Below are 144,179 nucleotides of genomic sequence, written 5' to 3' on the forward strand. Positions count from 1 at the left end.
GCAATAATACATTAAGTTACCCAGAATAAACCAGGTCTGCCCTGTTCATTTGTGCAACCAAAAACTTCCCATAACTGGCACTGCTGATGGTAAAAGTGTTGTGCAAACACAACATTTATGACTGTCCTTTGAGCTTTCATCATATGTACTCGCCCACATTGTGCAAACTACAGCACGCACAATATCCTACATTATGATCCTGCCACACAAACAGGGAAAGAACATTTATATAGTTGCGATTTGTTTACACTAGATTACTGGTTTTGCAAACTGGGGGTCCTGACCCTCACTGGGTGTCGCCGAATCTTCATGGGGGGGTTGTGTGGCCTTCTCGATTTTATAGGGTTCAGGAAAACTTTTCAAACATACAGGAGGCCTGTATTTCAGCATTACAATTATTTCTGTTAAGAAAAGTAAATGAAAATCTTATTTTTAAAGCTGACTTTAGACTGAACACAAATTCAGTCTTCGCTCTCCGCTCAGCAGCCTCATTCTGCAATAGAAAGGAGTCAAACAGCCACATGAGCCAATAGAACAATGGCCACGCATCAGGGAGGAGAAAACACTGGACATGTAAAAAAAAAAAAAAAAGAAGCTTTTTAAGTATTTATGAATACATAATATAACAAAAATGTGTAATACAAGCAGAACTGTATAAATTCTTCAAATTATTCTTTAAATATCAGGAAAACTAATCTCTTACGTAATATTCACATGAAGTTATCAAAATTCATCCAAGTTGCTCATTTTACACAAACTTTTTGCAGCTATTGTTTGTTATTTGGGTTCATTGAACAGTTCATCCGTTGTTCTTTTTTTTCTGTTTTAATTTTTAAGATTTTTTGGGGGGAGCTTTTGGCTCTGTTTTCGATAGCAACAGCTGAAGATATGACAGGAAAGGGGGTAGAGAGAGAGGGGACAACCCGCAGCAAGATGGCCACAGGCGGGAGTCGAACTGGTGGCCACTGCAGAGGACTGACAGCCTCAGTACTGGAGCTACAGGGACACCCCACTTATCAGCTGTTCAGCACTGAATATAACATGAAATATCCACAACATATGTGCTTAGTCAGAGGTCAGCAGTTTCCTTAGTGATAGAAAAGCAGTCCTTTATGGACAAAGGTTGGAAACCACTGTACTATATAGCATTTTTGTACATAAATCTTTGCCTGTCTATTCTTTTCATGGTTTCAAACATGGTACATGAAACTGACAGCAGGTGGCAGCAAATCTCAAGTTTGACAGGAACATGATGTGAAAGTTAGATGGTTGAGAGGGACCACAGACAAAGATTCTTCTTGACATCTTTATTCCTGTCCTGCAATACATTTGCCACATTTCAAAGAGTAAATACATCTTAAATAGCTAAACAGTTGACATTTTCACAAATTCCTTCCATACCTCCATTCCACAGTTTGCAAGGGAGAAACAAGCCCTTGAGCCCACTGTATCCTTGTGCAAAACTCCCAATGGTCCGTACAGTCTTTGTCATGCTCGCCAGGTTCGCTGACCTGTATACTTGTGGTTTGCTGGCTGGAGGATCCCTGTGGCAACATGACGCTGCTATTCTAATGCAATGGGAATTTGAATACACAGTTTTGAGGAAATCTATGGTATTATTATTATTATCATGGATGTACTGTTTAAAGATCGACACAGGGAGAGGACAAGCGTACTATCAGGACTGTCATTACATGTTACAAACGCCACATTCTTTTTTTTTCCAGTAAAAGGTTTGAGTAACATGGGTGAAAAATAAACGTTAGGAACAACACATCCAAAAGTGGGACCAAGGATCAACTCCTGCATTATTTCAATATTGTAAATTTTAAACAAAGCTGCTAAAGACGCAAACACATTCACAGTTCATATCCTTCCTCTGAACAGAGAAAATGAACAGTTAACTGATAAAAAAAAAAAAAACAACTTGACCACTACCATCCACACAGTAATGAGATCATATTTCTTTAAGCCATGTTATGAGTGAAAAAGAGTCACTTTAACTGTACAAAATCAATTAGAAATAAAAATTCTCTTTCCCTTGAAAGGAGACAATGGCAAAATAACATTTGACATCTTTCATGGAAGAGGTCTTTGAGGTTTGCATCTGAAGCCTATTGCCAAAACCTGCCTGTAGTGTCTGGAACTCCAAACATGATCATACACAACCAATCATCTCAACTGTTTAAGTACAATCTTTACTAAAAGTAACAACTTATTCCAGTGTAATGGGAATGAAACTTCATATAAACATAGGAGCAAGACAACTTGGCTTATACTGGGTTTTATCTAAATAATTCTTTTTTGTTTTTTAGTCTTGTTAAACACATTCAGATGCACATGCCATGACAGAAAAAAACCCCTTCTTAAAAATCAGTGTAGTGTTTTTAGGGACTTGTCTTTCAAATTCTATACAGCGCATGTCTAAACCAAACACACTTCTATATTTTTTTTAGTTGCACACATAATAAAACATGAACAAAACAATGCAGCCACAGAACACATCTCAGGTAGAGCTTGCTGCATACATGAGGTACAAACTAGCTAACAGGTAAGGCAAAGTAAACACAGGGCAGTCTCTTTCATTTAGGCAGCAAATTAATGCAGTCATGGACAGCACAAGCTAGTCAGTATTAAGAAACAAGCAATGAGCTCCCATAACCCAAAATCCATCACCTATTAAAGTCCCATGTATACAGTAAATATGGTTCTGAAATGAGTAGCACCTGACCTGTTATTGTTCTGTTGTAGAGTTGAGGTGGCAGAGAAAAAAGGAGCAGTTTGAGGATAGTATGGTGTGTGGAAACAAAACGTTAGACTCTGAGGCAGGAGTTGTGCGTTACACTCTGCAAAGCTAACTGGTGACATCCTTTAATAACCCCGGTTTCCAGGACAGTCAGTCGAGACCTTCCTGGACCCAGATTCCTGAGCCTTATTATCCACAAGGAGTGACTCTCGCAATCTAAAAAAATAGCGGTGATCACCGTGCAGTAAATTAAGAGTTGTACACCATACAGTTACTGAAATGAAATGCAAGAAAATCAACCATAAGCTGTCACTGTATAACTGTACAAGTGCGGGGTTTTTCCTCCTATTCTACAAGCAACCATCTCCAGCTTTTGCAACTGGAAAAATGACAACCACATTTTCATGCAGGGTACCTCTCCTCCCTAAACCAAAGGAAAACAGAAAATAAGTAGCCATGAGAGGTGGTGTAATCCCAATACTTTGTGGACAGTAAAGAATCCTATTGCACCATAACTTACGTACACTAGCCATTACTATTATTAGTCCACAAAGACAACATCTGTACGAAAACAAGGCATCTGTCTATCTTTATATTCTCCATATCCCAAAAGGAATTCCAACTACGTCAGACAGGTCATGAAAACAATGTCATACCAGGTGCCCTTGCTCACATATTGCTCAGTGACTTCAAATTCTGCAATCACAAAAAAAAATGTTCCCTATCAAAACCAAAATCATATTTTACAGGTAGGCCAACTGTTAAACAAGAACAACAAAAGCCTTAACCCGCTGTATCCAGTATAATGTAGAGACTACACAGCCATTCGAGGGAAACCAAAGGCAGGTAGAGCAGGATGGAGGGTTATTTATGTGAGAGGTGTTTGGGTAAATAAATGTCCATTCCAGTCCTTTCCATTTCAGTCAATCAGTCCTTCCAGTGGGCAGGCAGGGGGAGTGGAATTAGGCTTTCAAGGTGGGAGGAGGTCAAAGTCGCCCCCTTTTAAGACCAGTGTTGAGACTGAAAACAATAAGTTAGCAGGAAACTTGTGGAGCTACCCAGTGAGACCACACTGGAGTTGACAGACAGTCATTTAGTGATGTTGCTCACAGGTCGACATGTGGACCGAAAAAAAGGGGGGCCGGACTGGGCTAGTTCAGGTAGCCTCTTAGGCAACAAGTCCGAATCCTCCTTTCCATAAAGGTCTATGGTTCAGTCAGCTCTGGTGGTTTCCATGAGAGCTTTTGCTTCAATCGTCCTCTTTTTGAAAAAAGTTTATATTTCATCATTGACTTGAATTATCTTTCTATCTTTAAGTCCATGCTGCCACTATGCGCTGTAGCATTTCTCCTCAAAGTGCAACGGCCAGCTGGGGAAAGAAATGACACAAGAGGGGGGCACAGATGTTAGTTTTCCTATAAACAATAACATGGGACTGAAACAGTGAAAAGTTTAATTGAAAATCATACGACTGGACATTGTAAGTAAAAACAAATATGAAAACATATCTTCCTACATTATTTTCATTATTGATTAAACTATTGATATTAATTATTGTATTCTAAATAACTGGATTAATCATTCGGTCTATAAAATGTCAGAAAACCGGGTTAACTAAGTAACGCCCTGTAGACAAGTCTACAAATGATTTTACTGTATGGTAAAGAAAAGATGGCTGCCCAACACCGTTTTTGTATTTATTTTCCCTTTAAGTAAAGTATGGCATTTCAGATAAACATAAATGGATGATGTATGCACACAACATTTGAAACTCACTTTATGGAAAAATGTTTGCTGAATGTCAATTAAAATATATTTTTTTTAATTATAAAAGAAAAAGAAAAGCAGGGAATCCCCATATTTGAGAGGCTGAACACAGCATTTCTGTCATTTTTGTATAAAACTTTACTTTAGCAATTAATTAAAATTGATCAAAATAGTTGATCTGTCAGTCTACTAAGCACTGCAGCTCTAAGCTGTAGACATAAAAAGTAGGGCTGTACAATATGGCAAAAATAACATTCTAAGTATTTTGAAAGGTATTTTCACTGAAAAAAACAAAAACAAAAAATTACTACAATCACAATGCTGTGGTGTTTCCTGACATCTGAAGAACAAGATTTGCCAGTCAGACATGTCTACAGCACTGTAGTTCTTCAAAACATCACTGTTTTGTCACATTTTCCTTTATCAAAAACTTGCAGCTTCTAAGATTTGGATATTGCCATATTGCGATTTAATAATATTTCGATTAACTGTGATGCCATAATAAAAAAAAAAATCATACACATTCCAGCATAAAAGACAAATTTTCCATATTACTGTGTACCTATCCAAAAAGAAAAATAAATTTGTGTTAAAAATCTTTCACCTGCATCACGATACCACACAGCGACAGCTCATACAGTCCTGACCGCTCTCATCAGGTGGGTTCAGCTTCCTCAGCTTATGCTGTCTGATTTCCCTAACCAGTGTGTAGAAGGCATCCTCTACTCCCTGCAAACACACACACACAAAAGTTCAAAATCTGGGCACTTACAATGGTCAATTATAAGTGGAGTACTGCAAGCACCTCTTTTAACTGACAGTAAACCTCTCAGGTGTACTCACCACTGAGAAGCAACATCACCACAGCAACCATGATCATTTCAGACTCGGTTAATCAAGACATCGTAACAACTCAGTTCTTTGCATACTATTCAGTTTGAATGACAGCCTTCCTGCGAGGTCACTGATGAATGTGAGAGTCTGTACGTGGCTACATAATGTGTGACAGTGAGTCAGAGGCAGTGGGAGCTGTGCAGCGACTTGTCCTTATGGAGGCCTTTCAAATACTGTAGCTCTGTTCTCAAGCCAAGGTAACCTGGCTATGAGTCATTGCCTGCGGCATAATAAAATGTTCCCAGCAACACAAATCACATCATACACGTGCAAAAATGCTGAATTACAGTGCCAATACCAAAACACTGTCATAACATCTTGGAGGGGATCGTGTTTGCATAGAATCTGAGTTTGTGGCTTGCAAAGATGGGAAGGAAAATTAACATTACCCCTGTACGCTTCTCTTTGTCATCTTTTGTATACTGTTTTTACAACAAAATTTGTGTGTATATGCGGGTTTTTTTTAAATGTGGCTAAATCTGCTAAAAATAGGCAATCGACTCCACTGCCAGGAGATGAGTTTGCCTTTCCTTTTTTTCCTGTGTGCCAGGAAAGAGAGAGAAAAATCTTTTTAAGAGCCTCTTTGTTCAGCTCTTTTATAGCTTCTAACTGAATCTCTGTGGTTTGAAGTTTAGTCTCTCCTGCATTTGTGTTTGTACTTGCAGATATCTGCTTTATTTTACAGTTTCATGTCACTTTCAGTTGGATAGGAGTCATGTTCAGATCACTGCTGATAAAAACTTAACATTTCCTGATTTTGCTACTTCGTAATAAAAGCTTTTAGAAAAAAAAAAAAAAGTATTATTTATTGTGAAGAATGTATTTGATGTTTGCGCATCGTTTTACAGATGCTGGACTCAAGACAAGCGCATATCAGTTTAATAAATACACAACTTCAAGTGGGTGCAAACTCCACTGTGCTCAGTTGACGCACAGAAGCAAGTAAAGCAGCAAATGTGTATTAAAAAAGGGGCAAACAATACGCAGAAGTTACCAATGGCAGTGACAAGCATTTCCTATGCTATAAAGTGCCAAAAATAAGCATGTACAGCTGGGTGTCATGTTTCCATCACTGCCAACTGAAGCTGGAGCCAATAAATTAATTTAAAATTAAAGGTAATTTTAAATACCAGAGATAGAAAAAGAGAGAAAGAAAAGGTTTCTTGGATGAAAGTACAAGTATCATGTGTGTGTGTGTGTGTGTGTGTGCGTGCTTCTTTTTCACCACCTACCTGTCGTGTCTTGGCAGAGGTCTCAATGTAAGGGATACCGTAAGAGCGGGCAAGTTCCTGGGCTTGCCTTGTGTCCACCGTGCGTGCCGGGAGGTCACATTTGTTTCCCACAAGCACCATAGGGACATCGTCTGAGTCCTTTACACGTTTAATCTGTTCTCTGTGAATTGCAAAACAAGAAAATTGCAACAGTTAACATTTAATTTTGCAAAACTGTGGCTGTTTCCTCAACCCACCCAGCACTGCGTTTAGTCACAGTGACATATTGCTGCCTGTCTGGGATCCTCCCTGCTTCATAAACAACAGCAGCTCCACCACTGGAGAGCCAACCACCCAGGGAGCTCTAGGACCCTGAGGAAGAGCCAGGGCCCGCTGGTGCTGGGCTGTGCTGCACTGCTGAAGGAGGGAGGTGGAGAGGATGGGAGGGAGAGGGGGAGGGATGGACAACAGGCAGGCAGGCGGTGAACAGCATTACCTCATCACCACAGCAGCCAGCGCCAAATGCCAGGCAGCCAGGGGGAACTGAGTGAGAGGAGTGGGTCAGATCAATCTATCAGTTCAGCCCTTCTTGTCCCTGAGCCACAGTACAGCAGGATGCAGCCACTACAGTCAGCCCTGCCCATCTGCAATCAACACCGCTAATGGCATTTATGACCCCATTTGCTCTAATTCTTGACGTCACAGCAGACTTGTTACTCTGTTTAGACCATTTACTTGATATATGATGTTGAGGTAGGTATGTCAAGTTTAATTGGCATATTTAAAATGCCAGCAAATCCAAAAGTAGGGCTGCAACTAATGGTTATTTTCATTATTAATTAATCTGCTGATTCAATTTCAATCACTTATACTAGGGATGACATCAAAGACGACACAGCATAGCTCACCGGCCATTATATCACAATTGACAGTTGTCAGGGTATAAAACCAATTATTTGTTGAGACAAGACTCAATAGTCTACCAATGGAATAGAGCTCAGTGCTAAAAAAAAATGTTTAAAATCGAAAAACAAAATTGGATCACAGCCTTAAAATCGAAAGTTAAATCAAATTGTGGTTTTAGAGATTCATGATACCCTTAGTTTATAGTATAAAATGTCAAAAAATTGTGAAAAATGCTCATCATAATTTTTTTCCAGAGCCCAAAGTGATGGCTTCAGATTACTTCTCTAACCGACAGGCCAGAACTCAAAGACTCTTGATTTACTATCATAAATGACAAAGAAAATGAACAAATCCTTAAATTTAAGGATTGAGAAAATAGTTAGCAACAAGTTTTCCTTTAATTGCATAATCAACGAATCAACTAACTGTTGCATCTCTTTGCAGGTCTATACCAAAAGCAGAAATACCATAGATAGACTATGGCTGGTTTCAAATATAAAAAATAATGAATAATTTAAAATACACTGCCAAGTTTCAAGCAGGTGTCATGCCAGTGTGTGCAGTGACAGTGAAGGAAGAAGTTTTACAGAAACTGCCTCTGACTATTTTTGCCTGTAAAATAGATCTTAAAATAACTCAGCAGCTCTAAACGGGGCCACCACCTATTCTAGCATCTAGCCAAAGATCCATGCATGCTTTTCACAGGTTGCACAATGGTTTTATAGTGATAACAGCAGTTGTGTCAAAGCCATGCCTGAAAAAGGCTGGGCTGTAATGGCAGCAAGCCAAACAAGTGTGTGTGTGTGTGTGTGTGTGTGTGTGTGTGTGTGTGTGTGTGTGTGTGTGTGTGTGTGTGTGTGTGTGAGAGAGATAAACTCAAAAACCCTGCAACTCTGCACGAGGAGGCAGCAAAGTTAATATGCAGCCTCTTTTACTTGCCATGTGCAAGACTGGCAAGTGCTCCTCTGATGTGATGAGAAAGACAAAATGTGGGAAAGAGAGAAAACACAGTCATCTCCAGCTGAATCTCTACCCCCTCCCTCCCTTCCTCCCTTTCTCCTTCCCTGTCCTTGAAAGTGCTACCTCTCCCCGCTCCTCTAATTGAGTCAGGATCGATTTCATTGGCATCGTGCTGTAATCCTCCAGTTGGGGGCTAAGCTTTCTTTAGCTGTGTTAAACGCTACAGCATGACATCACCCAACTGCTGCAGAGAGCTGGCACACATACGTACACACACACACCCCTCTCCATCCAGACCCCATGGGAGTCCCTGCAACACACACTGCATTTACAAACACACACACACACACACAACTCACGAGGAGAGAACTAGCAGGAATGATTTTGTCTGAGCTATACCCTGACTGATCTGCCCAGTAAATATCACAGGTTCACATCTGCAAAAACTGATCCCATAATGCTCAATAATGATGTCATGATTTATGATGACTCTGAACAGGCCACATTCAGACAAAATCAGGCGTTGTGGCAATTTGCCGCATGGTTGTGTGGCAGTGTGGGGGGTGTTTATTTGTGCTTAGAGCATAATCGCTGTGAAAGAAACGAGAAAATTGTGTTTTATTTCTCTGATTCACCAGCTTTCTCACTACCGGTGCTCCCTCACCACACTCAGTCTCCACCTTGTCTGAGCACAGTTGCAGGCTCCCTCTCTCAAACAAATAAACCAAAACCAACCAGGAAGCTTCTTGGTGGTGCTACTTTGTAGCACAAAGTGCAAGTCAAACACAGACATTGAAGCTGGTTTTAAGAAATGAATCAAGTGAGGGCACACCCGGGAGAGTGTAATCTTTTGGTCCATGAACTCTGCCTAAATAGACCCTGGCTTCAGAGATATTTCAATCTGACTGGTGAGCAGGCTGCTCGCCGACTCGTGATTGCCCACTGCAGCGTAATACTGGGATGCATTTCTCCAAAAGTTGACTGTGTTGTCAACTTTTCCTCTGCATTTTTTGGCATTTCCTGCAGCCCCCACTGCAACAGCCTAAACACACCACACTCATTCAAAATGAATGAAGATGGCTGGACTTTTCACTGCAAAGCCTGATTCTGTCTGAATGTGGCCTTAAGGCCAGAGATATACTTCCTGTTTAACCACTTGATTGTGTTTATGCAGTGTTTATTTCTGAGGATATGCACATGGACCTTCATACGTATGGATGTGTATGCGAACGTGTAAGTAAGTATATCTCTGGCCTAAGCCTAAACTCCTCTCTGCTTCACTTTTACACACACACCTGTATTGGTGAATGTCCTCAAAAGACTTGGTGTTGTTGATGGCGAAAACACAGAGGAAGCCCTCCCCTGTCCTCATGTACTGATCCCTCATGGCGCTGTACTCCTCCTGACCTGCAGTGTCTAGGATGTCCAGCAGGCAGGTCTCCCCGTCAATCACAACCTGTTTCCTGTATGAGTCCTGCAGAAAAAAGGGAGAAACTCCAATATTTAGAGAGGTGGTGAAGACATATAGCCTGTCAAATATATAAGTGAGCAGTCAGTAACTATAATCAGACACAGTAGAGAGTTCAGGAGGGATTAGAGGAAACTGTGGTCCCATCAGTGAGAGTGTCATCATATCCTTGGCCTTGGTCACTAAGTGCTAAGCAGCATATTATATATTGACTATTATTACTTCCATGTCCACTTCCAGGTGAAACGAACATCAAGAGCTGAGAGGAGAAGGGTATTGGAGCCAATGTTTAGCCTTCCAACACACAGCCACAAAAACATGGAGTGCCGTCCCTTTGTTTGTTAGAGCATAGGGGCCAGGAATGCAAACACACAAAAAGGACATTGTCTGGCCAGAGGCAGGCGTGGTGAGAAAGAGAGGGAAAGAGTGGAGACAGTGAGGGAGAAAAAGAGAGAAAAGAGAGGAGAAAACATTCTCACTGGCTTCCCTCTCCTCTCTGCAATGTCTACGATGTCTTATTTTCATGAAGATATAGGAATTACAAAACAGCAGAGTAAACATTTCTTCTTAAAAAAAAAAAAAAAAAAAAAAAAAATCAGAAACTTCTTCCAAGCCTGACCGTTTGGAGAGCTGCCACAGCATTTGATTAATTAAATTAAATTAACTTGATTTATTCTGAGCTGTCGTCTCAGTGGGGTCCAGAAAATATTGTCCAGCAGTGACTATGGGAGTGGACAAATGACATACAGGCTGGGCTGCACCAACAAAGATGAATTTAACCTAGGATTAGTTCTAATCCAAGTTCAGTAAAACTAGGTTTAAACTCAGTAAATCCAAATTTAAAATAAAGCAGAGTGCTGTTGCACAATTAAAAACTAATCTGTTTAGTAAATCCAAGTTTTTTTTAATGTAAATCAGTTCTGAATGCTGTCAGGACCTAGTAAATGTAACAGAGGGGGAAAAATTTTTGGTTGCTGGTATCTGAGTTTAAATTTTTGGTGTCACAGAATTAATTTTAAAGTTTAAGGTTTAAAGTTAAAAGTAAACTGCTAGTTTAGATGCTTGATGCAACATAATTTTAAGCTGAAACAATTTTTTTTCTAGTTTAAAAATAATCATTGTTGGCCACGCACACACACATATATACATATGTATCATATATATTATATATATATTTAACCATATAATCAACCCTTCTGTACCATCCCACTGCAAAAACCAAGATGCCTCCCACAGGAACAATGTGTAGAACATCCAGAAGAGCATCATACCTCGATGGTGGGGTCATATTCATCCACAAAGTGGTTTTGGATGAGCTGGATGGTAAGTGCACTCTTGCCCACGCCTCCAGCTCCCACCACCACCAGTTTATACTCCGTCATCTTTGCCGCTGCTGCTCACCACACACGCCACTGCTGGAGAGAAGAAAAGGTGCAGAGAAAGGTGCAGGTTAGACATGAAGCATACACATTACCAGAGAGAACAACAGACATACAGAGAGCTTTGACCAGCTATTGTCTGACACCGGACTGGCCATGATGCGGTCCACAGCTAGTGGCACAGACAAAGCATACAGTTATTACCACTACAACCCAGTGGTGAGAAACATTAGTGGTTTGTGTGCGCGTGTGTGTATGTGTAGTGGGGGCTGAGGTTGAGACCCTCAAAGGGGAATGTGAAAAATGTGCTGAAGGTACTCAATGTTCCAATCCTCTCCCGCCGCTCAGTGTGAGCAGCACTGATGACTGATGTCTAACTTTGAACCCATGGTGACAGGCCAAATAAAAAAATTAAAACAAGCAACACTCAACTTTATCCTTTCAACCAAACAACGAACCCAGTCACTGCTGCTAACAAAACTAGGCTACTGCTGCCTACGAACTGTTTCTTGTTGGTTTGCCTCGCGTCTCCCACAGGGATCAATCCATAGCAACAGAATGAGAGGCCTAAAAGAGGGTTTTATGACTCCAGGTGTGCCTGCAGTTGTGCCCTATGGACCCACTGAACCCGCTTAATAGGTCTAGTCGATGCAACAGGGCTGCCTCTGACTGTAAATCAAGACATGTTATTAAAGAAACATGTCTGTCTCTTGAGAAAACATAAGTGATATCCCTTTCTGTAGGCTAAACGTTACACACCACTGGTAAACAGCAGTCTTACGAGAATATATGGACCTAGAGGGTATTTGAAAACTGAATAGGAAAAGTATTGTGCAGATAAGATTTAAACCACAATTCTGACTTGGAAGGCTGTACAAAATTCTGCTTAATTAACTCAAAAAAGGTTAATAGGGTGGGCTCAAAAGACTTCTTTGCCTTTCTATGTGCATTTGAAAGTCACAGTGCTAAGAAAGCATTCATTAAAAGCAGCTTTTGAATCCATTAAGCTGTAATTCAAGGTCAAGATGTTGTAAATTGGTTGGGTTGCAACGTCTTAATCAACAACAGACTGACAGCAACAGATAGTAGCAGAGCTGATGGATAGACCAGCTCTAGAGAGACTGGTGGAGGTTGGCAGTGAACAATAAGTAATTTAACCGGAAAGCTCAGGCATACTCAAAAATTGTGGGAAATCTGTAGAAAATACAGATCATGTTATCACAGTGTTAACTATCAGCTGGAATCAGACACATTTATCCATGCACAGACTTGAACTGGTACAAAGACATACACATACGCACTAACAGACACACATAGGTCCCCTGACATCACCACGACCCTCTCAACGCTGAAGGCCAGTGAAATTCCAGGCATGTTGAGTCAACTTGCGGAGAAAGTAGTCATATGGGTGTTTCCACTACATATAGTGGCAAAGTGTGACTCAACTTTTTTTTTTTCAAATTTTACCACAAAGTTACCAAACCTATGCCCTGAGAATGACCTGATAGCAGCCCTGCCAGTAGACATGATGGAACATGATGAGTCAGAGTCAGAAAGACGTGATGTGATCAGATTTTGCAAGACTAAATCAAATACAAGCTGGGGCTAGCATGACCAAACCTATGGCTAACCACAAGTCAAGTCCACTGGAGGGCCATGGCAACCGCAGGAGCCTCCCGTGGTAACGGCTTCAGCTCGACAACATACAGACAACAATGAGTGGTCAGGTGATGTCATCGCGGTGATGTCACCTTCTGATGCCAGCACTCAGAGGAAAATCACTGGGAGTTCCTGTATCTCACAGGATTCAACGGCCCTCAAGTGGCAGATTAGTTTCACTTTCTGTTTGGCAGAAGTGATCAAAAACTCAACTCCAGACGTTTTTATGGATTTGGGCTATAATTTGATTTTAATTAATGATGATACTATTCTTTATTTATAGCGCAGTTTTCAAAATCTGTGTTCCAAAGGGCTTTGCTAAGGCAGCAAAATGAACAGACAGGTCGTAAAATCATCAGGTACAAAAAGAAAACACAAAACTATCTGGTATATAAAAATAATACAGTATACAAGGCAAGAATAGGAAAATAAATACATTTTAAGAAATAAAAAGTTAAAACTCAAGAAAGCAGGGTTCAAATTTAGTGGGTTTTTTTCCTTGCTCCTGTACAAATTGATTTATTTATTAGCAATTATCAAATAACAACAGACTTAAATTAGTTGTCATGTTTAATCTAGGACTACAATGTCTATGAAAAATGTTCATTCCAGTTTTTCAAAGTCCAAGGTGATGTTTTTTAATGTCTTGTTTTGTCAGTGTAAATCCCAAAGATATTCGGTTTAATATGATAATAAACAGAAGAAAAGCAGGAAACGTCCTCAAAACAAAAAAGCATTTTCTGCCATTTTTGCATGAAAATTACTTTAATAATTAATCGATTATCAAAATAGTTTAATCATAGACATCTTATTTGCAATTCTTATTGTTGACCCCTGAAATCAGCAAAGACTCTTTGATAAAAGTATGTTTTAAGAAGGGATTTAAGTGAACAGTGCCACTGCCACTTTCAACACAAATCTACGGTAATGATATGAGAATCATATAATGGCCTTTTAGGCATTGTTGTCTACATGTGTACCACCCTCAACACCCACAGCAGTGTTGTTTTGCTTCCTCAAAACTGATCCGTCACGTGCTGTCGTTCAAATGAAGCAGCTCAGAGTAAAATAAGGTCACATGGGGTTTAACATCTCAGCCCGTTCATCGACAGTGTCTTACTTTTCCTGAATGTTCCTTCATTGAGCTGAAGAAGAAACTCACTAACCTGCACCACCTGCTGGAGTGTGTAATCAATCCGTCAGGATTTCATGACCACCACAGGTCACATATGCTGTTTTAGCTTCTCCAGGGCACCAACCGTCATCCCCAACATAAAATGCACTCCATGTAGCTCTGTTACACAAACCCCTTACTCACTACGGAGCAATGAACATCAGTGCTTTAGACAGCCTGAGCAGAATACATACACGCCCTGTCTCTTGTGCTTTATCTCCCAAAGGAGCATGCACACACACATGCACACGCATGCACACGTGCATGCGCACACACACACAGCTGGAGTGAAACTTGACTTGTAGAAAGAAAGCAGTAACAGGTGGACAGTTTAATGAAAGAATAATACTAAAAGCATCCAAAGAAAACTTATGAAGCTAATTCAGTTGTGGAAAGTCAGAAGTAAGAGACATGCACCTATATTTGTCTCTGAGTGTGATGTATTAATAGAACCACCATTCACCTCCGTCAAAACTTGTGTCTGAAATGAGTGTATTTATGCTGATGTAGGGGCAGACTAAGATTAGCCACTAAGACTGGCTCACTGATGTTAATGATTGACAGAAAAGCAGACTTGCTAACTGACGACACAACCATTTAGTGGCTCTTATTCAATCACACAGACACACACATGCACACACATGTTCCTCGATCCCATAAGCCACTGCTCACCTTAATGGAACAGGTAGCTCTGAAAACCATCACCAATATCAACAATGGCCTCCTTGTAAAAACACCCTCGCTGCTATAATTTTCAAGCACAACAGGAAGGGAATTATCCTGACCCCTCAATCTTGTGGCCAAACATTTAGCTTCCTTTTTCCCTCACTGTATATAAATCAACCTGGTACACAGCGCAGCCCGCCCTGGCTGGAGTACAGAGACCGTGACAGCAGAGCCGCAGAGCCAGCCCAGCCCCTTGCAGCCTCCTTTAACCAAACAAACAGCAGCTGTGCAGAGAGCAGACACTTGTACAGGGCAGACGGACGCTGGAACACCTTTGGTCACTGGAGGCTACAAGCTCAAGACAGGGCAAGGATTCACATCAGGCTAATTAATGTGGTGGAAACAGCATGCATGCGAAGTAACAGTCTTAATAACTGGTAAAGAAAGCTGACTTTGTCTAATCCAGTTCACTAAAACAGGGCATGAGTGCCCACCGTGAATCTGGGTTATGGGTTTATGAAATTCCTCCATGTACCTCTAGAGAGAGTTCCGGTACCACCAGTGGTACATGTACCACAGTTTGAGAATAGAGGCTGTCTATAGGCTCTGACAGATAGTCAGATCAATATACGGTAGGTGTTTGATGTATGTACACTGTTTAATTTGAGACCAGAGCGAGTGAAAATTGTGTAGGAATTGATGAGCAGAACCTAAATTAAATTTTCTTAAATATCAATTTGGAATTGTTATTTTGAAGTCAATTCTTATTTAGAATCTGTTCTCAATGTCCAACCCTATTTAACAGTTTATTTATTATTTATAACTAAAATGTTTCCTCTCAGTAGATCTCTTGTTAACGTCTTATATAAACATATCAAAACTTGTTTATGTTACACGAAAACATTGTCTGATACAGGCCTGCACAATATAGCTGAAACACCTATCACGACAGTGAAGTTTCATATCGGTTGATATTGATAATTACTGATCGTGTACGTTGTGATCGATATGTTGTGTACTGTAAAGGGTGGAAGTGGCTGAGGGGATAAAATTAGTTTGTTGTATTATATTGCAACAATATTACAGGGATGACTATTGGTGCTTGCACGAAATATGAGATTATTTTATAAATAATCATCAGTAATGTGGCTATAATGCCTAAATGAGTAAAGGCAAATAATAGATCATCTGGAACAGTCTGGTAAATTCTCAAAATGACATCACTTAACTGTAATGCAGCCTTTAAAACCAGGAAAAGACAACACTTCTGACATATCACGATATAACGATATCCAAAATCTATCACGATATCTAGTGTCATATTACAATATAATATATCATTATATTACCTAGCCCTAGTCTGATATACTGTTACCAGAGTTTTTTAAAACTCTGAAATATAATACTAAGGATGCACCAATACCACTTTTTTCAGACTGAGTACAAGTACAAGTACTTACATTTGGGTACTTGCTGATACCAAGTACCGATACAAGTACTTAATAATGCCATTAGTTCTTACAATAACTTGTAAAACATGTTTTATTTTCATTAGATGGTCACTTTGGCTACTAAATGTAGTAAATCATTGTTGTTTCGTGCTACAAATGTAACCATAGTTACTATACACATTATATTTTTAGGTTATTTGTAGTAAGTTACTTTACTGATTTTGTGTTCCTTATTAAGCTGTGCAGTTTACTGTGTATATTTCAGTATATTAATTTCACAACATTATTATGGACTTGCAGAATTAAGTATTTTATTAGAAATGGTGTTATATATAATAATTATTTCATTATCATTTACAGCATTTTAACTAGTATTTTAATTTAACATTTACATGTGTAGTATTTAAGTTTCTTCTTCATGTCTCTGTCTGGTCTAAGAGCTAATTAGTTCCTACCTGTCATTGTTTAGGGGGGGACAGGTATGAGTGTGGTGCCATGTGTGCATCAGTTTTGTTGACCCTGCTGTGAACCCCAGAGTGAAGTTGCGTGTACTGTGCTGTCAGGCCGTTTTGGTGAAGAATACGTACACAAATAGAAGTTGTAGCAGCTTATTATGAGGAATGGGGCGGCTGTGTTTTTTGCTTCGTCTTCGGATTAATTTCCTGATGCATTCAACTAGTTTACACCCGCCAGGACTTATTGGACAGCGACTGGCTGCGGTCCACAGCTGCACTCTGTGCATTTATTTCAGTTTTACATGGACTTCCATGGAATTTTACAGACAGTTTCTAAAGTCAATGCAGCCATTAATGGATGATGTTGAGGACAGCGAGTCCCTCGCTGATGATGACGACTCGTCATAAAAAGAGGGTAAGCATCAGCAAATGCCTTGAACTCTGCGTCGTGGCGGTTCTTTAGATGTTTACTTGTATCAAGCAGCTACTTTTTGTGACGTGGTATCGGGTGTGGCGTATCGGAGTAGTTTTATGAGTACGAGTACAAGTACGTGAGGTCAGTGTCAGACCGATACCCGATGCTGGTATCGGTGCATCCCTATATAATACTACTGGTATCAGCTTCAAAGATCCAGTATAAATCTAGCCATGCTTCACTGAGGCACTGTTGTGTCATAAATGGCTTTAAAAAAGATCCAATATCAAAATTGTTGTTAATTAATTTTCATTTGATTGGCTACGTGATTAGTAAAGTGATGGTTTCAATACCAACATAGATTACATAAAGATCTGTGTGACAAATCTGTCTGGTCTGGTTGATAAAGATGACAAGACAATGACTTGTTGCCTTCTGTGCTGATTCACTGACTCTATGATAACCTCCCACATCATCATCACCACAACCCAATTCTTGACATTATCCTTAGCTGACCTTGAATTCTCCACACTCTCTTAAATTAAATGTGTAATATTTACTGATTAATCACACCTTCCACCATGTAAGCACTTACCGCGAACTTTACTCATATATTAAAGTTCATGGATCGATATGAATCACAACTTAAATAGAAGATAAGTAGTAAAGATGGAAAATGTAGGGCACACACACACACACACACACACACACGCACACACACACACACACACACACACACACACACACACACACACACACACACACACACACACTTAGATAAAACAAAAAGAAACTGACACATGCACTCTCTCACACACCCACACCTCTCCGGATTCTGACACGGTTGGTTGCTGCATTTCTTCTACATAACCAGATCTTGAGTGTACACCTGCCAAAGTAACGATTAAAATTTACAGCCTGAAATGCAAATTGAACGTACCCGTGCCTGCTTCTCTGAGACTGGAGGAAGGAAAACAGAGAGCCATGCCATCTCCCCTCTCAAACTAGGCCATGACAGCGGCTGATTAATAACCCACACATACATATGGAGATGAATAGCAAAATTAATCATTGATAGAGATGCTGTCTCTCTCTCAGAGCCACTTGTTGTCAGTGGGGGCTCATACAGAGTCGGTCTTTGTGCAGATACAGAGGAGAGATGAGGACACAGTTGCTAAGATCACAATCATCAATCTTTCTTCATATTTCATCCACACATTTTTTTTGTTCTGTACAGACAGATGGTTGTCTGGCACCTACAGCTGTGTCAGGCTGTCCTCTGCAGTCCTGATTTTCATATTGTACAGTAATTACTGTCAGTGTATGGTTAACCAGTGCAGTCCCCTGACGTGCAACAACTGGCCACATTGGCACGTGCACAAATACACCTGTGAAAGCCATACATACAACCATGATAAGGTCACAATGTTTCTTTCATACAATGTTAGGGCTGCAAGTTCATAATTATTTTAGTTGCTGATTAATCTGTTGATCATTTCCTTGATTATTTCAATTCAATTAGTTGTTTGGTCCATAAAATGTCAGAAAATGGTGAAAAATGTCAATCACTGTTCCCCAAAGCCCAAGGTAATCATTAGACCTATATCCATATTACTCCTGATTTTTATCAAAAATGTTGTTCTAATACTTTGTGAAAGCACCAGTACTTTACTACAATATTGTAGCAATAGACATACTTTCGTCCAAAATGTTGTGAAATTTCATTTTGTCCATGTCATTAAAATCTTCACTGTTGGATAGTTTATTTCACAGCAATGCACCATATTCTATAATATCACATTTTAAGAATTTATGGCATGTTACTATAGAGAAAATGTGTATACTGGGATACATACCATATATTGCAGCAGAGCCTAAAAATAATGAGGTGTTTTGTATAAGCCATATTGCCCAGCCTTACCTCAAACCAATGAATCAAAATTGTTGGCAATTCATTCAGCAGTTGACAACTAGCCTAATTCACTAATTGTTGCAGCTCTATAAAATGTACAGATCACACAGCAAAGTGATTTGTACTAATAAATCAACTCCTGCTATCTGTTAGCATACAGGCCATAGCTGCAGTGTCATCTACAAGTCGGTGACCTATTCCACTCCAAATACCCCAAAATCTTTGCATAGCTGTCTCCCTTTCGATCAAGGAGCACCATAGAGTATGTCTGTGTTTAGAGTTATTTATAGTTCGCCACCTCCAGCCTGGGAAATTAACAGTTCGTTTTGAAACCCTAGAGCCCCGCCTGGACCAAGAGGATAATCTTACATGACAGCTTACGGAGGGTGCAAGTACAGAGCAGCAAGAGGGGTGATGGGAGGAGAGTGGCTGAAGGCGAGGGAGGGAGAGGGCTACTCTTACTATGTGCCAAGGGCATCGAAAACCACAGGAGGGAGGGGTCGACTTGGAAACTGAAAAATGTATAAAGAAATCAATAATGAAACTGCTCAACATTCTCTAGCCTTTTTTTACCTCCTTGCTAATACAGCTGTATGACTCCTTGTAACCTGAAAAAGAATTCTATCACTTCAAAACACACGATGCAAGGAGGGCACATGAATGACCATCATCCTGTAACATGCATCCTGCTCTCCATTAAAGTGCTTAATTGGTTAAAGAATCCATACTAGCAGAGCCACAATCCCACTGCAGAGATAATAGATTTTTAATGGAGAGATGATGGTAAGGAGACCCTCTCTGGGGAGGTATCACGGTCGAATACTGAGGCTCCAAGACCCGTCCTAGAGCCTTGATAGCCCACCGCACCCTCCCACTGCTCTCCAATGACATCATCTTCCTAAACGGCATCCAAACATAAGTGTTGACCAGCAACTGAGGAGTCACTACTCTGCTCTCTGAGGCCAATGAAGCACAAGCAAGTGAAGACTTCAAATAATTCTTATGAAGTCTATTTATTCAGAAATACCTCTAGATGTTAGACCAAAGCCTTACACTATTGGACGTTTCCTGCTTTTCAGACTATTTATCCGAAGTCAGCAAATTTACTAAAATTTGAATGAAACTATCATTTTGCTCAAACAGAATCCTTTAATAAACAATTCCTCTTCACAACATTTTCCCCTGTTACAAACATTTACATAAAGAGTTTCTGTGCACATCTGTGTGTATATGTGCATGCTTAAACAAGCCGCTCTTAAAGGCACCAGAGTCCAAGTGACCTTTTCCCCACTGGGTCATCCTTTCAGCTTGTCGGGTAGGGTGAGACGGTGGAGGGAGCAGCAGAGATGAAAAGGCCAGCTGACCTCCACACAAAGGCCTGCCAGTTAGAGGAGCCATGAGGCTTATCATCAGACACCAAACACCCCAAAACTCATCAGTGGTCTCTTTTGCAATCAGAGGAACGGGTGAATCTTTTCCAGTGGTTCTAGTTTGTTACTACATGTGACAATACTTTGAACAGAAAGCATACAGGTCCAGTGTATCACGTGAACTAAGCTGCCAGTCCGCCTGTAGAAGATCCCACCCAATGTTTAGTCGGTTCTCAAAAGACAAAAACATTCAAACTCAGGGACTGCACGTTGGTTGGGGTACAGACCCAACAAATGCCACATCATCCTGACTTTAGTAGCTTTGTCCCCCAGTGAAAATGAAAGTGATGCAAATATGATCATTCCTACTAATCCCAGACTCAACAATAATGATCGCCCACTTGCCCAGGGCTAGTTAAATGCCATTCCAGGCAAGCAAATCTGAAAACTCACTTGCCCATCTGGGCACACGGCACAAAAAGGATGAAACTATGAAACCTTTTGATGATTCACCGATCGTCGAAGTAATTTTTCATACAAAACAGCAGAAAAATCTGTTTTCAGTCTTGCAAATATGGAGAGTTCCTGCTTTTCTTCATTTATTATTGTATTAAACTGGAAATCATTGGGTTTTGGACTGGCAAAATAAGACATTACAGACATCACCTTAAACTATATTTAACTATACTATACAATAACCACTAATTAGAGCTAGACTAGAGTCAAATTCTCTCATTCCAGCTTCTAATTTTTTATGGTTTCTTTAATCTTCTCTGACAGTAAACCGAGCAGAACAAGACATTTGAGAACATCATCTTCGGCTTTGGTAAACACCGATTGACATATTTCACTATTTTCTGACATTTTTACAGACCAAACAACATGTATGTGCAAATGTGACCAACTGCTGCACATCTGGGGCAAATGAGGACTGCACTGGTGAAGTGAAAAGTTAAATTTTTCTTTAGTCAAGTAAATCTCTGAACCACCTGTGAAAAAAGAATCCATTCTACTGTTGAACTGCACTAATCATATTACTATTGCAATATCTGTTAAAATAATCTCTATATGGCTTTTTACATATTGTGCAGCCTTAATTCAAACCAGCCTAAAGAATTATAAACAACAACAATATCAGCACAGGAGTATGACAGTGCCTAACATAAAAAAAACTCCTAAAATCTGATTATTCACAAGAGCATACTCTGAACCATCTTTGAGCCTCACACCAACACATCTTTTGCAAATCAAAACCCTACATATGAAAGCATTAAGAAAATGTGTCATTTGTGAAATCTTGGTATCCAGAAGAGTCACACTCATTTTGGCATGCAGCTGGGCACCACCGAGGCTACAGCTGTTCAGAGAAAGGGACAGGAGATTAACATCACACCTCTATCACTGGCTGGACTGTCACCAGCTGTTTTCCAGCTGCTTGAATTCTTGCCTCCACTCTGAACGCTACAGACACTGATGTCAAATTCACATGACTAACACTGGACCTTCTTAATGGGGCCCATGTAGTCCACCATGCGCTCCTATCTTTATTTGAATGATCATGGAAAAACTATGGTTGACTTGTTGATGTGTTACTCATATGTGATGCAGCAGCAGCGGTGTTGTGGTGGGTGAAAAGATGAGATATGTTGAACAGGGTGTTACAATCATATTCCAGCCTCTAATAAACACAAAAGCGAAACACTTTTTGCTAGGTTTTGGGAGGACACTACCTTGAAGGTCCAGTGTATTTACAGGGGTTTATTGGCAGAATAAAGCAGAAATGGGATTTAATATTAATTCATTAAATATATGTTAAGTATGATTACATTAGTGTTTAATCACCTGGAAATACAAATCATTGTCTTTTTGTTACTTTAGAATGAGATATTTATCTCTCTATAGAGGGAATGGATTCTCTTCTACAGAGGCCACCATGCTGCACCACCATGTTTCCACAGTAGCCCAGAACAGACAAATCACTGGCCCGGCTGATACAGCCAAGCGTGTTTTTTGCATGTTTCATGGCCACTGGAGAGTCTCCTATACACTTGGAAGGGACAGGTGAGGCGACAAGTATTCAGTTGGTGGTAATCTGCAACCTCACCACTAGATGCCATTTAATCAAATACATTGGACCTTTAAATAGGGCCGCAACTGACAATTATTAATGTCGATTATTTTCCCAATAGTTGTTTGTTAATAAAACGTCAGAAAATTATGAATAATGATGGTGAGCGCTTCCCAAAGCCTCAAGTCATCAAACATATTTTTTTCTGTCCACAAACCAAAGATATTAAGTTAATTGTCACAGATAACCAAAAAGACCAGAATACACACGTACATATATATATAGCAGTCAACCAATGCTGTTGCCCTGATACTGGCCTTTCACAGCCACATCAGTCTATAACGTATCAGTATACATGTTGACCAGTATGCACCTAAATAAAGACTTTATCAGCCTAAAAACTCAAGGATCAGTCAGGTCCAAAACAAAACATTTATGATTAACATTTACATATTTACACGTAAGGAGCTGGAAACATTGACTTTTTGTAATTAAAAACAATGACTCAAACTGATCAATCGATTATCAAATTAGTTGCTGATTAATTTAAGAGTTGACAACTAATCGACTAATTGTTGCAGCTCTAAACTGAAATGTCTGATGCTACTTTGTATCACGAATAAAATTTATTCTGACGAGGATTTATGTCAGTTTGGGATGGTTACACTGGATTTTCCTCTTGTCTTCGACCAGCCTCTATGGCTGTAATTTCAGTAAGGGCCAATTACAAATTAGTGCTGCTGTCTTTGCCATCTTCTCTCTTTTCAACTTACTTAACGTTTTGACTGTCAGTTTCTAGCTTGGAAATAATTCAGAGTCAGCTCTCTAAATGCCTTGTAATGGAATCTAACTTCCGCAGTGATACATTCAGTTTTTACTCAGTGTGACGGGGCGTCACCCTACTTGTCTGTCTGTGTGGCCACTCTCGGCAGCTGCAACCTCATACCCAACACACTGTCTTAACATTACACAGAAACACAGATCACACAAAGTAAATTTACCACTATAGCAATGCTCATTAAATACCTTCGGTTTCTTTTTCAAAAGTGAGGTGAGGGGAAATCCACAGCGGTCTAATGTTATCCCTCCATAACCAAGTTAAAACACCCGACCTCAAGGGAGACTGTTTATCAAAAATAGATAATTATTTTTTTTAAAAAGATACTGAATAACATATGTAATTGTCCATACATATAGCCGGGACTACAACGCAAGCATGAGTTGCTGAGCTCGATAGATAAAAGCTCGCCGGGCTTGAATTAAAATGTTATGATAGCTAGCTAACATGTTTCAACTGTGGACAGCAGGGATCTCCAGCGGTGCCCAAAACACTGAAAGCATTTTAAAGCGGTAACATTAGACAACAGAACAGTCAGTGCCGACATATTTCGGACACGGGAATGTGCACCGCATACTTACAACAAGCAGAGGTCTAATTAGCGACAAGAGCGACGTTTCGTCTACCGGAGAAGAAGAAGAAGAAAAATCTTTCAACTCTGTTGCCTCTCAGCTGTATTCAGGAGGAAACAAAATGTTCTTGGTCTGCTTCCCGACGTCTATCTTCAGATATCTGCACCTTATTCTCCCCTACAAAGTGTTCAATTTTCAGCTGCTAAAATGCACCAAGGCATTCATTGGTTCTGGGTGAAACGAGCCCGCGTTGAACAATGTGCTTCCACAGACAGAAGAGGGGATGAGGAGTGTAAGAGCCCACGCCCAGCTCTATCAAACATAGAACCGCCCCGGTTACCATGCATGTTACTGCTGCGTTCATAGGCTGTCGGAAATATGGGAACCGAGCCGTGAAATCCAGCAGTGACACCCAGCAATAACTACTCAATCCAAGTTTTCAAAGTGTCACTTCAAAATGTAACAAATAAGGAATCCATGCAAACATGTGAATGTAGTAATAAAGGCTTGTTTATTTGTAGGGTATAGCACCAGCACTACCCAGGATTTAAAAAATGCTATAGTCATGATTTAAAATTCCCCCATACAGCCCCACCCACCTGAGAAAACTAACCATCCACCAAACTATGTAATTTTTTCTGACCACTTAAAAAAATCATATTTTATGTTTTAATTAAACTTTAAGTCCCATCAGTGTCACCTTTGTTTGTGTAATCATTGCTATTACTATTACTCATGAGGGATGCATGATATTGGCTTTTTGTTGATATGCCAATATTTCCCAACTCATTTTGGCTGATTGCTGATGCTGGTATATGCATATTTTTCCCCACTTGTTTGCAGTGAACTTCAAGTCTGTTCTGTAGAGGAATTAACACATAATTAACATGACTATGGACATTGGTCTAATTACAGCATCATCTCATCAGCATGTCATATCAGCAAAAATTATATTTCATTTATATTTCATTTTAAATCCCTTATCAGCCAACACAGATGATGTGCCTGCATTCTTATTACTCACTATTTTGTTTGTCTGTTTTTTCTATTTCACCTTTGTTGTAGTTTTTGTTCTTATTGTTATTTCATTGAATTTCATGGCTTTGCGCCCCTGTTCTTTTTGTATTTAATGAGAAAATATCATATATTAATTGTTAAAAACATTTTTTTTTTTTTTAAATTAAAGTGTCATTATCACCTAATTGTTGTTTGAAAGGCTTTTTGTCCTCTGGCCAAATGGCTGGTGAATGGCCAGTCAGATTACAATTGAGTTTGTTTTGGCTGGTGAGTAAAGCAGATCTACCAGCCATTTTTTAACCAGCATTTGGCAGGTGGCTGGTGCTAATTTTGTGCCCTGCAAGTAGCTATGTACTTTTCTTCTTGTTGAAAATATCAAATCCATTTTAATTTATTTTTTGTGTATAATACCTGTCAAACTTTATTTATCCATTAATTTATTTATTTATCTTAATTTGCATCTCATTTGACAGCAATGGTCAGTAGTCAGAATCAGCATAAAACACCTAACATCTGTTATATAACTGTGAAATTGTGACAGATAAACACTTCATACTAAATTACCAAGGACAAGGCCTTGGTCTCCTCCATAACAACTACGGCTTGAAGAGCAGTTACATAGTTAATACTTAGCATGGCTATCTCTGTGTGTCTCGTTTTTTCTCTTGCTAGCAACCGTGAGGCCTGAGGACAAAGTGCTGAGGCAGGTCAGGTTGCCACAGACCCTCAAAAGATAAGACACATCACTTTCACATCAATGGTGGACTTGTGCTGAGTGATATTGCGGCTTTCGTTTTTTTCGAACAAAGGTCAATTTTAATGGTGATGTCTAGAGGGGAACCCCGGACCCATGAAAAATCTCAAACCTTAGAGGGATAGTTCACCCAAAAATTAAAATTTAGTCATTATGTAGACATCCTCATGCAGAGTGATGGCCGGGTTTAGTTTTTTAGTCCACAACAATGGAAGTGACAAGTCTTTTGTGGACTATCAAAATAAACCTGACTCTCAATCAGTATGAGGTTGAGTAGATAATGACAGAATTTTAATTTTTGGGTGAACCGTCCCTTTAGCAGTGATCTATCAATAGTTTAGCAAATCAAGGGTTCCCTTCTGGACATGAGCAGGAGGACAGGCTCGCTGCAGCAGAGGGAGGTCAGTTGTAGTGAGTTTTTATGGTTACAGTGAATCTCTCACTTTGAAACTTTCTGTGGGTTGGATCTTCTCAAAGTGTGAGTGAGCTTCTCTCACTCAGCTGTCTGTGAACTACAGTTCATACTGTATGTAGGAATGCATGCTTTTTTTGTGCAGGGTTTTTTTTTCAGGTGATGCGATAATTACCAAGCTAAATTTACGTTGATTACATCTGTTGACTATAATCTTTTGACCAGCTACCAAAGCTGTTTTTCCCCCTGAATGCAGGTGCACCCTGTATGCCTGTCTATACATGATATGTATTACTATACATGCCTGAATATTTAGTAACTAATTCCTCTTATCCTTCCACTGCAGGGAAGAAGCCTCCGGTCAACAGAGAGGATTTTTTCAGCCCAGGAAGTCAACTCGTTCCACAGTTTTAGTTTAAATTCCATTCCAGGGTTTTTATTCATTTTCATTTGTAAAGGAGCAATAAGTTGGACTTGGACATGTAAAAATGAGTACTGTAGTCCAAATAGCGAGCTGGCAACATAGATAGTTTATTAAATAGGTTGAAATCCCAAAAGTGAAACACCGCAGGAGGACGAGCACAACATGGTCAACTGACAATAACAAGTGAGGACGAGTCCTCCACTGTAAATTGATCAGGTGTTCATAACTCTATCTACATCTTCTACAAGATTATTCATTATTTCTTCTGACTCATCAACAGACACTAACTCATTCAGAGAATATTCAGCATTAATTTTAACTCTTATTAATGTGAATCATATCATATCAACATAATGGTCATATTATGCTTTAGTACAGTAAACATTTGACAGATTTCTCCTTTAACTGAACATTTTAATTGCAAGCAATTAGTGAATGATTTTTAAAATGCTGATTGTAAAAAATGCATTAAAACATCTCATGTAACAATTTTCCACAATGTGCTGTTTTAATTTTTTTATTTTGAATCAAAAGATCAGGAAGATTAACCACTCCTTCCTTTGAAAGGTAACTTTTGTACTTTTCATGTGTTTATCCAGTCAGTATTGATGGTAAATGTAGTTAATTGAATCAACAAATTCCATAGTGTGTGTTGAGGGGCCGTGCTAGATGAATATTTCTGCCACCTACCACCATGTTTTGGTCAACAAAGTAACAGCTATAGGCTTGGGTGGTGATGCATGGCAACATGGGTGTGGGAGTCAGGTCAGTGTGGTGCTCACAGAGCAGAGGCAGAAATAATTAGTTCAAAAAAACTTTAGTGAGAAAGAAAAACACCAAGTTTGCATGCTCAAACATCTCCACCACTGGAAAACTCTGAAAAAATACTATTTTGAGCAGCCATAAACAGAGTAAGCACAGGTTTATGACTCACAAGCAGACACATACTCATTCAGAGAACATTCAGCATAAATTTGAATTCTGATTAATGTGAAATGGCCAAACTTAAATGCTTTAAAATGTTTCTTTTGAATGTTTCTAAAAATGTATTTAAGTACTTAAAAGTTCAGTGAATTGAAAAAATAAATCAAATTGTTGTGATTAAAAAGTGTCTTCATTTTCCAGGATATAATTATTCTACAGTTAGTAATTTGTAGTGTTAAAATTAATACAGTGATGCCTTTTACAGTAGTTGAATTAGTGTTAAACAATACAGCATGCTGATTATTACTGTAATAACAATTACAGTACTGTGGTGCTGCAATTAGATCTACAGTAATCATACTGTGAGATGTATTTGCAGTAACTTACCAGATAATTACTGCCAGTAAGTTACAATACATTTTACAGCGTTCTTGTTACTAATTATTCGTACAGTGCCACCTAGTTTAATCTACAGCAATGTATCGTGGTCTGTACGATCATCAGAGATCACTGCCGCCTCTGTATTCATCTTTTTACATTATTATAATTAAGGCCACATGAGTTTATAATTTCACAATTCCAAAGTCAGAGCTTACAATGAGCATTTGAAGGCAGCACTAGACCGACGTTGGCGATTATACTGTACGTATAGTAACAAACACATAGGTTTAACTTCTGATAATAGTAGCAATATATGATAACTATTAGCTCAGTGTCCGTCTTTAGAGCTGTACGGCAGAGCAACGTGGACTACATATCCCAGGGAGACAGGGGACTCTCAGTGCCGTTTCCAGGAAGTCGTATGCGGTTGTCAAGCAAACTTTTGAATGTAAGCAAAGTGCTTTCAGTCGGTATACATGTAGCTATGCATACATGTTTTTAGTGTGCTGTTTTCTACGACAGGTAAATATATTGTGAAGAAAACGTCTATATAACATTGATATATAAAGTTCAACATGTCGTTCAATTAGATTAGACTGCGATGTTGATTGATTTGCATCAAAATGTAAACATTACCCATACAGTAATAGTTAACTAACGCTAGCTTCCTAGCCAGCGAATTTAACGCTACTTAAATAAGATAGATTGCAGTTTAGCATTTTCTCTTTGTTAGAAAGCCAATAAACCAGTGTTGTTCGGACGCTCTCATGTTGGTCTTGCAGGTAGCTGTGAAAGATGAGTTGCTGCAATGGGTCTGTGGCTCAAGAGGTCCGACGGCCTGGTACACCACGGGTTCTGGTGACTGAGCTGAGTGGATCAGGCCACATGAACCCAACTCCTGCCACCAAACCCTGTGAAGACTCAGACACAGCGGTGGAACTTTTCCTCTCTCAAGAGAAGCTGGTGGGTTTGCACAAAGTGCCTAAGCATACAGCCACTTTTAATTGCACTGATGCATCCTGTTCTGCCTTCTCTGTGTCTGATTCATGTGGGTAGTCTACGTGCATAAACGGCTAATTGAACGGATGTAGATTTGTAGTAAAAATGAATAGTCTGAGTCAAAGTTTATTATTTATTTATTTTCTACTTTATTCTCCACTACATTTTGGGGTCAAATATTGTACTTTTTACACACTAGGCTACATTTATTTGATCAATTTAGTTAGTTACTTTGCAGATTTAAACTGTAAATACACTATATAATTAAAATATTATGAACAATTATGATATATTATTATAGATTAAGCTAAAGTTCGTTTATTTTATCAGCAATCAGATTTTTAAAATAATGATTCTGATATTATCAGTATATATCAGAGCCTATAATCAGTTGACTCATACTAATGACACCTATTGTATGCATTTTGTCTTTATTATTATTAAGATGAAATAATTCTGTTATTGCTCTCTCCTATGCCTGAACTCTCGATGAATAGTAACAAGGGAATTTGTCATTATGTATTTGAGTTGTAAGTTGAAAAATGACCAAACTAAACTAAATTAAACAAAGAAAAGGCAGCACAGGCTGTGCATGGTGCTGTTTCAGGGTGAGGTGGACAGACAGAAATGAATTCACATCACAGACCTTACATGATTTGTTACATCAGGGTTATAGGTGGATGTCTAAGGTAAATATGGACTGATAAAACTATGTTTGTTTAAAAACAAAATGCAGTTGTGCATACCAGTACAGGTCAGCTGGCAGACTGTTAATTTCTATTCCCCACAGGAATCACTGTGTGGAACTGGGGATCTCTCTCATGTGACCTCACTGGAGATCTGTGTGAACACACAAGAAAACACACTGGGTAACTTTGGTAAGATATATAGTACATTAAGGCATTTACACATGTAAATCATGGTGTGCTATAAACCAATTACAAAAAAAATGCGAAGCTGTATAAAATGTACATAAAAACAAATTGCAATGATGTGCAAATTCCTTTCAAACTACATTCAATGCAATACAGTACAAAGAAAAGCTGTTTAATGTTTAAACTGAACTTTTTTGCTTTTTGTAACAAACACTGCCTGCAACATGTTCCAAAAAAGTTGGGTCAGGGTCACATTTACCACTGTGATACCTCACCTTGTTTTTTAACACTCAGTAAGGGTTTGGCAAGTGAGGACACTTATTGTTGAAGTGTTGACAGTGAAATTCTTTCCCATTATTGCTTGATATACAACATCATGGGCTCGACTGTCCAGGATCTCTGTTGTCATACTTTGTGCTTCATAATTCGCCCCACATTTTCAGTGTGAGACCGGTGTGGACTGCAGACAGGCCAGTCTAGTCATCTTGCTGAAATAAGTGGGACATCTCTGAAAAAAATGTCATCAGGATGGTAGCAGATGTTCCTCCAAAACCTGTATGCACATGTTACCCATGTCATGGGTACTAACACAACCTCATACAATCACAGATGCTGGCTTTTGAACTTTTGGGCTGATAACAATTTGTTCCAAACAGGTGTTTTTTGAGTATTCAACAAATTATCTGTTGTTGCCCAGTCTCTGCTTTTTTGAAACATGTTGCAGGCATCAAATTCAGAATGAGTGTCTGTTTACTAAAACAATAAAGTTTATCAATTTAAACAGTAAATATCTTGTCTTTGTACTGTGTTTAATTGAATACAAGTCAAAAAGGATTTGCAAATCATTGCATTCTGTTTCTATTTATGTTTCACACAGTGTCCCAACTTTTTTTAAATTGGGGATTGTATTTCAAACCATATTGCTCACTAGAGCTCACTGGTTGCTAATGGTATTTGTTTTATTGTTCATATATCATGTTCATTATGCAAACATGGCCACACACTCAGTTACTCCTATTACATTTGAATTCATATTTAAAAAACTGACAGATTTACCATGTTCAATGATGATTCCTAAACATATGATGCTTGTAATGTCCACATAGACGACCACAAACCAGAACTTGATGAGGGAAATTTAAAGACATTGCTGTGACGCATGTACACTTTTCTGTACTGTGCTAATCTCAGTGCAAGATGACTGAACTGATAATGGTGCTGGTACATCTTCTTCATGTCCACCTTTGTCTTCTGAAAATCCTAGATTTCACAACAAGTGCAGGCATGACAGAGAACACGTGTGAGTCATGCCTAGCCTGCCATTGCAGGCGCTCTTCCGTTTAGCTAATTGCGGTTGAACACCTGATGACGTGAATTTGGATCTGAGCCTGGAGGGTAGTTTAAAACCCAGTAAATAATCACCCCACTGTTACATGAAAATGAGAGACTTGTCTTTGTTAATCTGATCTTGTCTTGTAGGTGCCTACTTGCCAAGGCTGGTGCAGCTCAGATTGAACAACAGCATGATTATGTCAGTAAGGTAATCATAAAGTTACATAACACAAATACCATCCTCTTGTTTTCTTCCTGGTTTTTCAACCTGTTCCTTTGAGAACACACACAATCACACTCATATTGTGTTGACATTACCTCATGGAATACTACAGACTCTGAAGAAGCTGCAAATTCGGAAACCAGAAATGAAATACAGTGTAAAAACAAAACTGACTGATATATACTTCCTGTCACAGTGTTAGTCCAGGAATTTTACTCAGAAGTGTGGGACAACCTCACACATATTGCCACATCAACAAACTCAACGGATGTGTCTTAAACGTTCTCTGAATGAGAGAAAAAAAGTCTCAAGTACCAAGAATGCTTTTTAGTACAGGCATTCAGTAAGAAAAAGGGGTGAACATCACACAAATTACAACAAACAATTTGACAAATAGAAAATAATTCACAGATGTTTCTTAACCATACCCTGCTTCTCAAAATAATAATTAAATCAACATCACTATATTAGTATACTTGTATACAAGGCAACCTAAATAGACACTAATACATATGAATGTTGGAAATGATTGACATAAATTTAAAACAAAATAATTTAAATATCACCTAAAACATCACTTATACATTACTTTCAGAATATTAGTGACATCCAAATTGGCGCTAATCACTATGAATGTTGGCATTAATGATGAACATAAACTTTTAAGTTAACCTTGTTTTCATTGCAAAGATATTACAAGGAAATAAATCCAATAGGTCAATTTGACCCACCTATGCATCTGTGCATCCAAAGCTGTCCTCAGGAACAAAACACAGGCATTAACAAACATAACACAAAAATTAAGTTAATAAGACCATAAATATTAGCAATAATATTAAGTAAATATAAGTATAAGTATAAGTATAAATAAATAAACCAACAACATAATTGTATAATGCCTGTAACATGTGACACATTTCATAATAAGCTTATGTTTAGAAACAAAGTAAACAGATCTTGTTTTTTCCATAAAGAGAACTGTAATTTGACCTGTAGCTGTGATGGACCCATGGGGATTACTGTCATGCTTCACACTTATCACATGTGTGCTAGAAGACACTTTGTAGTGAGAAGCCTTAGAATCCATAAAAAGACGGTGACAGGCGGTGCTTTCAAAAAGAGTAGCAAGTCAGAAGCCACAGGGATGTGCACCTGATGAAGAAAAAAGTGTAGTGTGGTTGCAGTACAGGTGTAAGGCTCTGCTCCGCCAAGGTTTTCCAACAGGGACTTGTAATACAGTGGTTTTTGTATGGAAGATACATGTTGCTGCTTGTCAGCTAGACACCAACAGATGTGGTCTTCCGTACAGTCTCAGTCATAGATGCATGTGGAGAGCAGGTCCACCCACCTGTCTCACAGTAGGACACAGAGAGGTTTGATTTTGTGGCGTATCAGCTTTCAGATTTGTCCACTTGGGTAGTGAAAAAAAGGCAGGAAATATGCACAGTTTCTCCTGGATTATCCTACCATTTTGATTGTGGCCACAGCTGTGTCATCAAAGTTGGACAGAAGAAAAGCAATAAACCCTCAGTATGAGACACACACGCACATTGTAAATTGTCCTCAGAGCAGGACAGGTGAAGAATTGTAACCGAAGAGGCTGCTGAGGGATAAGAGAGCACAAACAGAAAGCTATGGAGCTGTCTGCTCCACCCTGAGAGGAGCAGAGCAGAGCCGGCCGGACGTGCGCTGCTTCTGATAGCATTTCCTGCTCTGGGCTGTGGGAGATGTTGTGGAGAGGGTGTTACAGGGTCATAGATATATTGACTGAGGCTGTGCTGGAAGGGTCAGAGCAGGGGTGTACTGCAGAGACAAGTGGGCGGCAGAGGAGAGGCCTGCATATTGGGGAAGAGAAAAGAGTTTCTAGCTTCAGTGGCCAAAGGACTGGATAGCCTTTCCTGTGATTCACAGTGTTGTGTAACTCCCCTCCCTGCCTCTAAATCAAATCTGTGCTGTTTTGTTTCCTTAGAGACCTGGGAACCACCCTCTCCCACCTGCAGGTGCTGGGGATGTCTCGCTGCTCCCTACAAGACCTAGATGGCATTTGTACTTTCTCCTCCCTAAAGGTAGAGTTAATAGGTTACAGATTGTTTTATCGAGAGACAGTTCAAAAACTCAGTAAAAATAATATCTGATATGCTTTCCTGGGCTCACAAGTCAATCTCTAAATTTGAGCACCACAAGCTGAGTGCCTTCTAGTTCCATTATACTGGAGAGAAAGCAGACATGTCAATATCCCCAAAAGTCACCAGTTCACACCAACAGAATCAGATGGATAAATAGCACAACAAGCAAGAGGAAGAAAATGTATTTTTGATTTAGGAATGAACTGTCTCTAACATAATTTCCATTTCTTACATTAAACTGGTGACACATTTTCACATGATATATGTATATACATATATATATATATATATATATATATATATATATCTTTTATGTATAAACAGCATTTCTCGATTGTTGGCATTTAAAGCTACTATAAGGAGTTTATTTATATGGTGTTGACTTTGGAGCCCCCTGTGGATAAAAGTTTCCGCTATAATAGCCACAAAATAGAATGTCAAAAATAAAATTGTCTAAAGAAAAAGGTCCTCGTTCTTTTTTAACTGTCTTACATACTACTCACTGTAACTTCGGCTGGAAAAATGTAAACACAGGTTCGTTTCATCTGATTTCATGGAGAGTCCAACTCGGTGGAAAGTATTAAGAACAACTATATAGAAATAACTGATCTTCTCTCTGATGGTCTTTATTTGTGTAGGTTATATAGAGGCATCAGTATTAAATTGAGACTGTTTCTTAACCAACACCTTTTAGTAGCTTTAACCAATTTTCTATCGACTAGTTTTTCAATTTGTCTAATCACCAGTTTTAATCTAATCTCTACAATGCTGTATTTATGACCTCTCTCTGTTTCAGGAGTTGTATGTGGCCTACAACAGTGTGTCAGATCTGAGTCAGGTTGGCATGCTGGAGAACTTACAGCTGTTAGATCTGGAAGGGAATGATGTGGATGACCTCGTCCAGATTCAGTATCTGGGGTTGTGTGGCAAACTCCAGTCACTCACCCTAGAGGGTAACCCTGTGTGTGTCCGCCCAAACCCCACTGCCAGCCAGGTAGGATAATGTTCATGTTGTTTGTACCAATAAATAATTAAATATAATACATTTTTCACCTCCTGCGAAAAGAGATGGTACTTGAATAAGGTCACATAGATCAGGTTGAACTCTAAAAGCTGGCTTTTCCTTCACCATATCTGTCTGACTGTCCTTGTCTGGCTCCGTGTTTGTCCTTTGTGATTCAGCAGACAGGGATATTTGTCAAATAAGCATTTTTCCAAAGGCAGTGTCGTGGAATTAGAGACATCAGGCAGAGCCAATATTAGCTACAGAAGTCATGTATCTGCCTGTACTGCCCAAAATTCAATAAACTCAGTTTTAGGGCTTAAAATGTCTTAAATATGATTTAGACAAGCCTTAAACATTGATTATGAAGTTAATGTTCGTTACAAAGTTGAATTTACTTCAGTCTCGCTTTTAGATGTGTTTCGGGGAAAAATCTGTCATGATCATGCTGTAACAGCTAGAAAATGAAACCAACAGGGAACCAATAACCATTACCACTCTTGCTCTTGCGTACACACAGTGCTGTGTAGTCATGTTCAGTTGAATGTTGTAATTCTGTGACTAATTGTGATTTTCCTGCCTATCCTTTGTTGTTGTTGTCTTTTTACCAGTAATGGTTGTGAAATAGGTATTGAATTGCCTTTATAATGGTCTTAAAAAAGTTTTAAACGGTCTTAAATTTTATTTCTTGAACCCCGATAATGCATTGATGATACTGATACATTAATAAGTAAGCTTTATCAATTTAATAGTAATAATAATAATGCTAATAATAATAATAATAATAATACTGTGATTTCACAAATAATATCAGACCAAAACCCCAGTAAAACTGTGCTTATAAAGTATGTTTATAAAAGAGATTTAAAAGAGGTTAGAGAACTTGCTGGTCTGATCTTGTTTGGGAGGTTGTTCCAGAGAACAGAAAAGGTCTGGTCACCCATCATCATCAGCCTGAATTGTGGGTTATAGCCCTTCTAAAAACAGCAATTACAAAGTGCTTCAGAGTTAATAAAATACATAATAATACACACCATGAAACCAGCAAGTAAAATACAATTTTTAACAATGGATACTCAACAGTAAAAGCAATATATATAACAGATTTTTAGCTGATGTTGTTATGCAGATTAACATGCAAGCACAACAGCAGAATATGGATCATTGTCACCTGAGGTAGCCAATACCAAGAGATGTGAAGGTAAGAGTCACAGAAATTAAGCAATAAATGATATAAAAGTACAGATTTGTGCAGCTGGTTGAGCAAGCAGCTGGGCGAAGTTCCTGTGAGGAAAGTGTCGTATTCAGTTGATGTTGCAAATGCAACCTGTGGTTCAGATGTAGGTATCATCAGTTGGCTGTCTCTCCTGTGCTTGCAGGCTTTCAGCCCTTTGTCAGATAATGACCGAAATGTAATTAGCATGTGCTGAGACATGAAAGTATCTGTGTGATCTCACCGCTCTGTATCTGGGTCCTCAACACAGCAGAGAGGACACAGGAAGAGCAGGAGGCATCAAAATAATCAAACATAACAGCCACATAACTGGCACACTCTTCTGTGGAGACACCAGGGCACAGACATAATGTTTTATTATTACATTACAGTGCTATTTGATCTCTTTGAAAACTGGCCAATACGTTTTTATTTGGATGTAAATGGCCAGCGCATAAGGCACCTCACCATGCACATATTCAGTCATATTGAGCGTCGCTGGATAAACGGGGTAGAAGCTGCATTTCCACCGTCTGCTGATTGGAAACACAGTGTGCTGTGAGTTTTTTGGGCCACTGTGAATGTGTTTATTTACACCCACCAGCAGAGCATTAATTAGGAAACTAGGGCAATGAGGGGAGATGCTGAGTTGAATATGCATTAGGCCTGTGCTTTGTAGTGACTGAGGGCTTCTTGGGTTTGCTCTCCTGCCAAACTATCACTCTTCTTGCTCTCTCTTCCCATCACACACACACACAAACGTGCCAACACACACACACATCCGCTCACTTCCTCTCACCCAGCCCTCATTCTCCTCCTCTTTTCTCTTTCGTTTCCTCCCTGCCAGCCTTTCACTCCCTCTTTCATTCATTGCATCTGTATGGTTTGGTGAGGGGCAGGAGTGCCGAGCTCTAATTTGATCGCTCAGTAGCTCGGTGATTCACTGGGCTCTCACTGCTCGCTCTCTTTCTGTCTTTCTCTGTGTGTGCTGATAAAAGACCAGACCTCAGTGCAAAGTGGCCATTAAAGACTTTAATAGCACTAGTTATTAACCTGCATAGCTTAATGTCTTCTGCCTCCTTATTTAGAAGTTAAGTTCCACAGATTCATTCAAGTGTCAGAATGGTCAAAATTGAGTGTATTATCTTAATATGATGCTAACAACTACTGACACATTTAGAAATGTCTTATATTTGGAATAGTAGTGTATTCATATGGTTGATATTAACAAATATTTTGTTTTTTTGAGAGTCATGTGACACTTTCCCTACAACATATAGGATCCTGACCCCACTAGGGGTTGCCAAAGCTTCATAGGGGGTCATGAGGCCTTCTTGATTTTAAAACATTTTTTAATATACTGGAGGATTAATGTCAGCATTTCATTCAAATCTGTGAAGAAAATTTAATTAAATTGTTATTTTTAAAGTTTAGATTATTATTGAAGTTATGAACTTAAAAATCCTTACAGCACAAGGGCATGGAAAAGACTTATACACACAATCCATATTCACAGAGCTGTAACTCTGCTAAACAGCCTTGTCTTTGCATTAGAAACGTATGCAGATAAAACAACCCAAAGAGCTAACAGAACAATGGTCAAGTGAATTTGTTAAAAATTAAAAAAAATATACATAACAGAGACAGAGGACTGTATAAAAGTTCTTAAAAATACAAGGAAAACTCATCATCTTCACAGGAAATTTTGTGGTCGAGATTCTTCTAAATCGCTTGTGAGGAGAAATTGTTTTTCACTATTTGGGTTAATTGTAGAGCTTATCAGTTTTTCTGTGCTGTTATTGCTTTGCACAGAAAATAATTTGAAATATCCATAAAATACATCACTTAGTCAGGGGTCCCTTAAGGAAAAAGGCTGGTAACCGCTGTTACATCATTGTCACTAGCACCTATAGTGAAAACACTGCGTCAGTGATGTTTTTCATACGGACTCAATCCTAAAAAACACTGTTATGTAAGGCACTTGTGGGTTTTAGTGCACAAAAGGCGACATGCCAACATTAAACAGAAATAACTATATCTGCACAAAACAACGGATCAGCTTGTTGGTACAATATGTGCAAAGTCACACTTTAAAGGGAATGAATTGACAGAATATGAGTCAATATTAATACCAGTGAAAATGTTTATATACATTTTGCTGTGTGAACTGTAAGGTGTTTTATATTAAGTTTGGCAGTTCACAGACTTGAGACACCTGAATCTACTAAGTTACAGTTCTGCATATTCCCACAATACATCGATCTCAACACATTTTTCAGACAAGTTCATTTTCCAGTGTTGAGTGTGCACTAACTATGTGCACTACTGTGCCTACATTTAAGTCACACTCTCTAACTAATATCACACCCAATCTACTCTTTCCTGTATTTCCTCCCGTCTACCCAGACAGCAGACTATAGTTATCGGGCTGCAGTGAGGGAGTTGGTCCCTCAGCTGCGTTACCTAGACGATTTAAGGGTGGAGGAGGTCGGACTTAGCTGCGGCAGTACCATGGGAGAAGACTGGGCCATTCTCCGTAACTCCCTCAGAAACTGCAACTCCTCTCAGGCAGCCACTGAAGGCGGTGTGTGTATGTATATGTTGTTTTGAGTCACTGGATGCGGACAGTTAATTACAGCTCTGTATTTAATGGGCCACTGACTTTTGTCTTTGTAGAGGAGGCAGCAGACAGTGCATGTCCTTACAGCAGACCCGCCTCAGCCAGACGCCCCGCTTTCAGCCGCTCCTGTGTCTGGCCCTACTCAGCAGCAGGCTCCAGACCCCACACTGGCTCCAGACCCATGTCAGCCACCAGGCCAGGAGTTCTCTCCCCTGCTGGATCCAGACCTGGTTCTGCAGACTCAGATCTTGCAATAGTTGAGGCAGAAACCAGCACCCTGACACATGGTTAGGCACTCTGATAGCTGTTTTTCCCACTGATTTTTCCACTGTGAGATCTTTTAAATCCAACCACATTGTCTTAACTTCACCCGTGTTGTAAAGTTGTCAGTGCTTTGTTTAAACTTATCTGTTGTGGCAAAACTACTGATCTATGAGATAACAATTGAGTCTACAATCACAGACGTACCAGGGGGACCAGCTGTCAAACAAAGGATAAAAAATAGGATAGTATTGTTTGATATACGTAATCATCTCTGAAAACTTTGTGATTTTGGTAATGAATTTTGATTCGTGGGTATAAAGTTTGGTCAGAACAATAAGCAAATTACTCAGAAGTGTGAAGAGATTTCTGTCACAGTCAGTTAATCTAAACAATACATTTTTCCAAAGTAATAAAGTGCAGGTAGATATGATTATCAATAAACTGTGACAGTGTACTCCACAGTTGTTGTGTAAGTGGGCAAGGGCAAAATAAATACACCAGTGTTTCTCTTAATTGTGCAAATAATGATTACTTGGATAAAACCTCTGAAGCATTTTAAAGGATATCTCTGACATTGTTGGTTTCCACTTCCCTTCTCATTAGCATCATCCTGTACAGATGAACCTGTCAACAGCAATCTTTACTCCACAGTGCCACCAAGAGGACTTGTTGATGTTAGAACAGTTTCACTGAAATCCCTCTTTTATCTGTTGAAGGAGCTGGCAAGATCCTCTTCTGTGGAAACCCAGTCCAGGCTATTCGATCAAGGCGAGAAAAGTTGCAGGTAGGTGGTAACAACAAAAAACATTCTTCAATTCAGTGAAAAAAACATCAAGTTCTTGGAACAAACAGATTTCTGTTAAACTGTTACTAAGTGAATCCGCACCAATCTATCTTTCTTGCATGCTGTACAGCATTTAGTTTTAACTGAGGGGGAACAGCAAGCTTTATGAGCTTTGAAGGGCCATTATGGCTGCCTGACACTACCAGCTCGCCTCTTTAATGTCATGTCAGCATAAACAGAAGGAGCTAATTATTAGCAGGAGCCACTGCAGCAGTGTCAGAATGACCTGACAGACAGGGCACTCACTAACAAAACCATGTTATCTATCATATTGGCATTTACACACAGCTGCCATCACTCTCCGTCCGTCTTCCTCTTACCTTCCCCTCCTGTTCTGTCTGTTCTCCCTCTCTGTCTGACCACTACTCTACCATCGATTCATAATTATTGTACTAAACTCTTAGGTTTCTGTTTCTGTTATATTTCTTCTCCTACCCCTCATGCTCTTTCACCTTCTGTTCCGTCTCATAGACAGCACCTACCAGGTCTACTTTCACTCCCCGTGACCTGCCCATCCATGTGCCAGAACACACGTTTGACCTTGAGGAGCCTGATGTTAGAGAATCGGCTGATGTGTTGGCTGAGCTTAGAGCTTGGAGGGAGCAGCACAGCAGGTACTAACTACTTGCCCGTCTCACTCCCTTTTTTCTTAAGTTGGAAACACTAAATTAAATATCTTTAAATATTGTCTTTTTAAGGCGTCTCCAGGCAATAGAGACAGAGAGGTCACCACAGGTCCTGACTATTCAGCATAGCGCTGAAGAAGATGGGGAAGATGATGATAAAGATGATGATGAGGATGAAGAATGCTTCATTGGCATAAGGAACGACAGCAGTGATGAAGAACGTAGAGAGGATAAGCATGGTGACAACCCAGATACTGCCTCACCAGATTCTGCTTTCCAGTCTCCTTCCCCAGGTGAATACTTGCAGAATGAACAAACTTGGTGTTGCGAGCATTAAAAAATAGAATGATCATCTATCTACAATTGCATCCATGTTGAAAATAAAACAGCATAACAAATGATATAACAATACATTACAGACAGTAATGGCAGCTACGAAACCTTTTCTAGTGATTTTGTTTCATTTTCAGACCTGCATCACCAAGACGCCTTATTACCTGACATGGCTCGACTGTCCCTGTTCCAAGACTCCACGCCATCCCCTTCACCCCCTCCCAGAGCACCAGCAGCCGCATGTAATCACAAGTTACCAGGGATCCGTGCACGTAGGCTTCGAAACTGCTTGACCAATTCAGAACATATACCTGATTTTAGCAGAGTAGGGTGCTGCAGGAAGCGCACACCTGACACTCCAGAGCATCCAGCAGTTCACCAGGAGCGATGTGCCTCTGTTGCCCTTACCCTGCCCACCTCCAAAAAGTGCCCTGGGTGAAGGGCTTATGGATTCCTGGTATGATGTTATTAAAAGTTACTTTTATATGTTAATATGTATCAATTTATACAGTTTAAAAACAACATATTTAACACTTTTTTTTTTTGCAGTTTACAGCCCCTGTATTGCTACATTTTTTTAATTTTTTGAATAGTTTAGACTCTTTCTAATTATTCATATGCATTCAACTGCTTGTGCATACAAATTAAGGCTAGCACTGCAGTTTAGCCCCTAGTCATTAGTCAATCAAAATATCAATCCAGCAAATTGTATTTATATAGCCCAAAATCACACATCACAATTTGCCTCAGGGGGCTTCACAATCTGTACATTGTGTGACACCCCTTTTCCTGTAGACCCTCTAAAGAGTAAAGAAAAACTCCCACAGACGGTGAAGCAAGTAGTTTAGCTCTGAGTTTACATAATTGTTTTGTCACTCATCCCTCATCCCATCTCCCCTCTGGAGTTTTCAGCTATTCATACTTTTTTCAGCTTGTATCTGCTCATCCATACTTCAAGCCAGAAACCCGATTCATCATACAAATTGAAGCCAGCAATGCAATTTAGCTCTCAGCCATTAGTGAAGTAAGTCAGGTACACTGTATTTTGATTCGTCCTTCCATTCCCACTTTTTTTTAAGTTATTCACACTCTTATCAACTTTTTCTACTTATTCATATTTTAACTGACAAAACCTTCCCTTTATTTGCTCTGAACCTCAGTCACACCATGCTTTTAGGTGTGTTGGAATATGCTGTTTTTTTAATGATCCAGAAGATATAGAAAACATTCTCATGCCAACATCCGGTGAACTCAAAGTACTTAAAATGAATAACAGTTTAATTGGATGACTTCCTACAAAGAGATAATACCTTATTGAGTTGAGCTGCTGTTTATCTGATTGCTGTGTTAGCTGGATGAAAATTAAAGGGTATGTGACTAATACCTCACATTTCTATTTCTCAGGTTGAAATATTGAATTTTTATAACTCAAATACTACCTTATCTTTTACCTAATTAAAAAAAGTTGTGAAGATTTGCTCTGTCTGTTGTGATATTCTTGATGTAATAGTCCAATTTTACCACTTGAGGGCACTATCTGTAAACAGTGAATCAAAAACTCAATACATGGCTTCAATCACCTTGAGCAAACGATCCTTCAAATCCGCCACCCTGAAACACAAGATTCATTCCTTGTGTTGCTTGATTGTACATGCCTAAGGCAGCATTTACATCAAAGAGAGTATGATTTACAATATATGCATACAAACATTAAGCATGCGAGCTTTAGTCCTGCACACAGCTAATAAAGGAGAAAATGTTTTATGATGCACTGACTGATACACAACAGGAGTAATGAGGTGGAACAAATCAAGTCTATTTAGAGTGTATAATGTTCTAACTGTGACGTAGCCTATTGTTCACCAAGAGATGCGGGAAATTACCCGTCTATTGCACTGTGAAGAACAATAATCAGACTGATTTTGTCCTGAGGACAAGAGAGCAGGCCACATCTAATACCTCTGTAGTTCTTAAGGGCATGTAATGTTGCGGGTAATGGTTTGTTTTGAAACTGTCACGCTGATGTTAACATAGAATTCCATTTCGAGGGAACTGCTAAAAGTATGCAGATGTTTCCAAACTTGCCCGGGCTTTTGTATGAATACCTGACCTCAAGACACACACACACACACACACACACACACACACACACACACACACACACACACACACACACACACACACACACACACACACACACATTAAAAAGCCCTTCCCATATTTCTCTCAATCTGTGCTTCAGTTTTGGCCACAGAAACAGGATGTTCAAAATGAGTCAAAGTAACAAAGCACAGGCAGTCATTAAACCTTGACAGCACTTCTAACACTCCTCACCACAGTGCTGGATTTAGAGATGTACACATGTCAAACAAAGGAATGTATGATGTGTGTTTACATGTCCGGGTGCATATCTACTCAACCATGAGAGAGCTCTTATGTAAAATGACTTTCCTATCTTCAAGGAGCCCACCCTTCACATAACTGTATCACCTTCCTTGCTCCCTGTCAAGGTGTTTCCAGCCACACTCACATCTCACTGATGTTATTATGTCTGGAAACACAGATGGAGACGAACGAGAATGAAAGGAAAGAGGCTTTTTATGGTGGGAAAGTGTCCACCTCCTTTCTTTCTGAATGGTCATGTAATTTCACTGAAAGGGATCATTCTCACTGCTGGTCAGGACCGGGGACCTAATCTGGCCTGTGTGAACTTTCATGCAGTGAAAATCAGAATGTATAGAAAAATAATTTCCTCTAACATGTCTGTTATGTAGTGAAACAGTTTCTGTACATAATAATAATCTTAGTGGAATGAAGTAATCGTTTCTCGTAACACTATTGTCAAAAATGAAAGGGTTTCTTCTTAAAAGCATGCTTCTGTCTCTTTTATTTAATAACCACGACTGTGGCTAGAAAAGCCAGGGTCCATGGAGATGGTCTTTTTTAACAAAAAATCAAATTAAAAGACAATTATAGCACTGCAGAGCCACCACGTCATAAATTTGCTTTGTGAAACCTTTTCCCCAGAGATGATTATAAAAAAACAGAGGGGGGTAATGTTGTTAAGGCAAATATAATGGATAACAACAGCAAAATAAGTCCCTCTCTGTCACACATACACACACACACACACACACACACACACACACACACACACACACAGGGGTAAACAAAAGGGGGAAAAAAGTGTCCACACATGCTGTGAGTACTACTAAAACAAAACTCAGATAAGGTAGATATGATTCAGTTAAATTTATGATCGTGTCAGTGGGTTGTGGTTACATTCCACAAAATACTCGATGAAAGCTATCAGAGACCGGAGGTTTGTATAATAATCTATCTGCATGCAACACTGCTGTAGCTTCATGTTCCAACTACAGCTAACAAGATTGGTATGAACAAATTACAGGGAACCACTGTGATAAAAAAAAAAAAAAACCCACACACACCAACATTACTTTGTGACTGAATGGGAATGCAGGTTTTTGTTGAATTCACATAGGAAACTTCCTTCTTATTTTGACATGAGACAGGTCACTTTCCACTATCCGGCACTGTAACTAGACGTACCTACAGTATGAGTTCAGACAGGCCCAGGAGAAGCTGTATGTACTGTACACGTGAGACGACAGGATTCTGCCGGAAGGAACATTCCACTAAGTGCAAGATATTTAGGCTGCATAACTCATTTTCACTTGACAGACTGGCTGTTCATAATGGTATACAAACAGCATTAAGTTAATCACATAGATAATTACACATTAAATTGTATTTGTGGTAATATGCATTACCTGTCAGAGCTCCGCTGTCATGGTTGAACTCCTCAGCAGTTCCAAGTAGGGGAGAGTAAGGACAATTGCAGCCCTTTTTACGTTTCCCTCCATTCCTCAGAGACTATTTGGACTAGACCGGCCAGATCTTTGTATATTAAACTTCCATCTATCTGCTGATTACCATTGCTATTTAAAGATGATCGCATATGACATATTGTTCACAATATTTGTTTGAATGGAAGAAGTCAGATTTTGTGACCGACCCCTCTGCAGTGGGGGGAAAGTTGCAACATGTTAAAAAAATACATTCAATTTCACTATTACATGTGTGGTATGAGTATCATCACTCGGGCATGTTTCTGATTAGAGAAATGAGACTACCCTGTTGCAATCATCCCCAGTCTACCTTACATATTCTGTTTAATTAAAATGACCATGACATGGAATGAACGATTGTGCTTTTATGATTTTTTTTAAGGCAAATTCAAACTGTATGAAAAGGCTATATCAGCAATAACACCTTGATCTGACTCATTGTTTTATGATGTGGAACTGATAACCATAGCTAAGACTTAATTTTCCGCTCATTCTGTTTCAAGGTCAGTGTTCTGTAACCATGAGCAGGAAGGGGCACTGGGGACGACCTGTTGTTCAAAAGGAAGCGCTGTGGAACGAGGAGAGAAATCTGTCTTCTGGCTAACTATTATTGCATCCATCAATTTTATATCACAGTGTCTTGGCATACTTTTAGGAGAAAAAAAAAGAAAAAAAGATGAGGATGTAATGAAGTATTTCATTATCTATTCTGACAGAACAAAGCCTCAAACAGCTGTTGTAGTTTTCTGCTTTGTGATTCCTTTTCATTGTTCTTCAAAAGTCTTGTTTTAGAGCAGTGATTGTAATTTATGGAATGAATATAACATTTAATTTAGTTTTGTGTTTGTTGAAAAAGCCTCATCGTTCCATAAACATGATTCACTAGTTTGGGGAATGTTTGGCACAGAAAAAGTCAAACATTAGAGGCAGCATTCATTTTATGTTTTCCTATCTGGCTACAGTGATACATTATTGAAACTTTTAATGCTACAGAATATTTTTGGAATCATTTTGCTTTTTAACACTTTATTTTAAGCATTTTGGCCAACATATTTTGATTCAACAACAAAAAAGGTTTATTGAAGGTTTTTTGGCATTCCATTTTATGTGATATAATAATTTACAACCTTTTGCTTTTAACACTTCCACCTCATTATACCTGAAACACGTGCTGTAACATGTTGCATATTTTGAAGAGATTTTCCGCATCGGTGCCACATTTTGTCAGACTGTGTCTACTCCAACATGCTGTGGGTCTGAGTCTTTCTCAAACAATGTGTTGGCACAGGTCAACCAGCTTTTTGTAATAATTGGTAAGGTCCTAATTCCCAAAATGTTCAACTAATACCTGCTTCTGGAAATGTAATCCCTGGGTGTTCCTCTGACACTGGCAGTAGCAATCACATGTGGTTTAGCCTTTTTCTGTATGCCATTTTGTGTAATCACACTGAGCGCTTACAAATTTAAGTTATTCAAAGACATTAAGAAATACATCTATTCTTCCCCTGTCACTCCATTTATTTTAACACTAAATTTAGAGAATAGATGAAGAGAAATGCTGAAAAAGCATGTATTATTTAAAATGCAACTATTATTATTATTATTATTATTATTGTTATTGCTATTTGGGGGACTTTGCCAGGGAAAGGTTTGGGAACCCCTACTGTAATGTTGTATAATTGCTCTTAATTTGAAATTTCTCACCGGAAACCGTATTACTTCTACTTCCTGGACTTGAAAACAGTGAGAGGACTTCGGACAACAGGGTTCTGGAGATGAAGTACTCGGTTTCCCGTCATACTAAGCTCGACTGCTAAATCCTATGTAAGTTATTTTCTCCTCGTGGTTAATTTTCCGACAGAACAACGTGAAGTCAAAATGTTTTTGAACATTGATAAAAGATGCAACAAGTGGTGGTTAGTGAGCTCAGAGCGCTGCACCTGCAGACTCATGACGGTCAGCGATAAACTTTTCTCAATGACCGTGTGTGACTTCAACAAGTTCAACTGAAGTTAGTCGACGAACTTGCTGTTAGTAAGTTTAATTGATTTCGGTATAATGTCGATGAATAAGTTATGTTGTCAAATAGCGGTTGACTAATTTAACTTAATCACTTTAACGCCAAAATCTGTACAAAACTAAGTTAACGTAACTTAACATGGTAACCCTGTTAAGATGTCAGTAACTGCATCTTTAATAGATAAGGTTAGTTTTTTAAAACGCTGATGTCAAGCTGATGATGTAATTGACAATGCTACTTAATCGAGATGTCAACAACGACCACACAACATCACAAATGCTATGCATCATCACAATCTGTTGGTCAAATTGTGCAAAGATATGAGCACTTTGCATTGAATTAGCAATCAGCATTTAAACTTTTTTTTAATAAAGGACTGTCATCTGCTCCTAGAGGGGTTTAATCTTTCTTAGGTTGACCACATTATTATTAATAATAACTAATAAACCATAATTTGTTCAGCTGAACTCAGCTTGTTGGCAGTGTTAGTGCTTACTTGGTGCCCTGCCCTTTTTTATTAGTTCTGGAGAAAACCTTTGATACTAGATGAGTAGATGGATTGATATAGGGAGGAACATTTCAGTGGCTTATGTGGAATACATTTTGAAAAGCTTGAATCAGAGGGTGTCTTTGGCATCATTGCTTGTAAAACCGGAATAACTATGCGTAAATATTGTTCCACAATATCATGGTGAAAGGACATTTTTGGGGGTCTACACCCTGTCTTTTCTATATTTGTAGATGTCAACCTTAAAATGCTTTATCAAAAGAATTAAACTTTTGCCATTTGGATATTGCACTTGGTTGTATTGCAGTTTCAATAATATTTAGATTAATTATGCAGCTGTAGCCTAATTGATAATTACTGATTATTTTTTCTGTATGTGGACAAATTGATTAAGCAATAAATCAATTATTGATTGCTGTGTCATACTCATATCTATTTGTTTACCCAAACAAAACCTGACTAAGCTGAAGACTTACTGCTCTACCTAAAAACACTCATAGCTTCCCGACAGCAGTATCCTTTGGGGTGCAGTAATATTTACCACACATGCTTTGAATGCTACAACAAGCCTTTATGTTTGTCATTTGTTTACCATACAGCTATGTTTGGTTGTTCTGTTCAGTTTTAAACTGACAACAAATGGATTTGTCTCTTCCTTTTTTTTTAAATTGTCCCTGTGGGTCTATTGTCTGTCAGTTTCTATGCTTCCTCCACTTCTTCTCTGTTGTTTGCACCGCTTCTCTTACTTCCTATTTGTTTTATCATGTTGTGTTGTTCCCTTTTCTTTATCTTTTCCACTTTACCTATTAACCACACGTGAATAGCTTTTTACATGGTTGTTGTGGCCTTTTCATGTCTCAGCAATAAGCATTTCATACATAATTTATCTGTGTCCTTGGAAGCTATGTTTTTCCATTAGTATGTGGTTTTCACTGTCTGGTTATTTTGTGGAATAATCCTTGACAGATTTTATCAGATAATGTTTGCATGAGTGACTGTTTGAGAATGAGCCTTAGCTAGAGCACCTTTAATACTTCTAAATTGATCATTAATGGAAAAATCTTAGTGGAAATGAGCCTGATGATGCCAAGGGAAAATAATTTAAGCAGCCAAATATTTCTGAACCTAGGAATGGACTTATTCATAATGCTGTAATAAAGTGTATAGTTAGAGAAAAATTTGACAGTAAAGCATTTAGTTGCTTGACCCCTTTGTCCCCTCCACACTATGAAATCACTCCATGATGACTCATCTGTCCAGCTGCTCAACACTGGAGAATATAAAGGCTTGTCTACCAGCTGAGAATTACACACACATGTGCACACATACCCAATCTTCATCTCACAGATGCAGTATTGTTACAACATCTCTTATGCTGATGTATTCAGGAAAATAAAGTAACGTTGGAATAGTATAGATCCACTATAGATTAAACTACCGTGAGAGGGATACTCACATCATTTTACACCAAAATTAGCAAGTGTATGCAGGTTTATTAAATGCATGTAAATCTGCTAAAAATAGGCGATTGACCCTTTTTCCATCGGCAGTAAACAAGTTTGCCTTTTTGTTTTTTCTGATGTGGGCTGGAAAGTAGAGACTCAAATCATATCTGAACAGGAGAGCGGAGAGAAAGACGTTTTTATAAGTCTCTGTGTGCTCAGCTCTCTGTACTTCTGTAACTTCTAAGTGAATCTTTGCAGTTTGAAGTTTAGTTTCTCTCCTGTGCTACTGTTTGTGCTTTTAGGCATCTACTTTATTTTACTATGTCATGTTCTCCTTCAGCTGGGTTGGAGTTGTGTTAAGTTACTGCCAATGAAAACACAGCATTTCTAGATTTTGCTGCTTCATAATTAAGGCTTTTAGATAACAAAATAATAATATTAATGATAAAATAAGATGTTTTACTAAAGATGAGTGTGCATCGGTTAAATATGCACCCTAAAGTGGGTGCAAACTCTGCTGTGCTGGGCTGACGCACCGAGTGAAGCCAAGCAGTGCATGAGTTTGGAAAAGGTAAAAAAGAGTTGCAGAAGCCCCTGACAGTGTCATCTCTGTTGAAAAGGGATGAAAATTAGCTTGTCCATCCGGGTGTCACGTTTCCATCACAGACGATTGGAGCTGGAACAATATCCGCGACCACTGCAGTCATTGGACCCAGGAGTGAATGCCGATTGAACCCTTTCCCATTGAAGACAAGAGCCGGATCTTAGTGGGTGTTAGTGGATATTTTGTCCCATGTTAAAGGGGCTTTAGATTGTGCCATTAAAATAGCTGCCAGATCTGCCTTTTGAATCCCTCATGAGCAGTAGGCGAGGAAATCTAAATCTAGACGACCAGTTGTTGGCCTGTAATATGTTACCAAGTATTGAATCACACATTTGACTTAGTATCCTCTAAGTGTAAATATAGCTCCACAGGCTGTGTTTTGATTTTGTCTTTTCAGTTTGATATTATAGTCTTAACAAGAGTGGATAGGCAAGTGCCGTGAACACAGCTGAGCAGTTAGCATACTGTGAGCTATTGTTCTCAAACCTATGAGGCTGACTGCTTTTGTGTCATTTCATGATTAGGTCTAATCTCGAAGTTGCATGTTCCATCCGCCAGAATATCCCAAGAATCTGCTGTAAGCCCTGGAGCCAGGATGTGCCTATTATCTATTGACAAGCTGATACATGATTGTTAATCCTCAGGTAGTCCTCTCCATTACCTTTTTTAAAAAAAAATCAATGGTGGAGGCTTAGACTTGTCATTGCTGTCCATGCGTCGGATACTGTCGGCTTTGTCACCTTGTCGCCCGGGCTCATCAGCTGTTCTGTCTCACTGGTGCTCTAGAGAGGTAATTGGGCCCCTTTTCACTTGGTAAATGCTGTTCTGAGAATGAGACCTGCCTGCCACAGCTGAAGTAGGGTAATTTACTGGTGCTGAGACGATATATTACAAGGCGGATGATTGTGCTCAAGTGTACAGCACATTGCTGAGAAAGTGATAGATGTGTGATTTCAGCCTGAGTAATAAACTGACTGCCTTACATTCTCAGACTGCATTGTCTCACTGTTCTGTTGGGAATGTATGCTGGAGAGCCGCTCTGTAATTTAGTTTACTACCGTGGGCAGATGCCAGAGTGTATTGTAAAAACACGATTCACTGCACATTTTTAGGGATTTTGATTTTGAAGTTTTGATGTTCAGTGCAGTAGACTAAGAAACATAAGTGTTAACAACAACACTGTTGTAAACTGAAATAATAGTAGGTTTCAGACTTGGGGAAAATAAGTGAAGGTGTCTAAAACGCTTTAGCTTTCTTCTTCTTCAGGACTCAAGGTATAAAACTCAATAAAGTTTGGATGGAGGGTGTTGGTCATTTGCTTTGAGATAAAAAGTAACATGCAAAACTAATGATTCTTAAATTGTGCAGGACTCATCCGAGGGTCGTAGGATGATTTTAGGGATGGCATTTTCAGGTCTCTCTTCAGCTGTCTGCTAATCAAAGTAATCAACCTGAAAAGGGACTTCTGCACCGCTGCTTTTTGCAGATGATGCAACTCTACTGGTTTCATCAGGTTCTAACCTCTGTTGTGCAAAGGGGGTTGTTTGTTGGTGCAAAACATTTGAGATAAGGGTCAGCAGCACCTCCAAATCTAAAGAATAGTACTCTTTTGGCAAGATGCTAATTGTTCCCTTTGGGTTTATATGCAAGGGGCTGCCTGAAATCAAAGAGTTCCTGTTGTGAGTGGTGGTGTGATAGACTGTTTAATTAACAGATGTATGGGTGTGCCATCTGCAGTGATGCAGACAACATGTAGACCGAACTGAGGGTCTAAGGATTTGAGGATTGACGATGTTGTATGTTGTACAGAATGTAAAGCTTCTTCTCAGCACTGTACTTCCCATTAGCCATTTTCATCATGTACCACTGTGATTGGCACAGTTGGTTAAAATGTTTTCCTTTCTTTCATGTTCCGTTCAACCAGTTTGTATTTTTTTTTAACATGACTGAATATAGCAGGTGTGCTCTGGTATGCCCTCATTGATCTCGTATGACTCAGCCTACTAGTCTGCATTGGTCTTTACAACTGCAGAACCAAGAGTTTCCACAAACTGAATGTCAGCATATGATGATGATGATAATAATAGATACGGTATGAGTAAGGAACCAAATTAACAAGTAGACATGTTAATCAACAACAGAAAAAAAAAGCCTGCCCGAAAAAAAGTAAAAAAAAAAAAAAGTAAATGTGGTGATTCATTGAGTCAGACCATAAAAATAATAATGGAACGGTCTCCCACCCCAGCGACCCTCTCTGAATGATATACAGTACCACTTAAAGGATTCCAAGGACAATACAAAGGTCATTTTCACATCTCTTTTATACACCCGATAAAACTGAGACAACACTACATTTGCAAATGTCACCACCAATACATCTGTTTGTTCTGTTTGGCCCCACGTTTTTGCCAACTTCAGTCCCACCTTGGTCTATTGCATTTACAATTGCAAACTGGATGAGATGCCATGAGGTCGAAAATCCACTAACAGGCTTTTTTCATTTAGACAGAAATGTATGCTTCTAGCATACTAGCAAATCTCTCCAGCATTTGCCAGCTATTAAAATCCTCAAATATCATTTATTTATTTGCCTCACCTGTTTAGGATCATGTTTTTTTTGACTGTAGAATTTAAAGATTACTGATCAAAGTATTGTAATGGAAACCGTCTGCTTTAGATCCGTTAACAGGAACATCCCCTTTATAATTGCTCCTTTGTCGACAGGTTGACAACCAACGCTGTAAAACTTGTTAGACGACATGATCCAACATTGCCTGAGCTAATCATCAAGCTCCCAACATCACATTTTGTCAAAACACTTGAATAAAATGCAGAATTTGTGGGAACTGTTAAATGTAAATAGTGTGAATTCATATTTCTGTCGTGTTTCCTGTTAGTACGCTTCATTTATACAGCATTAAACCAAATGATCTCCAAATTCCTAACCCCTGCTGCAAATTAACTATAATCGAGCTAATGAAACAACAACCTACATGCAAAAACAAACATAACATAACAGTACATGATGATATAATAATACAAAAAGTTTACAGAAACATGCACATCTGAACGTGATAAATACTCGGTGCTGGAAAGAAATATATGTCAAAAAGGGGAAAAAAAAGGGAGTCTGTGCACTAGGTAATGCTCCCATGGACATTTATTACTATACCACAATATGCAGTGAGGTAATATATGAAACTTGAGGTGAAACGTCACATGCTGGTGAAGTAATAAGTATTAATTTTAGCATTATCTAGTATGCAAACTATAGACTCCTTTAGTGCCAACATCATAATTACTTCACAGTGTTAGCCGGAGGCAAAACAAAGGAAAAACTGGAGCCAAACCTGGATCACCTCAGAGTGGTAGGTTACATAACATAAGTTACATAAGTGAAAATGCCATCTTTTCATGTGGTAGACTGCCAGTCAAAAAAATGAAGACAACTTCGGTTAAACACAATAAGACAAAAGCTGGGAGATGATCACAAGTGGCAACAAAATAAACAAAATGAACTCACAAAATGTAAAGAAAGTAAATATTCTCACTCTGGTTGTCATTATTAAACAAGAAAATGCAACAAATCATCTTCTGAATTCAAGTTTCTCTCTAAGACGAGCCGTAATTGCTTTGTTAAATCCGTAAAACAGATTTTATTTAAACTTGACAGACAGAAACAAAATAAAACCCCCCAAAACCATCTTGGTCAGTCTTTCCACTCTTATAACAATCACCAACTCTGGTTTAGTTGAAATAAATTCTTAATTTATTGTGTTAGATGTGAAAATAGTCTAGCTGTACAGACTGTCTTGGTGTCACTCGCCCTCCAGCTCAGTGGGTGTCTGACAAAAATTGCGATGGACTCCGATAGCTGATATATTTTTATAGTCGCCAAACCTATGGCCCACTGAGTGAGTGTGTACGGGTCGACCAGTCTAGCCCCACTGAAAAATGTTAACTTTTTCAAGTAACACTTGCTGTCCTGGAGAGTGAGTGACTGTATATATTCAGAGAAGCTCATATTTTTTTCAGCCATTGTTAAGAAGTGAATCAACAAAACTTGCTGGCTAGTGTTCGCTAATTCTGTTTAGCAAATTGTTTTGCTTAACTAAGCCCCACCCACAAAAAAATCATGTTTACCAGAGAAAATGGGTCTATAATAATACAAACTTTAGCATGCAAGTAGATGACAACCTATGTACACTCACAAAACTTAAAGGTGAACTGGTGTTTTTTTTATCGATTTCACCTAATAAATCTACGTCAGTGATTAAAGAAAGGCACCTTTTAAAAGTGATTTTGTTTATGTGTTGATGGTCAACGCTATATGGGTTGAAGACAGCGTAGGAAGGAAGTTGGACATGAATAGCCTCATATGGAAGTAGAGAGGTAATGTTTTAGTGTGCCAGCTGGAGATAGGGCTGTACCATTAGTGTCACACTGTGCTGCTCAGCATTGTTCCTCTTAGCAAGCAGAAATAGGCTACAGCCAACCTGTTTAGTAGAGAACTCTGCAAAGATGGGACTGTGAGGAAGATGAGAGGGAAATAGTTTGTTCCTTCATGCAATTACGAGATGGAGTCAGGCCTTCTAACCTGTTCCCTGCCTCCGTAACTCAACTCAAATTCCCTGTCGCTATCCACTTCACTTCTTTTTCTCTGTTTTTCTTCTTCCTTTCCCTGTATCTTTATTGCCCTCCACCCCCCTAACTTCTTTCTTTTCTTCTCTTCACTCTGTGCGTAGGGAGTGGTGTTTTGGCAGTCATGTGACTTTTTGTCTGAACACAATTGCCGGTGTTTGCCATTGGCCGTTTTTTCTTTGAAAGAGCGTTGGTTTCCCGGGTGACGGGGAATGGCGGCACCACTTCACTTTTCTCTGCAGCTGCCCCCCTCCCCTCCCCTCTGCATTGCTCTGAGCCGATCTCTGTCTGTCGCTCTGTCTCTCCCACAGGCTGTGGCAGATCAGGTAGCCTGTGAGCACAACACACACAGACAGTGACAGGGCTGTGGAGCTCTTCCTCCTCCTCTCCCTCTTCTCCTTTTTCATCAGGCAGGCAGTCACAGAGACCATTAGACTGCGGGAGGTGAGTGAAACAAATGGCCTTGTTTGTTGAGATTTAAGTGTTTTTTTCCACTGAATTTCCACTTTTTTGTTTCTTTTCTAGTTGAACACATTGCTAAACTTGTTTTCAATGCTGCAGAAATCATTAAGTAAACAGGAAAGCCAGGACAGATTAGTCATTGGTCAAACAATTACTGACCGTTTGAAAAGTAAGTCTTTTTTTATCAGCTGTATCAGTCAATACAGTAACAGGAAAATGTTGGATTAAGTGATGCTAACTGATATTAAATCATTCAGAAATATTTTTCCAGTACCAGTACTAACTTTGTGTGTGTGTGTGTATCTTGGACAAATTTTATGCATTTGTTATGATATGGTACTCCCCACAGTTGGCTCGGCATACATGGCTTTTTAAATGTTAAACAGGATGGACTAGGACTAAAACCATGTGTAGATGACACAGTTAAAATGGGCCATAGTTATTTCTCTGCTGTAATGAGAGCTGTACAGTAGGCTTAGTTCCTTTTTATGTTCCATGAAAGATTCAACAGCTGTGCGCGCTCTCTGCTCCGCTCAGCTCATCGTGGCACAGACACAATATGGGTTGTGTTTGGGACTTGGGCCACTTTGGGAGGATTTTCTGGCATGGTAACCATCCTGAAGAGGTGCCCTCTCTGCCTCCCTTCTTGGGCTCCACCAACCAGGTGGTCGTGTCTCTATTTGGTAACCATGGTAACGCTGAAAACAGGCTTGCTGCCCCTCCCTCAGGTGCACTTTATCTGATGACCTGAAGGATCCTCTGCACACACACACAGACACTCTCTCTGTCACACACACACAGACACACACACACCCACACACACACTAGCATCTGTTTGCTGACACCTTACCCCTCACATAGACCACACAGTTTGCCAGAGGCAACAGGCACTGATTTTAATAATGTCGTCATACATGTTTGGCTGGTTAGGTTTGCTGATTTTTGCTGCTTATATAACCACAGAATTTTGTAGCGAGAATGCCTTAAAGGAGACGAAAATATGGAATGATAATTAGCCTCACTTAGGCCACATCATTAGCCATGATGGTGCACCAAGAATATGCATTGTAATCACATTAATCAGTACAAAAGATGATGTAGAGTGATCACACTAAATTTTGTCTATCAATGAATCAGTTTTTCATACTAAATAACTGAATAAGTTTGGGTCATTGGACAAATATATTGGCTACTTATTTTTGTTATTGTTATTATATAATCAATGAGTTATTTTGTATATAAAATATCATAAAATGGTGAAACACATCAGTCAGTGTTTCCTGAAGCCCAAGATAACAAATATCTTTTTCTGTCTTTTTTGCCCATAACTCAAAGATATTTAGTGTTATAAAGGGGTAAAGTAACTAAAAAATGTTCACATTTAAGAAACTTTGATCTGAGATTTTGACTTGTTTTTCTTTAAAAAAAAATACTGAAGCCAATTAATTGATTATCAAAATAGTGGGTGACTAATTTAATAATCAATTCATAATCAGTTGATCATTGCAGCTCAAGCTGAGTCCTTTATGGGGGGTAATTTTTGAGTGTATTTTATTAATTTTATGGTCTGCAGAGTGAGAGCAGCTGCTTAGAGACAGACCCTCACTCAGCGGGACATTAGCACCCAGTGAGCTTGGGGACAATTGAGAGGTAAACAACACGTAAAGCCCGAATGTTTTCACATCTAACTCAATGAATTAAGGATTTATTTTGACCAAACCAGAGTTGATGATTGTTGGAGCAGTCGAAAGTGTGTGTGTGTGTGTTTTACAAAGAGTTAACAAGGCGTCTTATTTCGGTAAAAAGGAGAGACTTGGATTCAGAAGGTGAATGGTTGTATTTTTCTGTTTAGTAAGGAAAATAGGTGTAAGAATGTTTCCTTTGACACTTGTGAGTTTATTTTGTTGATTGAATGCAGCATATGTAATGTAGCAAACTTGCTGTTCACGCACATTTCCCTGCTGAGACTCTAGAGTACAGGAAGAGATGGGGGTGAATATATGGGTAATCACTGGTTGATGGGTTGATGGTGGCCAGTTGGGATTTTTTTTTTCCCATATTGCTCAACCCTATAACAGAATTTATTTGCTTTGAATTCACCTCTGGGCACCACCCTTAAAAAGGGACAAAACGTCCATGATACTTCATATACCCAAACCAGATAATCAGGTTCTCTATAAATTGTTTGTTTTTTTAACTGCACACAACAAGTAACTACTAAACCATACAAATGAATGAAGAAATGCAACTATGAAGAAATGCAGTGAATGGAGTGATAAGCAATGAATGAAAGAATGAAGCCAGGATGCAGCAACGGACAATTTATTAGTGACTGAGGACCACCGAATACCAAATAAATAAGTGAATGATGTCCTGGAAAGATGTATCTTGGGGTCAGTAGTTCACCCAAAAATGAAATTTCACTCAATATCTACTCAGTCCTGTGTTGATGTGAGGATGGGTGAAGATCTGCAGTTCATAAAACACTCCCGGAGCTTCAGCGGAAAACAGCGTTGCAGCCAAATCCAGTACAATTGAAATGAATGGTGACCAGTTTTAAAATGTAAAAAAAGAACACACACACAAAAACACAAAATGTCTCCATACTGCTTGTGTGGTGTGATCCAAGTATCTGTAAGCTGCAGTCTTTCAACAATGTAAATAAGAGAAAAGCAGCATGCACTGAAGTAGTCCTTATGTATACTTTTCTTCACCAAGTTAGCCGACCCTCAGGCTATACTCTCGTCTCTTTGTAAACAATCAAGCCATTTATGTCTTTCTTTTGACCTTAGACCACCTCAAGCAGGTGAGCAGTCTAGCGTCTCATTGAAGCCTGTGTTTTGGGTAAGGTTATTCATCGGGGCTTGTTAAAATGATTGAGCCAGCTTATGTTTGAGGCCACAAATTGGACAATTTACCACTTCAAGTCTCTTGTTACCTGCAGGCAAATAGATTTGAATTGAGGCTGCATGGTCAGATGGTGTGGAAATCAAACATTTGTTTCATGAATATGGTGTTTTAGACTTATCAGCTGCTTGTCTCTATTGAATGTTTGAAGAAGCGAGCAGGGCTGGAGTGGGTGTCATTGATCCACAGCCTGGTATTGCTAGTAGCTGATGCAACCAGGAGGAAACTGGCGCTGAGGCCTTGTTGTTGCGTCTGACAGCCTGCCATGATGTCACCACTGCTGACCCGACAATCCTAACATTCCTGCTGATAGGGTTTTTGCGCAGACATGGAGGGGAATATGTGGGAGACGTGTGGGAGAGATGCACAGGCTTGCACACATATGGCCTTTGTCTAAGCACTGATTAGTAATCTGGCATATCCACCGACACACACCCACATATGTCATTAATTCGGTCCCATGCACATGCCCACTCCAGCACACACTCAGACCTTCTACCACTCGGATAAAGATGGTGATGGCAGTTTCACCGGCCTCTTTAAAATTCAACAGGTCTTGAAGTGTCTGTACTTGAAGTTCTGCTGAATCCGTTTTGCATATATCCTCTGCTTCGAACTGAAGCGTCTGTTGTTAGGATGGTGTGATTAGAGAGATCCAACTCTATTATACACTGGTGTCATCATGTCTTGATGTGTGTGCGCATGCGTGCATATATTTCTCTGATTGTGTGTGTGTGTGTGCTTACAGTGCATGATGGTAGCTACAAAAGACTTTCTTACTATAACACAACTAGAGCCTTCCTTTGATCCAGTAAAGCCACAGAAGGAAAGAGATGACAGGCCTGGTGCAGTGAAAGCTTTTAAATGCTGTTTGTGCTGTGTGAGCTGCAGGTGTTTGGATAGCCCCCCCCCCCCCCCCCCCCCCCCCTCCTCCAAATGCTCAGCGGAATAGACCACTGTTGTAAGCAATGTTTTAAATAAATGGACAGAAAAGTGAGGGTGACGTCTTGTTCTACATGGAGGACAAATGGAGCGACATTTAGACTTGACCAACAGATGTAAGAAAACACTGGCAGAGGTGCTTTGATAAAAGTGTAGACAGACAGACAGACTTGGCGTCAGTGAGTGCGTCCAGGGGCCTCTCTTTCAGTCTGTGTGGGGCTTACAAAGCTTTTGTTCACCTCTGACCCCTGACCTGCTCCCACCTGATAGCTCCCCTGTCACTAACTCGCATTTCCTGTTCATACAGCATCCCCCTCTACTGACTTTCAGTGTTACTGAGGTCATCATTAAATCAGTAGGTCCAAGAAGTGCTTGAAAACTGGTCGATTTAAGTGTGATGCAGACTCACAGCAGAGACAGAACGCTCAGGACGAGCACAAGAAAGAGAGCGTGCGAATATGGATAGATGGTTTGATCCTGTAAATTATTATGACACTGTAACCTTTCTCAAAATATTGAGTTAGTATCTCAAAATAATGAGAAACTTTCTCATTATGATCCAATAACTATTCTGAGAATATTTCTCATTATTTTGAGATACTAAGACATTTTATATACACTATTTAGTAGGACGTCATTATATAGACTGACCTCTGATTGACTTCCAGTGTCCCACTACTTACCGTTAAAGAGATAGTTCACCCAAAAATGAAAATTCTGTCATTATCTACTCACCCTCATGTCAATTGAAGGTCGGGTTTAGTTTTTTAAAAACAAAACACTGCTGTAGTTTTGCAGGAAAACAGAGTTGCAGCATGTCCCAAACAATGGAAGTGAATGATGATCATTTTTTAAACCTGTTTAGGAGACTTGGATTAAACCAAGTCTTTTTTTTCTGTTGCTTTTTACATTTGAAAACTGGTCACCATTCACTTGCATTGTTTTGGAGATATATATGTGTGTGTGTATATATATGTGTGTGTGTGTGTGTGTGTGTGTGTGTGTGTGTGTGTGTGTGTGCGCGCGTGTGTGTGTGTGTGTGTGTGTGTGTATAAAATAGACTCCTAAGTATGTTTTCATTGATGTCATTTCACTGATGAGAATCATGTTTAAATTCTTTCATCTGGAACACACATCTTATGCTTCTCTTCCCTTTCTTTGTGAATCTCATCATAAGGTCCAGTGTCTAAGATTTATGGTGATTTATTAGCAGAATATGTCAGAAAATCAATATAATATCCATAAGTATGTTTTTATCAGTGTATACTCACCTGAAAATAAGAACTATTGTGCTTTTGTTACACTAGAATGAGGCATTTATATTTACAGTTACAAATGTTTTCATTGGTAATGCCTGTTTACCCCAGTATTTCATATTAATGTGGCTGCTGGGAAAAAATCTATACTGCCACACACGATGAAGGCTCATCATTATGCCTTTTTTACACTGAACCAAACAATGCATAAATAATGCTGGTGCAACACTGCTGCTTTGAACAGGCTGTGTAAAAGGGGCTTTTGGTTTCTTGATCTCTCTCAGTGCATATGATGTGCATTAACCAGTGTTGTAGACTGGTGGTCAGGTTCCCCTTCTGTCCTGAGAAATCCTCAGCTCAGCCACAATCTGAGGCTTGTACGAAGGGGTCACTGGCATAGCGTCGTGCTGACTTTGACTCTCTTTTGTTCCCTGGCTCACTTGCACTTCTTACATGGAGGAGAAATGGAAAGGTGATAGTGGCTAGCAGGCCCAGCACCAACATCCCATCCAGCTTTGTACGTGAGTGAAAAAGTTAAGGGTCCTACGACAGTCACAGCTTTCTCCCCAGAAACAATCAGTTTAGCTTTAGCCCATTTTATTTACTGACAGGAACAGTACCGAGCTGCACAGTGTGACACTAATGGTACAGCTTTATCTCAAGAGACAGAGAACAACTATACATCTAAAAGTAGGATGAAAACAAACTGGCTTAGCGGGAGGCAGTGAAGGGAGGAGATGTGACTAGTTAGCTACGTCCAACAGGATCACTTGAAAGCATTGATGGACAATGCTGCGGCTTATGATCGAGGTCCAAATTTATTTCACTTCTAAAAATAGTTTTGTCACGTAGCTCCTCAAAAATGCACAAAGGAGCCACGTGAGAGGTAGCAGTGTTTTTTGAATGGTGGCAACTGAGCCGGAGTCCTGAGCCAGTCTGGACCGGTTCTGAATAACAAGGGAGAAAAAGAGACGATGGAGAAAGGGTGCCGGAGTGCAGCCAAAGTTCTGACAACTTGGAAGCTGCTAAAAGCCAACAGAGATTCTCTTATGTGCTTCATTAGCGCGATCTGAAGAGTGTTCAGAGAGGACAAAAATAAGGTTGTATGTTTTTTTTGGTCTTCTTTTCTGTCCTGTGTTTGGGGGAATGCAAAGTTTGTTTACCATCAGTGTATACTGTATGTTGATCCAAATTACCCTCTCTTCCTGTCTCTTTTACTTTGTTCTTTTTGTCCTCAGGTTCACCTTAGGAATGTATTTTCAATACAGCCATTGTATTTGTAAAGATATAATATAGTGACATGCATTTACTTCCAAAACATGAATCATCGTCTGAGCCAGGTTTCTGGGAAGAAAACAAAAGTCTTTGTCTGTTCTTGGTGTGGGATGTGCTATATTTACATCTCAACAGTGCAATTACCTTTGCTGGTGAAAGCCATTGCGCCTGTCATAATGATACACGGGACGTAGTTACACTACTTCAGCAACAACATTGGCTTGACCATAATGAGACAGCAATGCTATACTTAGGCATGTGTGGCACCAACACAGCATTACTACCTTGTGTTGCTCGCCATGAGTATGAAAACCGATGTCAACAAAAGTTCAAGATTGTGTAACTTGTTTTTGCTTCTGAAAATAGAGCTAACATAGTCTGCCTCTGGAAACTTAAATCTATAATAGTCCTCTGATCATGTAATTTAGTCTTCTAATCATGTACATCATAGTAAGCATCTAAAAAGTATTAGATACGAGTTTTAATCAAAATTTGAAATATTGTCGTTTAAGTTTTTGATCAGTTTCCCATGTTGATTTTGAATTGGGGTTGCTTATGCTCTGACACTTGTTGCAGAAATTACACAATTAATTATACGAACCGTGAAAAAAAGATAAAAAAAAAATCCATATCATTTGTTAAGTAGATGCAACAAAACTTTTCTGTTCACATTTTTGCTCTCTCTGCTGTCCAAGTCTGAGCTCCACGACAGTGAGATAAAGCCATTACATCACTCCAGACTCCTTCGACACAAACAGTAATTTTACCTTGCAGAGATCGGTATCAGTTTAAGTGTACGCAGTATTTAGAACATTTCACAGCTTTGCTTTGCCATCAGATAGCCCTTTCGAATGGGGAACTGAAGATCTCATCTATGCTGTTTTCACAGCCATAAGTCTTCTTTGAGAAAAAAAATGTAATTTTTTTCTTGCATCATTGAATCAAACTCGATCGGCCACGCCCACTCAGTCTTGAGAAATTGTCTAAGCAGCAGATTTTCTGATAGATGTTAGCATTTGTTTTCACACAGTTTTGTGGATGCTCAAGAGAGATCATATATGCATTTTATTATTTAAAGCCACGTTTCTGTAGGCTTTAGTCCAGGCTTTAGACTTAACCGATCTGTTGTCCACCTGTTGAAGGCTGTTTTTAGTGAAAGGCTGAACAAACAGAGAGAGAAGAAGGGGTGGGGGGTTGCAACAGGGAATACGGGAAAGGGTTGAGCTGTAGCAGCAACTTAATGCTATTCATTCTTGGTGAATAATAGCCAACAAAGACACTATCAGCATGTATTCCCCTCACTCTTCTCCCCTCCACAGAACCTATTGAACTGCTGCCAGACCCAACCAGTCTATTTCTCAGCCTAAGAGCCATCTTCCTGTCTCCCCTGAGCTGAGTTATGGCTCGCTCACCACTCTTTGGACAAATTTGTACCTACTTAACTTGTTGAGGTATGAACTTAGTAGTAAGTGGGATAGACAGCAGTGAAATAGCTATGTAGAGTGTGGATTTGAGTGCATTTTCAGATACGATGTACGATAAATGGTACAAAATGTGGAAGGATTTCTTCTGGAAGCACAGGTTTTTAGGCCTCGCCTTTATTTTCTTTAGCGTCTTTGCTGAATGCAAAGGCAGGGTAGGATGAGGGGGAGGGAAAGGGGGTTGCAAGAATGCTTGAGTCGCACAGAGAAAGAGGGATGATATGTGGGGTTTGACAAGGGAGGGTGGGATGAGGGAGGCGCAGCAGTGGGAGGTGCCCTGAGGAATGCCTGGAAGGTGTCAGAGAGGTCTTGGAGACTTTGCACTGATAATCCTCCCCATCACATCACAATGCCATCACCCACCACTCTGATTTCAGTCCTGTTGTCTTTCTGTCTTCAGCCTCTCAAACCAATAAGGAGGACTCACCGCCTGTTAACCTTTGCTTAGTCATGTTTTGCAAAAAAAAAAAAAGCCCTTAAATGAACTTGGTGTAGGTCTGACGATGGACAAGTACATGACCTGCTGAAGGGTAATAGCCTGTCAAGATTTATAAAATGTACTTACCTCTCTGCTGCTTTTAAAATGTCACTCTTCCTTGGCACCTCAGCCTTTTCTCACTGTGGCCGTTAGTACCTAAGCAATGCCTCAGGAGACAGTCCCCCCACTTTTTTGCTAGAGCGTGGTTTAAGTGATTTGTCAGACAACACAGCTCTTAGATGTGCCAAAAGCTTTGCTTTATAGACAGACCAGTGGAATAGTTCATGTAGGCCTGGATGTGAACTAACTCTCTGCGGGCCCCTGTGACTCAGCCCGGCTAAAAGCTACAGCATTCTTCACTGTGGTCTTTTGTTTGCATGATTTAATTCATCAAATTAATGCAATTAATCCAAGACGGACTATTTTTGGAACATCTGCTTTATACAATGTGCACACTGGTTATTAGGCGCTGTGACTGCATGTACTCATTAGTCTGTTCAGATAACAATCTGACGTCAGATAAAGGCTAAGTAAACACAAGGATGAAGTAGGTATTGTCGATGGCCTGCTGCTGCTGAATCATGGGGTTTGAGCTCCATAAATATTGTAGTGATGTTTTTGTGCAGTAGGAACTAAAATATAGTTTTATAATATTTTGTGTTACTCAAATTGAAAGTGGATGCTGTCTTTTGATTTTGGCCAACTGTTTATAAAACTTTTTGCATTCCCTTCCTGGACATTTGTGCTGCAGAATTCTAAACATTTTGTGACTTTGATTTGTTTTATCCTTTATTAGCCTATCTAATGTCATTGGCAAGTACATAAAGTAGTGCAGGATTTAGAGAAATTTAGTCACAGTGATTGCAGAAAAAAATACAAAATTGAACAGAGAGAGGCATAAGATTTGGTTTAAAGTAAGAACCAACATGTATCAGCTGATTATTTTCATTAGCAATTATTCTGTTGATTATTTTCTCGATTTGTCAAGTGTATTGTTTTCCCCACAACCCATAATTATGCAGTTTGCTCTCACAAAGGACTAAAGAGAACAGAAAGTATTCATGTTTAAGAAGCTAGAATCAGCATTCAATTTTTTGTCGTTCAAACTGATTGACTGTCTAAATAGTTTGTAAATAATTCAATTATCAATAAATAATTGATTAATCGCTGCAGAATCATAGCTGATATGAGCGTATCAGGGATATTGGTATTGGCATCTATATTGGCTAACATTTAACAAGAAAGTGGAAAACAATAATGCCAAAGATACTTTTTAAGTAGCTAAGAAGTGATGTCATAGTTTATCCACCAGAGTGCACTAACAAGTTTGTTGTTTTGGTGTAAAACATCTTGCTCAAAACATAACTTGGTCACTGTGTTCTTTAGAAACAGATCTAGGCCATTTTTTTTATCAAAGCATTTGTTTATGTTATGTATTAATGTAGCCTAAAAAGAAAAATCCACAGTTATTTTGACACTCTCAAATACTGACTTTGGTATCACCTTTAAAAACCCAGAATTGGATGGGCTTTGATTAAAGGTTTAAATGTTGTAATAACTTTATTAAACATGCCCGTGCCTCCTAAGGGCCTTATCCTTCTTTGTGTTATCCATAAGCATGTTCATTTTTAACTCCAACAGTCTGCAATGTGCACTTTCAGTAAAAGCTGATAACAGCAGACATTATTTTACTGTATGCTTATTCATATGGTTTTATTATTCATCATCATATGCAAATAGTCTGCAGGCTAATCTATTTAAATACATACAGGTTTCTACTCTTGAGTTATTCTGTTAGGATATCATGAGGGATGGCGCAGTCTGACTTTTTCACATTTAGGAGGTCTGCTTGGTATCAGGTCAGATCAGGTCAGTGACCAGTCTTTAGTGTCAGGTTTGGGGGATGGTAAGGAAAGAAAAAATGGTTCAGATGTAAGACTGAGGGAGATATGGTGATAGAGAGAAGAGAGGTGGAAAAAGGAGCCAGCTCATGCTGAGGGGCTCCCACACATTCTGCCTGGCCCATTGGTCACGCATGTCTTAGCTCTGTGTTTGTGTGTGTGAAGGGGGGGGGGGGGGGGGGCTGAGGAGATAGAAACACACTTCAGGATTGTGGCATTGTTGAGTAGTTTCAATTGCCAAGTTTTGTTTTGTACATGTGTTGCTCTCTGGAACAGAGTGGTCAGATTTAGTTTGCTCATTTTCCCACAGGGCGTTGTCCAGCTCAAACACAGACACACACACACACACACACACAGTCTCTCCAATTGCACCTGGTCTGCTGGACTATGACCTCATTCCAGGAAAAGGAAGAGAAAATCACCTGACAGACTCATTTGTGTAATCAGCTGTTCTTGTGACTGGAGGCCAGAGGGTGGATGCCTAATGCCTCAGGTTGTAGATCGTACAAACAGAGACTCGTATGTAAATACATGTGCATGCAGAGTTTCGGGTGTATTCTGCTCTTATCTCGGTGTTCTTCCAGGCAGCCCTCTGTGTCATTTGGGAATGTAGAACACAAAGAGAATAACTTGGGAGAATTGATACAGAGGGAGAACGACAGAGCCGAACACACGCTTTCAACTACCTGAAAAGAGGGAGGTACCTGATCTGTCAGCACAGCAAGAAAGGGTGGGGAGAAAGAGAGCAAAAGAGAGAGAGGAGTGACTGGGAGGGTGTGTTTCTGTGTGGGTGAGAGACACAGGGAGAGAACTAGGAGGAGGAGGAGGAGGGGTGTCGACAGAGAGACAGAGAGCTGTGGTGAGGACACCCAGGAGAAGAAGTGCATTCCTGAGGCAGCAAGCGAGGAGAAGGCAGCTAGATAGAGCGGAGAAGTCACGGCATCCTTTTAGTCTCTCCACGACCACGTCTCGCTGCCTCTGACCTCCGCTGGACTCGCACACACGAACAGACACACGTGCGCGTGCATAGTCGTTGCCTCACACACGCATCAGCAGCACAACCGGCTCTGCTCCTCCGTCAGAAGTAAAGGATTTCACTGAGTGAGTGAAAGAGACGGAGAGAATACAAACAGACGGAGGAAATAAAGGCACTGAAGAAGAGAAGGATAAGATCCTCTCACACGGTGAGTGTCAGGGCTTTTCTCAGAGATTGTTTGAATGTGTCCTTGCCTGTTTGAATGTCAATGTCAGGAAGTTTCTGTGAAGTCAGCCGATCCGTTTGTGGCTCTGCTGTATGTTCAAACATGTATGTAAAAAGAGCTGTTATTATTAGTAAGTGTGAGCTTGTGTGTGTCTATTTATTGTGAGTGACAGTGACACAAAGAGAATCTTGTATTATGTCTTTGGGGAGCTGAGCCGTGTCTTCACATGTACCTGTTGACACTAGACCCGCCACCCAAGTATTCAACAAAAGGACTCAAACCTGTTTGGGTGAAACTTCACTCCTGTTTTTTTTTTTCACTTTTTTAAGTGTTTGGAGAAGAGAGCTGGTCTTTATGTGCATGTTTTGTGTTTTCCATGTTGAAACTATGAGACAAGTGCAGGCTATCTTTTACACAGGTCTGTCGTCACACAGGCTGCTGCTCCGTTTACCACTGTCAGATTAAAGATTAATTTATGGAGGGCATGGGCAGAGTTCAGCTAACTCGCTGCATGTGTCCCGCTGCATTTAACTGTTAACGTGCTACACATCTCAAATGCCAACAAACCGCACTAAGCCTATTTAAACATTGACTCATCATTATGCATGGCTAGTGTCTTATTTAACATTTCTCAGCGTGGTATGTGTCAGATAGTGAAACTTGGAGCTCATTAGCAGGCTGTATTTGTTATCCAATCATGGCCATTGATTGGAATCCCCCCCCCCTCCCAAACCCAACCATCTCCTCTGGGAGGTGATTATTTTTTTTCCTGACAGTCTGTGGGAGTTACACAGTTAGCCTATACCTCATGCTTTATCTCTGTTGGTGTGTTTCACACAGTGAACTTGGTTCCAGAGAGATAATGTCAGTCTAATAAATGGTTGTAGGGGGAGAGAACCAAATGGACAAATCTGACTCAAGCATATCTTTAACTTGGTTCTCATTTCGTGTTGTTTTGATACCAGTTACTGAAAATGCCTCTGATACTGCCTTAAATGAGGGATTGGGTATCGGCAAGTATCGGAGGTCTATGCACCTATCCGATACCACCTCATCTATTAGCCCTGAAACAGGACCCTGCTATGCCAAATTTTATATGGTCAGTTGAGGTATATGGTTAGAGAAATGCCAGCTTCACCTCGGCATTGGATTATGGTGCAAAGTCCACATATTGTAGCCAGTTTGTGTTAAGGCAAAACCTGTGTTAAGAGGAGGAATAATCCAGTGAATTTTTCAGGTGAGTTTCTCCAGGAGTTATTTTTCTTGGCAGACTAAGATAGATGCTGCAAACCTGACTGACTAAGTTACTGACTGGCTGACTGATCAATGATACCGTGAGCACACGGTGTATATTGTACATAATCTGTGTTATTGAACTGGGAATACAGACAGTATTATTTGAATCTTTCTTTCCTGATTTGGTTTGTTTTTGTATAGTCTCACAATACCGGACACTCAGAGATCTTGCCACCTACTGATCATCTGAGGATTTCTAAATGCAAAATAATTACCTGAACAGTGCTGAGAATGGTCACAAACAAACCTTTGTCCCTAACATTTTTTTTTTCAAGGCCTTGCCTTACTGGACATGATGCTCTCTCCCCATTCTCCCTAATATGAAGGGCCACCCTTAAGACTTTGGATTGGTTTTGCAGGTTTTCATTTAAACTCTCAAATTCTTTCCACCCAGTTTGAGCAACAAAGACTGTCCCAGCCTCTCCTGAGCAAAGTGTTTAGACTTGTGAGTCTAGGTTTTTGGGGGTTCACAGTAAAAACAAGTGCAGACTTTTTGCATTGGTCTTTTGTGATTGTGAACTGCATTGGACTGAACTGTTTTGGGGTTGCGGGGAAAATGCAGCAGACTCTTTCCTGACTGGATTTTTTTTTTGGTACTGGTATCAGATTGGTACTCTATTGGCTGATTTGCAAAAACTTCTCTACTCCCATTAATGTATTCGGGTCTTTTAATTCTAGTTATTCCCTTTTATTGTTGTTTTTCTTTGTCAGTCATGTGTACCTGTGTTTGTTAGCCCATGTTCAAACATATTTGTCCCTGTTGACTTTTGCTCATTTAACTGTGTCAGGTGTCAGGTGTTGACACTGACTCATACGTACCACATCCCACATACATACCACAAGCTCCTTGAGAACCAGTTAAATATATGTATATATTTATTACCTGGAAGCATTAAAATGTAGAAAGTTGATCACATTTGCTTCAGTTACTTGATGGACAGAACAGAGAATTGATAATATAAGGTACTGCTAAATGTCTAATCTCTTTGAAGCAATGAAGATATTATACCTAAAGCAGGATGATGATGTGGTTGCCAGCAGTCTGAACACATTATAAAACTTTCAACTTTGTGCACAGCCTTGTTTAGTTAGCACTTCTTTTCTCCCTCCTTCTCTTTGTGTCTCCCTCACTGCCTCAATATTTCTTATTTTCTATCACATGAATGAGCCTGTTCAGCATGGAGAGAGCGGAGTGTCCTCTGAGAGTCGTCGTGCCTTGTTCACCGCAATGTTATTTTTACTGCTCTTTCACTGCTCGAATACACAGATTGACTCCCTTCTTCTTCTAGAATAGTCTGTCTGTGTCTTTCAGCGTGGCTGTCTGTCTGTCACTCAGCTCGCCATGCACACCAAGATATCTCTTGGGATTCTTGATGGGAATTTTCAAAGTCATTCTTCATGCTGTGAAGTGACTTAATTTCTTGCTGTCCTTATCAGGAGTGTTTCCCAACTCCTGCAGATGCACTCAGGGCCAGGGGTAATTGGAAACGCTATGACAGCATGACGGTGAAATAATATGTTTGCATGTTTTGGGTTGTGATTATTTTTGGGATGGTGGTTTGAACCTCTTTCTCTCTTCGCCTCTCTTCCTCTGTCGCTGTGTTTCTCTTCTTATGTGTTGCCCTGTCTACCTCTCTTGCTCCCTCTTGTTCTTTTCTTTCCGTGCGTCCTTCCCCTGCCTGTGCAATGTGACGGAAGGTAGTGCTGTGCTCTGCTCATGTCGGATCCATTAGGGATGAAAGCACACTGCAGTGATAAAAGATTGATCCAGTCCTCCTTGCATCACATTCACATCCCTCACACCCTGCTCCCTCCTCATCCTCCCTCACACCCCTACTTCCAATCCAAAGTCAACCCACTTTTCAATTTATCAAATCATCAGTGGTCCTCTAAATAAATCATCCTCACCAAGTTTACTATGGCAAACTTTTCCCACAGGATTTTATAAAGGGGAACATTCTGTTTTTCTCGCGTAGGATGCTGTAGTCAGCCTGTTGTACAAGTTTACAAGTTCTCAGTGATGCTAAGAAAATATCTTCCTTCTTGTGAAATTTTCTGGGCAGTACATTAAAAAAAAAAAAGACAGTTCCTTCTTCACTCCCATAGTGTTTTGTTGTACCAGGAACTGTAATATGTACTTGGCTAGGAGAACCAGTGAGAGACTGGCATCCAGCCCAGCACACACAGGCCTTACTTCACCTGTTGTATCCGAGGAAGCAAAGACAAACACAGCAGACCTGTAGTTTGTCAGCTGGGAGGCTATAATTATTGAGAGGAAGGAGGGGATTTGGAGAAGGAATTTCACTGCGGTTCTGCTTTTACATCTTAAGAAGACATGAACCATTCAAGAACAACTGAAAACACATTTTTGTGTTGTAAAACTGCAGAAGTTTCTGGACTGATCAGAAACAAGTGTGTAAGTCTTTTTATCCCAGCTGGTGGTTTGAGACACATTTCCCTAAGGGAATGGTTTGTTGCCAGTCGCAAACCATTGTTCTTGTTTTTGTCTTCAGTCAACCTTTTTAGGGAATGCTGTTGAAATACTTTTACATCCTTAGCCTGAATTTCTCTTCATTCATCCAACATGTGCAGGTCAGGGGTTAGATTAACACTCAGAATGTCCTCGCAGAGCTTTGTCCACCTAAGGACATGTTCCCAAGTGATTCCAGCTGACTGAAGTTCACCCAAGTGAGTGCTGTCATGTCCTGTCAGGGTGAACTTCCTGTAGCTTTCATGGGTGTTTGCTGTGTCAGGTCATCAAACCCATAGCTTCACATTTCCTGTTCTCCTGAAACAGTTTGAAACTACTGGCAGGTTATAGTTGCTGGGGTTGTGGACGTCTGTGTCTGTTTGTCTCTCTGTCCATGGCGCTCAATTCTACCGGGTGTAGTGATTGTAGCGCAGTAAACATCTCAGTCAGCCCCCTGGGATGATCATGTGACTGTGTGTGTTTGTGCGCATCTGTGGATGCGTGTGTGAGTCTGAGCAGCAGGTTGCTCCCTTGCTCAACCAGCCATGCCGTGTTGACTCTCTGCACACAGAGCTCTCTGGGCAGTAAATAACACGGTGCCTCAGCCAAGGGCCCCGGACAGGGCCAGGAGGGGGGTCAAGACGCCAGCAAGAAAGAGAAAATGTCTGCCTCAGGGCCCGGAGATACTAAATCAACAGACAGGAGAGGAGCGAGGCAGGTGGATTTGACAGACTCATCCCTCACGCTGAGAGGCTTGATGTTAGAGCTGTCATTGAATGTAGATGTGTTCGATCAAGCACATTGGAAGCAAGATAAGCAAATCTTGCTCGTGGGTAGATGGCAGCTACCAACAAACAGATGCACATTGGTGAGCAGACGTCCAGTACAGTTATCAAAAGTATTGAAGTGTCGATACTTTTTCGATACCATGTGCTTAAAATGATACAAAATCTGCCACTTATAGTATTGAAAGTATGGAAGTAATAAAAGATACTCATTCATGATCTCAGTTAAGTTCAGTCTTTATTGTTTTGCCTGAAATTTGGCTTGTACCAAAAGCAGACAGTGTTTAGTGACTTTTTCTGTACCAGCACTGTGTGCAAGTTGTAAAGTAAAAAAAGGGGAAAAAATTTGCCTATTTTGCATGCTGAGGACTTTTTTTTTCTCTTTGCTATGGTATCAGAAGAGGTATTGCATAAACAGTGGTATCAGTGCATCCCTGTTGACAATAAATGTACCATAATACAAAATCTTGCAAAGCCATTACATTATTTATTATTATTTTCCAAGCTGCTTTGCTGCTTTGCAATGCAGTTCTAGTACCAAGTCATGATGAGGTGAAAGCATGTAACAGCATGAAAGACAGGTGTTGTAGTTTATTTAGGAGACAAGTCTCTAAATCTCTTATCAAATAACCCAAGATAAATAAAAATTGCCCGTGACTCAACATGTAGGTTTCAGTGAACTGTCACATGCACATGCATCTTCAATCTGTCAGTTCTTCAGTATGTACTAAGAATATACACAAATCACAATCTGTTTTGTGTGCCAAAATACCCAAAGTAGTCACTTTTCTTCATCCACAGAGATGAAGAGACAAGCCATGTTCTCAGTATCAGGTTACCCTCTAGTCTCCGGTTAAAGGTGCAATGTTTGACTCAGACTTGGGCGGCCTGCCAGCATACAGGTTTACTGAGTTGCCTGGGTACACTGGCAGAGCAAAAGCTGGATCCACCTTAAATGTGGAACATGGACTGCTCCAGAAAAGTGCAGTAAACTTGCTTCATGAAACAGGTCCTCAAAGTAAGGCCTCAGTTATCATCTCTATGAAACTGACCACAGTAAATGTTTGTTCAGTTCCATTTTGACATATTTCAGACTTGGTGTTTGTGTCTGTCTGCCTGCTGTTGAATATTTCCCCTTCAACAAACAATTGTCTTTGTGCCGTCTTGTCCAGCCTCCCCCTCTTTATCGCTCCTTCCCCTCTTTCTCCTCTCTCTTTGTCTTTCCCCAGGGGTAGCTGACGTATTTCTCATATGTAAACTCAACAACAGCAGCCTTGTCAGAGCTAAACTGTGTGTATATGCATGTGTATTCATGCCAAATATCACCCTAGTGATCTCGAGTTAGAGGGGTGAAAGGCAGCTTTCTGGAAGTGAAGGGGGCACCTAAGACAGATATACCATCTTAGTTCCAAAGGTGCTCCTAGGATACTGGGAATCGGCCATAAATCCTCACTCTGCCCTCCTACCTTTTCCTTACTCATCCTGGCTGCCCACACATACTTCCCCCACTGCTCTGATAGGCGTGATCGTTGCTCCTCCTCAGAGTAATGACAGGGAGAGAGAGTCGTGTGTGACACCTCCCCATCAACCTATAAATCAGGCCTATTGAGAGGCCCACCCTAAGCCTTGTGATCCACATGCAACATAAACAGATTCCACCCTTTACTTTCTGTGTATTTTATTGGGTACATTCAGGGCTGGGTATCAACCCTCAGTACTTTTGTGGTACAGACCAACCACTGCAAAATCCATCAAAGCGGTTAAAGCTTGCATCAAATGTCTGGTCAGATTTGCAGCCATGTTTACTTATTTTTGGAGAGATGCTTTGTTATTTAAATCCAAAGTTCTTATATGGCTGCTTGTCACAGTATTTCACATTGATGACATCTGGCTTTTTTTTGTCAAATAAGGGCTTTGTAGAAAAATTTGATTATATTTGTCAAAGTAAGACACTGAAAAGAGCTTAGTCATTACCAAAAATCATGACCTGTATATACTAAAGAATGTACTGCAGTGGGCATATTCAGCAAAAAAAAGATATTGTAGCCACTTTAAAAAGGTCCACCTAAAAAAAAATCAGTCACAGTTTAAGTGTACACTATATTTGGAATATTTTCACAGCTTTACATTGCCATCAGACAGCATTTTGTGATGGGAAGCCGCTGTTACATAAGCCAAATATCAATATATATGTCAATCAACATCTACTGTACAACCCCACATTAAATAATCCAAACTATTCCTTTAACACCTCACAACAAGATTTTATCCCCTTCCTAATGCATTAAACACTGCCAGACAACATCAAAAAGTTCAGTACTTGATAGTGATGCTGTTATTATTCCATATTACTGGTGAACTTCAAAACCTTCATGCTTTCATAAAATAAAATAATCCAAAATATGTCACCACCTTTGGTTCCTCTTTATACACGGCCATCTCCTGTCAGAGAGTTATTTGTATTTTTGTATTAGACTAGTTTCTGTTCTAATCATGTTTCAGTTATAAGAAGCCTTGAGAATATGACTAAAGCCTTATCTACAGGTGAGCAGTGTGATTTGATATGGGGAAGTGTGTATACAAAAGCTTCATTGTTAACTAAAGTCAAAGCATTGTTCATAGTTTGGTGATGTATTGTGCATTCCACAGTACTTGTCTCCTCGAACAGCATTTTTGTGGAATGAATCTCCTTCATGGCGACGAAAAGACAACATCTTATCAGCCTGTAACAGGATATACACGGTCCTGCCACGATAGGTTACCTGAAGGTCTACACGCACACACACTCAGGTTGACTCTCAGTCTTTCTGCCTCGTTCCATGGTTATGTTTACCTGTATCCTTCTCTCCAAGGGCCAGGTATGTTGGAACTCCCTAGGTAAATATTGGGACGGTGTGAGAAAAGATGTTTTGCATAGCAGACTTTCCTTTGGCAATGGAGTGAAATGTTGATCTGTACAGCTTGTCGCTTTTCCTCAGACTTCCTGGCCGATGTTCAAAGAATGTCACAGTCAGGAACTCTGGCTTTCAGTTTCAAAGTTGACTCTAATCTAAACCAGTGGTGAGTGGATTGCATTAGCCATAGTAGTAGTTTTGAACTGCCCGTGTAATGTCCGTGACCTCAGATTGATGTCTTGGGAGGAAACTGGTTGGAATTCCTTACTTTCATCTGTGAAAACATTCGTTCAACAGACAGGTCCGTGTTTTCTTTTTTGTTTGAGTCATATATTTTTGTTGTAATACTACGCTCTAACCCTGCACAAGAATGTGCACCTGGTCTTTCCCGGATTGATAACTTGCAGTTTCCCAGCTCAAAACACTCTTCTGAAAACACTGTCACGCTTTGGAGAGACAGCGGTGTTTCAGCTGAGATGCAGCAGCTGAATATCTGCAGAAGTCTGTTTAATTTCTGTTTCGCAAATACCTAGTTTTCGAGATAGTTTGTGTTATGAACATATATTGACAATAAAATTATTAGCACCAGGTTAGTCTTGCAAAGCCAGACTTTGGCAAGTCAGACTACCACAAGGTAGAGAGTACCATCATTAGGTTCAAGAGCTGAAGTTAGACAGAGCCTAGTTGGTGGTAGCCCATTTATCCCACCCCTCCCCCACTGTATTTGGTGGATGGATAAAAAGTAACAGTGACGAGTGCAGCATTTCAAGTTGAACAATTTTAAATTTTTGGTGACCAAAAAAACTGATAAATGCTCAGTGCAGAAAAGACGCTCAGCATCTTGTCATGCTGCTGGGATTTGTAGCAAATTAGTAGCTCTTCCAGTGCAAACAATTAAGAAAATATGCTGGCCTCACAAAAAAGCGCTTTGATTAACACAGCCTGTAAAATCTTGTACCTCACTGTAGCACAGTATATGACAGATTGAGCTGTGAGATGATGTTGGTCTGTGGCTTTGAGCTCTTTTGTATGGCGTTTTCTTTGCAGTAACACATTGATATTTGTTTCCTTGGGCATGCTAATAGCAATATTCCCTCAGTTCAGATTCGGGCTGGCAAGAGTATATTTCATCATGCATTACATGGAATTAAAGTATGATGAAAGACTAACACTGGTCTCTGTCAGGAACAAAAAACCTTTCTTTCAATACTCCTACAATCAAAGGAGTTTCCTCTATAGGAGAATTAAATTACATCCAGTTGCTTTGATTGAAATGTTGACATTTTCTTGTATATAACTTGAGGCCTCATTTTGGATTGTGCTTCAAGAATGTAAGATGGTTTTAAAAAAAAGAAAACAAAAAAGTGAAGTGAATAATTGATATGAGCAGACATGGAAGCGACCTTTAAATTACTAATGAGTTCAGCTTCAAACCTGTGACACTGGAGGCTGTGGCATTCCTGACTCCTCACTGACACATGCATGCATGGCACGCACGCAGGAAGTGAGAGTGGAGCACACGCACCTGCAAAAAAAATAACCTATAAATAGCATTTGTTGCTAAATTTAAGGCTACTAATTTCCAGTAAAGCGCTGTGAAAATTGCATCCTTTTAAATGAGTGGGTTCACTTTACAGTTACATGTTGCTTTAGGCCCAAGTTAAGCATCATCATTTAGTTTGAGACAGCCTGTCTGCCATCTGTCTTTCAGCTATATAGAACGTATTATTTTGGCCATGTGATATCTGAACGTCTATATGACTGTATATGTGTGTACGTGTATGTCTTATCTATTGTGTGTGCTATGTATGAGTTTGGCTGGGAACAGAGCAATGTCCTCCTTCCCTGGCAAGCATTGCTGAGTCAGGTCGGGAGTATATAATTACACATGGGTGCCCATCAGCAGTCTGAGAGCCTTCTTCCCTGGCTCACCCAACAATACAAACTCCTGTGCTCGCAGGGCTCAGCCAAACCACTCATCCTGAGCCGGGCTCTCAGCAGAGGCCAGCTCTGCCCAGCTTTCCACCGGCTATGTGCAATCCTGCATTATCATTCTCACCATTAGCCGCCGGCTCTGTGGGCGGATCCATGAGTCAGCGCAAACAAATTCCTGGTCTCTGATGTGCTCGCCTTCGCTTGGTTTCCGGGGTTTGAAGCGAACGAGTGAATGACTACTGCTAAACAGGTGTGAGGAAGTCTTTCACTCGGTGAGATGAATAATGTAGTAGTGTTTTATTGTGGTCAGGGCTGTATAAACTATTGTGGCCACACACTTATGGGAGTGTACCTTATCACCTTTCATTGAAACTCAAAAGTGTGCCCTGGTTTCCTGGTATTTCCGTAGTAGAATAACAAAAACCTATTCTCTAATAGAAATGCACCTGAATCCCAATATGGGAAATCACAAATAATGTGATGGTGATGGATGTTTCTTCTATCCAAATCTGCTCATTATTATTTGGAAAAAGTCAAATTCATGATTACCTCAGCAAAGTCAAATGTATTTTTTCCCCAGTTAAAGGAGAAGGCTTCAGGCAGTTCATAAGACTTAGTTAAGCTAAAAATAAAAAAAGTGAGATGAAAAGTACAGTATGAGATGGAAATATATTTCATAAATAATTATGCATTAATGTTAAATAATTTTGATGCTTTGTTGGCACAACAAATGCATTGCCAGTGAATATTTGGTTAGAAAATGCAACATTTGCATGATTTAAGATAACTTCCAGTGCAAATGCATGCCCACTTCTGTTCTTCTATTTGAATACAGATACAGAGACAGATAATGATGCCTGTGTGCACCTCTACTCTCTAAACATTCTCAAGAATTGACATTAAATGAAGATTCTGTCTCTCACACCTTTTCTCTCCTTTTCTTCTCTCCTGTGGTTCAGGCCAGGTTACCATCTGTCTGTGTGAGAGCTGCTGGTTATTCATGATGACTGGGATTTCACACTAAGTGCTGTTTTACACAGTGTGACTGTAGTGGTAGTGACAGCCACAGGTGATGTCCAGACTCTGAATGTTCATGTAGAAGCCTGCTTCAGATCAACTGGGGTAACTGACTGCAACCTTTAACGCACCTCAGCCATCAATTACATGCACAGCAACTGCACGGTATGTTTAGTGACTATACATGAGATGTAGCAACGGATCAGGGATTTGAGCTTGCAACCTTTTATTAACAAGTCTGCTGTTTGTAAATACTAGGCTCCACATCCAGTATGTGTCCTTGATTTAGAGACAAAGGTGTCCCTTGTATTAATGAACCACTGATCTACTTTTGTTAGTATTTCACAATTGGACAAGCCAATCATTATAATGGAGAAGGCTGAAGGCTGCAGCGATAGATCCCTGTATGCAAGTATGACGACTAAAGCTTATTAGTGCTGTTTCTGATTCCTTTGCGCTGAGTCATTAGCATGTCAATAGAGGAGAGACACAGGCGGACGGAGGACATTTTCAAAGAGTTGGTTGGTCACAAGCGTTTGGATTCTGTTCCGAGAAATATTTGCTAAATTAATGTGCTGTGAAAAAATGCATTATTCATCAGGTGTGTTGAAGCATCAGTGAAGCTCCGTTAGCAGGGAACCAGGCAACCATTCAGTCTAATTAAGAAGCAGCGTGTCTGGAGAGCCTGCTGCAGCCCGGCCCTCTACTGTGAGGAGGAAGCTGCAACACAGTCATACTCACATATGTAGCCTGTGCAATAATGCCTGCATATTAAATGTTATGTTGGCAGCACAAAAACACATAACCCAGTTTTCTTTTCAAAAGCAGAGCAACAGAAGTGGTGCACGTACCACAATAGACTGCTGTTTGATGTTTTGTTAACACCTCACAGACGAAACGAACTGTCCAGCTGTGACTCTTATTATTTTTCCTATACTTAACTGCCTTGTCACATACTATAAAAACTAATTATCCCCTGTGTGAGAGGTGTGTCTACATTGGAAAGTTATTATGTTTAAATTCACCCAGCAGAAGCCCTCAGATCTTGGATCTCGTTTCCTGACGTGCCCAGTGGACCACTCCCTGCTCTCTGACCGCAGGCCCTGGAGCCCTGCTGATCGTGGCTTCTACATGGGAGTTATGTTGTGTTGGAGAGCTACTGATGGAGAATTTAGAAAGTGTTGCTTTCTTCATCACAGATCTGGAAGAAGATCTGTCCATCACAGATATACTCTTGACCAGATGAAGATGTATGTCTAAGCTAGGCTTGTTAGTGTTTTTATGTTATGTAAAGCCAAATATCTTATGCATTTGCCCGAAGACTAAATTGTTCGCAAGTTGCACAGATGTTTTTTACAGGGATTAGCACAGTTCAATCAGGGTTCCCTGCAGCAAAGTTGTTAGGCCTGGTGACAATTATCTTTAATTTGACATGGGCCAACCAAGTGTCAAAAGATAACGGGTCCAGTGTGGACCAACGACAGACCGATGGCAGCATGAAAGTAGGGCCCTATAGTTTCTGTGATACCATGATCATGGCCAGAATAGCAGAATTAAGAATCTAAGAAAGCCATAACAGATTTCATAAGGCCCTACATTAAGTCTCTTGCTAAAAGCTGACTGGATATTTAAACATATTACTATGAAATGAATTATAATAAATTGCCTAAGTTATTTATTCAAAACCAATTTTAAAGAAAAAATTAACCATGGTATTAGTTTTGCAAATAATCTGACAATGTACAGTCTTGGAATTCTTTTGATGTTTTCAACAACAAATGAAATTAAATTGCAGTTTTCCTGACTTGTAAAATTATCTTTTGCAGTTATACATCATGCGTGTAATTCATACCACAATTTAAATGGGGTTGAAGAATTGTTCATCTGTCACCACTGACTATCATACATTTTTTCTAAAAAAGAAAGGGAGGGACTTTTCGTCTTTAAATTGTATTCATTTTCTAATTAACCGATGACGCTGTTGAGCTTTCCAACCCCACTGTTTTACAAAACATCTTAAAACTACATCCCCTGAAAATAAATTTCCTCCATTCTTGGTTTGGGGTCAACTCAGGCTCACAATACACTTGAGGAAACTCTGGTTCATTGAGACTTTTACCTTTAGAAAGACTTGTGATCCTTTAAAAAAGAGGGATGGTAAAGAGTCAAGCAGTACTTTGTGGAAATACTGGTGAATTTATAAAACAAAAATCATGCAAATGGAAATGAAAATTGAAAATCAGCTGCAAGAAAACAGAAGGGGAAGTGTAAAGGTAACAAAGTGACAATGCTAAAAAGCCTTGTTCATTAAAGTGCTATGAAGTACATTTATAAGCCCTGAGGCTGTAACTGCACAAGCTTGCTCATCCTTAGTAATGATGGTTGTTTTCAACGCCTTGGTTGCTTCCAGCACCACCTGGATACCTCTGTCCAAATTTAAGAAGTCATGAAGGCAAGTGTAGAGCTCTGAGCCAGATTAGTTATGTGTGTGCGTTAGGAAATTGTTATTTTGTGTGTGTGGTACCACAATTTTGTAGCAAGTGCACTAGCAGACAGACATTTTTTTTCTTGCTGTGTAATGAAGAAGTGACTGGGAATCCCCATGAGATTCATCTTAAGATTTCCACAGAGAACCAGTTGTAATTGCTGAAGCAAAAGGATAATTTTCTACCAATATGAATAATTATTGCACTGCTCTCAGCAGCGGGCATCTTGTGGACTTTTCTGTTTGTTTCTGGTCTCATTGCTCTTTAAGCACATAAACTGTGCTCACATGGTAGACTGAAACACTGGATGATGAAGACGGGGGAGGAGGCATAGAGAATGCAAAACAGAAGGCGAGGCGAGGGCAAAAGAAAGTATCTGTTTTGCCTTTTATTAGTTTTATCAGTGGCAACATGTGGACGCAGCAGAATGGCACTAAAAAGCTGGCGAGGCGAGTCAGATGATCCAGCGATGCCAGGGGCCACAAAAGAGGCAACACTGTCTGCTGAGTGTGGAACCACAATAACAATAGTGTCTCTGCAGTACAGATGAGACCAGGCTGCTCGGTGCCAGCGTGTTACTGGCTCTTTGAGTGCTTGTGTGTCTCTGCCAACCTGGACCAGAGTGGCACAGAGGACACTGTTCATTGTCCTCCAACAGCGATGTCTAACCTATTATGTACACTTTAACCAGCCTGGGACAGGGTCCTATTCTCTCTGTCGATGCTGATAGGGATGACTGTTTGTCTACACTTGTTGTACGTCTGTGTGTTTTCTGTATCTGTTTGTGTTTCAGATCTGAGGCTGTGTGTGATGTCCACTCGCTGCCCTTTACTCCTGTCATTGTTCCTTGGGCTTCTGTCGCTGCAGAGATAGCACAGCAATCACTCTGGGAGCAGCAGCCTCTCATAAAGATAGGCCTAAATGACATGACTGCTTGCTAACACACTTAGGTTGGGTTGCACCAACAAGGCTTAATTTTTAAAGTTGGAAACATTTTATTCTAAACCTAGATGAAATTGAATTCTGTTGCACCAAAACTTTGATCTCTAAAATAAAATTAATATTGGATCACATTTTAAACTAAACTGACACTGATGGAACCCCATCGAGCTTTATCACGCGTTTCTTCTCTCTTTCACTCCAGTGAAAACAGTCTGCCAGTTGCTGCCGACAGTCACGTTTTTCTCTTTACTGTGCTGTTGTCCAATTTTAAGCCATATTGCTCCATTGCTCAGCCAATACTTTTTCTCAAAGGAGGCTTCTCTGCCGAGCCATCATGAGTAGAATAACTGGGCTAACTAACTTTTAGTTAGCTAATGAATTGTTAGCTAGTAAACCATAAAGTATTGTTAACTTTTTATCTAGCTTTAGCTATCAAAACGTGACTTTTTGTCAAGGAATACAGAGGAGACCAGAGTTAACACCAGAGTTATTCAATCAATAAACTTGGATTTACTAAACAGAGATTAATTTTTAATTGTGCAACAGAGTTCTGCTTAATTCTCATTTTAAACCTAGCTTTGTTAAACTCTGTTTGGAACAAATTTTAGATTAAATTAATCCTCGTTAGTCCAACCCAGTCTTACAGATACAAGCTTGCACATGCAGGCATCCAACCCAACCTTTGACCACTGCACAGGCATGACAGTATTCTGTGCTGCCTACGCACACACACACACACACACACACACACACACACACACACACACACACACACACACACACAGACTCACGCGTTACACACCCAGTAAACATACTCTTCATGTTGCCTGAGGGCTCAGGTGTTGTGAAGGTGCAGTGCATTATTACCTTGCTTGGAAATTTTCTGATAAGCTTTTCTTTTTTTGCGCATGTTTCCCAATACCGTTTATGACTAACAGAAATAAATTGTTCCAGCCTTTGCAGAGGAAATTGAGGGTTCAGGGTGTGTCTGTCCAGCTGTATGAGTGAAAACTAGTGTATTTGAGCTGGTTTGTTTTTCTTTTTCTACTGTGTATTAGTGTCTCTACATGCATTGCATGCATTTTTGGACAGAAATAAATGGAGAGTGGGCGTCTCCCACAAGATTCTTGTCCGAGCCAGATGTTAGGTGTTTATTCAAATTGTAAAGAAATGAAATCATATCACAAAGTGGGTGTCCAAGAAGGAAAAAAAAAGTCTAAATCCACAGATGTTCATTCTCAAGCCTGATATACTGTATACAGCTGTAGTTTTGGCATACAGACACCTCTCTATGCCCAGCCTGTCCAAAAAGCCCCATCAGTTCACAGCCCGACTCTGTTGCTCACACAGACGAGCCAAATCATGCCCTGTGTGTCTGCAGGGCCATGATGCTAACCACTTCTGCCTTTAGTTGAATTCACAGAGGAGCTGGAAGGCTGTTATTGAAGAGAGACAGACAGAGGCACAGACAGGGTGATGAAAGACGCAAAGCGGGTTAGCTGGATGGGTGAGTGATGATGAGAAGGGGAGAGAGGGAATGGCACATGGCTCCGATCACCGCTCTTTTCTTAACCACCCTTTCTCTTTCTTTTATCTGTCTACCTGTCAGACTTTTTTCCCCCCACATTTATTCTCTCCCTCCCTGTCTGTCCTTCTCACTGTCTCTCTTTCTCTCCCTTTCATCATACAGTATGACTAGTATGATTTCTTTGTTCAAGTTAAAGGGATAGTTTGGGTTATTTGAAGTGAATTGTATGAGATACTTATAGATAGTCTGAGTATTACCTGCAGTAGATGTTAGTCTGCATGTCTGCAGTTAGGAGCAGCAGAGAGGGGCACCAATGTGGAAGCTAAGCAATTTACTGCTGTGGATGGAGTCAGCAACAAAAAGTATTTTAACCACTGAACAAAAGGTCCACATAAAAAAAATCAATGTTAGTTAAAGTGTACTCTATATAGAATATTTCACTACTTAACTTTGTGTTAGACAGGCTTTTTTGACAGAAAACACTGTTATGATAAATATTGCTCTGTACAAATGGACAGTGGTAGACCAGCAACTCTTGCGCTCTGGGAGGCAAATTTACTGATTTCACCTCTGGAGTTTGTTTGGTTTGGAGAGAGCAATAGTTGGCCTATATATCTGTGTGTTTCATGATGGGAAGGTTAAGCCTTGAAATTATTCCAAATGAAGTGCACACTTAAATTGATATTGATTATTTTTTTAAGTATAGATTATAGACCTTTTCAGGTGGCTAAAATAACCTTTGTTGCTGAGCCTGTCCACAGAACTTCATTGCTCAGCTTCTGTGCTGTTGCCCCTCTCTGCTTCTCCAAACTGCTGATTGCTGATTACCCCCAAAGTCATGGTTAATTTTTTCCTCTGAGAAAACATCTGACATGTCAGAGTAGAGTGTGAACTTAAACTATGGACTGTTGGGAGGGTGGATGGGGCTGGGGAGATAGTAAAAGTAGGATTGGAATGTGTTTTTCTTGTTTTGGAGGGGGTGGGGGTGAACTGAGGTTGAAGGGTGGGGCTTGGAGGTGTGAACAGTTGTTTCAGTGAATTATGAGTTTTGGTTAACTTAAGTAGTTTGGATTGGAGTGTGTGCAGTGACTCTGAGAATGTGTAAAGCAGTCTACAGTCTATGTTTGTCAACAGCCTTTACATGTTGACTTGAAAACCAAACACGCTTCACATTATGGTTTGAAAAAAATCATATTGCCATTATTTTGAAAGACATTGCAAAATGTTTCATAATTAGTGGAAATGAACATGTTATTATCACAAATTTTCACTGAAAGAAACTATTAAAATCATGATGATGTGACATAGGCTGTGGTCTGTACCAAACATATATTGCAATTTGGATATTACACTTATATACTTATATACTTATTACACCATATTGGAGTTTCAAAAATATTTCAATTAATTGGGCAGTCCTATTCTACATTAAGGTTAGAGTCACCCTCCTTTTTGGGTAGCAAATATGTTGACTGATAGATAAGATGGCTTCTGCAATATTTGAACACTATTTCAGTCCCTTCGTATCATTGTTGACAGCCAGGGTTGGGAGGGTTGCTAAAAAATGTGATCCAATATTGTTACTAATTACCTGTTAAGTATCACAATTTTGAATTTATGTAATTTGAGTACTTTCTCTTACTTTTGGATTACCTCAATATAGAATATGCTGAAATTGTTTAGCCTAAATGTAGTGTTTTCAGGGCCACAACTAATGATTATTTTCATTGTTGATTAATGGGTCGATTATTCTCACATTCAAGAAGAATTCTTGTCAGAGAATTTAAACTGTTTGTTATTACTCAAAATGATTAATCCATTATCAAAATAGCATGCAGGTTAATATAATAGTCAGTTAACAGTAGATTAATTGTTGCAGCTGTGTAATGTTCATTGTTAGGTTTATTAATTTGTCCAGCTGTTCCTTTCTTTGTTGTGCACAGTTGATTAATTGTTTTAAAGACAAAAAATTGTGAAATTTCCACCTAGTGAAGCATTTGTTAATTAGAGGCCCTGATAATGAATTGGCAACTGTGGGTGCACTGTGCATGGTAGAGTATTTTTCTGTATTTTAAAATTGTAATCCTGCTAATAATCCCCATTGATACATTGATGGTGTGCTTCATGATTCTGAGGCTACACTTCACAAACAGTGTAAAGGTGCCTCTTCATCTGTTTCAGTGAGAACTGACACAGGACTCCGGAGCTGTGCTGTGAGAAGGCGCTGGGTCAGGCGGATGTCTGGTTCTCAGCGTTGTTGTGCCTGTGACAAAGAGAATAGACGGCAACCTGAGACTCACAGCCCTGTTTGTTTCCTGTTAGTGCAGATTATCGCATTTCACCAGCCAGGAGGGACGAGAACTAAGCATCATGGGAGAGTGACATTCTTAGCTGGGAGATGTTTGTGTGTTTGTGTTCTCATTTAATGAGATTGTTACGGTACATAGAAATGTTGGACAGATATAGAAACCTGTCCCTGGCAAGTTGTCTGCAAGTTTGTTTGCATGTAAATTGCATAAACTCCAGGCAGGTATGACCTAATTTCACTATACATGCAGACATGCATTTGACAAAAATGTCAAGAGTTCAACCTCTGTTTGAGCTTTGTAAACATTTTTCTCACAGGTTACTCCAAGGTATGAGGAAGCTTTTGCATAGAGGAAAATTTGCCCTGTAAGGTAACATTCCACTGCATAAAGATTGAAGAATTTAAAGGGATAGTTCAGTTATTTGAAGTGGGGTTGTATTAAGTACTTATCAATAGTCAGTGTGTTACCAACAGTTGATACTGGTCGACACGCTGCCAGTTTGGAGAAGTAGACAAGGGCACCAACACTGAACCTACACATGTACTGTGTAAAGAGTCAGCAATAAAAGGTTTATTAGCCACTTCAAATAGGTTGACCTAAAAAGTGTATGCTATATTTAGAATATTCTCTTTTTTTTCTTGTTGTCAGACAGCCTTTTCCAAAGAGAAACTGATATAAGTTATATAAGCCAAATAACTCTCTCTCCACTCCAATTAAACTCCACGGGTGAAACCAGTAATTTTATCTGCAGGACATGGTTGGTGGTCTACTGCTGCTTTGATCGGTTAGTTTGTATGTACTATTATAAAATATCCTTTCGAAACAACAAAGTCATACAATTACATAAACAAACTAACAGATCGAGGATGCAGCAGACCAGCAACTCCAGTGTTCTGCTAGGTAAAATTTTGACTTATATAAGGGTGCTTTCCTATTGGAAAGTGCTGTCTTCTGGCAAAGTAAAGCAGTGAAAATATTCTAAATACAGCATAAACTTACACTGATAAAGATATTTTTGGTTGCACCTTTTTTTTTTTTTAAAATTGCTTGTCACATACCCTAACCACAGCATTTCACTGCTTTGCTTCCATGCTGATGCTTCTCTCTGCTTTTCCAAGCTGGGGTCATGCTGACCTGCATCTACTTTAGCCAACATACTGACTCTCTCAACCCCGAATTAATTAATTTGTACTAACCCTTTAAAATGTGCCTTCCTGTTCACCTCTGTGTATTTAAAAAAAACCTCAGACCTCAAGTAAATGATTGTCTTTACAGTCTCTGACTCACCCAGTTAGTCTTAATTAGGTATTGCAACACAGCACTCTCTGTGCCCTCTTCAAGAAAAATATTGACATCTCTGCTGTGTTGAAATTCCTGGCGTTTTTTTTATAGCACTCCTTTTTCATATCAAGTTTCTTTCCAGATGAAATCACCTCGCTTACATGGCTCAAAAGAATTTCTACCACATGTGATCATCCATCTCTATCTCCTGCTAGTTTCCTGTGATCTTGTTTCGCAAGGTTCAGTCTCAGAGCTGTGCCGTCATTCCCTCTGTATGTAGAGTGTCATGTCGGGCTGTTCTGTGTGATGTTGTTGCCACATCAGATAGGCTGTTGCTCCCCAGCAGAGTTTGTGTTTGGCGTCCAAACAAGCGGAGAAGTAATGGTGGTGCAGGGCAGCCAGGTCAGCAGCAGCAGAGGAGGAGGAGGAGGCCGGGGTGAGGGCTTTGTTAAGAAAAGCAGGAATTCTTCCGGCTGGCAGATGAAGTCAGTGCATTCCTCCAAAGCAGCTCCCTATAGGCAGCCAGTGGAGCAGAGCCAGGCTCTGAATGAGGGGCAAGATAATGGTGGGGCTCAGTATTGAACACCTCCCATTGAGAACTGGAGAGACCAGACAGAAAGAGAACACCATCTGTCTGACTCTGGGTGAAGAGTTGTCTTTTTACCCACCTAGGCTACAAAGTTTCATCTACTGTGCCAAGTTCTATAGATAATCCTACCACTGCCCGAGGCGTTTCACTTTTTATGAGCACTGCGGTATTTTATTACCTTGTTTTGAAGCTTTGCTGTAAAAGTACAGACAGGCAGAGCAAGGGGCGAACATAACGATATTCATTTAGGTTAAACCTGCTTCCCAGACATGTGTTATAGCTACCTGCTGATCTGCTCTCTGAAGTCTGATGAGACTCAGTTCTGGTCCTGCTGAGGGGGATCAAACTGAGGGACACAAACACGCACACACACGCTCAGACACACTTGTTCTATCTTTCCTGCCATGTTTCTATGTATTTCTACCCGCACAAACACCCTCTCCCAAACATAGACACACTTGAGTTGCTCCACTTTCCCTGTCCGTTCCCCTCGGCAGTAAGCTATCATAACGGCTTTGAAGGAGGGCAGCAGAGCGTTTAATTGGGTTACAGATTGGCATTTATGCTCCCAGGTCCACAAGATACTGCCGGGGCCCTTAACTAACCACTAGGAACTTAACAAAATGCTACACTGCTCTACCCCTCAGCTGCTGGTCTTCAAATTTACAATTCAACGAAGCTCTCGCTCAACACAGCACATTGTTGACGTCAGTACTGTTTAGTGTAGAAACTGTTACCTCAACAAAATGACTAACAACTGACAGTGCTATCTATGTGACAGCTTCCTCTGTGTTTTGTTTAGGTTTGCAACAAGTTGTGTCGTATGCTGGGGTGAGATTACATCATGACCCACAACTCAGTGGAGCCTTTAGAAAATCAGCGTGGTGTCATTTTTGTTACCTGTCAGAGCTCACCATTGTCTCTACATTCACAAAAGTCTGTACTTACTGGAAAAATTGACTTCTGGGGTAGTTACCAGTCACACTAGGGCTGCCCCAAAGATTCAAATCATCAGTTGGAGACCCGAGTTGACTGATATTCTTCAAGTTGAGCAGTCTTGTTCCCCTCCTTTGTCAGTCAGTGTGCGTTACAATTAGAGGATAAAACAGAAGCTTAGAAAATGCACAGGGAGAACATTTCAATGAGGCATTATAAATAAGGGAATCATAAGTATAGTTTTATATAATGGGAGAAGTTTAAGTAAGTTTTTGGAAAAGACTTGGCTCTTTTTAGCTGTTCCATTGTACACAGCAGTGCAACAGCATAGCAGGCTATAAACTTTAAAAACTGTGTCACCGAATCACCACAAACCACAAAACTAAATGTGATGGAAGCTGAGAGGAGTGATAGAAACAGTGCAGGTGATGCACTGTCAGCCTCTGCAGCGAGCTGGGGTTTTATACCTGAACTATGAGCAGCAGGCATAAATTTGACTTGTCACATTGAACAGCCAAATCTGATTTGACTGACAGAATTTTGGTTGGGGTCCAGCCCTAATCAAAACACCTCTAACATGTATCTCTGTTCTTGTGTTTCAGAGTCAGTGCCATGCAGTGTTGAGTTGAATGAACCCACGCTGAATTGATCTGTTCTGAAGACCATCTTACCATTCACCCCGTCCTGCCTGGTCTGACATGGAGCTCAAAGTGTGGGTGGACGGAGTGGTGCGGGTCGTGTGCGGCCTGTCTGAGGAGACGTCCTGCCAGGACGTGGTCATTGCTCTGGCACAGGCCATTGGTGAGTATCTCAAACTCTTTTCTGCTGTGAAATCATTGTGTCATCATGTTGTGATACCAGCTTCCAGGCTGTTGTTACTTAGCACCTTGTTTGTCTGCTTGACAGTTTATCTAAAGGCCTTAAGTGATTAGATAAGAGCCCTGCAGAGAGAATTTGATACAAACAAAACAAGAGCACTTGTACATGCTTAGGTTGCAGCAATCCAGCTCTGTGCTCACCTTTTCATTCTCCTCTGACCCAAATCAAGCACTGCGCTGGATTGTCACGGGGTCAGTTTGGATTTGAGCCGACACTCTGTCCCTGTATCCTCTGGCTCTGTTCAAACCATACGCTGCAACACAGTATTGAACAACATAACTCCAGATTTAGCACTCTCCTCCTTCCATGAGTGAGCTGCCTGCCAAGTCATTAGGGAGGGTTTGTCCTAATTTCAAGGTCCTTGTGGAAACTTCAGTTTATTTGAACATTTTTTACATGATGTGTGAGTCTTATGCAGCAGCCTTTTATTTCGATCCTCAGAGGCAGAGATTTAGAGGTATCAGCATCATCATAATGCATTTGATGTAATTTGTTCACTCACTGTTCACTTCACATTACTTGCATAGAAGCAGTGGGAGGAGTCAGTCCAACTTCTTTAAGTACACTGAAGGAGAAGAAAGGGCTTCCACAAGTAACTCAAGTCTTGACTGCTTACTGTAGTTTTAAGTTTTTCTAAAAACTCATACAGCTTTTTCAATTTGATATTTTTGTGTTTTAGTCCAGGCATTTTACCCATGAAATGGGAAATGAAAGAAAAAAAAAGGCTTGAGGACTCATATGAAGAGAATGAATGATTGCTCTCAGTGGAATTTTTACTAATAACGTGGATAAAACAAAAAATATGTTGGATTATGGTGTAGATTTCAGAGTGTGACATTGTGGTATTTAGTGGAGAGTGGGGTACAATGTGGTATTATCGATTACAGTATTTTTTAATACTTTTCCTCACTTAGACTTTTGATTTGTTATAAATGACATATTTATGAGACTAGAGAAGTTAAGAGTTCCTGTTGCAGTTTGTAAGGTCATGTTGTATAATGCCTGTACTACTTTAGGTAAAGTGGGTGTTGTTTTTCAGTTTGTAGCCATATTTCTCTGTACTCACTCTCTGACTCTCTCTGTCCCCAGGTCAAACTGGCCGCTACGTTCTGATCCAGCGTCTTAGAGACACGGAGAGGCAGTTGTTGGCTACAGAGAGGCCTCTGGAGTCCCTGGCTAAGTTAGGCCAACATGGCAGTGAAGTTCAGTTCTTCCTGCGCCGTACTGGCCCTAGCAGCAGTGATGGACCCAGCTCAAAACAAGACAGACCAACTCCTGTCCCGCTGCCCAAGCATCCTGAGCCAGACCCCTCAAAACGCAGCCAGCCTAAGAAAGCACTCACCTTTAACCTGGGGCCATCCACCTCTCCTAAAACCAAAGTCAAACAATTAAAGAGGTCTCCTCGGGACTCTCCAGAGCAAAGAGCCTCCCCTTCCCCTACTCCCAGCCCTGTATCCTCTCATGTGCCATCCCCCTCTCCCTCACCACCTATAGGCCTGTCCAAAGAGGAGGTTTTTAGGAAGGTTCTTCAGCAACAAGAGAGACTGAGGGCTTTTGAGGCCCAGCTAGAAACCCTCGAGAGGGAGTCACATACCTGGGAGCGTCCCTACCCATCTCCATGTCCTTCACCTGTCTCTGACGCTCGTTTGCAAGAAGAGATGGATGCCCTGGAGCAAGCGATGCGGAGGAACCAGGCCGAGCTCGCCCACGAGCAGTACTGGGAGGAGGAGCTCCAGGCAGAGGTAGAGAAGGAGCGAGGAATGAGGAGGAAGCTTGGGGAGCTCCACGCCAAGCTAGATGACTGCGGACGGCGGCTCCACGAGTTCTCCATTCGCTCTGCTCAGCTGGAGCAAGAGATCCAGAGGGAAAGCCAGGCGGAAGGGAAAACCAACAGACCTGAGGAGTCCCTCGAAGCTATGATGGCAGAGCTCCAGAGCCGGGAGAATCACGGGAAAGATCTGGAGGAGCAGCTATCTGAGACTGACAAGGCTCTGGGGAAGGCAGAATCTCTGCTGCAGGTAAGGAGAGAGGTCACGGTTCTGGAGAAAGGGCTGTAAATCCACAATCATTTGAGGGAAGTAGCACAGGCCCTCTTCTGTCTACACTGTAAAACTGTATCCCTCTCCTACCTGCATACTGCAGCAGACAAAACAACAGTGCAGAGACACTCGTAAAAAAGGAAAAAGTTCTGAGTAAAAAGGAAACATGATTTATTGTGGCATATTGATATGTAAATTAATAAGAAGTTATGATGACATGAATGCTGTATACTCACATCCTACCTTGTCTGAGAATGTTTTATTGTTTGAGGACGTATTTACACTCTAGCTGAACTGGTTGGGCAGGTATCATCTTGTATGCATGCTCTGAACACGTGCTTTCTTATGGTGTTAATATTACATTGCCAGTATCAACTCATATTCTTGTACTCTTGTGTATTAAAAAGAGATTAAAGAGGATTGATTTGTAGAAATTACGCCTTTTATTGGATCTACTCAGCCTCAAGTTAACGTTGGTTGTGTTGTTGTTGTTGTGGTGTGTTTACTTTTGGTGGTTGTCATAGACGCGGCTGTGTCAGTAAAAGCCTAACCCAGTTTAAAGTGAAACTCAAGTTTTCTTGTAATCCACGTGAGACCCAGTATTCAAGTAACCACTTCATGGAGCTTATTCAGACTAGTTCCAGTCAGAGAAGTGAAGAAAATTAAATTCCACTTTTTCTGTAGTAGGGGAGATGGTGTTTTGAATGTTTTTTTCATAGACACTCTACACAACAAAAACTTTTTAGTCTGGTTTCCTAGTCTTCATTAGCAAGGACCACCCAGACTGTTCTGCCTGGTCATAAATAAAAAAAGTGGTTGTAAAACTGATTAAAACTCAAAGATAAGCTCGTTTGAGTCATCAGCCAGTCATCCTGGTTATGAGTGTGACTCTGGAGGTAAACAGATTTAGTGTCCGATAGATACAACAGAGAGGGCTGTGGTATGATCAGTTTGACAGTTATGGAGAAAACATCCTGCTGCAGAACAGAGGTACTAGGCTTCTGTTTTTTCATACATAGTGGTATAATTTGTACCACCTTGTCATAACATGCACTGCAAGAGTGTATAATCTGAAAGTCACCACAGAGGCATTTTGCCACCCAGGCAGTTACATGTTAAAGGTCCATTGTGTGGGATTTACAGGGGTTATTGGCAGAATGTGGCAGAAATCGAATACAGTATTTTTAAGTATATAGGATGTTCATGATTAATCAATTAATCATTAAAGAATTGATTAAAAATATATTAATCAATAGTCTAGAAATGGCAGTAATTGTACTTCATTTGTCATTGTTTTGTCTGGCGGAGTTGTTGTTGAACAAGGAAACTTGAAACTACCACAACAAGCTTTTAACTAGTTATGAAACCTTCTCAATTTAATACCTCTACATGATTACATGATTAGATGCCTGTACATGACAGCCATAAAAGAATAAGACCATCCCCGAGAAGACTGATTGTTTCTAAAGTTACTTTTAATGCCTGTCACCCAGTCTGATTCTCTGTGAAATCAGAAGAAAACAAGCCTGGAGATTTCTATTCAGATAAATTTATTTTGGGTGTTATATTTTGTGATGTTTTTATGGTGGAAACACTACTGCTTTTGTCCAGATGGGCCTACAAAATTAACAAAATATGAAAGTTCCTTGTAGTAGCTTTAAACTTAAAATGAGAAAAAAAAGAAAAATTGAAAATCAGAAAAAGGAGTATCTTATTAATCATTGATCAGTAATTGATTATTCAATTGTTTGCATTTTCAACTATCAATTATGGAAAATGCACAAAATTTGCAACCCAGTATGGTTTCCTTAGTGTGTAATCACCTGAAAATAAGAGTAGTTGTATTTTTGTTACCTTAGAAAGACCTGTTTATAGCAGGAGCGGGTTCTCTTCCATGGAGGCCGCCATGTTGCAGTACGATCCAGTATAATAAAGCTCAATCCATATTAATGGAAAGCTGTGTAGTTCTGGCCGTGTCAGTCATCAGTCAGCTGATTGGCCGAGGCTGCCAGCTGAGTGTTTAAGTGTCAGTGCTGATGAGCACAGCGTTCCTGTCATTAGGGTAATGGAGGCAGACCTGCAGGTGAGAACTGCCTCAGCAGGCTGCCTCAGTCCCACATCCATTACACTTACACACACACACACAGGCTGAGGGCTATAGCATACTGCTGCTGCTTCCTCTACTGTGTGTAGACACATTGATTAAGAACAAATGGAGAGTCGATTAAGACTGATTGACTGGCCTGTCTGTGCGGATCACAGTTTAATCTGTGGGCACGAAGGTGATGCCACTGTCTTGATGGAGGATCTCTGAACTCGTTTTCAATAATTGGATCTAATGATTATCTTTTCTCCTGGCGTCTGGTCAGTTAAGTTTGAAATACAACAGACAAATGAGCATTGTTATGTACCCTTTTTTAACTGTGTCTCAGACGGTTTGAATCTGATAGAATCAGAAAAAAATGATGGCAGTTGTGATGATTAATTGTAGCTGAATGGTCTGATGATAACTGGTAGGTGATGGTGTCCATCAGTGATTTGAGACTTGTAGACTCTGCTGCCACCCTATGGTGAAAAGATGTTTGACATTTACAGTAGTAGTAATGTTACCTAAACGCAAACAACAGCAGTCCTGCCTTATAGATATATTATTGAATTCTGCTATGTTATTATTAAAGTTATAAAGTCATAAAGTCATAAAAATCATGCAGAAACAGGATTTTATCTTCTGATTTACAGCATTAGCTCATTACATTTCTATATGCTGCACCTACTTCCGTTAACAGCAGACAAGGTGTCAGTGTTCAGTGAGTCAGCGCTGACTGATGTGAGCTCTCTATCGTTCTTTTGTTTTCCTCACTGATCCGTGTTTTTTTTTTTTTTGTTTTCATCTCAGGCCAAACAGGAGGAGCTGGAGGAGTTGAATAAGGAGCTGAGGCAGTGTAACCTGCAGCAGTTTATTCAACAGACAGGTGTCCTGCCGGCGCACACACACTCACGCACAGAGCTTCAGGAGCAGCTGGAGCAGTTAGAACTGGCACATCTCCTGCAGGATGGATACAGTAATGGAGGTATGGAATAGGACTGTTACAAAATATATGTTTCACTACACAAGCATCATGGCCAAAACAATTCATGATAAGGATATTATTGTGACATCTACATATATATATAAAAAAATCATAATTTACCTTTAATTTTGTTTATTGTGTGTTTTGCCTCCTTTTTTGCTAATGAATTATTCTTGAGATATGTGGTAGAGAGGTGCAGAGAGAGTCTGTAAACCATAACTTTACATAAGCATGCAAAAAATTAAATTACATTATTTACACAATATTATCCTATGCAGAGTTGGGAGGGTTACTGTAAAAATGTATTCTGATACAATTACTAATTAACTGTTTGAAAATGTAGTCAGTAACCTAATCCAAATATTGTAAGTTAACGTTAATTAACATATCAAATATGCTGAAGTTGTTTAGTCTAATATACTAATTTATATTTGTTGTTACATTTAATAATTGTTTGTCCAGCTATTATTTCCTTTTGTTACATTTGAATTTAGGTTTAGATCAATAGCAGTAATTGTATTATATCTGCATTTGCATGTACTTTGTTAATTTGCTATTCATGTTTCACAATTAAACTTCAGATAAACTAACAGTAACTTTTTCTAGTCTGGGGTTTTACCCACACAACATCCTGATCAACTATAGCACACATACAGTCCCAAAATATTCTTCAGTGGCAGCAGTAGTAGTGATAGTAGTAATATTGGCAGGTTAACTGGATTTCTGTGTAGCTAGTGTTAGTCACTGGTCATACCTGTAAATGTTTCTTTAAGTGTTGTGTCCTTGGATGATGATGACATAATTTTCACAGCTGAAGGCAGAACTGTCACTCTACTGTTATGTTGTTCCTCTTTTCTGATTTAGAGACAAAATAATGTTGAAATTTCCACCCAGTGAAGCCTTTTTTCTTCACTAGATGCCATTATAATGATTTGGCAACTGTAAGATTAGCTTTTTTCACTGAGACCTCCGTGGTGTTGTGAGACTTATGAAGTTATAGAGTGTGTGATGGCATATTGTTCTGTTTTAAGATGTAATTTAAAAATGTTATCCTGCTAAATTATCCCCATTTTTACTAAACTTAATTGTAATCTGATTACATCTTTTATTCTGGAACTTTAATCTTCTTTTTGTATCTTAATTACGGAATCCTCTTACATGTAATCTCTTAGGCCCCAAAACTGATGATATGTGTGTTATTAACATGATATTAATATTTCATTTTCTAAATATCATAGTTATTGTCAATACTCGTATATTGCAACATCCCTAGTATGGAATAAATATTTAGATAACTAATGAAAGTTAATATTTCACTAATATATCCATTCACATTCAGTTGTGCATACTGCATAGATTTACATGCAGCCGTGTATAAGGTTTTCCACTGCTGGTGAACTTGTTCAGCCAAGTGAAGGCAGCCTCCCTCTTTCATTTTTTCAGCTACATTGGGTGTCGCAATATTTGAGCATGTCAAAAAACTTGTTGATATCCAAGTCTTTCATAATGTTTAGAAGTAGTTGTGTTGCTCCTTCCAACCAGAAATGCGGGCTTTTCTTTCGGTGCATGCAGCTTGGAAAGTATTGCTTAGTTGGTTTGTGTACAGTGTGCGGAGTCAACTTTAAGCAGGCAAAAAGTTGAGTGTCACAAACTGCAGTAAAAGCCCCAATTGAGACACATGTTCTGATTCTGCTGTATACATGTCCAAAGAATTCTCTTAAAATCTGAATAATACCGGTCTGTCCTACATGTCTTTATCAGAAAAATGAGAATTGTGTGCATGTAAATGTTGCCCTGGTATTCTTGACCTCTAAAGTCAAATGACTAACACATTTCTTTCTCTCCGTCAGGCCACAGTGTAACTCCAGTGGAGTCCCCGCCTCGCCCCACTGCCAAACAGTTCCTGGGACATCCACGTAACCTGCAAAACCCTCTAGTGTCCAGTCTCAACCCTGAGGGTGTGTATGTGTGAGACCCTGCTACTTCCCAAGTCCATCCTGCTCTGCTCCTCTCCTGCCCGCCCCCCTGGTCCCAGAGCCCCCTTGCCCCCAAACTTTCTACCCCAGCTTGATTGGGTTTAAGGCTACAGCTGCTGTTTTTTTTGGTGTTGAGTAGTGGAAGCATCTGTATGGTGGAGGTCTTTGCTACTTCTCCTCCCTTTTAAAGGCTGAAAGACGTCTCTCCTGCGCCTAACTCTCAGTCTTCTGCTGATTCCTGTCCTTAACTTTTTACTTTCTCACATGTCCCCGTATGCTTTAATTCTCTATCCTTTCACGTTGTCTTTACCTCCTGCCCTCCTCCTCCTCTCACTGTTTGCTTCTGGACTAACAGTAGCTGCTTTCGTTATACTTTAATGCATCTGTGAACTCGCTCCTAATTCCCCACTCTGTAATACAGAGCGGCTTTCCCACCCTCAAGTCAACAATCTTCGACTACCGACAGCTGCTTTTCACCATATCTCCATGTAAACACATCAATCGCACTGGGAATGACTGTAGCAGACATTCTGATTGTAGCACTGTTTTTATACACATTTATATATATACATATATATAAATACTGTGACATGGAAAGATATGAGACCAATGTCATTTCAGTTATGCCTTTTATGTATGGATACTATTTATATGTGAGGTGGGGGTGTGTATCTATACAATGCCTTGTACTTTGGTGACGCTTGACTTCCAAAGAGCAAGAGCCTTTCACAGAGGGCTCTGCAAAATGTATTGCACTGTCCCATTCTCTCCCTGTGTGAAGCCTTGGCCCGTGTTTGCCTACAGAGAAATGTATCTTTTCTGTTCTGTTTCTGCTCGGCTTGAAGTCGGTGCAACTTATTTTAGGCACCGAGGTCTATTTTTGTCAAGCTCCGTGCTAAAAGAAGGGATACATTTCAGAAGTAGAGCCACAGGGCCATGGTTTGGTTTGTTAAAATATTTTTCTTTGGCCTGGTTCTGTTGCTGTCATCACACCTAACATTTGACCTGTCATAACTTGCAATGTGCCTCAGTGTACTGTAGACTTAGGACGTACTTAGCCACTTAAATCCTAACAGCAAACATCACGCAAACAAGGAAAGCTTTTGTTTTTGGTGCTCATTACTGTTAACCACAAATGACCATCCGAACCACTTAAACCAGTATTTATTTTATCATAGCACTTAGCATTTTATGTTATTATGTCTCTCTATTTTACTGACAGGTCAAAGTGTTTGAGTGTGCACTCTCACATTACACTCTTACAAATTCTTCCTGAAGGGCTGAGGTCTGGTGAGGAGAACCATTTGCTTCTGAAGAAATCTTTTTTTGTGAAGATTCAGTTCTTCGGGGTTCTTTGCAAGACTTAGAGTTACAGTAAGAGCCCTTTTCATTCAAAGAACCTTTTTTGGAGGAAGAGTTCTTCAAGGATTGTTGAAATCTTTGAAGAACTCTTCGTACCATAATATAAGAGTTCTCTGTAGAAACCTCTTGGTTGGTTGTAGATAAAACCTTTTGAACATAAAAAGGTAGAGACATAGAACTGGTCCTGTTCCAGTTCAAGCACCAAACTTTACACTGGTCAAAGCATTTCCACCAGAAGTAAATTGGCTCAGACTGGTCCCAGCTGGAACCAAAATATAGCAGGTTTCCCTTTGGAACTTAAGTGTCATATTCTATAAGTCGTTGATGAAAATGGCACCCTTGATTACAATGGTTCTACTTAAAATTGGTGATTCACTAGATAGCACCAAGGTTCCAAGGATCATAAATGGAACCAGTTCAAGAACCAGAATTTAGTTGGTGGAAAAGTTCCCTTTTAGTACTGGTCATAGGAGGCACTGGCTGAAACCTTTCACAGATGGTTCTAGGTATTACCCTTTATGTTGGGTTCTACGTAGAACTCTCTCAAAGAGTTCCAAGTCCTTCACTGAAGATTATTCCAGGAAGCAAAATGGGTTCTCCTTTGGGGACAAACCGAAGAACCCTTTATGGTTCTAGTCAGCACTTTTATTTCTGAGAGTGTTCCCTCTAAAGTGTGGTGTTTTCTTTGAGGGATTGTAAAACTGCTTTTTGCTTTGAAACTACAGACATCTCAGAGCTTGTTATAGAAACGGGCTTGAAACCAACTCTGTCCCCAAATGCTACAAGACTCCTGTCATAGTCTGCAACCTCTTGGGGATAAAGAAGTTAACACAGTAACTGGTCTTGTGTCGGCATGTGTGAATAATACCTTGATTGACCCAGGTCTCTCCTGCTGTGTCTTAGCTGAAAACTGTTTTCCAAACAAAGGGATCATCATCCCCACTTATTTTTGTGTGTCTTGCAGTCCTGACATCCAGAGAGTCGTCATGGAGATAAAACATGGACCGCAGGGCCAAGGGAAACTTGTTCACTGTTCTGTCACCGTCACCTCCTATTTAACCCCTTTCTTTGTAACACTTGTCATTATTTAATCTATACCATGATATACATACTGTATATACATAAGACAAATATATTTACAGAGTTTTGCTACTGTAAACACTGAAAAGTATCTGTATGAAATGTAAAATAATTTAGAAACCTTTTACCTAGAGCAATTATTACTATGTATTTAAATATAATAAAAAATGTGCATTGTGTTTTAGATAATCTCTTGGTGAGTGATTGTCTTATTAGCCTGTTTATGGAGCCACATTTTATTCAGGGTTCGTACAGGTGCTGGAAATCATTGAAAACACTTTGAAGAGGTTTGAAAAGTGCCTGGTTTTTGAAAAGGTGCTTAAAACTGCTTGAAAATGTAATTGCATTACTTTCATAATAAATCGCAACCTGACTGAATATTTCACTTTTTAAGAAATAAAATAAGTTGGATATTGGCTCAGCCATGGTATGCCAAGTCTACTAACAGACAGGTGACACATTTTGAGACATGAAACTTTGTCATGTTCTCCTTTAATATGTCCCCCTTCTCTAGAATGCTATCATAAAACATAATTTTGGTTGTTTATAACCAAATAACATCAGATTTGATGTGATGAATAAGTTAAATAATCATTTTGTGTGTCTCTTATTTAGCACAGCTGTTAAGGTGCTGGAAAAGCTTGAAAGTGTACCTTGAAAATTCTTAAAGTGCTCGAATATAACATAACAAAATGTGTAGGAGCCCTGTTTATTATAATCATCTGCATAATTACAGCAACTAAAAGCAGAGGTACATCACATCTGTTATACCCATCTGTAAATAATTAACACACCAGTGTACACTCTCTAAAAATTACAGTGCCATGAAGCTCCTATGTGAAATGCATTATGAATATATTATAGCTACTGAAATATGCATGCTCTCCTCTCCACACTGGTTGTGGTACAATGGGTCCTGTGATGTGCCATCATTTCTGGACGTTTTAAAGCCGGCACTCACAGGTGGCTGATTGAAAGTTCATCAAGTTCATGTGTCCCGGGCAGCAGAGGGGAATGTGGCAAACATACCGGCATCACAGCGGCTGCAGTTATGGATGATGTAATTCAGTCTATCTATAAAACATGTGACCATAAATGCACAAGGGCACTGCAGACGCCTGACTAACAATCTACTTGTAAATGTAGATTTTAGAGATACAGTATAGACTCATAAAAATAATCCCTCTAAATAATCACTTATGACCCGCTAGAAGTGTGTGGTCCTGTCTGTATCTGCAAAGACCTGCCTTCTGCCTGTATTTCCTTATTTTCTCATTTTGCTGTATTTGGGACGTTTCTGGACATCAGCAACTCTGGAGAAAGACAGTTGATCACTCAGTCTCAGTCCCAGGTCATCAAATAACCGGCGCCGTGAATTGGTGGCTCAGATAAGACTCGACAGTCAACCTCAACCCTAAGCATCAGTATTTGACGGCCTGGAAATGAGACTCAACAATCAACTTCGAATGCTTTGTTTGTAAACTGCAGCTAACAAATTCTGCGTACTCTACCTTTATACTCTTTGTGTTTTCATGCAATCGGTAAACTTAATTCTCATCACTAGAGGATATCTGATTGCAGGATATCTAGGACCATGCTTTTTTTTGTCTATCTTTAATTTACTTCGAAAAACAACTTTATTTTATCAAATTCTTTCATTTGTGATAAGAAAAATCTCCCTGGCACGATAAGATAAACACACATGAGCTTCTGCGCAACATTTCTGTCCTCCACCCCTTTTCCTGTTTGTTTACCCTGGAGAGTAAATATGCTGGCCACAACACACGCACTGAGTGACTTGAGCTTCCCTAGTGCTCTGGCTGACCCCTGACTGAAACCCTGTGGATTTCTATAAATACTCTCATCTGATGACACTTGCCAGGTACAGTCCCAAGCCTGATGCACATATTTTCTTTCCTTGTCCAATATATACATATGACTGGATATCAGAAACTTTATAAAAGCATCATATGTATATATTAATTCAACCATTTCCACTTTATACCATTGTTGTTAACTCTTGACCATGTGTTTACAAGTAAGGAGATAGATATGATTAATTATGTAGAATTGGATTTTACTGAGAAGCTTTAGAGCTGTCTGGCTTGGCAGGGGTTAGATAAGCTCCAAATCCTTGTTTGGTTCCCACTGTCTGGACAAGCGCACAGCATGGTGCAACACTGACACCTTCATGTGGACACGAACGACACTACATCTAAAGTCAAAACAGTAAAAAGCCTTTTCTCTTTGCATTTCCCACCTACCACGGTCACACTGAAAATAATGAAATATTCAGTGCCAAGTCATGTGATCCCTAATGGTGAGGAGAAAAAAACTGTATTTCTGAAAATCACTGCATTACTTTGGACCCCTCAGATAATGTTTTATTTTCAGATGAGGCTGATTTTGTGCATGTATTTTTTTTCCCCATTATCCTACATGCGAAGTGAAATTTATCCAACCTCACCCACTTCATATCTTAGCCCAGAGGACTCCAATCTCATAAACAGGACATTAACAGATTATGATGATGTTTCAGGACACCACGGCGAGGGAATTATTTTTGCTCATACAATGGCACTCCACATGAACCCCATCCAAATCTACTTTGGAAGCTTTCGGATGAACATAAAAGCTCAACATTTTGGATGAAAAGTGATCAATTGGTATTTATAACAGGCAAATGGGTATCTGGGAAAGAACGTCCTTGATATGGACCAGCTAGTGAGCATCTGCACGTCCACATGATTATGATGAATGGGGCCAGAAGTTAATGAGTCTGACATACTGCACTTATCTATTCCTCTGTGTCACAATGAGTCATTACGCACTGATGGGAATAAAGCATCCTCCTCTCTGATACCAAGAAATGCATTACACGGTCGAACAAAAAGTAAAATACATGATGCCACAAATTGATTTGAGTAGAAACTTTACTTCTCACTTGAGGGGTACTTTTTACAAACAAACATGATATAATACATAATGTACAAATGAGAGCCAGAATGATACTGGATTTTTGGGGCTGATATATTGGCTGATATTCTTTATTTATATGTATATAATCCAAACTGACATCAGGGCACTGAAACAGTAAACTTACTGGCATTTTTAATAGTTATAAATAATTAGAAATAAAATAAATAAATAAATAGAATAACTTAAATTAAGAAAAAGGGGTCAAATACACATAGAATGCTGTCTATAAAAGGAAAATCAATGTATATTTTGTTCTATAAAAATAGACCAATATATTGGCCAACCAAATATAATTCATTAGTCTTCCACTTGTGTAAAGGGTGGACAAATTACTATATCATTATCCATTTTGTTCTAAAACCAAGTTCAGCGTCTTTATAATAATGCTCATTTTTGCTCGAGGGCCCCTGGGAACGTCTTCAGGAAGCCCTGGAGGGCCCCTGACCCCGAATTCAGAAGCAGCGAGCATGATGGTGATTATCATTTCTAAACTAGACAGATGAAACAGAAACAGAAACAAAACACTCACCAAGAATCTTGACAGTAGGTGGCATTAGAGAGGTCAGCTCCATAGGAGGCAATGCAAAAGCTACTGGTCCTAAATAAGGGGTGAGAATGTGAACATAGGAGGAAGTAGGCTACAGTGCACACATGGAGACTGCTGCTGGGAGAGAGCAGTTACGTTGAACAGGCTGGTCCCAGCCAGCCATGTACATGGGACATGATCAAGGAGGTCTGCCTGGTCCGGCTGTGGCTGGTCATGGATGAGAAGTATTCCCAAAACCAGGTTAGCCGCTGTCACACGCACAGTGGAATTGGCAACTGGCACAATGTGCGTTAGTCAGTGGCTTACCTGCTTTTAGATCTCAGATATTATTGTCCAGTGATAATAAGCACACATAATCTGTGGAGCAGCATGGACAAAAGCTGTATAATAAAACAGTCATAAAACACCCATACAGTGAACTAGTGGTAAATTTCTATTCACATTACCAAATAGTGTTATTTAAATTAATACCCACCACACACATTATATAATATTCAAATACATGGACAAATGTGTTAAATCCCAACAAACTGCGCTACAGAATTAGAAATAGCAGCTGTCTTTAAGTCCACTACTATATATATATATATATATTAAAACACTTTCAATTTCAGTTGTGATGAAAAAGTTTCAAAATAATTTATAATTAGACTATATCTGATAACAATATTATAAATAAATATATAGTAAAAATACACGTGATGATACATTGGATGTGGCCTATTCGTTGATTCCCAATGCTGTAACAAACTGTACTACAGAATTAGAAATTGCAACTAGCTTCCAGTCCATGATGTTCTAAATATATTAAAAAGCTTTCCATGTCAAGTTCCAAAATAATAAATAATTACATCTGACGACTGTGAATAAACGTATAGAAAAATGAATTGGATGTGGCCTATTCGTCCACACCATATAGACAGAATAAAGAATAGTGGCAGATAAAGGGAGCTACTTACCAGTCCCAAGTTTTCTTTTGGATTAATTTTAAAAGCTCAAATCTCTCATTTTCGCTGGCAGGAACATGTCTACCGTCTGCTCAAACATCCAAATTGTTTTTTCTCTAAAGTAAATCATAGTGCATGATTAAAGTTAGGTGCATTTTGAGACTATAGTATAGCCTACACCGACGCAGAAGTTCAGTACACTTGCACTCCCATACCCTGCCCACTCCCCTGCATCTGCAACCCGACCTGGTTATGCAAATTGAGAAGAAACTGGCGTCAAGCATAGCCAATGAGCAGCCACGTTGGAGTTGCAAACCGCACCCACAATTGGTAATGGTCAAATAAGCATCGCTGGAAGGCGGGGCTCATGCGGCCAGCATGTTCGGGTGACTTGTGAAGTTATAGTTGGGGTGCGGCGCGTTCAGTTCTGCACGTCGTACATTAGGAATGAACCATTATCGTGTTAACAGTTTCCTGCCCTGACCCATTATTTATGGCAAACACCAATGCGACATAGGTTTCTTTGGCCGTAAATAGGCGCCATGTGAGGCAACAGCTGCCGCAGGAGGGGGATACGTGCGCTTTAAAGCGGTTTGACAAAGGACGCCCCTACCCCTACAGTGTGAAGTGGTTGAACTCGGCTTACTTGTGTACAGTGTTGCCATGAGCAGAGTGTGGCTGTGCACGTACCAAGGATGCAGCTCGACAGTCTGATCTGATGATGACGACGAGGTGGTGGAGGAGGAGGAGGAGGAGGAGGACGACGGCGACGAAGATGATGAACACTCAGTTTTTTATGGAGTGAAAGTTTAGGACTTCCTGACATCATTAACAAATTTTATAACATTATGTGAATTTAGAACTTCAATTAAAAAGTAAATAAATTTCAATGTAAGATGGAAAATGTACAGAACATTTATTATACTCTATACTTATAAAATAATAGTATGCATATTGATACTATAAATATCACAATGTTATTATTAACATAATATCATTTCATCAAGGTCAGTTATTAAAAATTCACCCATTCTGAGATACACACAGAGATTACCTAATCTAATTGACCCCTGTTATCTGGAACATGATGTTCTCTCTTTGTTTTTGGGGTATTATCAAACATGTTTTTTGATTTATGTACACTCTACAGTTTTCTTCGGACCACTTTTTGACTGTCAAAACCCTTTCAGATTATTCACAGCCAGGATACACATAACCCTATGACATATAGTAGTAAATCAGGATTACACTGTATTATGTAACAGCTGATTTTGACAAGTTAGAGTTACCACTAGGGGGGACTGTGGCACTAAATTGTTGTATTGACTGCTTGTGTTGTGGCTTGGCACAGCCCTGACAACATAAGGGAATAATTGTTGCAGTTACCAGACTGTTATAATATTTTGATCATGTTTATCAGACTTTTAAAATGTTTTGATTTGTATAAAGTGAGGGTTAGGTACTGAATATAAAATTATGTTGTCATGGTTTATCATTACAGTAGAACAGAATAGAATAAACTTTGTTGTCCAGCCAAGGCAGGAAAGTATGAACACAAATATGTCCATAAAAACGTAACACAAAAGAACACAAAGATGTCCAAAAAAAAATAAAAAATATGCATTCCAGATCTCCATGGAGGAGAGGAGGTCAAATGACTTGGGTCCAACGGGTGACTTGCTTAACATGGACATGGAATCACATTCTTATCGTATACAATCCTATGTATCACAGACAAATATTGTATTTCTTGTGTACAAATGGCATCTACTGCACACTTGCCCATCCTGGGAGGGGGGGTTCCTCTTCTGTGGCTCCTCCTGAGGTTTCTTCCATTTTTTCCATGTTAAAGATACATTTATAAAGTTGGATTTAACTTCAGCCTCACTTTTAAATATCTTTTGGGGAAAAATAGTACTGTTCACACTGATCAGCAAACAACAACAAATTCAAAATGAAACCAGTACAGTACATACCTATTTTTTGCCAGCATGGACATTAAATAGGTCTTAAATTACACTCACTATGGGCTTAAAAAGGTGTTAAACAGTTTTAAATGTAACTTGTTAAAAACTGCAGAAACCCTGTAAAACAAAACAGTAAATTTAAACTATAAATACCTAATCTGTTAAATATAATCTATAATGGAAGTAAGCAGTTAATGTGTTTAATTAATGTTTTAATGGTTATTCACACTGTCAGAGAGGTAACTTGTGGGAAGAAACTGCTCTTGTGTCTGGTTGTTTTGCCATACAGTGTTGTGTAGTGCCTGCCAGAGAGGAGATTTTGGAACAGATTGTGCCCAGGGTGGGATGGGTCTGCAGTTTCCTGCCCTTTTCCGAATGCTGGCTGTCTAAAAGTCCTAAAAAGATGGCAGGATGGCACTAATGATATTCTCTGTAGACCCGACTGTCCATTGTAGTCTGTTCCTGTCCTGTTTGGTGACTGATCCAAACTAGGCGGCTAGGGGTGAACAGAGAACAGACTGGATTATTTGATGACAGAGTCTTTGTTGAACACCCATTTTAGGTTCTGGGAGATAGTGGATCCCAGACATAAATTTCCACAGCAGACACAGTGTTGTTGCGTATGGTGATTGGGGGCAGTGTCATGGGGATTCTCCTGAAGTAAACTGTTGTCTCCTCAGTCAAAGCATGTTCAGGATATTCTAACCACACCAGAGGACTGCATCATCCACTGATCTGTTTGTTCAATAGGCAAACTGCAGGGGGTCCAGCAGTGGACCAATGTCCTTCGTCTGGGTGATGGACCTGTAGTCTTTTAATTGTGTTACAGGGGATTTCTTGGGGATTGTGGATCATTTTAAGGAGGGAACTTCACACCATTCCAGTGATCCGTTGAAGATCTGTGTAAAGATGGATGCCAGGTGGTCAGCACAGACTTTCAGACAGGAGGGTAACACGCCATTTGTCAGTGTGTTGCTGGCCTTGTTGTACAGGATTCAGTCCCCACTTAGTTGGCAAACACGTCATCACAAAAATTGACATCACAGTGTCAGTGAGTTCATCCAGGTCTGTAGCTGCAGGCTCAAAAACCCTCCAATCATTGCAGTCAAAGCAGGACTGTAATTTCAACTTCGTCCATCTCATCACAGTGTTGACCACCATTTCAGTGTTTATTTATCAACTTTATTTAGACAACGTTATTTTTGTGTTATTTTTTTACATTTTAAAACTGGTCACCAGTCACTTAATTTGTACTGGATTTGGCTGCAACACTGATCTTCACCCATCCTCACATCAGCACAGGGGTGAGTAGATATTGAGTGAAATTTCATGTTTGGATGAACTATTGCTTTAAGCTTTAGATAGTGATTTTTGGTTTTCTGGACTACCCTGCTCTTTGAATCACAGACTGTGACTTTTATCCTATTGGAGACACTGTGTACTGACCGATATCAAATGAAAGGGTTACTGTCCCTTTAAGAGTCACACTCGTCTGAGTGCACTCGGCCTTTTCCGTCTATAGCCAGCCGGTGGTGTCACTCAACAACCGTGGAGACTTCAAACCACTCTAACATACCACCTCCCACTATTGAACAGGGTAGGTTTGAAATTAGTATGAAATGTAAAGGTATGGCACTGTAGTTATGTGGGTTAAATGCTGGGTTTTAATTCTAAATTCCTGCACACACTGAGCGTTTGTAGTATAAAGTCCGAGGCAGTTGTAGTTGTAGTCGCTAAATTTAGCTGTTGTGAGGCTAGCTAACACGCTACACTGAAGCTAATGTTACGAGCTAGCATCGTTTGTTCAGTAAGAACAGCGTTACAGGCTTGTCCCATATTCTTGTCATTGTGTATATGTGTAATATGTATATCTGCACATGCGTTGCATGCATATTTTATGTGAGATATAGAGGAATCACTCTGTTTGGTGACCAGTTGTCTTCTTTGTTTACAAATGTAGCGTTAGCATGGTGTGCAGGCTGCTGCTACTGGCTGGCTAGTTAGCAAGTGTTACTTAACCTTTCCTGTTTGTCAGCGAACAATAAAAGTCAGTTCAGAAATTAAGAGCATTAAAACGGCCGTTTGATAGTTTCTAATGTCGTTCGTCGGTAGTAATGAGATGTTGCTTAACTTAATTTGTATGCTCATTGTAGGTATTACTACATCCCATTAACTAAGAGCACATGCTTGATGATCATTTTCCTTTTCTGCTCAAGGACTCAAAGCATAATATCACCTTGCATTCCACAAAGTTGTTTGAAAATTTCTTCTCTTCATCTTCTGTATTTTAGTGAGTAGATTGACTTACATGTCACCAATACTAATATCTAAATTTCAAAACTAGTTATGTGCGTGGTGTTAACTCAACTTCTGAGTCTGTTTTTGCTTATATTGTTCTTATTATTTTATTCCATTTGGTTATATCGTTCTTGTTAACTTATTTGTTTATTTATTTTATCTTGCTGTTTCCTTTTGATTTAATGTCTTGTCTTTTTGATGCTTTTGTTATTATGTTAGAACCGTTTGCTGCTGTAACAATGCAGATTTCTCTGTTGTGTGATTAGTAAAGCATTGCACACTTAATTCTTAACGAGATTCAGACCTAAAGTCATAATTGTTAAATACAATACACAAGTAATAGCCTCACATTATCTGTTATTTATCTGCAATTGTTTTCTGTGTTCTAAGGATTATTTCAGAGGAAGGCTGTCAGAAATTGTTCAGTCACTCTTCTGATGGTCAGCCATGGATGATGATGACAGCCAAGATGAGCTGATCAACCGCAATACGTCCCACAGCAAAGGGAAAAGGGCTGTGTTGTGGTCCATCTCAGGTAGCTTATTTGACATGTTTGTTATGTATCATGAGCTGATGAATGACTGAGAAAATTCTCTGGAGAAATTACATTCAGTTCCATAAGAGTACAATATCAAACATACATAAAAGTTTATAAAACTTACTCTGTTTTGTTTGCATTTTTATATTACTTTTCGTTCTAGATGACTCAGATGATGTTGAAGAGGAATCTGATGAAGGAGAATCGGACAGTGATGAGGAAGAGGAGGGTCACCTAGATGGAGAGAATGATGATGAGGAGGAGGATGAGGAGGAGGATGGTAGGAGTGACTGAACATGAAATTTATGTTATTGTCAAAGATTGTGGTGGTGGTCTGCTTTTTGTCTTGTTTTTTATGAAATCATCATATAATTATTCTCTGATCAACTTGAGTCTCTAAGAGTCATGGAACTAAAAATACACCGTGGTCTTTCATTTTCAGCTGCTCTTATCCAGTTTACACAGTGCTGAGATTTTTATAACTTAACAACCCTTTGTTTTCCTGTAGCAGTTAAAGAGGAAAAATATGCTTCTGTGATACAACCCACACTTATAGTGTAGTGTTTGTTACGTGCAGCAGCCTGCTCTCTCGCTCTCTCTCTCTCTCTGTCCGGCTTGTCTCTCTCCTCCCTCTGCCTGCTGCGCACCTGAGTGCAATCGGCACTCAGGTAGGGAGAGGAGGGGATAAGAGGGACAGGGAGTGGAGAGACACGCGGCACAGCACATGGCACAGGCACCTGGTCAGGTAGGAAGGAGATTTTCCCTTCCTCCTTGTTTTATCCTCCCCAGGCAGGTTTTCCCCCCATGAATGCTTAGGTGCTGGGGTTTTGTTGTTTTCTTTTGTTGTGTTAGTTTGGGCTGGAGATTACCGGCAGTTCCGTTATTCGTCTTTTGTTTATTTCAGATTTAGTTTCTATTTTTAGGTAGTTTAGGGGGAGACACTGGGAGCGACTGCCCACTGCGTGGTTGGCCCAGCGTCTTCTCTCTTTTGTTCTTTTTGGCCGGGGTCTCCAGCCCTCCTTTGTTTCCTTTTTGGTTTGTGTTTTTTTTGTCGATCACTTTGGGTAACAAATAAAGCTTGTGGGTTCAATTGTTACATTTTGGTGTGGCGTCCCTCTTCATATGTTATAGCCTCCTACCCCTATTGAGCCGTGTGTTTCCTTGTTTGTATGGGGGGCGTAACAGTATTAAATAAGTGTATCATTGTGTCCACTATTTAATGTTATGTTGCTCTATAAATATAGTTTGTATGGTACAAACACAACAGATTTCTGTCCATTTTTATCAGATGAAGAAGAGGAGGAAGATGCTAAGGCTGAGGATGGAGCTTTTGGAGGAACCTCGGCTGACCTTGCAGGGATGAGCTCAGATGAGGACTCGGAGAGGTGTCCCATCTGCCTCAACTCATTCAGCAGTCAGCCTGTTGCAACACCAGAGAGCTGTGAGCACTACTTCTGCTTTGACTGCATCCTAGAATGGACCAAGGTGAGTCTAACATAATGTTGCATTATCCCAAGGAGAAAGAAAGCACCTTTATATCTTTTAATTATCAGTATATGCTTTGTTAGAGGACACTGAATGGCTTATTTGTTGTATTTTTGTTCTCAACTTAGAATGCAAACTCGTGTCCTGTAGACCGTATTGCCTTCAACAGCATATACCTAAGGAAATGTTATGGAGGCAAAGTGAAGAAAATGGTGAGTGTGTTCAGTCTTTGGTAGCATAACTTTACATACATTTCTAATTCTATATCCAGTACATTTATGCTGCAATGATTCATTATTTGTGTGTGATGACTGTTTCATTCAGATCACAGTGCAAAAGCCAGTGAAGGAAGGCCAAGAGGAAAGAGTAGATTTGGACCTTGAGCAGACCAGCTGTGAGGTGTGTGGGGGCAGTGATCGTGAAGACCGCCTCTTACTCTGCGATGGCTGTGATGCTGGGTGAGAGCTATTATTGACCAAAATAATAACATTTCTTGATGTGTTGAAAGTCAGTTATTGCCTTTTTTTCCAGCCTAAAAACCTGTCCTCAGATTTCTTTGTAAATTTGTTGTGTTTTTGTTCCCTAGGTATCACATGGAGTGTCTCACTCCACCTCTTGACTCTGTTCCTGTAGAGGAATGGTTCTGCCCTGAGTGTGAAGCCAACAACCGTAACTCAAGTAAATCATGCATTTATTTGCCTTCTTAAATTCATTCCTGCTCAAACGATATTTTGGACTTGGGAGTTCTTTATAGTCAGGAAAAAATATCTGAATATTCCATCTGATAATGTGTTCATCAGCACTAGCAACTCAAACATTCATTTCTACTCATTACAGGGGGTTCACCTGAAGAGCTTAGTGATACAGAGAGCCTGCCTTCAACTGCCCGTGCTGCCACCAGTCGCTCCCAGTCCCATGCTGCAGGTCCCACCAGAGCTATCGCCAGGACGCAGCAGAGCGAGAGAGTTCGAGCTAATGTCAACCGACATCGCATCACACAGGCACGCACGTCACAGGTTTGGCATGAGGCGTGATGCTTCAGTCTTGGCTTATTTTCTAACCCACCTCCACAACATAGGCGCAAGGCTGGATCTAATGGAAATGTCTTGATGTTGAACATTTGTTGCTGTGCAGATTAAATTTACTGACAACATTTATGACAAAAGTTGTGTATTTGGGTAATTCAGTGATGGCTTGTGTTTTCGATTAGTTATATTTGATTGGTGATTTAAATGCTTGTGTTAAAGAGAAGTGCTTGCGTTTTTGAGTTGTGTTTGGACAACAGTGGTTTGTGAAAACTCAACCCGTCAAGTAATGCAAACGTTTTCTTACTAGCTGGCTCCCACGTATCTGATTCAGTCCACCTGGCTCGATGAGACTATTAATGCTGTTGTAGCTGGGCTTAACACGTCTGTGTATGTACGGGACTACACGCCTCGTGTCCCAACTAGTCGCAGGCGAAAGACCGGTAAGTAAGCACACATTCAAATATAGGGGGGGGTTTCAGACAGGGGTAATAAAAATCTCAAGCACACACATTAAAAGATGTAGTGAAAGGGTAACTTAAGGGATAGCTATGAAATATTGATGCGTTTTTGATGACTGATAACTTTTATGTTTGATTCAACAGGAAAGCGCAGAAAGGTCAAAAGGAAGAAGACATCTTCTGCTGTGAGTAAAAAAGGTAAAGGAGCAAGCACTGGAGTAAAGAGGAGGAAAAGGAGAGTGAGGAGGACTAAATCCAGAAAGAAGCTAGTAAGTCATGAGACTTGGTTGACACAAACTATGAAAAATGAATGTTTTATTTCTCTTGTAGTTGGAAGAGGCTTTTCTCTCTACAAAAACTCAATACCTTTGTTTTCTCTCTAGATGTTAAAAAAGACAGCTACCCCTCGAAGCCGTATTGCTAATAATCTTGGAATTGTCAAGGACAAGAAGAGTTCTTCACTTCCTACAGTATACCGGCCAGCAGAGCACACACTAAGCGGCATGCGTGCTGACATAGGCGCTGCATCCCTTTCTATCTATGGAGATCCTTTTGACCTGGATCCATTTGTGGACCGGTAAGAAGACATATTGTAGGGCTGATCCTAAACTACAGACTTGGAATCTTAATTTATGTTTCTGATATTATATAATCTGCAGGAAATTAATCTTGGTCACTAGTGCCACTTGCATACTGGTCTATTAATCCTGACTCTGTGATACAATAGCTTCATGATTGCAAATCTAGTTGAGAAAAAATATCTTTGAAAAGTTTGGGTCAGCCCTATCATTATTATGTGGCTATCACTATCTTTGACTCGGTTTATGTTTTTGTATGTGTTTGAGCATATATAGTGTTAATTATAAAGCACATTGTGCGTTATGATATTGATTTGACCAGTGAAGAGGAAGAGCAGCAGGCCCGCATTACATCACTGCTGGAGGCCAAGAGACGAGGGATTTCTCACTCCGCTCTTCGCTCTCATCAGCCTGTAGCTCGACCAGTCACTGCAAGTCTTTCCAGGTAATATCCCCTTTTCGCCATGATGTGGAGGGTTCGTAATCCAGGACAGGATCTGATTTGGATCTTGTAACTAACTGGGTAACGTTGTAATGGTAACGGTCGACTGTAAAAACAGTTTTATGGTAGCCTGTATCTGCTGAAAATAAAGGTGATGTTTGACTTTATTTCTATTTTCTTGGTCAAATAAATTGTACAAATCTGCACTAAGTTTTGATTGAGTTCATCTAATGTATATAATGTAATCTGTTTGTGTAATGTAATCTAATGTAGATGTTTTCTTTGTTATATCAGGAGGGGTATGGATGTCCCCCAATCGGGGGGTGTTGTAGAGGCAGCTCCTGTGCCTGACCTGCTGGGCAGCATCTTATCTGGACAGAGCATGCTCTTGATGGACAGCTCTGATGTTGTTATCAATCGAGATGGTTCTCTTAAAGCTAAAGCGCCAAGTAAGTGTATGAGGCACATTTTTAAACACAAAGTCTAAACAATGAACTTTAACTCAAATGTTTTATAGCTGTTTGATTAGACATTGTAACCATTTGATGGTTGGGAGAGGCAGACAGAGGACCAGAGATCTGACGACATCTTAATTTTTGTCATGAGAAAAATCGATACCATCAAAATAGAGCCATTTACAATTAAAGGTGCAGTAAGCAATTCTGGAGAAAGATAGTTGGTTGTTGAGTCTCATCTTCAGGTTGTTAAATACTTATGTTTTGGGACTCTGCGATCAACTGTGTTACCGACCTCTTATTAAAGCTCAAGTCACAGGCTAGATTTTCAGAAGCCTGAAAACGGAGCCAAGAGAAGGAGTAGAAGTTTTCTCTCAGATTACTTCAGTAACATGAAAGGTTATTAAGGAACCTTTTTCCAATGCCGCCAAAAATAAACTGCCTATCCCTGCTTGAAGTCATGCTGTTTACTATCAAATTAAATTCAGTCTGACCGCTTTATCTAAAACACATATCCAGTTGGTACATATTAAACTTTAAATAGACGGTGAGTTATTCCTCACTCATTGTCAGCTGCTTGTGACTGACTGCTTGTTGCTGTCACTGTTTCCTGGTTTTCCTCAAAACTGTTTTACTCGGAATATTTACTCTGAGCAGTGTACAATGTACAAGTCAGTGTAATCTACAGAGTGAAAATAAAGTAACTTAATTATCGCACTCTTCATATGTGTAATTTGCATGTTTGTTTTACAGTGATGCCATCTGTATCAAAGCCAGGTTGCAGCAGAAGCAGTAGCTCAGACTCCACCACCCAGATCAACCCAGTAATGTCACCCAACCAAGGAGACAGTCCTCTGTCTCCCCACTACAATGGAGACCTACCAGGATCCTCCCATAGCTCCACAAACAGACCTTTCTCCCAAAGTACTTCTCGCTTACCCAGCCACATGCCCTCCTCAGCCAACCACATTCAACCATCTCCACTTTCTGATTTACCACCCCGAGGTCATCCGAGTTTGCAGCCACCTCGTCCACTCAGACCCCCCCACCTTCCTGGTCACAGGGGGACAAATGGTGTTGTATCTCCCAGCCCCTCCTCATCCATCCATCCCAATCTAGACTCCAGCTCCAAGAGCAAGGGAATAGCCCCATTACATTCCCAAACTAAAAAAGTACCTACGAAGCCCATGTGGGTAGATGTGTCAGTGCTTCCAAGGATACCAAAAATAAAAAGGGAGAGTAGTGGTATCATAAATGATGGTAGTGATACGAGCCGTAGTGGTAGGGGAAATAGCAGTAACTCTACCTCCAGTAGTAGTGGTCATGGCTTGCCAGAAAGGGGCATGAATAGCCTCGCTGGGGACAAAGTAAGGCAACAAAGTGTAGACCAGCAAAAGGGCAGGGCTGATGGTCAGACCCAGAGACAGAGGCCTGATGGACCAGGCTCATCATCAGCCTTCTCCAACTCATTCTCCTCTTCTTCCTCCTCCACTGGCTCTCCTGCTGGCCAGCCACGTTATTCCTCCTCTTCCGCATCTTCATCAGCAGTGAGCTTCCGCATTAACTCCAGTGGGAACTCCTGGCATTCGAGGCGTCTTAATGTTGCATCATCCTCTGCCAGTGGAGGCAGCATGCAGGAACCCTGGAGAGAAAAGGAAGATGAGGCAAGAAAGAGACAGCTGCACCGGGATAAACAGATGCTCCTGGCATCACGTACGCCAGCCAATAAGGAACAAGACAGTAATAATATCTACGATCCCTTTAATCCGACTTTGTCAGACTCAAGCTGCTCAGACAATGAAGCTGAGAGCACAAGCCTGGATGGCAGCTCCCAATACACCACACATGAGGGGAAGCCTCTTAATTTAGGAAACAAGGAGCGTTTAGTGCTAAGCAAGCAGGACCTGGTTCATGTGAAAACTGAAACACAGGAGACTGAGATCTCAGGGGAGGAACCAAGGAGAGCAAGTCCTCAGGAAACCATGTCACAGGACATTAGATATTCCGAGAAAAATGTCAAGGTTGAAAAAGAATCAAGACTAGTAGACACTGGGACTCAGAAACGAAGAGCATTATGTGATGCTAAAGTTAAGAAAGAGCCAGGGGTATATGATGCAGGGGAAGCTGAAAGGTTTAGTTGCAGTGTAAAAAGTTTGAATTCAGACACAGCAGACATCACGCCACCTGTTCATCACAGCCTAGATTTTTTGAAGACTGAGAGAGAGACTCTAGAAGAGGACAGTGGACAGAGTGCTGAAACTCCCCACAGTACTCCCCCTAACAATTATTCATCAGCATCCAGCTCTGCTCCCACCAAAAAGAAACTAAAGTCAGAAACTAAACCAGGTTCCAAATCCTGTTCCAAATCCCCTACAAGAGATTTGGACCATAAGAAGACAACCACCCAAGCTTCGAAGGAGCGACGCTCTAGCAGCCCAGAGACAGACAGAGGCAGGAGGGATGACCGTCATGCCCCAGGACAGGGAGATCCACAGAAAGACAAGAAGAAGGATAGAGAAAGGAGTTCCAGGCGGTCGAGGTTCAGAGAGAGGAGGAGGGCATGCTCAACATCTGAAAGCTCTCAGTCTAATTCCCCTGACAGGTCTCGCAGAAAGAGACGGCACTCCCGGTCGCGATCCAAAGACAAGAGACGATCAAGGTAATTGTAATGTAAATGTAATATAATACTTTTTCCAATATTCTTGGTATCAGCTATCTAGTAACCATTTGTTTGACACAAAGGTCTAAGCTTAGTTTTCTTCACTTAAGGTTTTTTCTTTTGCGATTACTGGTTTTAGGTCTGCTTCCAGCTCCAGCAGCAGAGAGCATTCATGGAGGAAGAAACAGAAAAAAAGGAGCAAGGAGAGAAATGATGACAGAGAGAGAGATTCTGAGAGAAGACGGGTGTCAAAGGACAAGAGACATGGTCGCTCTCGCTCAAAGTCCTGCTCAAGATCCAGATCTAGATCAAAGGACCGTAAACGTGGTCGGCCTTGCTCAAGGTCCAAATCACGGTCCAGATCCAGATCCAGGGAAAGGAGGAAAGACTACGCACGACCGCCGCAATCATCTCTTCCCTCCAGAGACAAGGTGGAGTCACGATCAAAAGACAAAAGGAGGCGCAGGTCTAGATCCAGCTCAAGAGAGAGAAGGAAAGAAGAAGGATCATCATCGAAGAGTTCACAGAAAACTTCAGGCTCCTGTGTTTCATCCTCTAAAGACACAAGACAGTTACATGTAAAGAAAAAAGAGGATACCAGTCGAAGCTCCCTCAAAGAGGAAAAAGTCACAGTGAATAAACAGGAGACTTCTTCCTGTACTTCTGCTTCTAAAGTTAAGAAGGAAGGCAAAGACCTGAAGTCCAACAGCCAGGACACAATAGCAGAAATGACAAAGGAGAGAAAGACTATAAAAGAAATTAAGAAAGAGAAACCGCCATCTCTTGATATGTTTGAAAATTCTCCTGTTACCAAACCAATCAAGGAAGAGGAGACTGACATCTTTGCTTTGATGAAAGTTAAAGGCATAGATGAGGAGGGAAAGAAAGAAGACCCCATCAAAACTGAGACATGTGAAACCATCAAAACTGAGACCTGTGAAAGCATCAAAACTGAGACTTGTGAAATCCCCATAATTAAATCTGAGCCAGGTTCCCCAGAAGCATGCCACTCCCCCCCTGTCACCTCATCTTCTACATTGACCACACCTGTTGCAGCAGACAGCCTCCAGGATATAACCACTCAGCCTGACCCAGTGCTACTGGCCTCCACTGAACAACCAAGCACTGTTGAGCTGACTGTCCCTGTAAAGAAAGAAGTTCACCCACCCTCAGACTCTGATGATGACTTCAATGTCGACATGATGCTTGACAACTTGGACTATGTTAAGTCTGAGCATACAGAGGGAAGTGCTGTGTCTGTCAAACAAGAGAAGGAAGAAGAGGAGGGGAAGAATGAAGGAGGGCAGGTATCGACTGTAGTGGGAGCAAAATCCAAGACTCAGGTGAAGAGGGTTACCTGGAATATTCAGGAGCCTGAGGGGCCTCAACCAGAGAAGTCTGCAAGCAGTAAGTGTTGCTGAAAGATGATAACAGTTGATTTTGGCTGCTCCCATAACATCTCAAGAATTTCTTCTTTTGTCCAACCAACAGTCCAAAACCCAAAGATCCTTCATTTACTATCTAAAACGACAAAGAAAAACAGCAAATACCTACATTTAACTAGCAAATGTTTGACATTTTTGCTTGAAAAATGGCTGAAATTATAAATCAATTACCAGAACAGGTGCCAAATTTCTTTCAATCAGCTAAACAATTGAAATGACAAAGAATTAAGATGGAAAAAGGGATTCTGGTCGTGTTTCACACACAGTTGCCTCTTTTTGTTAGGTTTTTTTCCTTACATGCATGCATAAAACATTTGGATAACTTTATCCTGACATTTTGTAGGGTTTTTCTGATACCGATACCAGTATGAAAAATGCCTCTGATACAACCTAAAATACTGGACTGGGTATCTGTGAATATGTGAGTCTATGCAACAATCCACACAATTTAATTAGCTCTGAAAGAGGACCTTGCTAATTTCCAGCAGCATCCTGTGCACCTATTTTTTCAACTCAAGCCAGGCCATAGGAGAATATCAATCAAATAATGTCCATACAGTGTTAGTAGTGTACAGCTGTTAAATAATGGTAATGTAAGTATATATATGTATCGCCTATTCTTGAATTAGGACAAATCATCTATCAAAAAACTAAAAACCCATGTTACATGTACCGTGTTAGTCATTTTTTGTGTTATAAATGATATACATCGTTTATCACAAACACAAATGACTTTTTGTGTCTGTCAGAATTGACAAAATTCAAGTCCTGATCTGCAAAAAATGCTATTTAATAAAAACAAATCACTAGGAAGTGTGCCTGGTACAAGGTTTAAAAGTTAAGAGTCTTACCTTTTTAAAATATACTTTCCTAGCCTAATTCAAGAGTAAAAATCAAACCTTCCTCAAATCCGGTGTTGTTCCAGTTCTCAAGATTGAGTGATATATTGAGTTTTGATTGAGTTTTTAAACACATGGGTTTTGGATCAGTGCACAGAATTTCAAATATTGGAATCGATATCAGAAAGGGAAAAATGGCATTGGAACAGGAGATTTTGCTTTGCAGGCAGATCAAAAAACTGTTTTGTATCTGGCCCTCAACTAAATATTTCCTGAATTCTCTCTTCCACAGAGCTGGCTTTGTATAAGTTGAGACTAAAGCAGGAAGGAGCTCGCAGACCCTCTTCAACCAGCCAGACATCCAATCAGGTAGTTAAGAGTCATTTGTCCCTGCAGAGTTAACCTAATACTTAGGGCGTCAGTTAAATGTAGGAATACACCAAGTGTTTAATGTGATTAAAAATCCAGAGGGTGGCAGTGTTTGTCTAAAAAGAGCAAATGTATTTGTGTGGTGAAAGTCACGTGGCAGAAACTAAAACTGATGCTGAAGCATTTTCAGACTAAATGAAAGTAAAAGCTGTTCTGTGGAAATGAAAACTCTTGCTTGCACATCTAATGTAATCACTTATACACTACATGGCTATGTCTGTAGAGATGATAAAGTAATAGCAGTTCAGTGTGGCATAAGTCAATATAAGATACATGACAGCCCTAAATTACTTAATAATAGCAATGACTTTTCTATCCTCCTGTAATGTTTTAGACTTATTTTTCTGTTTTTAATCTCCTTGATTTTTTCATAGGACATCACTGCAGCTGTTAGTGACCCTTCCAAAAAGGGGTCCGTTGGTCCGCTCAGTAGCTCCTGTAGATCTGATGGTGTACAGCCTGAGGGGTTATCAAGCACTGGACAAGGAGAAGGAGAGGAAGGGGATTTGTCAAGGAAAGACAAGGTGAGTCTGGCTTTTGAATGTGTAAGCTTTCAACTGAATATTTCATGTTGTCATAATGATTTTTTATAATTATTATAGCTTCCTCCTTCTTTGAGAACGATTGTTGAACCTATATAATAACATTTGATCTACTCCACACCCTGCCAACAGTACTTGAAGAAGCTGCACATGCAGGAGAGAGCTATAGAGGAGGTGAAGCTAGCTATCAAGCCTTTCTACCAGAGGAGAGACATCAACAAGGATGAATACAAAGAGATTCTACGTAAAGCCGTGCAGAAGGTGGGTTAAAAAGTTTGCCAAGGTATACTGAAAGGCTTGTCACTGACCAGCAACTTACAGCTATAACAGCTTTGAGCAATAAACTCAGGCATTTATCAGTGTCTCAATGAGTTTTTCCTGAGAATTTCTATCTAATTATCTTGTCTTCCTGGTCATCAGGTGTGCCACAGCAAGAGCGGGGAGATCAACCCCGTGAAGGTGGGAAATTTGGTCAAGGCATATGTGGACAAATATAAACATGCTAGGAAACACAAGAAAGGAGAGGACTCAGGGAAGACACAGGAAGTTCAGAGTGAGGCCATGAGAATCTCTGACAGCCCATGAGGAGGCGTAAACTACAGGCAAGGACAGTCACTCCCATTGCAAATACTCATTCTCTTAGGTTATATTTACAGTGTTTTACTCGGGTGGCCGTACCACTGGGTGTGATCTCTGACTGTTCACTAAGATTTGCTCACAGCTTCAAGGTGGAACATTTTCTCTAATGTTGAGCTTTCTGTCACAACTGACTTTGGAGGACAAACTGTTTTTGTTGATCACTTGAACAACACCTGTTGGTGTCTTGTGCTTGGACCGTCACTGCCAAGAACCTGTGTTTTTGTGTAGTGCAGCTCAGAAACTTAATAGGAGATTTGGGGTTGTGCCTTAAAGAGGCAAATCTCAAAAGACCCCTTCCATGGAGTGATAAATCAGGTAGCTTTCTCCACAGGCATATCACTGGGAGGATGCAGTGTGGGCTTTGAGTTTTCTATGTTTCTTTTGTCTTGTGGGAGGGAGGGGTATTTATCAGTGGAAAAACTCTGTTTGTCAAGAAGTGGCATAAAAGTATGCAGAGTATGCATATTAAAGACATTTGTCACATTACAGAAAGACACTTATGCAATTTTTGTAGAAAATTTATCAGTAGAGTAATTAAACAATTTTAGATTTGGTTGTAAATAATATAGATTTGATATATCCACTTATATGTTCCTTCCACCTTTGTTTCAAATGACTGACATAAATGGTTCTAGTTTGTAGACTTGATTTGTTTTTGTTTTTTATTTGAAAGCCTCTGTTATCTGTCTTCCACATTTCTAATGTCCATGTATAATGAGCTAAATGTAGTCCAGCGTTGTACTACAGGTGAATTCTGGTTCAGTAGTTTAATAATTCTCAAATGACAGAGTCTTCTCAATAGGCATACTTGTTTTCTCATGCTCTCAACATGATCCTTTTTGTCTGAAATGTAGAAAGCCAGGTTTTAGAGAACCAGGGAATATTTTGTTTTTGTGCCAAATGAGTAAAAATTATACTAATAAAAAAAACAAGTGCACCTTTTCCCTGAATAGATGAGATTCAATTTGTTTTGGGACATTCTGTAAACAGTGGAATCTAATACACTACAATATAGTTTGTAATATTTTACTTTTGAGTGAAAAGGGATATAACTAGGCCTGGGTATCTGTAGTCATATTGAAATATATAGTATTGAAATTTGTCCAATCAAACAATACCACCTTCTTGTACCCAGACCTAGAAAAAAGACTTCATGTCATTTGTTTGCAGCCAATGACTGCAAGCATTCTTCGATTTAATGCAGCATGCGATTGGCCCCCTGCAACTACAACCCCAGCAGCTACAACTCATACAGTCTGACGTACAATGAAGTCAAGTGTGGTATATTTGAAATATTTGGCTTTCAATGTCCTGACCAAAAGTTGGAAAGTACGCCTATACTACACGCCTGTGGTGTCTCAATGCATAAAATGCGGAAGGATTTTCGGGAATGCGTCCATTTACATGATGGCATTGAATGAAGTGGAAGTAATCTTGTATCAGCATCACTTCAGAGTACTGGTAAGGTAATTTTTAAAATGATATCCAGCCCTAGTTATAACACAGACTTTGTGTCTCAATGGCTGAGCTGCAGCCTCTGTTAGCTTGTGCAAATTTTAAGGTATAGATTTCGTCACGGTCCAACCTGGTGCTCTTATGTCCACAAACGTTTCAACTAAAGTTTTGTTTTTGTTTTTTTTTGTGTTTCATGTTTATTAATAAGTATTAAGCTAATTTTTGGAAAAATATGGTTTTGTGAGATCAATCTGTAGTCTGTGTACTGGAAACATAATGGAACATCTCTTAAGTCACAGCATTTCCAAGGTAGGTATGATAGAAGTAAATACATGCCTGTAGTTGGGAACATTAACAGAATCCTTTCAGTGTCTGCGTTGGTTAATTACAGCCTCATTATGACTGCTTTGTCATTGTGTCTTTAGCCCAAACCTGTGGTGATATTTCACTTTTCTGCATTATTCTTGAACAGAAATGTTCATGAGAAACTAACTCGGCTTGTTCGCCATTTTGTTGTCTATAGTCATTAGTTTGCCTCCTGTAAAGACTCATTAGGTTGGTGGTTGGACTTGCCTTGTAATTTGGTGTCATGTTTAATTTGGCTTTTTAAAGCCAAGTTTTAGGAGTGGAAGAATCAAAAAAACAGGTGCTCAAGTTTATCTGAATGTATTTTACTCTTTTTTTTCCCCTCCATTTACTTGATCAAACAGGCCAGGTGTTTCTCAGAGAAAACACAAATGATAATAAATCACTGAATAGTGAAAATAATAGAGGTTTGTCTGAAATTAATTCAAGTTCTTGGTCATATTCTGTCCTGTTGTCATATTTGGGTTTTAAGGATTTGGGGCTTGAGGTGGTAACATCTGAAGATATATGAGCCAATCACAGTGATGGCATTTGCTACGTGCACCTCCTATGTCATTTCAGACTGAGCCATCACAGAATAAAAACAGCAGCTCTGTTTTGTCATGTAGTTTTTTTTTAGGGACAATGTTTTAATAAAAAAATATATACTTGTCCTAATTTCTTTTTTGGTTATAATGGAGCCTGAAGCTACAGTACAAGGGCTCAGCTGCTATAGGGACTGAAAACAGTACAAATATATTTGTTAGTGATCAACCTTTTTGTAAATATAATCTCATTCTCAATATGATGCCAGCAACACATTCCAGCAACAGAAACAAAGTACTTGGAAAGTGGAAAACTCAAAAGAACAAAAAAACAAAAAAACAACAAAAAACAACACACGTTTAGAACTTTGCACACATAAATAGGTTAATTGGTAACAGGTGACCGTATCCTGTTCTGGTACAGAAGGGGCATCCTTGACAGGTTCAGTCAAGCAAAAGTGGAAATGTGTGCCATTGTCTGGCAGGTTCACATTTCAGATTATTTCTGGAAATTATGGGCATTGTGTCTTCTGGGCTAAAGAGGAGGACTGTTCAGATTATTACCAGCCCCAAGGTTCAAGAGCCAGCAACTGTGATGGTATGGAGGTGTGTTAGTTAATGCTGAAAGCACCATACAGTACAGGTTTTTGAGCAACATATGCTTCCACCCAGAAGACTTTTCTTCTTTCTTTTGAAAAAGACAAAGATGATGTCAAGACACATTCTCCATGTGTTATAGCAGCGTGACTTTTAAATAAAAGAGTGCAGCTAAAAGACTGGCCTGCCTGCAGTCCAGACCTGTCTCCCATTGAAAATGTGTGGTGCATTTTAGAGCTGTAGCCAGATACCTACAGAAAGTTAAACTGTTTTACAATAAATGTATAAACATACACTATATATCTCTTGTGATAACACTGTAAAAAGAAAAAAAGGTCATAGGCACAGAAATATTGAATATTTTCTTTCTTTTTTTAATTAATAGCCTGCACACCATACAGAAAGTGACTGATCAACATCTGATTTTGCTGCAACACATATGACACAAAGATTTCCAGGAAACTATAAAATGGTTAAAAAGGTCTGGAATATAAAACAATTCACCACAGATATGTATATAGTGCCTTAAATTACAGTATGACACAGAAAAAAATCTTATTGAACTTAACTCTAACCTGCATTTTACAAGCTCATAATTATGATCTAACAACTTTACATATAAAGCATCATTTGGTTACTTAATACATATAATATAAATTGCCATCACTCTACATTTCACTAGGAAAGACTTGGAGCATTTACAGTACTCTTCTAAAAGGTTATTTTAAGGCAAGGCCATTGTCCATTTGAAGAAGTAACAATCCAAGAGTGGAGTCCATTTCTACTTTTGTAGTGATTAAAACATTGTCAGTTTTTTTCCAACATCTGTGACTTAATGAGAGCATAAGATGAACAGGAGATAACACAAAGCAGGAGAGTGGAGTTACAGTTAATCAATGATGATATTATGCAATACCCAATGGTTTAATCCCGTTTGGTCTGCTATGTCACATTCAAGTCAGCAGTTTGATTTTACTGAAGCTTTGTGTAAGATCAGGATGTGGCGTATCATAGGTAGTCGAAATAGTCCCTCTTGGGGTGGAGCGCAAGATAAAATTTCACATCTGAGGTAGAAACGGTGCAGCAGGTTGTCCTGGCTCTAGCTCAGCTACTGGCAGACCAAAGACAGAGTTAATGAGATCATAGAGGCTGTTGTGCGAGATCTGCAGGCTGACGTTGGCGCTGTGAAGAGACGAAGCCCCCTCCATGTGGGCAATCTCATGAAAGTGTCGACAGATCAGAGGGACCACCTACAGTACAGGGGCAAAGGGACAGACACATTTAAAAACTGCAAAACTGAAGGGAGCTGAACTCAAACACTACACGTGTCTTTGAGGTGAAGTTCAAGCAAAATGAGTGATAATAAAAGACTGTTACCTTGACGACAATGAGCTTCTTCTCCAAAGCTTTTCCATCTGGAAACTTCTCTCCGAAGCACATGTTGATGGTGTACTCAGGAGAGCCAGCATTGTTCTCTCTAAACTGTTTTAGTTCTGAACACAGATGAAGGTGGAACCATTTATTTCACAGTGCAAGCAGATTGAAATATGTGAAATAAAATTATCAATACTAGTAATAATAAGTATTTTTGTTCGCAGAAATCAGCAAGAAATCCACACCTACCATTCACATACTTCTCAAAGCTGAGGAGCTCCACCATGGTGTTCTGGGGCAGCTTTCTTGGGTCTGGGTGAGCCACTAAGGGGTCACTGGTGCTGGCAAATACATGGCACCTGTCCTGCCTCCAGGCATAGATGCCAGTCTCCCGTACCTCCAGCAGCAGACCTTTCTGGATGCTGTTCAGGATGCGGTTGGTGTATTCAATCTAGTTTAAAAAATGGTTGTGATTATAAAGACTACAGCAGATTATTGTGTGTAAACTTAACAGGAAACTCCACCCTTAATTTTTTTGGTTTCCAGTGCATTCTAGCAGTTACTGTAATAAAACATGTTTTTGAATGTATTTGATTTGTCTACATTCTGACTACCCCCAGAGAGCTGATGAATTATTACAAGTACAGACAGAGACAGAGCCACAGCAAGACGGGATTGAGAAAGGTATGTCGCACCCTCCAAGCACGTTTCATTACTTAAGTATTTGTTTACTGAGGCTAATGCCAGCAGACAAATTGATATCTGTTCCTCCTGGGATGGTTTTCTATATCTCTTGCTGAAAAGCCTGTTCAAAGTGTTGACTCTCAAAAGAAGGCCTTGCGCTAATACAAAACATGATCTTTGAATTCAAGCTAATCAAAGTTCTTGTGAAGGAGTAAACTCTAAACTTTTACAGCCCTCTGTTTAAGTTACCCTGTTTGGTCCCTGTTTTGTTACAGCCAGAAAATAGACTTTTTGTGTTTTCTTTGTGGATTTTTTTTTATCGTTAACTTCCCTTTACTAAACGTCTTCACAAAATTGGCCAAGGAAAGTGAAATGAAACATTTAATGGGTGTTTTTCAGCAGTTTTTGGTGGAATTTCTTTTGGCCACACAAAATGTTCAACTTATGCAATCATGCACCTGTTTGTGGTCCAGCAGACTTTCAGTGGAGGGGAAGCAGAGATGCTGGGCATTGAGCTCAGGGGCCTCATGGTGGTAGTGGAGCTGCAGACGGTCCGTGGAAAATGTGGTCTTGAGCATTTCTTTTTTCCTGTAGTGGATGGAGACCTCCAGGTTGTATATATTTGGTTGCAGAGGTGTACTGGGAACTGGTGGAGGATTTGCTGTAAAAGAAATAAATGAAACATGTAACAATAAATTATTAAAGATCACATATTTACATATAATCTATTGGGAGCTTTTTCTAGGACAGTATTTCATTTCAATAAAGTAATTTTGATTGAATTTAGCTTAGCATACCCTCATAGTAAGACGGCTGGTCTGGCAGCAGCGGTGGCTGGATCTCAGCTGCTACAGGATAGTTTCCAGGGAGAGCCAGATTTTGCTGATCATAGTTCTCTACCCACAGTTGTTCCTCTGTTTAAGATAATAAAAATCAGAATAAACTCCATTTGACCTTCATTATAAAGAAGAAGAGCCATAAACAGGTGGAGAGAATGTAATTAACTTGTACAGTGTTTTCCTTTGCACAAAACTCCTGTACCTGATGGATGATTCCCAAGATCCAAGGCCATGAAGTTGTGAAGCAGATTGTTCTGTTTGGAGGAAAAAGGCTGAGTATTATTTAGTGAGTATTAAAAGGGAAGAAAATATAATTAAGACATAGAGAGAGAGAAGACAGTTAAGTGAATGTGCGCTTCAGGCAATACCTCAGTTCCTGAGGGGAAGCACTCTATGGGAGAGCTGTAGATATCGTCTGAATCCTCCTGAGAGTTTTGCGTTGGCAGATTTTCATAGTTGTCTGCAGGTAAAGAGAACAGACTCACTTTCATTTGCATTCAGACTCCAAATGGTTCCACATTGGCAGGCCTGGATCAAGTTACACTCACACTCAGTGTTGATGATCTCATAGATTTTATGAGGATCATCCGAATTCTTGGAATTGTCCTTTATCATCTTGAAGCGCACAGCGAGGTTGTTCAGGGCACATCTGAAGTTGGTTTTCCACCTGGCCTTGTCATTGGGGAACTCGTTGATTTTACCGCTGGCTACTGCCCATGCCTGTCAACCACACAGAGACATTTTCACAGTTACTGTAATAGCCACAGGTGGAGAATAAATACATTTCCCCTGCCATTAAAAAGGAAGACAGTGACACACAGAAATCAGCTGTCACTCAAACTGAATTGTGAATTATGATCACTTTTGTAAACAGATTATGATGTTGAAATGTAAATACAGGAAAGCATATTCAGCTTCGAAGTACATACAGTATCAGTAACAAAACTCAGAAATGTATAACATTTTCCTTCAATGTCTTCTATTGTTTTCTTAAGGAAAAGTTTGATTGCAGGATTGTTTGTTTGTAATAGAGTATTTCTTTTAGCACTTTACATTGTGTCATTGCTCACTTTGCCTCTCCTTAAACTAAAGAACACTGGTGTTAGCATGCCATAATTGCACCTGATGACACCTGCCATAAATCAGAACTCTGATAGTAATGAAATACAGGAATACCTAATGAGCAATCACTGTCATTTTCTACAGTGGCTGCTTATGAGGAGTGTTTGTGATGCAACATTACAGTGTTGCTGTATTTGTGTTAGACAGGTGTAAACAAAGCCCTAAGCGTTTTATCTCATCAGATAATACCAGTAGGCTATTGTGGAGACAAATTTAATAGAGGCCTTTGGACCTACCCGGAATATTTTACTGTCCTCATCGTTACAGTCCTTTCTGGAGTTGTGCTTCCAGGGAACTCTGAACTTGTTTTGGCCCACATAGCACAGGCCCGTGTACTGGCCGGTCTCCACCTGCTCTATGAGCCAGCTGGCAAACTGAGGCTTGGGAAGGCTGAGAGGAAACATGACAGATCAGCATGTCTCTTTAATGAAACATCTCAATAAGAGGAAACACAGAGAGGAATTAGAAACAAGGACTTTCACCACACACCCATACAAGACAGTACTGAGAAATGTGGTGACACAGTAAAGTGTTTTTTGTTCTTGCAGATATTCAAAAAGACAGAAAATACCCATGCAGCACTCTGTGATCCCTAACATGGTCTGTCCAAACAATATGCAGCAACATGCACACTTTACTAGACTTATTCAGCAGCTTATTATAGCAAAAGACAAGAATAAATCTACATGCGCAGCAAGTTTTACAAGGGGGAACTGACACTATCACAAGTAATCTACTCACATCAACACAAAGACAAATAATGATAACATCATTATGAGAGAGATGTTTTTCTCCTTACCTTTGCATTGCTTGGCAGAAGTGTTACTCTCCTCAGGTGTCTTGCTTTAACTCCTCGGAGCGCCTTTGTTGCAGTTATGCAGACCGGATCAAGTGAGATCATCATGTCTCCTCCCCCGGTGGGACGGAGGGAGGAGGGCAGATCCATTTCCCGACAAATGGGTTTGTTTGATTCACGGAGACACGCGAGACGCTCCCTCCGCCTCTAACTCAAATGTGGAGCTGCTCTCTGCAGATAAATTCAACACACCCTTTCCACACCGGATGAGCGAATTTGGCTGAACTGGAATTTCTTCTCCGGGCAAAATATCGAAAGAAACCGAAAGTCGTTTGGGATCTTGCGTCACCACGTTTTCCCTGTTTCATCATCCAAATGTTTTTTTTTTTTTTTTTAACTCTCTAAAGCCACTAGAGCCAAACATCATGTTAACTCAAGAAAAGTTAATGATTTGCATTTGGCTGGTACTTGATAATGAAACTACTTTACTGTAATTCGGGGAAGGGAATTCCCACTAGTTATTATTATGGGTTTATTGCTTTTTGATCTCTCTAAACTCAAACTTGCCTTTTTCTAAACAGCAATTCCACTGTAATGAATAATTCATATTTATTCATTTTAAAGTCAATATGTGAGGATCATAAAATTACATGCTATACATATATGATGCCGAATTATGACATATCATAACTGACACAAATTATAAAATGATGCATCCACATTTAGAATATAAACCTTTTTGACACCAGTCATTTTGACATGAAGTCGCTGGGTAAAACACAGGTGTCACCAGTGTTACTAACTGACTTTGCTGGCACACAACTTTTTCCTTTCCCGTTATCTGTAAGATAATTGATGTTGCTGGGGGACCTGTAAAAGTGACAGAGTTAATTAATAATAGCAAAATGTTTGCTGACTAGTTAGTTAATCTACAGCAGTTGTTAACCCGCTAGTTAAATCTAATAGCTAATATAAGCAAAACACTGGCTAACTAGCTAGCTAATCTACTACTAATCAAGTATCAGCTGGCTAGTTTTGTCTAAAAGCTAATGTTAGAAAAAAAATGTCTTTCCAACATCACTGAACCCATAACTTAGTATGTTTAAGTACAGGAGGCCAGAAAGGATAAAGTTCACTGAAATTCTGCCACATACCAACTTTAAGTGCAGTGCAAAAAGGGGCGGGACATAAAAGGGTGCATTCAAGTACAGTTTCATTCAGGTCAAACAGAGTCAGGCGGCATGTTGACCCACCTGTCTGCTACACTAAATGGAACAGAACCATGATTAGTTATTACCGGTAACACTTGTGTTTTCCCTAATATTTCATATCTAGATAGCTGGCATGAAAATATTTTATTGTGGTGAATCCAGAAAAATATAGGTGTGGCTTCAATATTTCACACATAATGGACACCATATAGTTGCAGTGTAATACTGGGAAAACAGAGACATACTATTTGAGCTAAATACAACATCCGATGTGATTGAAATGACACAAAAGACACCAGTGATTATAAACAAACAGCAATACATATGTTGTGGTACAGTAGGGTTGATTTGATCATATTTCTGTCAAATTTCAAAAAAAGGTGGTTTATAACATTAAGGTCTTTGGCTACATTACAACATGGCACTGCATATTTCTTTTGAAATAACACACATATACTGATGGTAAGATTTAAGTTCCACAACTCACTTAACATTGTCTAAATCAGGTCCATTCAACTTCAATAGCAAGTGGGCCGAATAGAAGAATCACTAGGGGTTTGTGTTCCACACAGACTACTTTGTCAATTAATGGCTGCAAATATAATGTTAACAGATAATTCTCCAAGACCTCCAGAAAACTGGTAGAAAACTAGCCATTATTTGACTTTTAGTGCCGCTTCATGCTTTATGCAGATGCATTCCTTTGCACAATAAATGCACTGGTTTATTATTTGTTGCAGCTGACAAAGTAAATACTTGTCAGTCAGTCACTTGACATTCCAGCCCAGAGTACAATGAGAGGCTTTACTGAGTGAAAGGCAGGTGTGGAGTGGTTATAATCCTGTTGCAGCCGATCACAGCACATACGCGCATTAAAAAGATGTAACCGATACCGTATTGGTTCAGATCATACTGTGTAGAGTTCAGATATCTCAAAAAATATCTCAGAGATATGTACTTATGTTTTATTTATCATATCACACACAAGTAGTTTCAGTCCAGATAACGAATGGTTTCTCCGTCGGTTAAGAGGCTGAGGCAGCCGATGTACTTTTAGAAAACTCACTAAAATAGTGTCCCGGAAACCACCCTGTTCCATTGAATTTAAAAAGATTAATCCACCAGTGAATGTACCGCAGTTTGTAATAAATGTGCATCGTATTCAAGTGTTTTGGGGGACTTTCAGAGTGAGAATCCTGCAGGTGCATGGTTGTGTCATGTGTTTGAGCGAGACAGAGCACAATATTTATAACCTGTGGGGATGCCCTTGTGTGCATGACATACATTTTAATCTATGTTACTGAAAACCACTACTAAGCTTGCTCCAGACAAGGCCTCACTTCTTCTTTCTACAATCAGTGTTTCCTAAGTTCACTGCACAGGAAAGCACAAGTGTGAAATATTGTTTTCTTCTTCCTTCTCTTCTTGGGTCTTATCCAACCTTTTAACCAATCACTGTAGAAAAGGTCAGACACTACCCCATGCTGTGCACGCTGAAGGTCACTGAGTCTACTTCTCTTTACTTCCTCTCTCAGGGAGACTTGATTTCTACTGTGTGACCGTATCCTGCTAAATGATTGTGCTACTGAGGCATCATAACGCTCATGGATTAGCCTGCCGCTGTTTAAGAAATATGTCTCACACAGGCCTACAGCCCACCACACATGTGTCTGGAATGGAGAAGTGATACATTCTCTAATGGAGCACTTCCCTTTTCCCGATCACTGGAAATACAGTTCAATCCTCAGAGACAGAAAACATGGGCTCCACTCCAGCCACTGTGAAAAGATGTAGTCTGATTACTGAAGACCACATGGAAGGTTCACATCCTATTTCACACTTTTATTTGCAGTGCAAAGGCGATATCATAATGTCAGCTTGTATGGTGATACAGAGTGGTTTTGTTGCAGAAGTTGGAGCATGGGACACAGAAAAGTTGAATACTTTGCCCTGAGCACATTTTTATCTTCTACTGTGGCCCAGGAAAAATACAGTGTTACAGGGGAACCCAAATTTAAGACACAGACAGGGAGATAGGGTGAAGATAAGAGGGTTTATTAGAGGTTTTGCAGCAATGGTGGATGGTGTGAGCAGGTTGGAGTTGCATTAGGGTAGCAGGCAAGTGGGGGAGACAGGCAGATGAGGAGGATCCTGAAGCACAAGAGAAAGACAGATAGCAACAGGCAAGGAATCAACACTGAGAATACATTACAAGTGCTAAAGAAAACACTTGAAACTAGGAAGAGAGACAATCAGGACAGTATGAGCCTTGGAGGACAAACTTGTATCAAAGAGGCACAATCAAGATTAATGTTTTAAAATGGGGATTTTATTTATTTTTTCTTCCTGATTATCTCTTTAACACAGAGAACGATATACACTCTATCATCCTTATCTCCCTCTCGCCCACGTGTCACATGAAGCAATGTTGACTTCAGGCATTGTTTTTAAAAAATACTTCAGGAATGGTGGGTGTTGTGACTCCGGAGTTTCAGTGTGTCTTAAAGAACCTGCAGCAGTTCTCATAACAGCCACACCCCTTACCTATGACTAAGACTTTGGCAGCCCTCAGCTTAATTTGGAGCGTGTGTGTGTCATTGTATTCCTGCGTAGGCGGAACTGAGAGGAAAACAGTATCAGTTTATCTATGTTGTGATGCTTTAGTCATTAGAATTTTTGATCTTCATCCAATTTTATTTTATAATTTCTACACAGGTCTGGCAAATATAATCTATTCTTGCCTCTAGTTACAGTGTTTACATTTTTTTTTGAATGGTTGAGGCTATTAATGATTTAATGTTATCATAATACATATAGACACATGTTTGCTCAGCCTATTCTAGATTCATCTACACACTTCACCTCTCTCATTGGGTTTTAAAGATGGTCCATGATCCCACTGTCCATGTACATGGTTGACCAACTGACAACAGTTTGCTGTGAAACATTCCTGAGTGCTTATGGATCTGTGCTTTTTTGGTGTTCTTGTCCAAGTAAACCGGAGTTTAGCTCCAGAATGCCATAGACTGTAACACATTTCACAGTGTCTTACATTGTTTGCCAGGTCAGCCCTGTGAGAGACCTGTCCAGGGTGTACCCAGCCTCTCACCCAATGTCAGCTGGCTACAGCTGCCTGCATCCCTCCAAAGGAGAACTTGTTATAGATAGATGGATGAATGGATGGATGGATGGATGGATGGATGGATTGATGGAAGATATCCCTAATCAGTACTATATCAGGTGAATTCCAACACATACTCATCTGAAAATGAAAACATCTACCCAATACTTCTACGTGACCAAGATCAGGCATGTGATTTGATGTTTTTCAAGATAACTGCTGTTCAAAATAGCACAACAATGCAGACTTCCTTATGGTCAAAGGTTATCATTGTCAGCTTTGTCAGATGCTGGTTCAGCACACGTGATGAATGAACTGGTTTGTCAGGGAGGGTTTTCAGTTATGTTTGTTGCAGTGCCCTCTGCTGTTGGGTTGGAGGTTGGAGGTTGGAGGGCCAGGCAGAGGTTGGAGTTCAAGGGGAAATCCATAAAAAGTGGGGACTGCCACATAAAGCACAAGCACTCAGAGAAGCATGAAAAAGCACACAGGCCAAAGCAGGTCATGTAAAAAAAGAACAAAAAAACCCACAAAATGTCTCCATACTGCTCATGTGATGTAATCCAAGTGTCCATAAGCCACAACATTAAAACTTGACCCAAAAAGACGCCACTTACACCATGTTTTTAGCCTAAATGTCAAATGTAGCCTCTCAGACCTGATCGGCGTGCACACTGCCTGAAGCAGGTACACAAGCTCTCGCCCAAGCAGTGCAGCGGTAGCAAAGAAATGATGTTCCTCTTCTATGTCAAGACATTTTCTTCTTTGTTGAAAGTTTGTGAAGTCAACTGTACGCATAACAAGTCACTATTTCTAAGCAGATCTCTCTCTGCTGTCTGAGTCACTTCCTGATAAAATGTCGCCATACTGATCATGTGGTGTGATCCAAGTGTCCGTAAGCCGTGACATTAAAATTTGACCCAAAAAGACGGCATTTACACCATGTTTTTAGATTAGATGTCAACTGTAGCCTCTCAGACCTGATCTGCGTACACATGCCTGAAGCAGGTACACAGGCTCTCGCCCAAGCGGCATGACATGAGATATACAAGATCTCGCGAGACCTTCACACCTGTTCTTTTTTTACATTTTAAAACTGGTCACCATTCACTTCAATTGTACTGGATTTGGCTGTTTTCCGCTGAAGCTCCGGGAGTATTTTGTGAACTGGAGATCTTCACCCATCCTCACATCAGCACAGGGGTGAGTAGATATTGAGTGAAATTTCATTTTTGGGTGAACTATCGCTTTAAGTCATAAATTGGACACATATGATATGGTTGCAGTCTTTGTTATACTTTTAACTTTAATGAACTTTAATGAGTAAGCTTTTGTTCAAGTTTGAAGATAAATGTTTTGATAATGTCTTACGTGAGCCAAAATTAGGGAAATAATATGTTCATATTAAACAAAATTTGCAGTTGCATAATTGAGAAAACTGTTAACATGTACATATTGCCTTGAACATTCTGTATGTCAGGAAAGACACAGAAACTTGTGAACAAGCATTTAAATGTAAACCAAATGATCAAACACTGAAACGTGCCTCACTGTCTAGACATAATTAATAGTAATTCATATATGACTCAGTCTGTTGATCAGACAGACAGTTGCTGATGTGGTAAACATTAATGCATGACTTAGTTCTTCTTGAGTCTTGTATTATCTCATGATGACCTGTGCATTTTTAAAGCATTAATTAATAAATATTAGTGGGCAAGTATGGTACAGTGTTGCCTTATATTTTGATGTTTGCCACGTTTGACTCAAAAAATAATACAAATAGGTCATTAAATTAGTATTTACTCTGATTTCTCCAGCATTATACAATAAACATTTTGCCAGTGATTTGTAAATTTTGTTGAGGAAGATCTAATGTGAAAGTTGTTTATTTTTGGACAGTTTTTTTTAATATGAATTTGTTGAATCTTGTAAGCCTTGTGTGTTCAAAGCAGCCTGAGCCCATAGAGAAGATGTCAGGGAGTCCCCCTCTTCCTCAATTTAACACTGCAGAAACTTGAAAATTTCAAGAACAGTTGAAGGAGGTACTTGCCATTTTTCGCCGCCAGAGGCCAGGAGTGTTCCATTTTTATTGCGCGACAGAAAACTGTCAGACTGCCACAAGTTGCTGGTAAGGAGACTTTTCCACAAACTAAACGCATTTCGAACGTCTTTCTACCACAGACAATAAAACTTGATGTGAATAAAACAAAATATAGTGTGACTTATGCTGGAAAATGTCAAAATGAGTGAGTGAGACGCTGTTGTGTTTAACTGTCCACTCAGATGTGGTGCTGAAATGCTGCATCCGTGCGTCAGCATCACTGACATGTCTGCACTGGACTGTGGTCCTTGAGCGTAAAAAAGTACAAACAAAGACAGTGTTTGTATTCCTACCAGAGTGAAAGAGTTACTGAATGTAACAAAAGAAAGTGATGATCTGTCAGGGAAGTGGCAACAAACTGAACCTGCAGGCCACCGAGCAGAGAGGTAACTGTAATCTGCTGTCCTGCATGACATAAACATAATGTTTGCCTTTAAATGTGAGCTCTATAATCGCAAATGATTGTGCTGAGAGACACGCTTGCAGTGTTAGCTGTGTACAGCTGTAGCCTGGATACAGCAGAGAGCGTCCTTGGTATTTGTGATTGTAAAGAGCTGGAGGAGAAAGATGGCCGAGGGGGGAACGAAAGACTGATAATTTGAAGACTTGCCAGGGGTACATTGTCAAATTCAAAAGGCATTTCAAAGAAACTAAACCATTCACTTTTTTATTCTTTTTTTTCTTCTTCTTTCGCTGTCTTTTTTCTCCTTTCTTTCTTTCTTTCTTTTCGCACGGTTGCAGGCCGTTTGAATCGACCAATGGGCCTTCAGGTTTGGACACATTGGAATGTAAATGAGCCCAGCGCGTGCTCCCGGCGCACTGAAAGCTGGGATTGTTTATTGAGCTCCCGGAGCCACGCGCCTGGCCCGGGGGGGGGCGGCGTGCAGAAGAATCACACAGCGGGGGCGGGGCCTCGCCACGAAGCGTGCGTCTTCAGAAAGAGGGTGGGTGGGGTGTGTGTTGGGGGCGCGTGTTGAAAAAGAGGAGTGCTGCCAAAGTTTGGGTCAGATCGGCTCGTGGAGTAAAAGCAGTCAAGAGAGACTTGGACACACGGTCCCCACGCGAAGGACACGAGAGCTGGACACTGCCAACACTTCTTCTTCTTGTCCCGCTGCATCCCTCCTCTTCTTGTCCCACTGCATCCATCACTCCACCAACTGTCAAGCAAGATGGAGACTACCACCATCACCACCACGCAGACCGCATTCACCTTTGGACTTACTGAACGACGCGCCGGGCTCAGCCTGCACGCCCCGGCGCAGGACTGCACCCTCCCCGCTGTGCACCCCAACAACACCGCCAGTGCTGCCGGTTTCCAGAGCAAAGCCAAGGTGCTGAAGAGACAGCGCTCCAGCTCGCCGGAGCTGCTGCGTTGCAAGCGGCGCCTGAGCTTCAATGGCCTCGGTTACTCCATCCCCCAGCAGCAGCCCGTGGCCGTGGCCCGGCGGAACGAGCGGGAGAGGAACCGGGTCAAACAAGTCAACATGGGCTTCCAGACGCTCCGTCAGCATGTGCCCAACGGCGCCGCCAACAAGAAGATGAGCAAGGTGGAGACCCTGAGGTCCGCGGTGGAGTACATCAGGGCTTTACAGCAACTTCTGGACGAGCACGACGCGGTGTCGGCTGCGTTCCAGTGCGGGTTGCCGTCCCCGACACTCTCCAACAGCTACTCCGCCGACCCGGAGTCGCCTCACTCCACCTACTCGTCAGATGAAGGCGGTTATGAGCCGCTGAGCTCCGAGGAGCAGGAGCTGTTGGACTTTACAACCTGGTTCGACAGGTACTGACTGAGGCTGGCAGCATCCAAAACACACAGCTGCGTCTGTGCGTAAAAGCGCATGAAAAGACTTGATAAAGGCGTCAGATCATCTCGTCTCCGTGCGTGGAAGTGATCTGTTGCCTCCCTCCCTCACCCGGGCTGTTCCTGCAGGAGCAAAGCAATAGTGAGACAGACAGAGGGAGCCTCTTGTTGCATAGAGCATGAACAGTCCCCACCAGGAGGAGGGAGTTGGACACGGTGTCACGTTGACGCGTGGACGTAAAGAACTGTTGATGTTATGTTTGAATAAGTGCAATTAATACGTGACACAGCAGCAGAGACGCTGCTGCAGCTCCACAAGACTTGTTGATGATGAGCAGAGCTGCCTGCCTTCCTCAGCTGGAAGGAACAACACAACAAAGATGATGCGTCAACAGACTGATGTACATGTTTCCTCCCCTTTCATAACAAAGTGTATCATACAGCAAATTGTTTTAACATGAAGACATATTTTTGTACATTGAGTCAAACAAACAATGTTCTCACTGCCACTTGTCCTGACAGTGTTTAGAAAAGCAGCTGTCAGTGAGGCAGTGAGCTGGCATGTATGAGTCGTGTGTGACTGGACAGCAATATCAAGGCTACTACCTGTGACAGATTGTAGTTGTTTTGTTATTTTGAAATAGGTGGTAAGGAGACTTTTATTAATGTATGCACTTGTTCTCCGTTTCCAGTAGCCTAAAATGTAAATATTCGATTTTAACAGATATATTTTGTGTAAAACAAGTTTTATAAATAAAGATGAATCTATTTATATTATATGCTTTTGCAGTGGTTTGGTTCTTCAGCCGATATTGCACACATTTGTGCTCAGATGTGTGTGTGTTTGTGTGTGAGGGGTGTGTGTTGGTGGTGGTAATTGAGCAAACTAGGGAGCCTCTCCTCTATTCAAACCCTGCATGACCTTTTCCCGACTTGGTTGGGCACACGGGGTAAATTGCGCAGCTGGGTGAGCACTCAATAACCATTATAGACGTGCACCTTCTCCAGCGCTTTGTGTGCATTCAGGCCGGGGAGATTAATATTACGTTTCATGCATTGCATTGTTTCTTTTGCATACTCTGCCTTTACCCAATAGCCCAGAGGGCCTGCAGCGGAGGGGGGGAGGAGGGGTGCAATTCACTCCTCTCAAAGGGTATAGACACTTTGAAATACGGCCTGGGGAAAGTCAGCAACACAATGAGGCGGGTCAAAATTCTTATTGCCCGATTGAGATCAATCTAAATAAAAACCTGGGGTTGTAGACTAGTTGTATCCCCCTACTGTGTTTTTCATGGCGCACACAGCCCAATCAAAAAGCCCATCTCCTGCGAAATGGGGAGCGCAACACCACATTGTGAGCGCTATTGTGTGCGCCTTTGCGCCTCATTATGCCAATTATGGAAGATCTTCTATTGTAATTAAACACTGATGCCAAATTCAGCGAGGCAGAACGAGAAATAACGAGTTTAATTTCACCTGGTGCTCTCTGTGGGAGTGTAAAATTGGGAACAAGAGAGACTGATTGGAGCTGGTTTTGTAGCATTTTGTGATATATTCAAAAACTAAACGACATTAACCTACATTTACCCAATAAAAGGGGAAGAATATGAGTCATAGAAATGGTTAAACCGCAGAACTTTCACTTCTGGACTTTATGAAATCTTAAAAAAAGTAACAGACTTAAAGATCTCTGGGATGTTTTCTTTTTGCACCTGAAAGTGTGACACACGCATATGCATCCTCAATCTCCTTTTTTCTTTTGCACACACACATACACACACACACACACACACACACACACACACACACACACACACACACACACACACACACGCACACTGCAGCCTGCAGGTGTAAGCCACGTGCCTGTACTCGGTGACAAATGCTCCGGCGCTCCCATTGGTTAATGGCTCGCGTATGTGAGGCAGTGACAAAATCAAACAAGTGATAAATGACATTAATTACGCTCTGCTTTATAACCTCCTGCGTCAGCGCGACTCAAAAAGACAAATCAACGTTGGGCGCAAAATATCCCGCTGCTCCATTATGATCCGGTTGAAATGGTGCTTGTGATGTCCTTCAGTGTCAGGCAGAGGCCAGAGCGCAAAGTGAAAATAAGCGCTTGTCTCTTGTCCTTTAAGATGGATATGCAATTTTCTCCTCAGCCATACAGGGAGGAGCAGGGGCGAAAATAGATTTATTCGTGTCATTTTGACAATACATAAGGGCCATGTTAATTTTGGCGTAATCCAACGGTGAATAATCAATCAAATGCAGCTCATTTATGCATGCGTTTTCGTGCGCAAAGCCATGATGTATGCGTAAACCATTCAAACGCCAAATGCGCATACACCTAGAGTATAATATAGGTTTAAACTGGCCAAGAGTGGGGTGCGGAGGGGTCATCTGTTGCTCTAAATGCAGTCAGCAGAGCGCTCAGTGGGTTTTTAAGACATTTGGATGGAGAAGAGGCCGCTAATCCTTTCAGTGTGTGCGCAAATTGCGCATTGCTGAACCAGTTTTGGTGCAAAAAAGAAACAATTGTTGCTTCTATGTTTTGGCCCCATTGGCAAAAATAGTTCATCAGTGTATGCCCCCACAACATTTTAGGTAGACAATAGTTACTTAACAGTCCAACTGCCACTAATAACATAACTGTTTTCTCTCTACTTTCATTTCAATCAGAGTATATGAGCATCTATTCATTTCGTAATATAATTTAGTAAAAATGAAAAAAGCAAACAAAACAAAACAAAACAAAACAAACAAAAAAAAATCCTCACTTATTTCGAAGTCACACACACACTTGTTTGAGCAGCAGGAACTCAATAGGTGTTCATGCCAGGTCTCTGAAAATGTGATACACAGTACACATATTTGTCTACTATAAATAAAACTTTTTACCACACAATCAAAGAGTATGTGAGTTAATGTCAAACACAAACACAAATTAATGTCGTTTTAACCTACCCCACTACTGGGGTGAGTTGTAACACTAACTGGGGATAGATGTGACAGTGAGAGTTAATTTGCTGGTTTAAGAGTCACACTTTTAAATTCATGAAAGAACTTTATTGAAGAAAGTACACATTTGACCCACATATCTTTTTGCTATGAGTTTGCAAAGTGTTCCATGCACATGATGCAGAGATTCTCGTGATTTCAATGATTGTTACAAATGTCCCCACCCCAAGCCACAATTACATAGCTGTCTTTTATAGTGTGTGGGCTTGAAGGTAGCATGAAAGCAAAGCATCAAATAAAACTAGAAAAACTGCTACTTTATGTAACGTAAGGTGACCAGTTGTAGTACAGTGAATGCTTGGAGGGAAAAAAGAACAATGATAATATATTGTTACTTTCTTACCTGAAAATCTTTTTCTTTGTTTGGAAAAAATCCACAATGTTGTTCATAGAGACATGCCACTCAAAAAGGAAAATGGGAGTGTATGTTGTTGATGATATCACTGCAGCACTTTAATAACTGATAAACTGACTGAATGTTGCAAATAAAGCTGTTACAGCACTCCCTGGTTTTCTCTATAAGTAGCACTGCTGCCCTAAAATGTGAGAAAAATGACCCCGCTCTGAATGTTTTGTTTGTCTTTCAGGTGTTAGCAGTAACTGAGTTAACTAATTGATTGTCAGTATGGATACCAGACTTCTAACATCTTTTAAGATTTTTAACATTAACATGTTATCCTTTGGATATGTTTTGTTTGTGTGTCTGGTTATCTATGAAATCAAATAATCAATCAGTCAAACAGCAGTTACTTTGTTGTCCAAAAAGTGACTTCTCTGCCGTACCTGAATGAACATCATCATGGGCATCTGCTAATAAGCTAACAATGTTTCTTAGTCCTTACATGATTACATCTATTTTTATCTTAAATACATTTATTCAATAAACTTTAATTGAAAGACACTAAAAAATGAAATCAGTGATAATATTTTACTGCATTTAAATGTAAGAGGATGAAAATATCTTATGAAAATGGCAACAGGAAATATGCTCAAGTCCAAGCCCACCAAGAGCTTTGATTTGAGTGCTTGGCTCATCCAGTCACAGCGAGTGGTTAGAGCAACATCTGCCTGCAGAGCAACAGGTGCATCAGGACCTGCAGACTAGAGTAAAAAGTCAGGCTCTGGGCTTATAACACAGGGCAACCAGACTTTGTTTTACTATACATTACTTCAGACCGCAATCACATTTGTCAAATACAAATTCCAATTCAAATGGCATGGAAAACAATTACTCCATTGAACTGTGAACATTATTTCCCCAGACACTGATTTAGACAATATAAACATTTGCTACAGCTACCGTTGCTCTGTGTAACACTGATCAGAAAGATGCAAGTATGATAAATATGCTTTAGACAGCAAGTGATGACCAGAGACGGAGCAGAGATGTGGATGAATGGAGAGATGGTGCACAACCTTGAGCAATGCTTACAGAGGTGTTAATGTTTAAGCAGAGGCACAGACACGTTTATATTTAACATAGACAGAAAACATGCTCGACTGATTTGGAGTAGACTCATTTACACACACACACACACACACACACTCACACACAGGTCGTACAGCTGGAGACAAATCTGTTGACCCCTTGGCTATTGATTGAGTAAGGTCGTGGGTAGTAGAAACACTAAGGACGTCCCACTTTTAGAAGTTATGGTCACTCACTGCAGGTAAAAACTTGATAATGATATGATAATAAAAGCCTTTTTCTCCTCTCCTTATTACATTTAGAGTTTTTCTGATGCTGTGGATGCTGCCCAGGCTTTTCCTTCTCACTGGAGAGTCTTACTCATACAGCAAGTTGTTTTACTTGTCAGATTTTCCTTAAAAGAGAGGCTTATCTTGTCTGTAAGCAGGAGCTGACATTTACACTAGCGCAGATGCTAACATTTGCTATAATGAAGTAGGCCTTTAATCTCAACATTGTTGATAGTTTAGTTTCAAATTCAGACTTCATTATTACGATTTTCTATTTCCAGGGTGGGAGATGTACTTTAGTGAGTTTTCCTCTGCACTGAAAATCGTCTTAAAGGGACAAATCACCCCAAAATCAAAAGTACATCATTTTCCTCTGACTTATAGTGCTATTTATCCATTTAGCTTGTTGTATTGTGAATAGCCAAGTTTCAGAGATATGTAGGAATTGCTTTCTTTCTGTTGCATAAATTAAATGGTCTGAGGTCTGTGGTCATGATTTTCCAGTGTACTTTTTTTTGGCACTTTGAGCACCACAAGCTGACTGACGTCTAGTTTTATCATATTCAAAAAGAAGGTCCAATGTCTCTATGGCCAATTACTCCCAAAACTCCAACTCACACCAAAACAATCTAGATCAATAAAAAGCACCACAAAATGCACCTTGAAAAGTGCTTGAATGTGACTTTGGAAAAGGTGTAGGAACCTGGAAAATATATGTATTTTGACTCTGACCTCATTCTATACTTAGAATCATGCACTGTTGAGTTGTACTGGTCATCACTGCAATGTATGTAAATATGCAGCCCGTCAGGATGTGTTGAAATATCATAGTTCCACACCAGCGTGCTGTAAATCCTGTCCCCCAAACCAAAAGTCTGGCTAAATAGGCGTCTTGCTCACAGCCGCCAAATTTCTCTCACTTTCTGACAAAAAAGTCAGCCATTCGACTCGTGTTTTTCTTCGATCTTTCTAAAAAAAGAAATCTCTCTCTTTTCAGATGAATGTTTGAATGCGTGCAGCTCAGCACTTTTAACTGACACCTCTGTATGTGCGTGAATAGGCCCTAAACTTCAGACGACCCAGCAGAGGAGGAACCAAGCTCAGGCCTGAAGGGTGGAGGGATGGAAGAGGTGGGGATGTGTGGTAGGGTGGAGGTGGCGGGGGCTGTGATTTGCATGGGCCATTGTGCTGCACAAGTTTGGGTGCTTTTTTTTTTGGCCTGGGCCCTTTTGGCCATTTACTTCCACTCTGGCTGGCTGTGGCGGGCTGTGAATAGTCTCTGCTCGGAGGAGACACAAAGGCGCTTTTGTGCTGCGGCCGCACCATATTCATCATGTAATGCCTGTAAGACAAATCTGATTGGACGTCTCTGTCACTTTGATGTGGGTCCAGAGTGCGAGTGGCCCTGAGATTGCTAACTTCACTCTCTATTGCCTATTCTGCAGCATTGATATGGGGGTGGAGGCGAGGGGGAGAGAGGAGAGGTGGCTCGGGGGGGAGAAGGAGGAGGGAAAAGGGAGAGCAGGCAGGGGGTAGTCCTCATTATTTGCAGGAGCAAATTCATAATAAATTTCCCCATTCTACAAAACCGGGTCGAGATGATTGACACTACTTTACGCCAGGCTGAACAAAAGGCCTGATTTGAGCAGAATACCAAATGAATGGGGCGAGCGTGGACTCAATTCAAACAATTTTAATCTCTCCCTGTCCTCCCTTATTCCTCCTCTCCTCCTCTCTCCCCCTTTCCCTCACACTTACCCTCTTTTTTCAACTCCAACTCTCCTGCCTCTTTTGTCCGGAGCATTCTCGTTTTACAGGGTAATTCTACTCCAACGGATGTGCTAATTGTGCTGGGTTAAACTGGATGCTGGTGGACTCCTGTGATACAGAGCTTATTCTTGCCTAATGACTGTAATGATGGTTCAGAGAGACTGCAGCCTGCAGCCTGGAGTGGGCTGCTTGTCCACAGTTTGAGAGGGAGATGTTTTTTTTTTGCATGTGTGGGTTGGTTGGGGAGGAAGAGGGGCAGAGCTGATGTCTGAGGTTAGGTGGAGGGAAGACGATGATGGACACAATGATGGGAGCTGCTAATTAAAAAAACAGTGGTATGGAATGATGCCTTAAAGTACAGGATACATGTAAAGAAAACATGATCTGGAGTCGTGAGAAACTTGTTTGTGATGGAGACAGAGTGTAGTGATGATAGGGTTCATGCACAAGTTTTAGTGTGAAAATGATCAGAAGATAAGCTGTAATGACACAGAATAGTGAATAGTGAGTGCAGTGCAGTGTTATTCTGGTTACATATGCTGATGATTTGAACATTAATAATGAATAGTGTTAGAGATCTCTGGAATGTGATCAAGCCAACAGTAGATGTAGCCTCTGCAATGTCACTAAACTTGCCATTGTCAATCAGGAACAAGAAGCAACCATCATACCTGAAATGTGATAGACAAAGACACCTGTAACACACCCCAAAAACATGCATCTGTTTTACATTTACTCATTATGGCTGGGTATCTTTGCTGCCAGTCTCAATTGTATGTGTCACTGTTGTTGTAAGCTAATAGTCCTGCATTGGCATCACAGTGACTGTCAAAGGTTAAAAACTTTGAAAATTCATAACAATTCAGCCGTATGTGCTGCCACTTTGTAAACTTCACTAAAATGTAAGGTCACTGAGAAATGCTCAGAGGCTTTGAGGTGGGAGGAATTATGAAGTCCATCACTTTGTTTTTCTTGAAAACTGTAAAACAAGTTAAACCTTCCTCCTCCCAACATTTTTGCTCAACTGACACCAAACATGCCACACTGCATCTTCAGACTGTCCTCCACGAACAGTCCAGCCTGAGCCCACAAAAATCAAAATATTTTAGCTCCTGCAAATTCTGGCTAAATACATTTCCAATGTTTCTAAAAAAAACAATAAATGACAAAAATGTGATGTCATGGTTGATGTAGTGCAATAAATGTCAAAATCTTATCTCAAAAACGCACTCTCACATCATCTCACATCAGTATGTTGTCTCCATGTAGATATGTCTTGATGACTGAACTGAATTTTTATTTAGAAGTTTAAAATAATTATGGTTTGGGCAGTTTTGTTGATGGACCCTCATTTGTCTTTCTTCTCCTCTTTTTTTTTTTTATCTTGCTCCTCTTCCACCTTTTGTCTTCTCCTCTTCTCTTCCACTTCTTCTTCCTCATTTAAATGTCCAAACCCGAGGCAGCTATAATTTGCTTTTAGTGATGGTACAATCCAAACCAGAGAAGGTCAAGAAGATGGTTTAACAGACCTTCAAAGGAACAGTAGTAGTTAATAACATCATCACAGACGCACATTGGAGGATGAGATCAAAAACTTTTCATTGCTAGACAGAAATTGGGGTTTTCCCCAACCACCTGTTTTCTAGCCAGCTTCTTGTAGCCATTAAAGCAACTGAAACTAACGACACTCTCACGTTAGCTGTGGCTCGAACTCGAAACTCGACAATATATGACTTTATATCGGCTAATTGCTTTATGTATTCTTTTTTGCTGTCAGTCAAGTGGTCATACCTGTTCTTCCTTTCAGTATCATTTATGTTTGCTACTCTACAGACCTCCTGTCACCTCATTAAAAAAACTCCCCCACACTGTCCTGTTCTGCCCTCTGTTGTGTGTGATGACATGAGATATTAAGTCATTAAAAAAAAACCCAAACAAAACAAAACACAACAAAATAACGGCAACTCCCTTTAACTGTCTTTCTAAAAACATGTTATGTGTGGGCTTGTTGTTTGTGTGTGTGCCTTTGTCTTTGTGTGTGTGTGTTTAAATAGCTTTCATCCACGCTTCTGTTGAGATCAGGTGCATTCCTTCACTCAACAATACACTGTAATGTCTTAAAGTTTGTGTATGCGTGGGTGTGTGATTGTCTGCATGTCAGAGGTCACACCTCGAACCACAAAAAACACTTTTCTACTCTCTTTTTTAGTCAAACAAGTGTTGTCCCTCCCTACACACACACACACACACACACACACACACACACACACACAGAACCATGTCCTAGGGTCTTCAGCAGGTTGGAGCATGTCTCTGGAGAACCTGTTCATAGTGACACACCACAGCCTCATCAGCCTCTGACACGCACCGCACTCAGCTTCAGATCACATGCTTCATTCTTCTATTGTTCGATTTAGACAGACAGTAGCACAGTTAGATATTTTCTTTTATATGTCTTGTGAATATCTCTGCATGACACAATAGTAGTGCCCTCTTTATGGTATCAAAGCTTAGTATACACTTGCTTCTGGTAATGAAAGGTTTGTGTGAAAGGGTTCTGAATGGTAACATGAAAGCACATGCAGGATTAGGATAAAAAAAGAAATCAAGTAAAGGTGCTACTGCAAAGTTAAACCAGTTTTGTCTGATTTTGTCCTGTTTCACAGCCTTGATGTTGGTCTTTATTCATAGACTTACATAGACATATTTAGATATTATCTATCCTATATATATATATAATATTTTTCTTTCCCTCTTTAATGTCTTTTTGTATCTCTTACATGCATTGCAAAAACATAACTAAGTACAGTCAGACAGGTACAGTACATTCACAGCTGTACTTGATAACAATTTTGACACATTAACTTAAGTTTTTCCATTTTATGATACTTAGTGTAAGGCTTCTGCAGAGGCAACCATTTTATGTTTTGATATACATTTATTTGGCAGTTATAGTTTCTGGTTACTTTGCAGATTCAGGGGTATCAATTTCATTTTAGTGCACAGGCCACATACAGGCCACTGAAATAATAAAACCTATAAATATCATCACCTCCATTTTTTCCCTTTGTTTTGGTGCAAAGAACGATTCAATGATTCATTTTTTTTTTCAATTTTGTGCACCACAATGAATTCTTATAACAGCCTCCATGAGTTTGCTTTTTACCAATAAGACTCACATTTTAGTATATTTCTCCATAATCTGCGATGTGAAAACACAGTCAGCAAAAGTAAAGATGTGCGTCCTCCTGTAGTTCACTTTTAAAGCTTCTGTCCTGGGCTGCTGACAGCGCTGCAGCTGCTACCCAGCATCCCCTTCCTCCAGCTCCTCTATCACGCTGTGAATTAAGGGTTTATTTCAGTGGAATAAATACAAGTGGAAAGACAAACCAAGACTTTTTGTTTCTGTTGAGTTTGAATGTTAAAATTACAGTTTTGCTAACGGAGTCTGGTTGGTTTGGCAGGAGCAATACAACAGATGTTTCTAGTTAAAATCTTACTCTTCAGAAAAAGGTTTCTCACCGTTGTGATCCTTTCCATAAAATTGTCAGACACGTATAACAAGAATCTGAGCGTGTCAGTGTCAAAAACATGCTCAAGCAAAAACGTGTCACCGCTCTGATGACGTGGCTCACAGCACGTCACCTGCCCTCTGTTTCTATCACTCTTCACTGCTTCCATCACAATGTGGCACTTTAGAGACTCGGTTTGTAAAGTTTACAGCTTGACATGCTGTTGCATTGCTCTGTGTACAATGACACAGCTAAAAAACAAAATGAGTAACTTTATTGTGATGCTCGCTGAATTTCTGAGTGTCTTTACTTAAGTAAACATTGTAAGGCTGGACTCTTACTTGTAATGTAGTACTTCCTTAAAATGTGGAATTGCTTTCTTATTCTCTTTTCTTCTTATTGAACTAGCTCTGGTTGGGATTTTAAAGAAACAAATGTCATTATCTTGAAAAAGTAAAGACGTGCCCCTGCACTCCACTCCCAAATAGTACATGATTATATAAAGCTGATTTGCATTTAAGTAACTGAAAAGATCAGACCTTCAACAGTTTTGCTTGTTTTAGAAAAATATGTTGTTGTTTTTCTCTCTCTCTCTCTCTCTCTCTCTCTCTCTCTCTCTCTCTCTCTCTCACACACACACACACACACACACACACACACACACACCATAGTCCCAGGTCCCCCTGCACCCCACAACCTATTATCAGCAGCGATGCCCTGGCTTACAGAGTCCTGCCCCCTCCCTAAAACAAGGTAAAGGGAGGATTAGTGAGCACCATTTAGGGGCTCCTTTCAGCCCCCCATTTCATTTCATTAGCTTGTGACCTCTCCAGTTAATTATTTTGATCTGGCCAAAGGCTCGGCCTGCTTTTAATGATCCTGACTGACTCACCGCCCCCATCAGAACGCACAATACTTAACACACCCATTGAGGGCAAGAAATAGGAGGAGTGAAAAGGAAGGAGGAGAGAAAAGAGAAAGATTGAAAGTGGCATTTACCAGTCACCGGCAGAGGCTGTATGGAAAGGAACCTGGTGACGGCGGGGTGGCGTAACGCCCTCAGACTTTTTTGTCAGAATATACTATTGTCCCTCACTGATGGAGTGGCTCTCCTTTTTTGAGGGTGAAATCGTTGCAGAGCTCTAAGCTGATTTCAGTGGAGAAAGAGAGAGAATAAAAGAGAGGGAATCCACTGCACCTCCTTCTAAAAAAATAACAGTCACGGAAAAAAGGTGGTCTTTAGAAACCATTCATCTGAAGTGTCATGGCAGTGAAGAATTGTTCAGTTGCGATTATTCCCATTCAGCAGTTAGAGTTTTGTGATGACAGTTACATCCAAGTGTTGTTGTGTTTCATCCAGTGGTGAGAGCACACACACACAACTGATAATACAAGACGTGTTGACAATGAAAACATGAATCTACCTGACTTCCAGGTGAGTATGTTATGTATATTATGACTGTCACATCACATTATATGTCATTTTGATCCCAACCAGTACTGGAATTTTGATTGATTGATTCTTTCTGATTCCAATAATGATATTAAGGATATCAGCCAATATTATAATGATCCTGCAAATGTGATTATCAAACATTTGAGACAAAGATATATAATGGACACAAATGTCATCTAGGCACTGAAACATTAAACAAGATATTAAATTGAACAAACAACCCTTCAGTCACCCTGACAAGCATTTATAACATTTATTAAAGTTTATTAACTTTTGATAAACCAGTTCAATACTATCCTTCCTCAT

The 144,179-nt window shown here is 40.1% G+C and overlaps 6 protein-coding genes across 9 annotated transcripts; 4 read left to right on the top strand and 2 right to left on the bottom strand.

Annotated features, from left to right (window-relative positions):
- Nucleotides 1-2,179: 2,179 nt before the first annotated feature.
- hrasa (HRas proto-oncogene, GTPase a) lies at nucleotides 2,180-24,187 on the bottom strand. 2 transcript variants are annotated; one of them, XM_084733985.1, is made up of 6 exons: nucleotides 23,921-24,187; nucleotides 11,224-11,364; nucleotides 9,780-9,958; nucleotides 6,640-6,799; nucleotides 5,118-5,242; nucleotides 2,180-4,115 (listed from the first exon to the last, which is right to left on the bottom strand). In XM_084733985.1, exons 2-5 carry the CDS (start codon nucleotides 11,332-11,334, stop codon nucleotides 5,123-5,125), a joined length of 570 nt encoding a protein of 189 aa, XP_084590111.1. In that variant the 5' UTR covers nucleotides 11,335-11,364; nucleotides 23,921-24,187; the 3' UTR covers nucleotides 2,180-4,115; nucleotides 5,118-5,122. The 2 variants fall into 2 exon arrangements, with proteins under 2 accessions (XP_084590111.1, XP_084590109.1); XM_084733983.1 differs by having other exon boundaries at nucleotides 11,224-11,367.
- A 4,431-nt stretch (nucleotides 24,188-28,618) lies between these two features.
- lrrc56 (leucine rich repeat containing 56) lies at nucleotides 28,619-40,848 on the top strand. Its single transcript, XM_084734059.1, has 11 exons — nucleotides 28,619-28,786; nucleotides 29,613-29,700; nucleotides 31,177-31,237; nucleotides 33,222-33,318; nucleotides 34,175-34,372; nucleotides 38,001-38,178; nucleotides 38,271-38,501; nucleotides 39,195-39,262; nucleotides 39,794-39,936; nucleotides 40,021-40,241; nucleotides 40,419-40,848. The coding sequence occupies exons 1-11, from the start codon at nucleotides 28,619-28,621 to the stop codon at nucleotides 40,718-40,720; spliced, it is 1,755 nt and encodes a 584-aa protein (XP_084590185.1). The 3' UTR covers nucleotides 40,721-40,848.
- A 5,030-nt stretch (nucleotides 40,849-45,878) lies between these two features.
- Nucleotides 45,879-96,568, top strand: rassf7a (Ras association domain family member 7a). 3 transcript variants are annotated; one of them, XM_084734177.1, is made up of 7 exons: nucleotides 45,879-45,974; nucleotides 53,680-53,812; nucleotides 86,343-86,541; nucleotides 87,709-88,637; nucleotides 91,555-91,729; nucleotides 93,580-93,687; nucleotides 96,032-96,568. In XM_084734177.1, the coding sequence occupies exons 3-7, from the start codon at nucleotides 86,439-86,441 to the stop codon at nucleotides 96,061-96,063; spliced, it is 1,347 nt and encodes a 448-aa protein (XP_084590303.1). In that variant the 5' UTR covers nucleotides 45,879-45,974; nucleotides 53,680-53,812; nucleotides 86,343-86,438; the 3' UTR covers nucleotides 96,064-96,568. The 3 variants fall into 3 exon arrangements, with proteins under 3 accessions (XP_084590303.1, XP_084590304.1, XP_084590302.1); XM_084734178.1 differs by lacking the exon at nucleotides 53,680-53,812 and having other exon boundaries at nucleotides 45,905-45,974; XM_084734176.1 differs by lacking the exons at nucleotides 45,879-45,974; nucleotides 53,680-53,812 and adding an exon at nucleotides 64,857-65,254.
- Nucleotides 96,569-104,088: 7,520 nt separating this feature from the next.
- Nucleotides 104,089-117,372, top strand: phrf1 (PHD and ring finger domains 1). The gene is made up of 19 exons (XM_084734795.1): nucleotides 104,089-104,184; nucleotides 105,276-105,420; nucleotides 105,587-105,703; nucleotides 106,712-106,908; nucleotides 107,037-107,120; nucleotides 107,233-107,366; nucleotides 107,495-107,586; nucleotides 107,746-107,924; nucleotides 108,244-108,376; nucleotides 108,539-108,663; nucleotides 108,778-108,971; nucleotides 109,295-109,417; nucleotides 109,709-109,863; nucleotides 110,623-112,528; nucleotides 112,668-113,935; nucleotides 115,105-115,181; nucleotides 115,616-115,765; nucleotides 115,916-116,044; nucleotides 116,204-117,372. Exons 2-19 carry the CDS (start codon nucleotides 105,333-105,335, stop codon nucleotides 116,366-116,368), a joined length of 5,316 nt encoding a protein of 1,771 aa, XP_084590921.1. The 5' UTR covers nucleotides 104,089-104,184; nucleotides 105,276-105,332; the 3' UTR covers nucleotides 116,369-117,372.
- A 2,665-nt stretch (nucleotides 117,373-120,037) lies between these two features.
- On the bottom strand, nucleotides 120,038-123,802 carry irf7 (interferon regulatory factor 7). The gene is made up of 9 exons (XM_084734796.1): nucleotides 123,620-123,802; nucleotides 122,810-122,981; nucleotides 122,630-122,721; nucleotides 122,464-122,515; nucleotides 122,220-122,336; nucleotides 121,881-122,083; nucleotides 120,988-121,189; nucleotides 120,742-120,857; nucleotides 120,038-120,614 (listed from the first exon to the last, which is right to left on the bottom strand). The coding sequence occupies exons 1-9, from the start codon at nucleotides 123,785-123,787 to the stop codon at nucleotides 120,423-120,425; spliced, it is 1,314 nt and encodes a 437-aa protein (XP_084590922.1). The 5' UTR covers nucleotides 123,788-123,802; the 3' UTR covers nucleotides 120,038-120,422.
- Nucleotides 123,803-131,562: 7,760 nt separating this feature from the next.
- Nucleotides 131,563-133,190, top strand: ascl1b (achaete-scute family bHLH transcription factor 1b). The gene has a single exon (XM_084735060.1). The coding sequence runs from the start codon at nucleotides 131,782-131,784 to the stop codon at nucleotides 132,397-132,399; it is 618 nt and encodes a 205-aa protein (XP_084591186.1). The 5' UTR covers nucleotides 131,563-131,781; the 3' UTR covers nucleotides 132,400-133,190.
- The last annotated feature ends 10,989 nt before the right edge of the window (nucleotides 133,191-144,179 follow it).

Source organism: Lutjanus erythropterus, chromosome 13 (assembly GCF_056507025.1).
Source record: "Lutjanus erythropterus isolate fLutEry1 chromosome 13, fLutEry1.hap2, whole genome shotgun sequence".
Classification (NCBI taxonomy): domain Eukaryota; kingdom Metazoa; phylum Chordata; class Actinopteri; order Lutjaniformes; family Lutjanidae; genus Lutjanus; species Lutjanus erythropterus.

Bases quoted from the DNA above. Each gene is read 5' to 3' on its own strand.
- irf7 (XM_084734796.1), bottom strand. From the start codon at position 123,787: ATGTTTCCTCTCAGCCTTCCCAAGCCTCAGTTTGCCAGCTGGCTCATA. The intron at 122,337-122,463 runs GTACAGGAGTTT...TATCTTAAACAG, and splicing joins TCTTGGGAATCATCCATCAG to AGGAACAACTGTGGGTAGAG. The intron at 120,615-120,741 runs GTAACAGTCTTT...CCTGTACTGTAG, and splicing joins AGAAGCTCATTGTCGTCAAG to GTGGTCCCTCTGATCTGTCG.
- hrasa (XM_084733985.1), bottom strand. From the start codon at position 11,334: ATGACGGAGTATAAACTGGTGGTGGTGGGAGCTGGAGGCGTGGGCAAG. The intron at 6,800-9,779 runs GTGTGTGTGTAA...TGCAATTCACAG, and splicing joins GAGGACATTCACCAATACAG to AGAACAGATTAAACGTGTAA. The intron at 5,243-6,639 runs GTAGGTGGTGAA...GTGTGTTTGCAG, and splicing joins CCTCTGCCAAGACACGACAG to GGAGTAGAGGATGCCTTCTA.
- lrrc56 (XM_084734059.1), top strand. From the start codon at position 28,619: ATGAGTTGCTGCAATGGGTCTGTGGCTCAAGAGGTCCGACGGCCTGGT. The intron at 38,179-38,270 runs GTGTGTGTATGT...TTGTCTTTGTAG, and splicing joins TCAGGCAGCCACTGAAGGCG to AGGAGGCAGCAGACAGTGCA. The intron at 39,263-39,793 runs GTAGGTGGTAAC...TCCGTCTCATAG, and splicing joins CAAGGCGAGAAAAGTTGCAG to ACAGCACCTACCAGGTCTAC.
- rassf7a (XM_084734177.1), top strand. From the start codon at position 86,439: ATGGAGCTCAAAGTGTGGGTGGACGGAGTGGTGCGGGTCGTGTGCGGC. The intron at 91,730-93,579 runs GTATGGAATAGG...TCTCTCCGTCAG, and splicing joins GGATGGATACAGTAATGGAG to GCCACAGTGTAACTCCAGTG. The intron at 93,688-96,031 runs GTGTGTATGTGT...TGTGTCTTGCAG, and splicing joins GTCCAGTCTCAACCCTGAGG to TCCTGACATCCAGAGAGTCG.
- ascl1b (XM_084735060.1), top strand. From the start codon at position 131,782: ATGGAGACTACCACCATCACCACCACGCAGACCGCATTCACCTTTGGA.
- phrf1 (XM_084734795.1), top strand. From the start codon at position 105,333: ATGGATGATGATGACAGCCAAGATGAGCTGATCAACCGCAATACGTCC. The intron at 106,909-107,036 runs GTGAGTCTAACA...TTCTCAACTTAG, and splicing joins GCATCCTAGAATGGACCAAG to AATGCAAACTCGTGTCCTGT. The intron at 109,864-110,622 runs GTAAGTGTATGA...TTTGTTTTACAG, and splicing joins TCTTAAAGCTAAAGCGCCAA to TGATGCCATCTGTATCAAAG.